The sequence below is a fragment of the Castanea sativa genome, chromosome 7 (assembly GCF_040712315.1).
Source record: "Castanea sativa cultivar Marrone di Chiusa Pesio chromosome 7, ASM4071231v1".
In the NCBI taxonomy this organism is placed as follows: domain Eukaryota; kingdom Viridiplantae; phylum Streptophyta; class Magnoliopsida; order Fagales; family Fagaceae; genus Castanea; species Castanea sativa.
In genome coordinates this window covers 34,401,015-34,545,193 of record NC_134019.1, presented here as the reverse complement: position 1 = coordinate 34,545,193, position 144,179 = coordinate 34,401,015, and the positions used below count along the sequence as shown (strand labels likewise).

Genomic DNA, 144,179 nt, shown 5'->3' with positions numbered 1-144,179 from the left:
CATGTATAACATCTGTGTACTTCGATATAGCAAATTTTTGATGTTTTGGCATACATAATTGGGTATTTCTTCTCTCTCTATATATGCCCATGCATGATATGTTCAAAAAGAAAATATGCAAAGAATATAAAAGCAAAAATAATTTTAAATATGGTTGCAAGCGTGTTTCTGGGAGATGTGGGAGTTATATGATGTATCTCGAAGTTGATAGTCCCCCTCAAGCAGTTATGATTGTGTGTGAGTGTTTTTTATTCTCTTATAGCTCAAATCATCACATTGTGAAAAACTTATGTATACTTGTTTTGTTTTCACACACAACACGCAAAAATTCTTTGCTACTTTTGATACATGTGCAGGTACAATGTGATTTGGCCATCACAAGGAATACATGTGTTAATATATGCTCACTAAACTGTTTTAACTTGTTTTTTAAATATAAAATTAGTTAGACTTGTTTAGCGTGTGTGTGTGTGTGTGTATTGTTGGATCTATGAATGCTTTGCTTATATGTTGAGAGATGTTTTGAGAGCTTAATATGTTACTTGGATCTTTATTTGAGTAGCTTGCTTGTTGCATTCATCATTATGTGTTTTTCCTCCTTGAAAAACTCATTCTCTTCAAGCTCGACAACTTCTCAATAGTTCCTCGACAGATTCCAGTTCCATCGAGCTTTCTTTCTTCAGCCTCAATAGAATCTCAACAGATTTTCAATCCATCGAGATTTCTGGGTTACTTCTTAACGGAATCTCGACATCATCTTGATAGCTTCTTCATCCATCTAGCCAAATTTTCTAAGCATTCTGTGTGACCGATAGATTCTCAACAGATTCTCGATCCATCAAAGTGTTTTGCCGTCAACAAATCCTTGACAGCACCTCAACAAATTCATTTCTGTCGAGATTTAATGCTCGATAGATCTCGATAGAATCTTCGATCCATCGAGCTGAGATTTCTATATAAAGGTCAAACGCGATTCAGACTTCATTTTTCACTCCTCTCTTCAACAGAAAACTCTTCTCTCTCGACCCGATCTCTCTAAAATCCCTTTACCCATCAAGTTTTCGGCCCTATCCAAGTTCAAATCACTTGTTAAGTCTTCTTAATTTTGCTTTCTACATGCATTCATGCATTTTAGACCTAGGTTTTGGGGTTTTTCAAAAAATTTGGGGTTTTTGAGTTTTTTTCTTGAAATTTTTGGGTTGGGCTTTGTGTTTTTGTTGTTATATGTTCATGCATTGCATTCTCTATGCATTATAACTATGTTTCATGTATTTCAGGATTGTGTGCTCGATTAAAATTGTGAGTACTATTAGGTTGGATTGGGTTTTTCCCATGATGCTCTTATTTTGCACGTCACATGTTCATGCATTTTTCATGCACATGTTATTTCTTTTCTTTCTTGTTCTAGTTGTGATGTGTTCTGTCTCTCTCTCTCAACACATTACAAAACAAGAAGTAGTGCTGTCAATCTCTCATCTCAAACATATATATATATATATATATATATATATATATATATATATATATATATATATATATATTGGGATGAATGAGACTAAATTTTATTCAACAAAACAACACTACAATACAAACCATACAATACACACACAAGATGAAGCCATAGGGAAACACATACAGTCTTCAGTTCATAGCTCCAACGATCACCAATTTATTTCATTAAGAGAGTCCATTGCACTAATCTGAAATTGTGAAAAGGGGGGGGGGGGGGGGGTGAGCTACTAGCCCAACAAGAGACTATATCACATGATATTGTCAAGTGAAAATGCATATTATAATAGACAGCGTATTAAATTTTACAAATATTTATCAATAGTGTGAAAACAATTCAGTAGAAACTATAAAACTGTTTGGATCTGAATATTTAACTATGTAGTGAAAAACATATAACTTGTTAAATAAACAAATGCTCTCTTAAAAGATTTACCCAATTTCAATAAGCCATAGTTTAGTTACAAGAGCATCACTTCATCATTGGGTAAACTACTTATAATAACAGATAATAATACACTTAACAGTAAAAAAAAATTTCGCATTCAATTTGTCAATTAATATCTATAACCAATATGTAGTGTATAAAATATCAACCAACTAAGACATCCTTAACAGTCAGCAGGCGAATCCCATGAAAAACAATAACCTCAAAGAGGTAAAATATAATAATAGCGCTGGAGACCAAATAATAACAATGGTTTCGAAGAGCAAACAATAACAATGCATCATACCACAATAAACAATATTTTATCCAAAGACCAAGTCTTAGCCATGTGTTGGCAAAGATTACATATAGTCTATGTATACAAAAAACATTTACATAAAAGGTTCACTATTTAGCAAAGCTTCTTTATAATTATACATATATAATATAATATCTTGATATGAATCATTATTTAAAGTCCATTTTACTTCAAATCGACAAACAATATACGTTTCAAAAGCCCAAAACAATATCAACTAGAACCTAATACAAGATTAGATGACTTGGTGAAAATAAACACTTCAAATTATATGTAAGAGAACACAAGGCAATAAGAACAAGATAAGGATTTAACTATTGATAAATACTTGGTTCAACACTTCAAATTTTGTGCTTAACTTTTTAAACCCATTAATAGCCCTTAAAATTATAACAAGGTAGTACCTAAATTTCATATCATGACTATCAAAACTCAACCATATTGATCACCTTGTTGTCCAAATTGAGTATGACACAGTTTTCCAAAAACTAGGTTAACTGATATTCATAATTCCTAAGAGATTTATTGATTTGTTTGGTAATTAAGCTTATATTTATTGAAAACAAAGTACATAGGAAAACCCCAAACCAAAGAAGAGAAGACACTAGCATAGGGAACCTCCCTGCCACATCAACCAAATTACAAATATAACTACAAAACCTAAACAAGCCAAAGCAAGTAGCAAAGAAAAATTGCACTAACTAAACAACACATCTATACAGATGGACAGCACAATAACCCTTTACAACAAAAAGTATTTTTAGTGACGAAAAAATTTGTCACTAAAAGTCCAGTTTTTCATCACTAAGGACCTTTAGCGACAAAATCTACTAATTAGCGACGAAACTCATTTCGTCGCTGAAACTTGGTCGCTAAAAGTCCTGGTGACGAAAAATTTTGTCACTAAAAGATTGATTGTTTAAAAAAAAAAAAAAAAACTTTTAGCGACGAAAAGGTTTCGTCGCTAAATGTTTTCCTCACTAAAAACACTATACAGTGACAAAAATATTTCGTCACTAAAAATACTTTAGTTTATTAAATAATATTTAGTGACAAACAATTTCATCACTAAAACTATTTTTGGGTACATATAGTGACGAAAAAGTTCGTCACTAAAACTATTTTTAAGAAAATCCAAGCACATATAGTGACGAAAACTTTTGTCACTAAAACCATTTCATACAAAATTTAACTACATTTAGCAATGAAATATGTCGTCACTAAAACAATTTTTTGTTGCTATATTTGTGACGAAAAAATTCGTCGCTAAAACTTATTTTCTGTTTTTAATTTTTTCATGGCTTTGATATTAACCTATAACCTGTCATTACATTATTAAAACCTCACATTTGAATAATAAATTTATTTCAACAACACATTTATTAAAAAAGATCTATACATTCCACAAGTAAAAAATAAAACAAGTATCTAATTCAAACTCCTTCCATACAATAATTGTTTGCAACACATATAATAACTCAAGATGTTTTACAACAATACAAAAATTGTAGCATAATATAATTATAACCAATGGAGGATGTCCTCATATGTCTTCAAGTAATGCTAAAAGTAAATCCCCTAAAAGCCACCAATAAGAAATCTACACAAATATAAAAACAATACTACATTAAAATTGTAAAGTAAAAACATTAACTATGTTATAAAAAACATTTCTAATAATGCATTAACAGCAGCCACACCAATGAATTAAAATCACAACTCCTAATGTATAAGTTGTAGAAAGCAAATATAGATTTTCAAGAGTAATATAATACAATTAGTTTCAAATATTGCATCAAAAAAGTAGTCACACCATGTAGTGTGGGTCAATTGCTAAAATAAAGTACTAACCAATAAGTGTTTTAACTTGAAGATGAACCACACCCATAAGTAAGAGCGTACAATTACAAGGTGAATGCTACTTTAGTAAAATAAGGATAACTCATGCATAGTGTATTCTAACATCTTAGTCTATAAGCTACTTAAATAAAGTTCTATCCCATTCATGAATGTACAAGTCTATCATTGTTAGGACATATGTGGTTCAATTGTTAAGAACATATGTTATTCTTTTATGTAATTGGCTAATCCTTTGACAAAACGCACTTTACTTGTAATTGGGTAGATCTAGGATATTTTTAATACTTCAAGAAACAAGGTTTCAAGATCAAGTGTTAAAGCCATGCAAGTCTGTCCAAGAAACAAGCAGAGAAGTGCTCTTCATTAAAGCTCGACAGCTGCATCTATCGAGCTTTAAGAAGTTGTTCCAACTCGTGGTTCGACAGCTTCTCAACAGCACCTCGACACCTCTAGTTGTCGAGATTTAAGAAAAATAGTTTTTCAGTACTATTTCGATTCTAATTCGTAGACATGTCTTTAGGCCTTCTTTTCTCATAACCCTAGACATATAAAATGATTATTTTAAGGGTCGTCAAAGCAAGCACAAGTTGCACAAGCATTGAGCAAAGTCTGTTCAAGCAATTTGTGACCGGAAACAAAGTTTGCCCTAGTTCATCTCTTTGTGAAGAAGCTGTTGTGTCTTTACACCGTAGGGTTTTGTAACCAAGCATCTTCTTGTTCTTCATTGTGAGGATGAATTGAAGAACTTTGCAACCAACATCTTTCTCAAGTTGGTGATTGAAGTCGCGTACTGAAATCCACGCAATTGGTTACTCACGTACTAGGAGTCGTGCATTAAAAAGGAGAGATTGTCACTACAAAACAAGTCCAATTGGGTATTGGGGTAAGGGTTCAACTGTAGGTTAGTATAAGGTACTGGGATTCCTTTACTTGTAACCGCTTGTTGTGATAATAGTAGATTCTTGGGAGTGGTGACCTTAAAATCACCTGGTGGGGTTTTTGCCTTGGAGGTTTTCCCTATTCGTAAACAAATCACTATGTCAAATTTATTTTCCGCTGCACTTTAGTTTATTGGTGATTTGTTTGTGCTACCACGCGTTTGCATGTTAAATTGGTTAATTAGTTAAACTTGGCTAATTAATCAATTAATCCATCACAAGGGGTCAATACATTTTTGGCCTATCAAGTGGTATTAGAGCAGGCACACTCTGATTAGGGTGTAATCCTTGTGTGTGATCCATTAACCCCTGTTGTCATGGTTGTCACCAACTTGAAGAGATCTATGTTTTCAAATACATCTTGTTTTTCTAATCTCTATTTGTCTGAGCATTTCAAAAAATACAAGTCTAAAAGTTATTTGAACTCTATTATGATGATCATTGGAAAAGATCTCTGCTCAACCAAGAAAGAACTAGACTATCTCAGAATAAAAATGGGCACAGGATTTCAGCTAAGAAGAGTAAAAATCAAAGGCTTAGCTCATAAGAGGCAGATGCGAGAAAGCATCATTCCCACTGATCTGTCATCTAAGCATGAAGTGTGCTTTATGATGAAGTTCGCATTTAAAGTTATGGACACTTGCTTGTGGTACCTTGACAGTAGTTGCTCAAGACACATGACTGGAGACCGATCCCTATTCAAGGTTTTCGAGTCTAAGAAAGGTGGCAATGTCACTTTTGGTGATGGGAACAAATCACAGATTAAAGGAAAGGGAATTATCTCTACTTGGACTGCCGGACATTGCAAACGTTCTATATGTAAAAGGTTTAGGGGTGAACCTTTTGAGTATAAGTCAGATATGTGATCAAGACTTCATGGTACTATTCTCCAAGGGAAAGTGTCTTGTCATGGGTGAGTCTGGAAAGAAACTCATAAGTGGTGTTCACATTCTAGACAACTGCTATGGATTAGTTCCTGATGCTGACATTGTGTGCAATAGCATTCGTTTGCCAAATGAAGATTTGTGGCATCAACATATGGGACATGCTAGTTACAAACATCTTTCTATTGTATCTAAGCATGAATCAGTCTTGGGGATACCAAAGCTTAGTAGAATGAGCAATGTGGTGTGTAGACCATGTCAGTTTGGGAAACAGACGAAAGCTAAGCATCCGGGCACTCAGACATCAGCTACATCTAGACCATTGGAGCTTCTACATCTGGATCTTATGGGTCCAACTAGAACTGAATATCTTGGTGGTAAGAGATACATCATGGTTGTGGTAGATGACTTCACCAGATACACTTGGGTCATCCTCCTACGATCCAAGTCAGATGCTCCTGAGCACATTGAAGCTTTGTGCACAAGACTGCAAAATGAAAAGAACTTGAAAATTGATTGAATTCGAAGTGACCATGGTAAAGAATTCGAGAAATCATATATGGAGTCTTTTTGTATAAGATTAGGTATATCTCAAGAATTCTTTGCTCCTATTACTCCTCAGCAGAATGGTGTAGTAGAAAGGAAGAACAGGGTTATTCAGGAGATGGCTAGAGCCATGTTGCACAATGAGGATGTGGCCAGAAACTTGTGGGGAGAAGCCGTTAACACTACATGTCATACTATTAATAGGGTGTCTTTCAGACCTGGCACCAAGAAGACCCCATATGAATTATGGAAAGGAAGGAAGCCAAATGTGAAGTATTTCAGAATATTTGGAAGTATTTGCTTCATCCTTAAGGATAGAGAGAATGTGGGAAAGTTTGACTTCAAAAGTGATGATGGAATATTTCTGGGATACTCTTCTACAAGTAAGGCTTATCAGGTATACAACAAAAGAACCATGAAGGTAATGGAGACAGTGAATGTTGTCATTGATGAGTCTGCAGATTCAAGTACTGAGAAAAGCTTTGAGGAATTTCCCAAAGAAATTATTCCTCCTAAGTCAAAGGTACTTCAAGAAATCATTGAACAAGATCCAATATCTTCAAGTACTCTATGTACTCCCAGTGTCCTGGAAGAGTCTACAAATATACCCACTTCACCAGATTCTGAACCCCATGAGGAGAAAGGTCCTTCCTCCAGGATTAAGATAAATCATCCTCCAGAAGATATTATGGGAAATACGAATGAACTCACATTAAGGAAATGAACAGTTGATAAATGTGTTGCTAACTTTGTATCTTATTCTTGTTATTTGTCACAAGTGGAACCAACTAAAGTTGAGGAAGCTCTTCAAGATGAAAGTTGGGTTGAAGCAATGCATGATGAATTGCTTCAGTTTCAGAGGAATGATGTCTCAACTTTAGTACCAAGATCGGAGGGTGAGCACATCATTGGTACAAAGTGGATATTCCGTAAGAAGACTAATGAGGAAGGCAATGTGATTTGCAACAAGGCTCGACTTGTAGTTCAACGATACTCGCAAATGGAAGGAGTAGATTATGATGAAATATTTGCCCCAGTTGCTCGTATGGAGTCCATAAGAATTCTCCTTACCTTAGCTGGCCAATTAAAATTCAAGTTTTATCAGATGGACGTAAAGACTGCTTTCTTGAATGGGCTACTTAAAGAAGATGTCTATATGGCTCAACCAAAAGGTTTCATTGATCCACACTTTCCTCATCATGTGTTGTATCTTAAAAAGGCACTTTATGGGCTGAAGCAAGCACCTAGAGCTTGGTATGATCAACTCACACAATATTTGGTGTCACATAGGTTCACAAAGGGAAAGGTTGATCAAACTCTCTTCATCAAGAAGAAAGATGGCGAACTGATTGTTACTCAAGTCTACGTTGATGACATCATGTTTGGATCGACTAAGGATGAACTTGCTCATGGCTTCTCAAAACTCATGCAAGCCGAGTTCGAGATAAGCATGATTGGAGAGCTAACTCACTTCCTTGGATTGCAAATTCGTTTACAAGATTCAGGTATATTTCTTTCTCAATCTAAATATGCTGAGAATCTTGTGAAACAATTTGGTTTAGAATCTACTAGTTCTGTTAGAACCCCTATGAGCCCAAATGTTAAACTCACTGTTAACTTGTTAGGAAAAAGTGTTGATTCATCTCTATATAGAAGCATGATAGGTAGTTTTCTTTACCTCACTGCTAGTAGACCTAACATTAGTTATAGTGTTGGAGTGTGTGCTCAATATCAGGCTAATTCCAAAGAATCTCATATCGCTGCTTTAAAAAGAATCATAAAGTATGTCAAAACCACCACTGATTTTGGTGTGCGGTACAGCAAGGACATTAATGATGTCTTGGCTGGGTACTCTAACGCCGATTGGGCAAGAAATGCTGATGATAGGAAGAGCACATCAGGGGGCTGCTTTTATGTGGGAAATAATCTTGTCTCCTAGATGAGCAAAAAGAAAAACCCCATCTATTTATCCACTGCTGAAGCTGAGTACATTACTGCTGGTAGCTGTTGCACCCAACTCTTATGGATTCAAAAACTTCATCATGATTATGGTATATGTCAAGAACATCTCACTATCTATTGTGACAATACTAGTGCCATCAACATCTCTAAGAATCTGATTCAACATTCTCTAACCAAACACATAGAGATTCGACATCACTTCATTAGGGAACTTGTTGAAGATGGTATTCTTACTCTTGAGTTTATTCACACCGATGATCAAAAGGCTGACCTTTTCACCAAACCTCTGGACAGTAAATGTTTTGAATTCCTTCGTCAAAACATTGGTGTTATTTCCATAGATTGATCTCCTTCTCATCTTTCTCCTTCTCATGCATTTGCATCTAGTTTTTATGCATTGCTTTGTTTTGCTTTACATGTTTTTGGTTATTAGTTTTTCAGTTTTAATTATTTTGTTTTTTTTCAAATAAAAAATTTTTTGAAAAATTCAGAAAAATACAAAAACAGTGTGTGTTTGTATACATTGGTTCTTGTGAACCTTAAAATGGCCATTGAAACAGAGTTTTCTAAACTTTGTATCTCTTGTAACTTAGATAAGCATTATTACGCATAAACTAACCAAGTGAGCTTTATGGCTCTTTGTTTGTGATGTGCAAGGTTAAGTGATCTCTTATACTTAACACTCGTATCACTCTTTTTGACGAGAATGACTAGAAAATCCTAAGAGAAATGCATAAATAACTATCTCACCACTATTACCCGCCAATCATGAAATGACATCTATATGCTTCGGCATAGTAAAAGTGCAATGTCTAAAAACTTAACATAATTGGGTATTTCTTTTCTCTCCTTTGTATACCCATGCATGGTTTGCTTAATAAAAAGAAAATATGCAAAGAACAAAATGCTTTAAAATATGACTGCAAGCGTGTTTTCTAAGAGATGTGGGAGTTATAGGATGTACCTCAAAGATGATAGTCCTCATAAAAGGATTATTTTAACCCTAGACATATAAAAGGATTATCTTAAGGGCCGTCAAAGCAAGCACAAGTTGCACAAGCATTGAGCAAAGTCTGTTCAACCAATTTGTGACCAGAAACAAAGTTTTCCCTAGTTCATCTCTTTGTGAAGAAGTTGTTGTGTCTTTACACCATAGGATTTTGTAACCAAGCATCTTCTTGTTCTTCATTGTAAGGATGAACTGAAGTACTTTGCAGCCAACATCTTTCTCAAGTTGGTGATTGTAGTCGCGTACTGGGATCCGTGCAATTCGTTAGTCATGTACTGGGAGTCGCGCATTGAAAATGAGAGATTGTCACTACAGAACAAGTCTAATTGGGTATTGGGGTAAGGGTTCAACTATAAGTTGGTATAAGGTACTGAGATTCTTTTACTTGTAACCGCTTGTTGTGATAATAGTGGATTCTCGAGAGTGGCGACCTTAAAATCACCTGGTGGGGTTTTAATCTTGAAGGTTTTCCTCATTCGTAAACAAATCACTGTGTCAAATTTATTTTCCATTGCACTTTAGTTTATTGGTGATTTGTTTGTGCTACCACGCGTTTGAATGTTAAATTGGTTAATTAATTAAACTTGGCTAATTAATCAATTAATCCATCACAAGGGGTCAATACGTTTTTGGCCTATCAATCTTAATACTTAAACAAATATACATTGCACACTCAAACACTCCCAATATGAATTTCAACCATCTTATAACACCATGCAAGCCACTCGCTTGCTCCAACACAACAACCCACCACAAAACCAATCACAAACATCAAAAGTACAACGCTTACATGTATTGAAATCGAATAAAGTAATATTCATCACATCTAATTAACAAGTTTCATTCACATTTGCAAGAAACTAAAAACACTCCCAATATGAATTTAAACCACCTTATAACACCATGCAAGACACCTGCTTGCTTCAACACAACAACCCACCACAAAACCAATCACAAACATCACAAGTATAAAGTGTTTACAAGTATTGAAATCAATTAAAATACTATTCATAACATCTAATCAACAAGGTCCATTCACATTTGCATGAAATTAAAAACACTTCCAATATGAATTTAAACCACCTTATAACACCATGCAAACCACCTGCTTGCTCCAACATAACAACCTACCACAAAACCAATCACAAACATCACGAGTATAGAGTTTTATACGTATTTAAACAAAATTTACTTACTATGATCAAGCTAAGTGTACAAGTCTGATTTGTTGGCTAAGTTTTGGTTTTTGACTTTCTGCAGATCTAAGCTTCTTTCTATTCCCCCACATCAACCCAAACAATCACTAACCTTGTCATCACATTCAACCAAAAACCATTAAATTGCTTCTATATTACATGAATAAAAAAACACAGTCCAATTATGGCTTAATTAACACTTGGTTATGAAGCTAGAATTATTAAATATATCATAAAGCTTCAGCGTTTTTCTTCTATCAAACACTCCTAATGAAAATACATTGGGATCACTTAAAAGATATTCATTCTTATAATTCTGTTTTTAAGATAATCCTCATAATAATTTAGTGTGTATGAAATGGAGATTATATTTAAGAGCAATGAACACATCTATTAAAAAAATGCATTATAAAATTCACATTAAAAAAAAGCTATAAAAACATGAATAAAGTTACTCAAGGCAACATACAACATGAATAAAACAGCTTCATAAAAACAATAGTTGAATGGTTTAGAACCCCTCTTTCGAATACTAAACCTTGAACCAAGTTATACAAAATTTATCCATGATCCAGACATACCAAATGATAAGCATATTAGATTATAGCTCAAAATATTCACCCTAACTTTAGAATTAAATCCTCTAAGTCAGAGTTATCATTTACTATTTACTACTCATTTCAGTAGCATATGCCTCATTTACAGAGCCACACCCCTAGATGTCTAGTAAATACCATATCAATTTCGGAGTCAAAGCATAAAGCCATAATTTAATAAAAATCATACAAGACAACAAGCTCAAATCTGCCTTGACAGAATTTCATGTAACTTAGAAATTAAACCATTATTTTTATATCAATCCAAATTCTGTGAGACCACTTCCATTACAACCATATGTGTCTTAGAATTCATAAACACTACTCCTAGCATCCTAATTTACTGTATACAATTTAATACATAATTTATCATGTAAATAACTGAATCTGTCTTGGTGACAGCTTTGCAACATTTTCTTGTAAATTCACAAACAATTATCAAACAATGGTATTTTCATATAAAATTAAATATACACATACTAGACATATTAGAATACATGAATAAAAATCCAATTGACCATAATATCATCAATCTTTCAAAATACTAACACAAAACCACAATACTAACACAAAGTCTGTCTCTCATAATCAATGAAATCATAATCCTACCTCAACGAGGTTCCCCAAACACAAGATACATTCATCAAACAATATGATGTACCAAATCATAAATAAACCATTATTTTAATGTTCATATTCAGATCAGGTCAAACAACTTTAAAATCAATTCTGAATGTGTTTGAGATCGGAAGCAATGGTGCACGCATAAACTTACACAAGGCAACATACAACATAAATAAAACAGCTTCATAAAAACAATAGTTGAATGATTTAGAACCCCTCTTTTGAGTACTAAACTTTGAACCAAGTTATACAAAATTTATCCATGATCCAGACATACCAAATGATAAGCATATTAAATTATAGCTCAAAATATTCACCCTAACTTTAGAATTAAATCCTCAAAGTCAAAATTATTGTAGGGGCATTGGGCCCAGTAATTTACCAAGGATGGCCCAACGAGGTCTTTTGGGCTAGAAACCCTAAACCGAAGACATCAAAATGATCTTGGAGTATCTGAAGGGATCTTATAAAGAAATGTCAAGTAAAGATATGATAAACGAATGACCAATTATGTCCGAGGAGTATATTTGTCCTCGGATTGTTAATCCGAGGACATAGGACGAGAGGTTTAGTATCCCCGGGATATGTTATAAAGAATCCTACGGCTACGGGAATACACGGTACACGTGGAGGACAATAGAAAGGGCGGTGGAATATATAAGGTAAAGCTGCTACCACCGCCCATACATTAAAAGCTATGTAAATTGATATATTGACTGCATGGATGGAAGGATGGGACGTGAGCATGAAGTTTGGAACTTGGTCCCTGACCCCAGCGGGCTTTAGGGAAGGATTGATGGGACAAGTATCCAAAACCAGCATTACAACCATGAGGTGGAGGACGATGAAGAGAAGAAAAAAGAAGTATAAATGAAGGAGAAGTCCTACGAAGGAAAGGGGAGGCTTTTTCAGGAAGAAAAAGAGCCAATAGTATATGATAATCAATATTTGTATCCAAACTTAAGGAAATACTATTATAAACAATCCTCGGATTTCGTCCGAGGAGGAATTCTCAGTCTTACTTTTGCAAACAACTCTTTAATTTGTCCCATTGGGCCCAAAGCCCGTTCTTTCCCTTATTGTCTAAACCATCCTTGAAATCTAGATTACAAACCCATCCTCTACAAATTTATTGTAAAGAAATGCCTTTCAAGCCCATCTCCCTCCAGTCATAGTTTGGGAATTTGAATTGTGTCCTTACAGTTATCATTTACTATTTACTGCTCATTTCATCAGCATATGCCTCATTTACAAAGCCACTTCTCTAGATGTCTAGTAAATACCATATCAATTTCAGAGTCAAAGCATAAAGCCATATTTAATAAAAATCATACAAGAAAACAAGCTCAAATCTATCTTGACAGAATTTCATGCAACTTAGAAATTAAACCATTATTTTTATATCAATCCAAATTCTATGAGACCACTTCCATTACAACCATATGTGTCTTAGAATTTATAAAAACTACTCCTAGCATCCTAATTTACTGTATACAATTTAATACATAATTTATCATGCACAAACACTGAATCTGTCACGATGACAGCTTTGCAACATTTTCTTATAAATTCACAAACAATTACCAAACGATAGTATTTTCATATGAAATTTAATACACACATACTAGACATATTAGAATACATGAATAAAAATCCAATTGACCATAATATGGTCAATCTTTCAAAATACTAACATAAAACCACAATACTAACACAAAGTCTGTCTCTCATAATCAATGAAATCCTAATACCACCTCAACGAGGTTCCCCAAATACAAGATACATTCATCAAACAATATGATGTACCAAATCATAAAGAAACCATTATTTTAATATTCATATTCAGATCAAGTCAAACAACTTTAGAATCAATTATGTATGTGTTTGAGATCGAAAGCAATGGTGCACGCATAAACTTACACAAGGCAACATACAATATAAATAAAAAAGCTTCATAAAAACAAAAGTTGAATGGTTTAGAACCCCTCCTTTGAGTACTAAACCTTGAACCAAGTTATACAAAATTTATCCATGATCTAGACATACCAAATGATAAGCATATTAAATTATAGCTCAAAATATTCACCCTAACTTTAGAATTAAATCCTCAAAGTCAAAGTTATCATTTACTATTTACTGCTCATTTCATCAGCATATGTCTCATTTACAAAGCCACTTCTCTAGATGTCTAGTAAATACCATATCAATTTCAGAGTCAAAGCATAAAGCCATAATTTAATAAAAATCATACAAGAAAACAAGCTCAAATCTATCTTGACAGAATTTCATGCAACTTAGAAATTAAACCATTATTTTTATATCAATCCAAATTATGTGAGACCACTTCCATTACAACCATATGTGTCTTAGAATTCATAAAAACTACTCCTAGCATCCTAATTTACTGTATACAATTTAATACATAATTTATCATGCACAAACACTGAATCTGTCACGATGACAGCTTTGCAACATTTTCTTATAAATTCACAAACAATTACCAAACGATGGTATTTTCATATGAAATTTAATACACACATACTAGACATATTAGAATACATGAATAAAAATCCAATTGACCATAATATTATCAATCTTTCAAAATACTAACATAAAACCACAATACTAACACAAAGTCTGTCTCTCATAATCAATAAAATCCTAATACCACCTCAACGAGGTTCCCCAAATACAAGATACATTCATCAAACAATATGATGTACCAAATCATAAAGAAACCATTATTTTAATGTTCATATTCAGATCAAGTCAAACAACTTTAAAATCAATTCTGTATGTGTTTGAGATCGAAAGCAATGGTGCACGCATAAACTTACACAAGGCAACATACAATATAAATAAAAAAGCTTCATAAAAACAATAGTTGAATGGTTTAGAACCCCTCCTTTGAGTACTAAACCTTGAACCAAGTTATACAAAATTTATCCATGATCCAGACATACCAAATGATAAGCATATTAAATTATAGCTCAAAATATTCACCCTAACTTTAGAATTAAATCCTCAAAGTCAAAGTTATCATTTACTATTTACTGCTCATTTCATCAGCATATGTCTCATTTACGAAGCCACTTCTCTAGATATCTAGTAAATACCATATCAATTTCAGAGTCAAAGCATAAAGCCATAATTTAATAAAAATCATACAAGAAAACAAGCTCAAATCTATCTTGACAAAATTTCATGCAACTTAGAAATTGAACCATTATTTTTATATCAATCCAAATTCTGTGAGACCACTTCCATTACAACCATATGTGTCTTAGAATTCATAAAAACTACTCCTAGCATCCTAATTTACTGTATACAATTTAATACATAATTTATCATGCACAAACACTGAATCTGTCACGATGACAGCTTTGCAACATTTTCTTATAAATTCACAAACAATTACCAAACGATGGTATTTTCATATGAAATTTAATACACACATACTAGACATATTAGAATACATGAATAAAAATCCAATTGACCATAATATTATCAATCTTTCAAAATACTAACATAAAACCACAATACTAACACAAAGTTTGTCTCTCATAATCAATGAAATCCTAATACCACCTCAACGAGGCTCCCCAAATACAAGATACATTCATCAAATAATATGATGTACCAAATCATAAAGAAACCATTATTTTAATGTTCATATTCAGATCAAGTCAAACAACTTTAAAATCAATTCTGTATGTGTTTGAGATCGAAAGCAATGGTGCACGCATAAACTTACATAAGGCAACATACAATATAAATAAAACAGCTTCATAAAAACAACAGTTGAATGGTTTAAAGCCCCTCCTTTGAGTACTAAACCTTAAACCAAGTTATACAAAATTTATCTATGATCCAGACATACCAAATGATAAGCATATCATATTATAGCTCAAAACATTCACCCAAACTTTAGAATTAAATTCTCAAATTCAGAGTTATCATTTACTATTTACTGCTCATTTTAGCAGCATATGCCTCATTTGAGCAGCATATGCCTCATTTGTAAAATACAAATGGGCTATCTAAACACATCCAATCCCATGAAATTTTACAAAGCCACTCCTTTAGATGTCTAGTAAATACTGTATCAATTTCAGAGTTAAAGCATAAATCCATGATTTAGTAAAAATCATACAAGACAACTTGCTCAAATATGTCTTGACAGAATTTCATGCAAATTAGAAATTAAACTATTATTTTTATATCAATCCAAATGTTGTGAGACCACTTCCATTACAACTATATGTGTCTTAGAATTCATGAAAAACTATTTCTAGCATCCTAATTCACTATATACAATTTAATATGTAATTTATCATGTGTAAACACTAAATCTGTCCCATTGACAGCTTTGCAATATTTTCTTGTAAATTCTCAAACAATTATCAAACGATGGTATTTTCATATGAAATTTAATACACACATACTACACATATTAGAATACATGAATAAACATCCAATTGACTATAATATCATCAATCTTTCAAAATACTAACACAAAACCACAATACTAACATAAAGCCTATCTCTCATAATCAATGAAATTCTAATCCAACCTCAACGATATTCCCCAAACACAAGATACATTCATTAAACAACTTGATGTACCAAATCATAGAGAAACCATTATTTTAATATTCATAATCAGATCATGTCAAACAACTTTAAAATCAATTCTGAATGTGTTTGAGATCAGAAGCAATGGTGCACGCATAAACTTGCTCAAGGCAACATACAACATGAATAAAACTGCTTTATAAAAACAACAGTTGAATGGTTTAGAATGCCTCCTTTGAGTACTAAACTTTGAACCAAGTTATACAAAATTTATCTATGATGCAGACATTCCAAATGATAATTATATTAAATTATAGCTTAAAACATTCACCCTAACTTTAGAATTAAATCCTCAAAGTCAGAGTTATCATTTACTATTTATTGCTCATTTCAGGAGCATATGCCTCATTTGTAAAATACAAATGGGCAATATAAACACATCCAATCCTCATACAATTTTACAGAGCCATTCATCTGGATGTGTAGTAAATACCGTATCAATTTTAGAGTCAAAACATAAAGCCATGAGTTATTAAAAATCGTACAAGACAACATACTCGAATTTGTCTTGTCAGAATTTCATGGAACTTAGAAATTAAACCATTATTTTTATATCAATCCAAATGCTGTGAGACCACTTCCATTACAACCATATGTGTCTTAGAATTCATAAAACTACTCCTACCATCCTAATTCACTGTATACAATTTTATACATAATTTATCATGCGGAACACCGAATCTATTACAGTGACAGCTTTGCAACATTTTCTTGTAAATTCACAAACAATTATCAAACGGTGGTATTTTCATATGAAATTTAATACACACATAATAGACATATTAGAATACATGAATAAACATCCAATTGACTATAATATCATCAATCTTTCAAAATACTAACACAAAACCACAATACTAACATAAAGCCTATCTCTCATAATCAATGAAATCCTAATCCAACCTCAACGATGTTCCCCAAACACAAGATACATTCATCAAACAACATGATGTACCAAATCATAGAGAAACCATTATTTTAATGTCCATAATTAGATCAAACTATGCAAGTAGATGCGGTGGAGAGGTTCGAAAATGTCCAGCGACTTCCAGCAGAAAGACTGACGACGATAGCTTCGCCGTGGCCTTTCGTACAATGGGGAATCGATATCGTTGGGCTGTTGCCCTTGGGTAAAGGTCAGGTAAGATTCCTACTAGTTGCTATTGATTACTTCACGAAGTGGGTAGAAGCAGAGGCTATAGCAACGATCACAGAAGCACGAATCCGTAGCTTCGTGTGGAAGAATATAATCTGCAGGTTTGGGATTCCAAGGACGATCATATCAGATAACACGCAGCAGTTCGACAGCCAAGGCTTCAAAGACTTCTGCTCGAGCCTAGGCATCAAGAACCAGTTCTCATCCCCAGGGCATCCATAGGTGAATGGGCAAACAGAGGTGACAAATCGAACACTGCTCAAGATTATCAAGGCCAGGCTAGATGACGTGAAGGGTGCTTGGCTAGAAGAATTGCTCAATGTCTTGTGGGCCTACAGAACCACGATGTGAACCCTAACAGGAGAAACCCCTTTCAGGCTCACTTATGGCATTGAGACGGTAATCCCAGTCGAGGTTGGAATGGTAAGCATCAAGCGAGAAGTATTCCATGAAGAAAACAACGACGACCAACTGCGAATCAATCTGGACTACTTGGACAAAATAAGAGACAAGGCTTTCGAGAAGATGACAAAGTACCAACAGAAGATGGCTGAATACTACAAAAAGAGGGTAAAGCTCAGACGACTTGACATAGGTGACCTAGTCCTATGCAAGGTCACCACGGCAACCAGAAACTCCGCCCAAGGAAAGCTCGGTCCTACATAGGAAGGGCCTTACCGAGTCATCCACTACTCCAGACAAGGCAGCTATCACTTGGAAACCCTGGACGGGCAGAGGCTCCCACGACCATAGAACATCGAACATTTGAAGAAGTACCATAAACAGATGTAACGAAAAATGTACTTATTTCAAAAGTTAAAAAAATTGTTGTTCAGCTAATATCTTCGTGCAAATAGGTCTTGTCAGTTATAAATCACAAAAACCAAATATGGCTAAGCAATAAAATTCCACTTAGACGGATGTACATTGCTGACGAAGCCAAAAGATTATCTCAAAAATGGCTAAGTAAATGCCTAAGCAATAAGATTCCGTTTAGACAGATGTACATTGCTAACGAAGCCAAAAGATTATCTCAAAAATGCCTAAGTAATAAGATTCCGCTTAGACGGATGTACATTACTAACAAAGGCAAGACGAAAAAAAAAATGCCTAAGTAATAAGATTCCGCTTAAATGGATGTACATTACCGACAAAGGCAAGAAAAAAAATGCCTAAGTAATAAGATTCTGCTTAGACGGATATACATTACTGATGAAGGCAAGAAAAAAATGCCTAAGTAATAAGATTCCGCTTACACGGATCTACATTACTGACGAAGGCAAAAAGGTAAAAAAAAAAAAAAAAAAAAAAAAAAAAAGGCTAAGTAATAAGATTCCGCCTAGACGGATATACATTACTAACGAATCAAAGAAGCCGATGAATCCAGGGGATCGCAAGGGAACGATCGTGAGGAAAAAGAAAAGCCCCTGCTAAAAGTACAGATGAATACAACATACCACGAGTATCACACATGCAAGTAAGTACATTGCTATAAAAGCCCAAAAACAACGGACAATTACCTTTGTTTTCACATCTAAAAGCCCATAAACACGGGGCTAAAAATATTCTTCTCAAAGAAAATGAAAATAAAATTGTTCTGAAATTTGAGCCCAAAATACAGCGGGCACCAAAAAAAAAAAAAAAAGGAGAGCAATTTTTCACAAGTATCAGGTTCAAACGTCCGTAACAGCATTGTCAGTAGCAGGGGCATCAATGGCATGGGCATCTACGACTAGGGTGTCAATGGCAGGAGCATCCCCGAGGGCGTCAATCCCAGTGCTCAAAGATTGAGCAACCTCATCAGCTGCTATATTCTTGTCCACTTCCTCCATGTCCAACGTCTCCAAGCCCACTCCAGAAGGGTGCTTAATACAGTATCTCCTCAAAAGCACAAACCCCTTGAAGTACCAGCTGAAGAGCGCAGAGTTGTACTCCTCAGTCTGCTGGAAGCCTTCAATGGCCCTGGCAGCAACGACTTTGATTTTTTCCTTAGCAACTGCAAGTTGCTCGTCCTTCTCCAAGACCAACTGCTGCTCGACTTTAAGCTCGCCACTTAATTTCTTGGCCTCCTCTTTGGTGTGATTGACATTGCTCATTGAAGCTATCAGACCTTTCTTCAACTTCGAGTTCTCCGTCTCCAGGGCCTTTATCCGAGAGAGCGCAGACTCGACTTTAGCCCCCTGAGCCAGATACTCCGAGGAAAGATGAATGATCTCCCCCAACATGTAAAAAATAATAATAATAATAAAATAAAATATATACATGTGTAATGAAGAAGAGGTAAACTCGCACAAACGCGTTACCTGGATGAGCTTATGCAGGTGACGACCCGCTAGCTCATTTGGAGACAGACCCGAGAACACCCTCAGATCCTCCGAAGTCACGACCCCGTGAGCCCTGTCCACCACCAACCTCTCATCATCCCAGATGGTAGACGAGCAAGCATCATCTTTCCCCCTATCAGACGCGCGCGGCCTTTTAGAGGCGAGGGTAGGGATCTCTTCAATCGAGGTGGCAGGAGAGGTCGTCCTCGTCGCCTCGATGCCAAAAACGATTGGAGTGGCAGAAGCAGTCAGAGTGACAGAGGAAACCTTCCCCTTGACGTGTACCACCTTTGTTCCAATGTTAGACAGTGGCTTATCCTTCTTGGACTGCATCTTCTCGTACATGTCCTTCTTGAAAATTTTCGTCATTTTTGCAGGAAGGGAACACTTAAAAAACAACAACAAAATAACCAAATGCGGATATGGGGGCTAGTACTGACGAACTCAAGACTTACTCTTCTTCCCTTCAATGTCGATGCTCTATAGGACGTAGGGGGATGGGTCAAGACCAAGATGGTAAAAGGCAAGTGTCCACGGGTCTACCAAATCGTCCCAGTCTTCGATCGTTTGGGCGTATTCAATCGCTTTTTCAACACGATCCCTGTGCCTGCTTTTGAGTTTAAGCCTCCTTTTAACTGCACAGGAGGCGAAGAAGTCAGTGACAATAACAGCAGATTCAGCAAAGATTAAAGGTGACGGGAAAGAATACTGACGCACCTAAAGTCAGGGTCCCCCACCGACGAAGCAATCTTGGGATCTCACCCCAATCCCTGCTAGAAGGAGTCTTAAAATCATCCCCGGACACAAAGAAAAATCTAGACTTCCAATACTTGAAGGACAAAGGTAAACCCCTGACAATCCTGGTTCACCTCTCCCAGGGTGCTAACTCATAGTATTAATACTCTTTAGACTCTTTCAAATGGTACAAATAGACGAGTTCACTCATCTTGATCATATCTCCGTTAGTGGCCAACCATATTTCCATACAATTGACCACTATCCTCTACAAATTGGGCATAAGTTACCCGGGAGCAATACCAAATTAATCTAAAAGCTCCATCATAAACGGATGGACAGGGAGCCTAAGTCGACAAGTGAAGGCGGCCTCATAGAAGAACACTTCACCGGGAAAAAATTGGCAAGTCCTCTCCTCGTCATTGGGCCGATGAACACGAACCCGTTCTGGGTATTGAAACATATCCCTAAATCTACCCATGGTGTCAGCATCCAGCCCACATGCCTCCACGAGGGCATGAAAAGCACTAACCTCTCTAAGGGTCGAGACGGCCATATCTCCCTTTACTGGCTCACCACTAAATGATAACCCAGTCTCGAGATCATTGGACCTAACCTCAGACATTGATCCTTGCTCCCTCACCAAACCCTTAAACCAATCAATTGATTGGCGAAGCAAAGGAAACAGCTCACCTAAGACAACGCCTAAGCTATTACCCTCGAAAATGAAATTCTCAAGGTTTGGGAAAACACCCAAAGACCCCCCTAAGTGCGCAAAAAGAAAGGAAACTGAGGGGCAAGCTATCCTAACCTCAGAGTTACTGACCATGGACACCCAAGAAAGACACAGGAAGATAAGAAAATTCTAAAATCCCAACAAAAAAAAAAAAAAACAAGAAACAAAAGCCAAGAGAAAATAGAAGAAAATCAAATGTTTACAAACGCCAAAGAAAGAAAATAGGAAGAAAAAGAGAAAGAAAAGCGTACCTCAGAAAAGAAAAGGTGAGAAGACCAACACCAAACGCGCACCGGCTTGGAAGAAAGTAATAGAGAAAAATTGGAGGAGAAAATGCTCAGAGAAATAACTGAAAGTTTGGAGAAAGTGAAAAGTAAAGTAAGGAGAAGAGAAGTTTAAAAAATCAAGGCAAAAAACTGAAAACCAGCGGGAAACTCAAGAGTCATACAAGGAGAGCATAAACCCCATCCAACCAGAATACACCACGTGGCCACGACCAGCATAACGCCGCCACTACGCATTCAATACGGCCTGAAATCCCAAGAGTCGCCTGCCAAAAAAAAAACCCTTCATCTTCTATGGTCGTCATGACAAGTCATGACGACCACAAAACCGGGGGCAACTGATGGGACTTACGAAATCAAACCACAGACGAGGTAAACAAGATAGACGAGAACGCTCCCATGGACGAGCCTAATTAAATATCCACGTCACTGACGAGGACTTCAGGATCATTCAATTCCGTCAATAATGTCCCGGACGGTTATGATGCTAGCCAGACAGACCATTAAGAGCATGTTAAGTCTCATAACTCAGTAGTAAAAGAAAGGCATTAACACCACAATCTCGACCCCAACGGCTATAATCTAGAGCATTATATATAAAGCCCTCAGGTCGCCACCACGAGGTACACACATATAATCACAAGATATACTGAGTTATTCTGACCTATTATTATAAAACATTTCTTTGTTCTGACTTGAGCATCGGAGGCGTTGTGGCAGGCACCACACCGGTGACCATTTTTGCGGGTTCTTACTCCCACTGTGACACAAGAGAGTGCCCGGCCCTATCTGGACGAACTCACAAGAACTGACAAACTTTTGCTTCATCAGTCTTATTCTTGCTCTCAGAATTTAATCATCATATTGACTATGTTTGTGGGTTTTCAACCTTATGAAGTTAGTCACATGGCTTTTTTTTTTTAAGAGCATGATCACCATAATGACTTTACTCGTTGGCTTTTAACCTTGTGAATTTAATCATATGACTTATTCTTGCTTTAAAAATTTGATTGTCATAATGATTGTACTCATCGATTTTTAACCTTGTGAATTTAATCGTCATAATGACTGTGTTTGTGGGTTTCCAACCTTATGAATTTAGTCACATGACTTGTTTTTGCTTGAAGAGCATGATCGCCATAATGACTGTACTCGTTGGTTTTTAACTTTGTGAATTTAGTCATATTACTTACTCTTGCTTTAAGAATTTGATTGTCGTATGACTGTACTAGTCAGTTTTGAACCATATGAATTTAATCAAAATGACTTACTCTCGTTTTGAGAATTTGTTCATCATTGTGATTGTACCCATTTGAATTTAACCTTATGTGATGACTTTTGCCCTTTATTAACGACTTCTATCATCTACATGGTTTTACTCATTTGGATTTCGATGAATCTCTTGTTTGGATTTCGATGAATTTGACACTTTACTCACATGAGGTTAGTTCAGTTAGATTTCCTTAACCCACCTCTATTAAAAATATGGCTAAATATGTGATTTTGATTCACTTTTACGTTGCTCTCCCCCCAAAAACACAAAAAACATAAAAATATAAGATAAAAAAGAATCCAGTAGAATACTTGCATCATAAGATTTTAAACTATAGGTAGACAACTTAAATTTCGATCAAACCTCGAGTGGTAAAGTGTCAAATTTTAAAACAATGTACATACAATGGTTTAAAGGCTCTCATTGTGGGATTCAAACTTAGGAAATCCACCTCTCAAATCTTTAGGATTGGGTCCACGACCACTAGACCAACCACCCTCGGTGGTAATTGTATATCAATTTTAACAATATAAGGTTGGTGAATTTAATTTTTATAAACTCATAAACAAAATTATTCAATCTAATTAACTAAAACAATATAATTTCAAGTATAATTTAGTTATTATTATTATTAGCATAGTCGGTGATGGAGTAAAAAAGTTTAGTCATGAGATTTACTATATAGGAGAAAATAATAATTAAGCACTTATAAGGATAAGATAGTGAACAAAACTCGAATGTATAATCTAGTTTAGTGAAAAGTTTGAACTCTAATTATGTGTACAATTAAATTAAATTAATAATTCTAAAATTTTTATTATCCGACTCAACTTAATTCTATAAAGAATACTATTGGGACTTTCCTTTAAAAAAAATTTACTATAGAGACTGTCGACGTATAATTTAGCAAAAATTTCAAGAAAGCGATTTAGACAATCAATGTAATGATGTAGAGGTTGGCAAAGCAAATCCTGGATACTTTATTAGGTAGGAGTTGCTAGGAGTTTTCCTTCAATTGGGTAAATAGTGAGGCGAACTGTACTGCTCATTTTGTCGCTTAATAGGTTATTTAAAAATAAATAAAATTCATAATCTCTTTAAAATTAATGCAATTTTCTTATTTTGACTTTTGAGTCGGGGAAAAGAAAAAAATTCAAGAATGCATTAATCACGACCTAAAATATGAAGAATGCCATTGATTAGGTCATCGTCTCCACCAATATGCCATTAACAAAAATTTCAAGAATGCCATTGGCAAATGACATCTTTGGCCTGTTGGGGTACATTCATGGTCAACACTACACATTAACAACAATTTCAAAAATGCCATTGATAGGTAACAACTTTGGCCTGATGGGGTACATTCATGTTCAACATTGCATTAACAAAAATTTCAAGAATGCCATTGACAAGTGACAACTTTGGCTTGGGCATATATAAAAAAAAAAAAAAAAAAAAACAAAAACTTTGACCTGGGCACATTCAAGAGTTCAATACCACATTGACAAGCGACAACTATGGCCTGTTGGAGACACATTCAAGAGTTCAACACTACATTAAAATTTCAAGAATGTCATTGGCAAGTGAACTTTGGCCTATTACTACATTAAAATTTCAAGAATGCCATTGACAAGTGACAACTTTGGCCTGTTGGAGGCACTTTCAAGAGTTTTTTTTTTTTTTTTTTTTTTTTTTTTTTTTTGTGGTAGAAAGGGAATTTCATTAAAAACTAAACAACAAACAAAGGTTCAGGACAGAGCTTATTGACATACAAACCATTGGTATCAGCCTCCAAAATACTAGTTTAGTCCACAAGCGGACTGGAAAACACAATAAAATCACTGTAAAGCAAAATGCCTATTCTAGCCAAAAAGTTAGCGCACTTGTTTGCCTCCTTGTAGATATGCCTAAACCTCTTCTTTGGAATCCGGGTAGCCATATGCCTACAGTCATCCATGATAGAGGATACAATAGAATTAGAAGAGGTGGGAGAGTTAAAAGCATCCACAATGGCTTTAGCATCTAACTCAATAATAGCAGAGTGAGCATGAATTTGTAGACACAATTGCAATCCATCACGGAGAGCCCATAATTCTGCCATGAAACTATTTGTATTCCTAATCCTCCTTGCAAAACCTGTCACTCAATCACCATTATCATCTCTGATTTGCCCCCTCCACCTGCTGGACTAGAGTTGCTTGATGTCAAACCATCAGTGTTCAAGGTGAGCCAACCAGCCCTCAGTTTCTCCCATCTGATGCTCTTTAGAATTGTCCTTTTGGTGACCAGGGCATTGTTCGCACAGAAAAAGAACTCTGAAGCACGATCCACAATGTCTTTGCCTAGATTAGGGTTTGGATTCTTTTGTTTGAAGATGCATAGGTTCCAATCTTTCCAAAGCAGCCAAATACCAAATAAGAAAACATGACTCCAAGGCAAAGGACCTGATTGGTAATAAGAATTAGATGTGGCATTGGTGATTAGCCAATCCTGAAGGCTCAAAGAAAAGAAATTGGAATTGTCTACCTGCCCTCCTAGTTGCTACCACACATTTTTGCTTAAAGGGCAATCACGCAACATGTGTAATATGGATTCAACCTTAGCATGACACCGATGGCAGCATGCATCAACTTGCAGACCTTTAGCCACTAAGCACAGCTTGACCCCGATACTATGGTGCATACATTTCTAGACAAAAACTTGGATTTTAGGCAGTGTTTTCAACTTCCAAATCCAGTTTCCTTTGAAAGGAGCATTCCTCAAAGAGTCCGTATGCACTTTTAAGATCAAAATCACCCTTAGCTGAGTACTTCTAGGCCAACCTGTCCTTTAATCTGATAGAAAAAGGAATTGGAGTGGCCTTAATATCTTTGAAAATTTCCTTCGAAAAGGTTATTTGAATTGAAGACCAATCCCATCTTCCAGTATAATCCACCACATCCTTAATCTTTAGATTGGCGGCCTCTCTAGACAAAGGTCCTTGAATGATATTTTTTAAGGGACCAAAATTAGTCCAATTATCATTCCAAAATTCCAGATTACTTTCAAAGCCCGGAAGCCACTTTGTTCTTTTTTTAAAAGTTTCTTCACCTCAAAACATTCCCTTCCAAATTCTAAAACTAGGAAGCTTACTAGCATTTCTTGAATTAAGTATCTGAGGGTTGCAATATTTCATTTTAAGAAACTTAGCCCACGGGGCCTTGTCTTTAGTATGGAACCTCCAATTCAACTTTGCTAAAAGCGTTGTATTCCTTCCCTTTGCTGTTTAAAGCCCCAATCCACCTTCTTCTTTAGGTCTTGTGACCTTCTTCTAGCCCACCCATTGCATTTGCCCCTTATCTTTAGTTGATCCCCACAAGAAATTTCTTTTTACTCTATCAATATCCTCCAACATCTTACCAAGCAGCAAGTTACTTTGCATAATATATGCCGATATTGTTGAAGATGAGGCTTGAAGCAGGACAACTCTTCCGGCCATAGAAAGGAGGTTGGCCTTCCAATCCGCAAGCTTACACTTCGCTCTATCCAAAACAAATCCGAAGTCCTGATTATTATTTCCTTGGTGTTTAATAGGAAAGCCTAAGTATTTCCCTAAGCACTCTACTTGATGGAAGCCAAGGATATCACTGAAAGCCTCCCTATCATCATGATTGATATTTGGAGAAAAATAAACTCTGGACTTAGAATCACTCACTGTTTGCCCGGAGCACCTACAAAAGATGTCAAGAACCTCTCTGATGGTAGTGCAATTATCTGCATTCGCCTTAGCAAAAAGCATAAGATCATCGGCAAAGAAAAGATGAGAGAAGGAAGGACTACTCCTAGACTCCTTGATTAGACACCACACTTTAGTCTCGCACGTTTCTTGAATGAGCTGACCTAAAAATTCCATACATAGGATAAAGATGTACAGGGACAAGGGATCTCCCTACCTTATGCCTCTAGAAGGCTTGGAAGTTTCAAGGCTCCCTCAATTAAAAAGAAGCGATGTCAAAACAAATGATATGCAACTCATTATTATCTCAATAAGATTTTCGAGAAAATTGTATCTGATCAACATGCCCTTTATGAAGCTCCATTCGAGTTTGTTGTAAGCCTTTTCTAAGTCAATTTTTAGAGCCATATAGCCACCTTTTCCCTTAGCTCTCCCCATGGTATGAATAATCTCCTGCACAACAATCGCACTATCAACTCCCCTTCGACCTAGAACAAACGCTGCTTGACATGGGGAAATAAGTTGATCCAACAAGGGCCTAATTCTTCCAACCAAAATCTTGGACACTATCTTATACATTGAGTTGCACAGGCTTATGGGGTGGTAACTACCAATGGATTCAGGTCCTTGGGTCTTCGAAATGAGCACAATATTAGTACTATTAAGATACTCTGGAATTTTTTTCTCTCTAAAAACAGCACGCACCTCCTTACTCACCAACCTTCCCACAATATGCCAGAATCTTTGAAAGAATCCAGCATGCCGCCTGTCAGGACTAAGGGCTTTAAAAGCTTTTAAAGACCAGAGAGCATCTCTAATTTCCTCCTCTATCACCATGTGGCTAATGGTATTCTTCTCTTCACTCGAGCGCTTAGGCTGCTACTGCAAATTATAAGTAAAGTCACAGGTTGCTACCTCCTGAGATGTAGTATAGATTTTAATTAAACCTTCTCTGAAGTGATTTGCAACCTTGCTTTCCTCAGTTAACCATTCCCCCACATCATTCTTAACTAAAATGATAAAATTACGCTTCCTACGAGCCAGAGCTGAAACATGATAGAAGGATGTGTTCCTATCTCCCAAGATCATCTAATTAATTCTATATTTAAGTGCCCAAAGGTCCCTCTCTTGCTCTAAAACAACATCCAGCTCCTCGATAAGATGGTTCTCTAATGCTACTAATGAGGAAGATGATTGGTTGGCCAAAGCCCTTTGCACCCCATCAAGCCAGGCTAAAACTCTTTTCTTTTTTTGGAAGATATTACCAAACTGGGTTTTATTCCATAAACTGGCCTGCCTGGAAAAAATTTCAATTGCTTCCATAAGCTTCCTTGGGTGCTGCTATGCCTGGTTAACCACACTTGGAAAAGAGGGATCAGACAGCCAAAAGGATTGGAATCTAAATGGCCTTATGAGATGCATCTGCCTTCTGGGATTGGTTTCCATCAACACGGGGCAATAGTCCAAGTGACACTTGGTTAAGTGCGACACTTTAGCATCTGGATAAAGCAAACACCAGCTTGGATTCATAAAGAATCTATCAATTCTCTCTTGGATAAGGCTATAAGTCTCCCTTCTATTCGTCCACGTATATCTCGGCCCACTAAAACCCATATCCACCATGTTACATTTATCAAGGCAGTCCTTAAACATTAAAGATCTATTTATACTAACCGGCCTACCTCCAAGGTTTACTATAGAAATCAGCAACTTTAGCTAGATTTTCCCACAACACCTACCTCTCCATAATTCTAGGACTAGCATACACAACAATAAAAATCCAAGAAAGGTTAGCAGGTAATACCTTGACTTCGACATGTATTTCTTGCTCCGTGCTCGCGAGCTGCACTACCTCCACTCTATCTGACTTCTACAATAGCCAAATGCCACCCGCGTATCCAATTGTGTCTGCATGAATAACACCATCAAAAGGGAGATGATTTGTAATCTCCTTTGCTTTGTCTCCCCTAACTCGCGTTTCCATTACAACCAAAATGGCAGGATGATTCCTAGCCAGCTCCCTAATATGACTCTGAAAATTGGGCTTCAGAGCACCCCTACAATTCCACACTATAATATTCATAGTTAATTGATGAAGAGGAGTATGACATTCATCCAGAGGAGGCAAAATCTCTATTTCCCTCCTCAAATTCCATCCCATCAATGCCATCATCTCCTTTGTCCTTCCCTTCCCTGGACACAGAGTCATCAGATATTCCAACACTCCCAAATTCTTCTCCCTCACCACAGCATGGATGCTGAATACTAGCGTTAGCTTGAGCACTTGAATAATCTTTGTACAATGCCGATTCCCTAATATGGAGGTGAACACGGGTTAAGCATCTAACATCCTTCACTTCGACAAGATCTCTGCTGGATTTTCTTCGCACAACACTGGTGTCTACAACACTTGGTAGAGCACTCTCCACACACGCCTTAGTTCCTCCTCCATGAGTGCCAGAAAGCCCAATCTTGCACTGACCTCCGTCAACGGGAAGGTATTCCTCCACGCTAAAGCCAGCTTTCTGCTGAACCATCCCATCACGTACGTTGGCTTCGCTCTGGTCTCCGCAATATCCACCTCTAGAATCTCCACAGTCCTGTCGTCGAGATTGATTGCCCATCTCGGTTTGTCCACTTGCTGAGAATTGGAAGGGATCAATGGAGCACTTACCATCTCCATTTTTATCCCGAGAATTACAAATAGCCATCGCACTTGGAAAGTGTTTACCCACTCCCCCTGTATCTACCTTAGACATCCACTCAGTTGCCCTACTCCTCGCTAAGTCTCTTTGCCCTTAACTGAAGTGTTGGATCGGAACTTCAATTGCTTGTCCATCATTTTAACACCAAGGCTTGGTTCTCAGCCCACCCTCAAAGGCCCAAAAGTCTCAGCTCCCCTACCAATAACGATCCAATCCCTTGTATCACCCTTCAGCTCTTGCCTAAGCCCATGAATAGCTTGGCCCAATAGGTGAAATGAATGGTCCCCAGAGATAACAAAAATATTTTTTTTCTTTTGCCCAAGCTTCCTACGTGTCACAAGCGTCCAAGGATCGTACTTGTCTTCCTCCATGCTAGCACCCCTATCCTTCATCGTTCCACTACCTATGCCAGTACAGGATGAGTCGTGCAAACCATGCAGCAACGCTCCTTGGTACGTACTCCTATCTTCTCCACAACTCATCGGACCACCCCCCACCGGTGGCTCTAGTTTTTTAATGGTGAGTGGACATGATTCCTTCCTATGCCCTATCCTCCCGCAAGAGAAACACAACTTATGAAGCCCTTCATAGACCACAGGATGTTCAAACCTTCCTACAAGAACAGTGTTGATAAGTAGCTTGGTAATATCTACCTGAATACAAAGTCTTGCATACCTTCCTCTAGCCTCCATGGCAGTATGGGAATCAATCTGAAGAACTCTCCCTATAGCTTCACCAATTTGTTTGAGTACTTCCATCTCATACAACTCCATAGGTAGTTCATGCAACCTAACCCAAACCACGATAGATGAAACACTAGCACTAGCTGGCTTGAAGAAGGGCTCCCATGGCCTAATGGATAAAAAGTTCCCCGTAATGAACCACGACCCATTTTTAAGAACTGCATCCATGTCTTCTTTCAACGAGAACCTGACTGAATAGGAATCTTTTCCATAGTAGGTTAAGTTTGCTCTGAAGAAAACTAAGTCCTATCACTCTGCCATAAAGCTTAATAATTAGCATGTTGGACCACGGTTTCCTGATTCGGAGTTTGGTTTCTCTCGTGAGCTTTACCGCTACTAACTCCTCATGGAGCTCTTCCACTTCCTCATCTGAATCCGTCTCCATGTCCCAGAGGTCCAAGAAGTCAAATGCCTTAGCATAGGCTCCTGGAATCTCACCCACCAACTTGTCTTTGAATGTTTTCTTAGCAACCCCCCAAGGGCTCTGGCCTCCCTGTGAATGCCCACTCTCGCTTAAGCCATCATTAAACTCAATATGATGTCCTTCCTTGACCTTCTTCTTACTCATGGAGAGCCCAGCTTCCTCCTCTCTTGATAGCTCTCGGTTTTTAGTCATAGCAAATGTCTGGTTCACATTCAAGAGTTCAACATTACATTAAAATTTCAAGAATGACATTGGCAAGTGACAACTTTGGTCTATTACTTCATTGAAATTTCAAGAATGCCATTAAAAAGTGACAACTTCGGCCTGTTGGGGGCACATTCAAGAGTTTAGCACTACATTAAAATTTCAGGAATGCCATTGGCAAGTGCCTCAGGCCTATTACTACATTAAAATTTCAAGAATGCCATTAATAAGTGACAACTTCGGCCAGTTGGGGGCACATTCAAGAGTTCTGCACTACATTAAAATCTCAAGAATGCCATTGGCAAGTGAACTTTCGCCTGTTATTACATTAAAATTTCAAGAATACCATTGACAAGTAACAACTTCGGCCTGTTGGTGGCACATTCAAGAGTTGAACACTACATTAAAATTTCAAGAATACCATTGACAAGTGACAACTTCGGCCTGTTGGGGGCACATTCAAGAGTTCTGCACTACATTAAAATTTCAAGAATGTCATTGGCAAGTGAACTTTGACCTGCTATTATATTAAAATTTCAAGAATACCATTGACAAGTGACAGCTTCGACCTGTTGGTGGCACATTCAAGAGTTCAACACTACAATAAAATTTCAAGAATACCATTGACAAGTGACAACTTCAGCCTGTTGGTGGCACATTCAACAGTTCAACACTACATTAAAATTTCAAGAATGCCATTGGCAAGTGACAACTTTGGCCTGTTATTACATTAAAATTTCAAGAATGTCATTGACAAGTGACAACTTCGGCCTGTTGGGGGCACATTCAAGAGTTCAGCATTATATTAAAATTTCAGAAATGCCATTGACAAGTGACAACTTCAGCCTGTTGATGGCACATTCAACAGTTCAACACTACATTAAAATTTCAAGAATGCCATTGGCAAGTGACAACTTTGGCTTGTTATTACATTAAAATTTCAAGAATGTCATTGACAAGTGACAACTTCGGCCTGTTGGGGGCACATTCAAGAGTTCAGCATTATATTAAAATTTCAGAAATGCCATTGGCAAGTGAACTCTGGCCTATTACTACGTTAAAATTTCAAGAATGCTATCGACAAGTGACAACTTTGGCCTGTTGGAGGCACATTCAAGAGTTCCGAACTACATTAAAATTTCAAGAATGCTATTGCCAAGTGAACTTTGGCCTATTATTACATTAAAATTTCAAAAATACTATTGACAAGTGACAACTTTGGCCTGTCGGTGGCACATTCAATAGTTCAACACTACATTAAAATTTCAAAAATACCATTGACAAGTGACAGCTTTGGCCGGTAGTTAAATTCCAAAAAGTAGAAGAAAAACTATGGTCTGTAGTTGGGACAGAAAAATTTCAAGACTGTGCTGGGTACATCAACAACAACAACAACAACAACAACACACACACACACGCACACACACACAAGTCTTCCCTCTTCCAAAAGGCCTATATATATAACTCCTTTCATCTTCAAGCCTCAGAATTTCAAGCCTGCAGTTGAGTCTTCCAAGTGCGTATATAACATCTGAGCTTCAAGCCTTCCCAAATTATATCTACGGCACGTTGGGCTTTTGCGAATCCTCCAACTCCTCCCACCGCTTACACTTTTGCATACCCTCCTCCGCCTCTGATCGGATAACGCTATCTATAGATAGTTAATTATTATTGTTTGTATACATGTGGTTATGTGTTTTTTAATTGACGATTTCTGACTCTTTTCTTGTAATGATGCACAAAAACTTTTACTCTGTCACAGGGAGGAAAAGCTGCTTTTGGGCATCAAAATCGCTGCGGCAATAGTTGGCTTCATGATCTTCATTGTTGTACTCATTCTTAAACTATGCGAGTGCAATTCCAGCAGTGGCAGCAACGCCAGCGAAGGTGGCGATCAAGTCAGTATCCAACTTCCAGCTATGAATACTGGCGACGGCTCTGTCATAGCCTCTGTTGATACTTGTCACCAACTTAGTGCTTAAATTTAAGCTTTACATCATTTGTAGCTTCTACGTATAGAGGAAGATTACGTTCATGCAAAAAGTGGATTTCCATGTTCTCTATTTGGTTGGGTGTTAGTTGAGAATAGGCTAGCATGACTGTCTATGTCAGTGGTGTGAGATTTTCTATTTGTTCTGTATTGTGTTGATGACCTCCGTACCCTTCAATAATAGTTATTTGTTTGATTGAAAAAGTTGCTATTCAAAAGCGAAACATGCAATATGTTTCTTTCTACTTACCCATGTATGAGACTTTAAGGTTTGATTCTTAATGTATAATTATATTGTCTATACGTGCGGGTGTAATATTAGTATTTGATTACTTTTTTTTTTTTTTTATGTGATCAATTGCCTAATCCATTTGAGTTTATTCGAATTGGGAAATTTAGAATTTTATATCATGGACTGTGGGGACTGGTCTTTTTGTGTTTTCTTGCAAAAAGAGTTTTGAGTCTTTTTTTTTTTTTTTTGTTATGTACATAAAATAATATTCTTTAAGGCTATAACTAGCACCTTTCTTGTCAAGCCTGAATTGAATTTGGCCTACTACTCAGCTTACAAGTGAGAAAAGATCAATTTCACAGTATTTGCGGCTGATTCACACGTGAGAAAGAGGGGTCTCATGAAGTGGAGGTAATTATTGCTCATTCAATAATTGTGCAAACTGGTCCAAGGAACTGTGTTTTTACCTTAGTTCAATTTAGTCGTCTTTGGTTGGTTAATATCACTAATCTATTATTTTTGGTCCTTTTTTTATGAAATTATTTTTGTTCTTAAACTTTGCATCAAATTGGTTTTTCTATTACTTATTTTTTTAGTGTCTAAAGTTTTACCACTACATAAAAATTATAAAAAAAAAAAACCTGATTTATTTTGACTCACTTTTTTCCGGGTTCACTTGAAACTTGAAAGGGTCAAAAGAAACAAAGTAAAAATAGGTTTTCGTTTTAAAAATTTAATGAAATTTCCCTTTCACCAAAAAATAATAATAATAATAATTTAACTCAGTCATCACTCAAACTCTCTCTCTTTGAGAAAACGCAAAGAGCGAGAAAACTCAAATACAGAACTCCGACAACGAGCTGAGGCACGATGGTCAGCGATCTCATCTCCGCCACTTCTTCGTCTGATTACAGGTATATGTTTAACTCTCTGTTTGTTTACCGAGAAAAAAAAAATTGAATTTGTCTATCACGGAAATTACCTAGCAGACCTGTCCAAACAATTATTGGTATTCTCTCTCATCTCTTCATTGGTAGAGAGAGACTACGAAGAATGGCTCAGAGAGAAAGAAGTAGTTTAATTTGGGGGCTAAGGTTTGAATGCTTTTGGAATTGAAATTGCGTCGCTATCCTCTGGAATCTGAAGTATGGGTTGGATCTATGAGGTTTAGCCTAGATGTGTTGTTTGTGTTTTGGTTACAGATGTGAACACATTTCAAGAATATAACAAGAACCAAAAGCCCATAAATGAAAAAAAAAGTTTTCCTTCTCTCTTCTCTAACCTTTTCATTTTATTCTCTGGACTATCTGTACAGCTTCCGTTAACTAGAAATAGCCTTTTTGTATGATTGATTGATCAAATATGGCCCTCAATTGGTTTATATGTTTTTCATGTATAGTGAGAAGATGTAAAAACAAAGTAAAAGCTCGGCTCTTTTACTAATGAAGAGTAAATTCAAATAGCTTTCGGGGTTTTATTTGAAAACTCTGTGTGTGTATATATTTTTAAGAGCATATTTCTACAAGCAAATCAAGGAAAACGTGCATTGTTATCATTTTATGTTGTTGAACAATTTTAGTGTTGCAAACTTGCAATATGATGTAAAAGGCAAACATTTTATGGTTCATATCTTTGTGGCAGAGGCTATTAGAAAAGAAAGTTATATTCATTACCAGTACAGATGAGCATGGGGAGAAAATTGCTGCTGCTGTGGCAGTCCAGGGTTCCGACCCAAGTGATTGTGATGTCATTTAACAAGCATAAAAGACACTCTGGAAGATGTAATATTAACCCAAGATGCTAATGCACTCTCAATTTACTTTAGCCTGACTTTTTGAATCATGAATGTTCCAATTGTTGTGCATATTTTCCATTTTTTATGATCTCCTTTGTTTTGTTGTTTACGTTCTGCCTGCAGTTAGACATATCTTATGATGAGTTCATTCGGACAACCAATGAGTCTGAACCCAAGCATGAAGCAGTTGTGAAGGAATTTTACTAAGGGTTGTTGCCAACGGTGATATATATCTATGAAGGACATTATTGTGTCAACTTTGAGGAGTATAAGGTAATATTTGCATTTTGAACTTGTAAATGCGGATGTAGCAACATTGTCTAAATTTAATTTCCCTTATCTGCGTTTTTTTTTTTTTATTCACATACTTTTGGATTAGTGATGGGGTTACTGCATTATCTATAGTTGAGTATTTGATAAAAAGCAGGTTTTTTTTTTTTTTTTTTTTTGAGGGTGCTAGTATATTTGTGTAGAAAATCTCCTTTGATATCTACAAGAACTTGTTGAGGTTACTGGTTATGTGGAATTCCTTTTTCTTTTATTTTATATAGGTTCTTGCTGATTTCCATTTTCATATATGCACTGTCTTGTTTGAACAAAATATGTTTATGTATTTATTGTGGTCTTTTTGTTTGAGAGAGGTTTTGTATTTATGTACCACAATAGTGCAATGTCTTTAGCTCTGTGAATCTGCTGGATGAGAAAGAATTGCTTGATAACTGTTGCCCTATGCACCTGAAGCTGTGTGTTCTGTGGAAAGAGGATAATTACTTCTTTGCACTATAAAAATATAAAAAATTATTGGAAGAAACTTTGATAGAATCCAAAATTTTTGCAGCCTTTGTTCTGGTTAAATGAGGTGAGATAGTAGGTAACTTTGTAAAAACTTAGTCTAGTGTGTCCTATATTGTGGTCCCTATTAAATTACCGATTGTCCCAAAAGTTTAAGATATTGGGATATAAAAATTTTAATTATTTAACCATATATTTTTAATACTCTCCCTCACATAGACAGGAATCGAATTCAGGACTTTCTGCTTTGATACCATGTTAAATTACTGATTGTCTCAATTTTTTTTTTTTTTTTTTTTTGAGAATCAATCCCAAAAGTTTATGCTACTGGAATATAGTAAATTTAATAATTTAACCACATACTTCTGACAGTCCCTGAGCTTTATTGCAAAAAGAATTTTCTTGGGGGGTTCTTTCAGCATGATTAGTTTCCTGATAAGAGCCTGAGTATGCTGATTAAAAATGTCGTAAGTTTAATAGTGGGCATATTGTGTATATATTGTTGTAATAAATCTGTATTAGTTGTAGTTATTGGTACTTGGTAAAATGCGTTTGATAGTAGTTACCATTTAAAATATTCTTTTTGAAGGGTAATTATGCCATGATTGCTAATATATTCCTTAAAAAGTTGTTGCGCTGAACCAACAATACTTTGAATAAGCCTTTTGGGTAAAGCTTTATTGGTGACATACCCTGTATTGATAGTGCCTCTGCTGCCGTATATCAATCATACTGGGCACAGGAATCTATTTTTTTATGAATTTAATCTAAAATTCTCTCTGCTTCTCTTTCCCCTTCGAAATTTATTAATGAAATGTTAGGAATACCCTTTTTCGTATCTTGCTATATGGAATTTTCTACTAATCACTTCCATAATCTTTTGGCTTCAAGGTGCAAGGCTGGATCAAAAGTGGCCTAAGAGATTTTTTTTCCATTTCCTGAGCATCAGTGGATTGGGGTATCCTAGTTCCTAATGACAATAAGCGAACCATATATGTGTGTTTTGATGTATTACTAGGGTAAAGTTCTTTTCTTTTGTAATTTGGAATTTGCTAAGCTTCTAAGTTCCTAATTTGTATTACAAATGTTTATTTATTTATCTATTTATTTATTTTTATTACCACAAACATGTAGACATCAGTCAGCTTCCAACTTATGAAAGCAGCGGTTTGTATATATATGTGTGTATGTGTGTTTGTACCTATTAAAAAATGTGTGTTTAAAATGAAAGTAAAAATAATATGTAATAAGTTGGAATTGGTGAAGTATAACATAAGACACAAAGTGGGATAGAGGATTGCTATTGCTAGTAGTTGAGGAAAATAAGAAGTTGGCAAGTTGCCATGAGAGAGGCTGATACCATGCCAAGTTTAATTAATAACAAAGAGGAATTTGAGAGTAGCAAAATGATTTCAGTCTTAGAATTGAGAACGTGCTACTTTTTCTTTTTCTTTTTTGAGAAATGAGAAAGTGCTACTTAATCTAATATTTATGCCCCTGTTATTATATACTCAAAACATGGATTGGCGCCTAATGTAGACAACATATTTTCTAAATGACAAATACACAGCTGACACATGTCTAATCACTTAACACTGTTAACAGTAACTTATCAAACATAATAACGTGGATAGGAAAAAATGGTGGAAGAAAATTGGTTCATTGCAATATGTCCTTAATATGATTCACATTACGATTATATGATATTAAAATTTTTGGTTTATATTATTTTTTCTAACATTACTATAATTTAAAATTATAAAATATATTACATCATCTTAATTCCTAAACAATGTAATATTATATTATTATATTGAGATTATAGTAATGTAAGATTACAATAATGTAATATTATGATATAATATAACATCACGGTGAACCACACGTTCCCTTTAGTGCAAAAAGTATTAAAATCAATACAATGAAGTTCCCTTCACATCGACCAAAAAAAAAAAAAAAACAGAGAGGAGGAAGTTGTTTCACCTCACTTGAAAAAGTGAACCAAAGTAAAAACGAACTGCTTTAGTCTAGCATGCAAAAGCCCTAAATTACTTCCCCTTTTAGGCCAAATTCATGCCTAAATTGGCTTAACAAGATCACAAAATCCAACTTCAAATGTTTTTTTTATTCATTTTAAATGATGAGATGAAATTATTTTAAATTTTTTATTATTATTTTAATAGGCATGTCAGCTTTAAATATGCCAACTGTGCACACTGTATACACGAAGACACTTTTTATTCGTGAGATGATAGTAGTGACTTTTCAATTTTGGGGACAAAAAAAAAAAAAATTCAATCTTATATACATCTTCACAGCTTCAACCTCAATATATTGTTTTGGGCCCACCTTGCAAAAAAAATACATATTCTTTGCAACATCAATAATAATAATAATAATAATAATCCCCCAATTCATGATTAAAATTTCTACTATTGCTTATTAAAAAAATATATTAAGCCACACTCTCCATAAAATCTCATAATTTGCAAAAAGTCATACATATTACAAAAAGTGAAATATTTTATGCCTAAACCAGTTTGGACTAAAATTCCTCTAACTCACAATGTGGTAATTGATAAAACTATTCACATGACCTTTTTAACGAGTCTTACAACTTGTTTAAATAATACAAGTATTTGTTTAATCAATTGCCATGTAATGGGATTAAGAGTAAATCTACGAATCTCATTATCATGATCCATATCCAAATGAGAGATTTACATAAATGAGTTGTGATAAGGCACTAAGCTTAGCTTAAAACAAATATAACAACAATTTGAAACTTGTAAGTTTTAAGGTACTAACCTCTAAAATTAGAATAGAGCATAACTATAAATCCAAATATAATAAACCAAACCATCAACACAACATTTAAATATCAAATCTCTCAACAATTCATCAAGCTAAAATATGAGAAAATAAAGACTCCAAATACATTCTTAAATAGTCTCATGATTACCAAGTTTACAACACTAAAAAAACACAATAGAGCAAATTTTCATAACATAGTTCATTGCTACACAGTCTTCAGTTCTTAGCTCCAACGATCACCAACTAGTTGCATTAAAAGAGTCCATTGAACTAATCTGGAAATGGGGGAGAAAGGGTGTGAGCTAATAGCTGAAAAAGGGACTACATCATATGATATTGTCAAGTGAAAAAAAATGCACATTATAGTAGAGAACATACTAAATTTTTCAAAACATTTTTATTAACAGTATGAAAGTAATTCAATATAAAGATTAAAACCTGCTTTGGAAGTGAACATTTAACTGTACAATAAAAAAGATATACCTTCTTAAATAAACAAATAATGATGTCTTAAAATATTTGCCCAATTTTAATAAGCCATAGTTCTGCTACAAGAACATCACTTCATCATTTGGTAAATTACTTATAATAACATATAATAATACATGTAACATTAAAGTTTTTTTCATGATTAATTTGTCCATAACAATAAACAATAATTAGTATATACAATATTAGACAAACTAAGACAATCTTAACAATTAGCAAGTACATCCCATGAGAAAATATAACAATGGTTCCAAAAAGCAAATAATAGCAATGGTTTCAAAGAGTAAACAATAACAATGTAGCACACCACAATAAACAATATTTCATCCAAAGACCAACTCTTAGCTTTGTGTTGGCAAAGATTACAAATAGTGTAACTGATTTTATGAAAACATTTTCTTTTTCTTTAACAATATTATAAAATATTCTTCATATAGATAGTAATGTATCCCATTTTTTTTTTTAAAAAAAAAAACTATATATAGAAAGAACTTTTACAAAAGACGTTCACAATTTAGCCAAGCTTTTTTTTTTCAATTATACCCATATATAGTTTTTGATGAACTTTTCAATTATACATATATAATATAATATCTTGAGAATAATCATTATCTAAAATTCACTTACTTCATCGACAAATAATTTTTGTGTCACCCAAACAGCATCAAGTAGAACATAATACAGGATTAGATGACTTAGTAAAGATAAACATGTCAATATTTATGTATATCTAAGTAAATGCAAGGCACTAATAACAAGACAAGGGTTTACTATTGATATGTACTTGGCTCAACACTCAAAATTTTGTGCTTAACTTTTTAAACCCATTAAGGCAGCCCTCCCCTCAAAAGTATGACATGACAGTACCTAAATTTCATATTATGTCTATCAAAACTCAACCATCTCCATCATCTTGTTGTCCCAAATGGATCGTATGACCTAGTTTTACCAAAACTAGAGATTAACCGATATTCATTATTCCTAAGCCATTTACATCATGACCTTCATAAACTTACAGCCTAACCATCAAATCAGTAATGAAACACATCATGGGTCTCAAAGTAAAGTTCTTGCAAATCTAGATTAATTTCTCCACAATCTTTTTAATAACGTTTCCCGTGCTTGAAATTTTTTAAGCCTGAAACCAAACACTAAAACGGACCCAATAAATTTGGCCTAAGATAACTAATTTCCTCACCACTTTGGCTTTAAATATAAAATAACTAGAAATTTCAAAAAAAATATGATTTTCTTCGGGTTATAAGTTCTATATGTTAACTCAATTCACCCCAAATTTCATGTCAATCTCAAGTTATGCTAAAATCAAGTCAGTATATCTAAATCTAAAATGTTGACAACGTAAATATCTCAAATTATATAACTCTTTGAGATGAATGAGTATACATAACAAGACATCTACAATACAAACCACCTAATACACACGTTAGATGAAGCTATCAAAAAAAAAAAAAATTAGTTCCTCGTTTGCAGACTTACTCATCTTTTTAAATCCATATGGGCCTCCCTCAAATTTTAAAATTAGTTTAAAAAAAAAAAAAAAAAAAACCCTTTTAAGTAAATAAGAATACAAGGAACCCAAAGAAAAATAAAATCCAGCCCATTCATTGCCCATAGCACGTCCAAATTTACACCAACAACAAAAATAATTTCAACAAATCCCAAATCAACAATATCATCCACCTAAAATAAAAATTCTTTGTAAATCAAGCCTCTTATACATTCAAATATCCTTCGTTTACTAAAAAAACCCAAATCTATTTATATATAAAAAGATAAAAAATAAAAAATAAAAATCCCCTACGCCATCGCCGTCGTCTCAAACCTGCAATTGTCTGCTTGCCTCCACAACTAGCCGGTTTGCCACTCCCGATCACCACCTGAGCCGAAGCCTGACTCAACTTTAGGCTTCTAAAGTTCTAACCTTACCGTGCGGGTTATCTCTTTCTTTGTTATGTTAGGGATTTATGCGTGCTAGTCTAAAAGGAATACTCTGAGGGCGTTTGGATACGGATTATTCGCGTTGCGTTTCCTTTACTGCGTTTTCCTTTTTTCTTTTTCTTTTTTCCTGGGCACGCGTTTCAGGATGCAGAGGCTACTGTTCATGCACTGTGCATGAACAGTAGCCGCAATAGTGGACCAATTCAACCGTGAACAGTGCACTGTATACTGTTCATGGACCCACAAAATTCACTTTTCAGCAACTTTTTCATTAAAAATGGGTCCCACGGCACTATTCACATATTTAAAAATTATTTTGCTACAGTGTTTTCAGTTTTCAGTTTTCAATTTCAGCAAAATAAGTTCTATCCAGACGGACCTTTTATATCAGTCTATGCCTTTTGAATGTTGAATCTTCTACGTTTTTCTATAATAATAATATATGCTTTTTGCATATATTATTATAATATTCTATATTTAGTGTTGATAATAATACGAATTATGCTACCAGCATCTAGTCGGACAAAATTTTATACCACAGTTCACCGCATGGTGAGTAACTATTAACAAAAATGTGCCAGTGGATTGTGTAGAGACACTTTACCAACCACAATTTACTATATGCTAAATTTGGGTACAAAATTATGCCTAATTATGTAGTACTAACATAATTACAATAATACTATATACAGTTTTGAGTCTTTTGACTGAATATATGTTTTATGTTAATATCTATGCGTTTGGTGGTTTACATTTTCCCTATTGTTATATTTATTTTAATTTATATTTCGTTTTGATAGTAATTTCTCAAACTAAGTTATTATTATTGTTAAGTTAAAAAATAGAAGAAGTTATCATTGTTGTTTATGATATACTATATTTGATATATACCTACTTATTTATTGTAGCATTCACATTATATATAATTTTAGCAATATGGAAGAAGGTAAGGTATAAATTTTTTTAATAAAAATTTTAAATATATACGAAAGTGGTGTCATAACTTTTGATTAAACTACTCGCTCAAAAAAAAACTTTTGATTAAACTATTTCATACTTTTCCCTAAAAAAAAATCTATATCATTTCTTACCCATGAAACACTCTAAAATTCTATGGACCGATAGTATGATAATTACCAAACTAGGATCTCTACATTTTTTTAGTCATCAGATTTAGTTTTACATAAATCTTAACCCTCAAAATATTCTTTTGGGGTCCACTTAAAATAATGAAAAACCAAAATCTTTTGCAAAAATAAATATCAATAATTTAGAAGAAAAAAAAAACCCACAATCGGTGATAGATCTTTGCCAATTTAGATCAATTCAAATGGATTGGGCATATACTAACATAAAAATCCAATAATATATGATGGTGCACATACATGATAAAAGCGTTACTTCTATTTTTTATTTTAAAAAATAAAGTAATATTAAAGAATTAAACCACAAACTCAAGAAGATTACTGAGTTTTACCATTAAATACATTACAAAACAAGAAGTAATTTTTATTTTTTTTGAGAAATTTACAAAACAAGAAGTAGATCCACCAATCTCACATCTCAATTTTCTTTTCTTTTCTTTTCTTTTTTTTTTTTTTTTTTTGAATTGGGATGAATGAGATAAAATTTTAATCAACATAACCACCACAACACAAATCATAAAACACACACCCCAGAAGAAGCCTATTAAGGAAACACAGTACATAAAAGAAAGGGCAGGCTGAGAAGATTAGGAACAAAGCCCAATCTTGGGCCCATAGTACTACATCTACAAGGATAGTATAACGGCCCCAAGAAAAACTTGTCTCTCTGTCAAAAAAAAAACACCTCACCAATCACCAAGATTCCTTATTGAACAAAGCCTTAGAAGGAAAAAAAAAAAAAAAAAAAGCATGGAATTCTAAGTAATAGTAAGAAAGAGTACTGTATGCATAATGAACGCCATTTCCTGCAGATGTAGAAGCTTCAACAGAGGCTACAATAGAGTTGTAAGATTCAATACCCACTTTGTTGTTGGTAGTGCAGTCACCGCCGGTGACGTTGCTGCTAACCACCTCTTCTGAAATATCTTATACACTCGCGGAGTTTAGGAATGAGTCAAGAATGAGGATCAGGAGAAGAATATAATTAAAATGACAAGGTTTTGAATAAGAAGCAAAGCTGCCAACATCAAATCTCAAATACATTGTTTTTGGTTTTGAATAATGACTTGAGTTATTCAACATAACTACTACAATACAAACTATTTTACTACAAAATATTGATGTAGCTACCCTCTTATTGATTTTTATTTAGAACCATTATTAATATCATTTTTTCATTTATTAATAATCACTCATTATATTAACTGTTTGTAAAAATTTTTGTAAAATAATTTTTATCTTTAGCATTATTAGCATAATAATACACACGCTACATAAAGCTATCCAGAAACACATTGCATAACAAAAGGCCTGATCGAGAAAATCACGAACAGAGCCCATTACTAGGCCCATATTTATACAAGGGATAGTACGATGGGTCCAAGAATGAGCTTGGGCCTAAGACTTTAATCGTAGACAACCTTGCCCTCACATCTGTGAAACACTTCAAACTCAGAATATTGATGATGTCTCGGTCTTAGCCTCAGCTGGCTGATAGTTTCCAACAAACTGGGTAAGGCTCCACATCATTTGGAGATTCAAGAGGAAGCTTGTGCTAGCTGCTTGTTCTGTGTTAAATGTCCCTGTGTTACGTTTGCTGTTTGTGGTGTTTTGTGTCCCAGAGTGTGACAATCTTATTATAAGGGTAGAGATGGAGAATAGCATGGCCTGCATATATCTCAAGTCTCCAATATATATATATATATATATATATATGTGTGTGTGTATATGTGTGTGTGTGTGTGTTTTAATTAGTTTTTTTATTTATTTTAAATGATGCCCTTACTAAAACTTCACTGCACAATGTGTTTGTGTGTATTTCGAAAGTATACTTTCTCTCTCTTATAAAGAGATAAGTCCTACCATACACTTACATAATTATATATTTAATTGAATAAATTATCATTAAAAAATTATTATTATTTAAAAGAAAGAAAAAGAATATACTTATAACTGGTAGACCTTGATTGCATGCATCTTCAAGGTTTAAATCTAACTTATTATTATTATTATTATTATTATTATTATTATTATTATTATTGTGGGGATAAATGAGCCAAGGAGTATTGGGCCGTGGGCCATACCCAAGGATATTAAGGGAGCTTGAGGATGGTCAAACAATAAAATAAGTATGCGGGTCAATGGCTCGAGGACAAAGACAAGTAATAATGAACAAATGGTGTCTCCTGAGGATCCAAACTTCCTCAGGAAGTGTTGAGGAAGGTTGGAACCCAGTTGCCTAGAGAATACTGTGCAAGAGCCAATCATACTTCTGAGGATAAGCTTCAGATAAAGGAGTTAACAGTGAACTAAGAAATATCTGAGAAGAATGCTGCTACCACCATATTAAATGTTTTGCACCTAAACAACTGGCCACATTTATATGGAAATGACCCCTGAGCAAGGATATCTCAGTTCACAGCTATTCACAAAGCTTCCAATAGGTTTCTGATAGGACAAGCATCCAAAAGATCACCTACATGATCAAGGTTGTGATTAAAAAGAATGGGACTATATAAGGAAATGGACCTCGTGAAAAATGGGGCATGTAATTTGAGAGGAAAAGAAAGAACTCCTTGTACTTAGGAAAAACTTGAGCAAATATAAGAACAACTCATCCTCGGACTTGATCGAGGAATTCCATTCTCACATTGTGTTTTTCTAACTGATTTAATCCCTTTCAATTAAGGCCCATATGTGATTTGCTGAAACGTTCTCTCTGATAACATCCACTCTCTTACAAACACATTGTGTTGGGATGCTTGGGCCATCATCAACTATTCACAAGTTGGAGATCTAAAAATCAAGTCCTTACAATTGGCGCCGTCTGTGGGAAATTAGAAAAATAGCAGAAATTTAATGAAACAAATTAGAATAAACTAGAATTTAGGCCGAGATGAAACATATGGGTGATTCGTACCAATTAATAAACCATAAAAGAATTTTTTGATCAGAACATAATTGATAACATTGTTGTGTATTAGACTATTAGTGTTTGATTACACAACTGAATGCTTGATCCATTTGAGTTGATTGTGATATATTTTTCATTATTCTTTTCACAACTTGCTAAAGTTGTAAATTGAAATTTGAGTAACATCATGCTTACCATGTCCTTGAAAATATTTTATTATACATAAATCACAACAAAATATGTGGTGGATTTGGGTGTGTGAATGTGTCCCTAACATTATTCAATCATGTTAATTGGTGAGAAAATGATTTTGTCATTGATAAATCTTGTTGTTTTGTGAATTAGGTTTAAAAAAAGTAGTCATTTTTAGTTTTTTTGTTTGTGTGGGACAATAGAATATTCCGTTGACTATAACTTGTTCTCACGCGCAAGTTCTATTTTCGACTGAGAATTGCAAGGAAATCATTGAATTAAAGGCTTGTGACCTATTGTTGGCTTTATAGTTAAGCTTAAATTAAATTTGGGCTAGGATTGGACCTATGAGGGAAGGTAATTCAGTAATTGTGGAAAATGGGCCAAGGAGGTGCATCTTTGCCTTGTTTCAAAGTTCTATTTTTATTTTTTTAGCCCAAAATGATAGAATGTATTTGTAATGAATCAGAGTTTGCTATGGGAAGGAGAAAAGAAGGTATGTCCTCGAGCCAAACTGAGGGTTTCTTTGTCTTCTTAGCATACCAAGCTAAATCTTGAGTGACCTTATTACAATATCTTGGAATGGAAGTATAATAAGAAATGCATCTATTGGAATATTCAAAATGATATCTCCAGAGGGCAATTATCTTTAGACGAATTTGATTTGTTGACATTGAATAAGATGACTATAAAACTAGTGAACATTTCATATTAAGAGTCCGAATTTGGTAAGGATAAGGTGTAAAACCGATATTTTACAACATCTAATATAAGAGATTGTCACATCAATATTTTACTCAAAACTCAATACATCCTACCACACCTAATAACATTTCAATAAACTCCTAATTTGGTTGGATTTATTTATAGGTATTAAAGTTGATTGGGTGTAATTGTGTTTATTCTTAAATATGTAATAAGATGATGTGACATGTTGGAATTGGAGGGGTAAAATATGGATTTTACACCTTATCTTTACAGAATTTAATCTCTCATATTAATTTATTACATATCCATCTATTTTATAAGAAATAAATAACGTGATTAAATGAGTACAAATTGCACTTTATAAATACATTAGAAAAATATGGGAGAAATAGTAAATTTGTCTTCTTTTCATTAGGGAAGTAGGGGAAAAAAATTGAGCCCAAAAAGAAAATACTCTAACTCTCTTTCTTCAGACATGAGTTTCTTCTTTCCCAAACTAAGAAAATTTTAATCATCCCACCATTTCCTCTCCTTAAATTTTTCATTATTTTCCTTTTCATCCTAACCAAACAAGCCTAAATATATATCATATTATATATAATAGAAGTTGGGCTTAGACGCCGTGGTTGCGCCACGTGACTTCACCAAATAGCAGAAATTTTATTAAAATTTTAGATTTTTAAAGAACTAAAAATGAATGGTATACTACTAGGACTCTAATTCATATATATAAAAAACGTGCGGATTAATATTGCACTGGCAAATATTGAGTACTCTAACAAATATTGCACTCGCATGTTTGATACAGTAATTATGCATAGATACCTCATTTTGGAATCAAACATTCACTCAAAGGCAAATGTTATAATTTCTTAAAACACTTCAAGATCCATTCGGATTGTTGGATGAACATGAATTTAATTCAAAAATACAATTGAGTTTATAACGATCAAAACGACATAAAAATTATAAGAATTATTCAACTTCCACAGTTGGTCAACTATAACCATCTCTAACCATTACTTAGCAGATGCCCTGGATTGAATCCATCTAAAGTGCAATTCTATTTGAGCAGATAAACATTTTGTTGAACTGAGATATTCTTTAGGAGGTGGAAAAATTTGTATACAGCTCTAGTTATCATATGATATTTGTTCCTCTTAAAAATAGTAAACCATCTCATTTCTGGAGCCTGATTCCAATAAAGTGTGAATTCTAAACTTCTAGTTGTTATGTTAGGGACAAATTTATGTAATTGGAGAATCCTTTGACAAAACACACTTTACTTGTAATTGGGTAGATCTAGGATGGGTTTAGTACTTCAAGAAACAAGTATTCAAGTAAAGTATTGAAGTCATGCAAGTCTAACCAAGAAACAAGTGAAGAAAGAGTTGTTCATTAAATCTCGACAGAATCCTTTCTATTGAGATTTAATGTTGAAGCTCGACAGAAGCTCGACACAAGCTGTATCTGTTGAGAATTACGAAATCAGACTTTTTCAGATCTGATTACACGCATATGCTTATGTATTTGTGTAGGGTTTCTTTTTTCACAACCCTAAACATATATAAGGTTTATTTTAAAGGCCGTCACATTATGCACAGAGTATGAAAAGGTGATGCAAACAGAATACAAACATATTGTGACCTAGTTCATCATTTTCTCTGCAGAAGCTACTGCATCTTTACACAAAGGGTTTTGTGACCAAGGAGCGTCCTAATCTTCATTGTTGATGAACTGAAGAACTTTGCAACTAACAATCTTCCTCAAGTTGGTGAGTGAGTCACGTACTAGAATTTGTGCAAAGGAGTTAGTCACGTACTGGGATCCGTGCATCATTGGTTAGTCACGTACTAAAATTCATGCATTAAACGGAGAGATTGCTGCTACAATACAAGTCCAATTAAGTATTAGAGTAAGGGTTCAACTGTAGGTTTGTATTTCGGAATAGACCATAGGGTTTGGTAAGATTCCTTATATTTGTAACCACTTGTGATTGATAATAATGGATTCTTGGGAGTGGTGATATTAAATTCACCCAATGAGATTTTGTCTTGGTGGTTTTCCCCATTCATAAACAAATTACCTGTGTCAAATTTATTTTCTATTGCATTTAGTTATTTGGTGATTTGTTTTTGCTACCATAATATTGCATGTAATTTGATTAATTAATTAACTTGGGTAATTAATTAATTTGCAATGGGTGAATTCATTTTAACCTAACAAGTGGTAACAGAGCAGCCACACTCTAATTAGATTTTAATCTTTGTTGTGTGATCCATAACCCCTATTTGTCATAGATAGAGGACGGTATCTTATTATACCTCCTTTATTTGATGGCACTAATTATGTATACTGGAATGTACGCATGAGAGCTTTCTTGCAATCTTTAGATGAGAAAGTGTGGCAAGCTGTGGAGATTGGCTGGACTAAGTCAAAGGAAGCGTTGGTTGATTGGGATGATGCAAAGATCAAAGCGGCAAAGATCAAAGCGGCAAACTTCAACAGCAGAGCATTGAACGCCATATTCAGTGCAGTCACAAATGAGGAGTTTAAGAAAATATCCTCGACTGAAACTGCAAAGGAAGCATGGACTATCCTCTAGACAACCTATGAAGGGACTAAGGCTGTCAAGGATTCAAAACTCCAAAGGCTCATAACTAGCTTTGAGGAGATAAAAATGGAGGAGGATGAGTCATTCAATGGGTTTTATGCCAAACTCAAAGACATAGTCAACTCAGCCTTTAATCTTGGGGAAACCATTCCCGAACCCAAGGTTGTAAGAAAGGTGCTAAAGTCTCTGCCTAAGAGGTTTCATGCCAAGATAACGACTATTGAAGAGTCAAAGGACATTGACACCATTCCTTTGATGGAGCTGATTGACATCCTGCAAACCTATGAATTAGGTTTGACTAAACTTGAGAAAGGAACAAGAAGTAAGAGCATGGCACTGAAGGCAAAAGCAATGATACTGATGAGTCTTCAGATGATGAAGATTCCAAGATGAAGTCCTACATCCTAGGCATTTCAAGAAGTTCATGAAGAATGCAAATGTGAAAAAGTTTTGACAAGGACCGTAAGCAATCTAGTTCTTCTCAATACAGAATTCAAGACAGAGGGAAGAAGGATGCTAGGGATGGCAATCAATATACTATTCCCTCCAAACCAAAGTGCTTCGGATGTCAATGTCTTGGACACATGAAACAAGAATGTTTAACATATCTCAAGTCGATTGGGAAAAGCAAGGCTCTTACTACTACCTTGGGTGATACTGAGCCTAAGACTGAGTTAGATGACAGTGATGACGAGGGAATCTTGAATGCTTTCACTGCCAAAGTGGGTTCTCCTGAGGGGATCATAGAAGAAGTGGATGAAGAAGATTACTTGGCGGAATCCAAGTTCGAGAAGATGGAAGATCAAAATGACATCCATATAGCCTATGCAAAGTTATACAAGGTGTCTGAAAACATGAGAAATTGTATAGGTTGTCCACTAAGAAGCTTAGTGAAGTGGAGCTGGAAAGAGAGGAGTTCTCTACCAAGGTTGATGAAGCCAACCAAGTCATTGGAGCATTGCGTTTTGAGAATAATTTCTTGGCTGAGAGAACCAAGAAGCTTGAAGCAAAATGTTCCAAGTTCGAGCTCAATTGGAGAGGACTTCCAGTGCAAAGCTGGATGAAATGTTGAACCTCCAGAAATCAGCTTCTTATATTGCCTCTTCTAGTAGAACTATTTTTGTCTCACCTACTAATAATGTTAATTCTGAGAACAATGTGTCTAAAACTGATATAGCTAGTGAAAACTTCGATAAGGGCAAATCTATTCTAGAAGCACCCCCTAAGGTTAAAAAGAAAGAGACTAGAAACCCTAAGAATAAGAAGAACAATCATAAAAAGTCTCAACCAAAGAAGTTGCATTTTTGTCATCACTGTGGAGTTTCAGGACACACTCATCCAAATTGCTATAAGTGGTTAGTCACTCAATAGAGCAACAGTGTGTTATCATCTGGTGGTCAAGGTCAGTTTCCACCATCTTTGGGTCCTCTTGGAGATATTCTCAAGGCCCTCATGTTCCTTTTGAATTTGAACAATTTCAATTCTTTTCCCTCACCTCCGGAACAAAGGTTCAATTATAGGAAAGGATCTTCCTCCAAATTTAAAGTTTGGAAGGAAAAAAGCTCCAAGTGATTAAGTCACTTTCTATCTCTCTCTTTCTCTCTCTCTTGTTCTTGCATTACTTGTGTGTTTTGTTTTTTGTTTTGAGTCAATCTAGTTTTATGCTTTGTTTGTTTAACATGTTTTTATTTGTTTGTTTTCAACTTTGTTTTATTTTTTTCATAAAAATTTTAAAAAAAAATTAAAAATCAGAAAAATACAAAAACACTTATGTACCTTGAATGACCATTAAAACAAAGTTTTCTAAACTTTATATCTTTTGTGGCTTAGATGAGCACTTTAATGCATAACTAAGCAAGTGAGCTTTGTGGCTTGTTTGTGATGAATACGACTAAGTTTATCTCTTTTACACTTAATACTCATATCACTCTTTTTGACGGGAAGGACTAGAAAATCCTATGAGAAAGACATAAATAACCATCTCACCATTAAAGCCCGCCAATCATGTATAACATTTGTGTGCTTCGGCATAGCAAAATTGTGCTGTTTTGGCTTACGTAATTGGGTATTTCTTCTCTCTCTATATATGCCCATGCATCATATGTTCAAAAAGAAAATATGCAAAGAATATAAAAGAAAAAAGAATCATAATACTTTAAAATATGGTTGCAAGCATGTTTCTAAGAGATGTGGGAGTCATATGATGTACCTAGAAGGTGATAGTCTCCATCAAAGATTTATGATTGTGTGTGAGTGTTTTTACTTCTCTCATATCTCAAATCGTCAAATTATGAAAAACTTGTGCATACTTGTTATGTTTTCACACACAACACGCAAAAATTCTTTACTACTTTTAATACATGTGCAGGTACAATGTGATTTGGCCATCACAAGGAATACATGTATTAATATATGCTCACTAAACTGTCTTAACTTGTTTTTGAAATATAAAATTGGTTAGACTTGTTGTGTGTGTGTGTGTGTGTGTGTGTTTGGATCTATGGATGCCTTGCTTATATGTTGAGAGATGTTTTGAGAGCTTAATATGTTGCTTGAATCTTTGTTTAAGTAGCTTGTTTATTGTATTCATCGTTATGTGTTTTTTCTCTTTAAAAAACTCATTTTCTTCAAGCTCGACAGCTTCTCGACAGATCCTCTATAGATTCCACTTCTATCGAGCTTTCTTTCTTCAACCTCGATAGAATCTCGATGGACCTTCAATCCATCGAGATTTCTGGGTTTCTTCTTAACGAAATCTCGTCAGCATCTCGATAGCTTCTCTATCCATCGAGCCAAATTTTCTGAGCATTCTGTGTGACCGATAGATTCTCAACAAATTCTCGTCCATCGAAGTGATTTGCGGTTGAGAAATCCTCAATAACACCTCGACAGATTCATTTCTGTCAAGATTTAGTGCTCAACAGATCTTAATAGAATCTTCAATCCATCGAGCTGTGATTTCTATATAAAGGTCAAACGCGATTTAGACTTCATTTTTCACTCCTCTCTTCAACAGAAAACTCTTCTCTCTCTACCTAAAACCCTTTTTTTCTCTCTAAAATCCCTCTACCATCAAATTTTCAAGCCTATCCAAGTTCAAATCACTTGGTAAGTCTTCTTAATTCCTCTTTCTACATGCATTCATGCATTTTAGACCTAGGTTTTGGGGTTTTTCAAAAAATTTGGGGTTTTGAGTTTTTTTCTTGAAATTTTTGGGTTGGGCTTTGTATTTTTGTTGTTATATGTTCATGCATTGCATTCTCTATGCATTATAACTATGTTTCATGCATTTTATGATTGTGTGCTTGATTAAAACTGTGAGTGTTGTTAGGTTGGATTGGTTTTACCCATGATGTTCTTATCTTTGCACGTCGCATGTTCATACATTTTTCATGCATACGTTCTTTCTTTTTTTTCTTTTTATGGTTGTGATGTGTTCAGTTTCTCTCTCTCTCTCTCTCTCTCTCTCTCTCTCTCTCGGATAGACTGTGCTATGGCACCCAAACAGCTCAAATCCACTCCGGCTCAGAACCCTCTTTATGAATCTAGGTCTTCTTCTTCTTCCGATCCTCCCTCTCACATCTGGTTCCATGATGAGAAGGCCTAGAAGGACTTCTCGAAGAATTTTCAGAAACGTGGCGTTCATCCAAAATGCCAAGTTATCCTATCAGACTATTCTAACACTTCTCTCCCCACTATCATTCGAACCTGGGGTTGGGCTTCTCTCTGTGAAAGTCCTTTGAGGTGTCCCACCGTGTTTATACAAGATTTTTACTCCAATATACAGGGCATCGATACCTCTGTGCCTTGGTTTGCGACTTATGTTCGAGGTACACGTATTGTAGTTCCTCTGGATCTTATATCCGAGGTAATACATATTCCCAAGGTAGTACATCTTGACTACCCTGGTTGTGAGCATCTCCGGACAGTATCTAGAGACGAGCTTCTCTCTCACTTTTGTGAGACTCCTTCCACATGGGGTGGTAAGCTAAACACCCTATGCTCGGGCTTTGGCAAGGGCCCAAGGTTCCTTAACATGGTGATGACATTTACTCTTACTCCATCATTTCACTATAACTCCATCACTGAGCCTCGTGCTCGTTTCCTTCTTGCTCTTTTGAAGGATCTCTCTATAGATTTTCCCTCTCACTTTATCACATCCATTCTAGATGTGTACTTAGACACTGCCACCCGTGATAAGCTCATCTTTCCTTCGGCTATCACACAGATCCTTCGGCACTTCTCCATTGATATTCCTTCCTCTCCTTTCTTCCCCACCATGGGTGCCATCAGCGCCAGTTCTGTTTGGCGGAGCGAGGCTCATTTTCGTCTAAAGCAGCCACATGTGGAGACGACTGATCCTGCAGCTTCTGCTGTTCCTTCTTCCTCGGCTCCTTTTACCTCCGTAGCTAGTGGAGTGACTTTGAAGGCTATCATGGCGCAGCTTCAACGAATGGAGGCTGACTTTAGTGGTCTTCTTGACTATCTCACCAATGAGATATGTTGATGAACACCAAAGTTGGCCGTATTGCCTGCCAACAAGCTCGAATGACTGGCTTTGCTCCTTCTCCTTCTCCAGAGGCCTCGGATGGTGATGATGATGATGATGATGATGTTAGGATGTGTGTCCTTAAATCCTATTGTATAATGCTATATATGACATTATGTATGACATAATGCTGTGATTAATAAAGTTGTTTTATTATAATCTAAAAATAATGGTGACATGAATATTTGGCCATTATCATATAGTCCATGAGATGCATAGTATGTGATTTATGTGAAACGTCATAAAAGATATAAATTACGAGTTCTTTGTAAACTCAGAATTTTAGTTTGTAGTCGGTGATAAAATTGAGCATTTTATCTGCGAAGAATATAACATATCAACTAAGATGATTTGTCTTGATCATAGAAGTTAAGACTTCAAGTTGATGTGTTGATATGTTTTAAGAGTTAAGACATATTGAACTGAACTGCTATGAGATTTATTATTCTCCTAACGACTGTCAAATGAATAATAAATCTCAGGACTTCTATTTACATGAACTCTTAATCCTGAGAGGATAATGAACCTGATCATGAAATATAAGTTGCTTTAATATATCAGGAGTGAGATCTAAAATCACGATCAAAACCTCAGTATGTTGGGCAGCCATATTTAGTGTTGATGGAACATATATTCTCAAGATAGAATTCATAGTCTCTTAACGGAGATACAAAATATTTCATTGAGATAAATTTAATGGGTTTGGTTATTTAGAGTGTTAGGCCTAAGATGTAGTAATTTACAAAGTGGTAGTCTACATTCATGATTTTGTATTACTACGAATATTTTATGAATGGATTGCATGTACGATAAAGTCTTGGGATATAATTTATAAACAAGGTTTAAAGTGCAACTATATTTATATAGTGGTATTAAATATAGTTAATGGTAACTTTGGATTTATCAAGAGTTGATAGAAAAGCTCAAGGCTCATTGGAGCTAGTGTCTTATTGGTCCCATTCCAAGCCACACACTTAAGCCCAATTGGTAAGGCCCAAAAGGCTAACCCATTTAGATAATCAGTTAGATACAAGGTAAGAAACATACAGAATATTATGATGAGACATCATTATGAAATAGGGTGTGTGAGTGAGAGAAAGTCATTCTCTTATTCTCCCTTGAACTGATTGAGAGACCACACTTCTTAGGCGTTAGTGGAATTGGAGTGAAGATTAAAAGTGTTCCCAAGTGCTTCTGATCTTTGTTTTGATTTTCACCACTTCAAGGTACACTCTCTTGTTCTTAAATTCTAAAATTTACATAGTGCATCTTATCAATTGCGAATGAAGTAAATCCGTTAATTTTTCGTTGCGTATGTTTTGTATGAGATACAAATCATGCTTTTCCCATAAATGAGGATGATGCTAGCTCTTCTGGTAATGACGAGATGATGCCCTCTCAGTGACTTACCTTTTGTCATTTGTGGCAAAAAGAGGGAGTAATTTTTGTTTGAGGGAGTAGTCTTGTACTTAGGGGGAGAGTTAGTATAGGATATTTTTTGATAGGGGGAGTGTTTATAGTTTTTGAGGGATGTAGTGAGGTTTACATGTATTTTCTTTTCTTTTCTTATCTTTACTTTTAGCTTCTTGTATACTGGTCTTGTGACCGTTTATGGCATACATTGTACTTTATTTTCATATATATGATGATGTATGTTTTTTTTTTTTTTCACCTATCTCTTCATGTGTTGTTTCTTTTCTCTCTTTATACACATGTTTCTTTATGTATGCAATCTTTATTTCTGTTTCACATATGATGCTTAATGAGTTTTTGTTTAAGTGTTTCAAAAAGACAGGTTGTAAAAGTCTACCAAGCCATGAACTCTCTTCTCTCTCTTCTTGCAAAGTTTTTCAAGAGTTTATGTTAGGGTTAGATTTATGTTGTATTTCAACAAGTGGTTATGAGTTGAGTGATTTAAGAATTATCTCATGATTATTTGTTTTGTTGTGGTTTTGTCACGGATTGCCAAAGGGGGAGATTGTTAGGGACATATTTATGTAATTGGCTAATCCTTTGACAAAACTCACTTTACTTGTAATTGGGTAGATCTAAGATATGTTTAGTACTTCAAGAAACAAGTGTTCAAGTTAAGTATTGAAGCCATGCAAGTCTGACCAAGAAACAAGTGAAGGAAGTGTTGTTCATTAAATCTCAACGGAATCCTTTCTATTGAGATTTAATGTTGAAGCTTGACAGAAACTCAACACAAGCTGTATCTGTTGAGAATTACAAAATCAGACTTTTCAGATCTGATTACACGCATATGCTTATGTATTTGTGTAGGGTTTCTTTTCTCACAACCCTAGACATATATGAGGCTTATTTTAAAGGCCGTCGCATTATGCGCAGAGTATGAAAAGGTGATGCAAACAGAATACAAGCATATTGTGACCTAGTTCATCATTCTCTCTGCAGAAGCTACTGCATCTTTACACCAAGGGTTTTATGACCAAGGAGCTTCTTGATCTTCATTGTTGATAAACTGAAGAACTTTGTAGCCAACAATCTTCCTCAAGTTGGTGAGTGAGTCACGTACTGGAATTCGTGCAAAGGAGTTAGACACGTACTGAATCCGTGCATCATTATTAGTCACGTACTAGGATTCGTGCAACCAACGGAGAGATTGCTGCTACAATACAAGTCTAATTGGGTATTGGGGTAAGGGTTCAACTGTAACTTAGTATTTTGGGATAGGCCATAGGGTTTGGTAAGATTCCTTATACTTATAATCGCTTGTGATTGATAATAGCGGATTCTCGAGAGTGGTGACTTTAAATTCATCCAGTAGAGTTCTGCCTCAGTCGTATTCCCCATTCATAAACAACTTGGGTAATTAATTAATTTGCAATGGGTCAATTCATTTTAGGCGAAAAACTCATTTTCATCCCTACATTTTCACGCGATTCCCACTTTGGTCCCTAACTTTTATTTTCACTAATTTTAGTCTCTATCCTAAAAAACGTGTGGCAAACGGAGTGCACTGTTGGCACACTAAAAGCTGACATGGCAATTAAAATAATAATTAAAAAAAATGTTATTTGGCATTAAAAAATGCCATGTCAGCATCTAAATTAAAAAATTAATTTATTAATTTTAACTAAATAAAAAAAATTAAAAACTAAAAATCATATCAATTGAGATCTAAGTGTGTCTTGAATAAGAACAACAAGAACACAATCCTAGATCCAAGAACACAAACCCATAAATTTATAAAAATAAATAAATAAATAAAAAGGCGAAAAACCCATCTTTGTTGTTGAGAAAGTTTCTGCTTCGCTTGGTTGCAAGAAAACATAGGCGAATGAAGTAAGCTACAACTTCTAACATCAATTTATTTTTGTGAGCTGAGAATTCAAAACCTTCACTCTACAAAGCTTAAAGACTAATATTTAGCTCAGCTGGTAGAATTTATTCATTGTTTTTTTCTTCAAAACCCATAACGGAAAAGAGGGTTTTACTATAAAGAAAAGAACAAAACTTTCACTTTCAAATTATTTTCCTATGTTTTCTCGGAAACCAAATAGAGAATGCTTTCACTTCTACTCTCTTTCTCCAAATTTCTTAGCTAACCCAGAAAGCTTCCTTACCCGTTTCCGCTTGAGAAATCGACGAGCTACTAGGACTCCCTTCTAGATGTGCCATTGAAGACCCAACAAACAAACAACGTCGTACAAAGGAAAACAGTGAAGAAGAAGAAAATAAAACCCAGCAAACGAAAGCAAGCTCAAAGGTCAATCCTTTAGTATCAGTAAATCCTTTATTTTTCTGCAACGCCTTCGTTGTCGTCGTCTTCTAGACAGTCACTTAGCTCGGCTTTCTCCGTAGCTCTCCATCCTAGCCAACGATTCTCGAAGCCCTTGGTGGTGATCGTTAAAGCTTCTGGCTCTTTGGACGCGAAGCCGACGGTTTTGGTGGCGGAGAAGCTCTGCGAGGCTGGGTTGAAGCTTCTCAAAGAGTTTGCTAACATGGATTTCTCTTACAATCTCAGTCCCGAAGAGCTTTGCACCAAGATCTCGCTCTGTGATTAAAACCCAGATCTTTCATCTTCTTAGTTCAATCTCTTGATGTCTAGTTTGTTCTCTCTCTAACTCATCATCTTTATCTCTCTCTTTAACCCCATGGCCAATTGGTAGTGATTGGGTGGTCTATCGGTCCAGATCTGAAAGAGAGAAGCATAGAGGATCCGGGTTTTTTAGGGGTTTGTTGAGGATCTGTGGTTTGATGATGTGATTTATGGATTTTGGGGTTGATGATTGGGTTTTCTCTAGGGTTTGTTGATGATCTATGGTTTGATTGATGCTATGTTGTTTTGTTGTTGATGTTGGATGATTTAGATGTTTTGTCATTGATTTGGCTGGGACAAAAACGAGTTTTTTGCTTTTTTTTTTTTTTAATTTTTGGGTTTGTGTTCTTGGATCTGGGTTTGTGTTCTTGTTGTTCTTGTTCAAGACACACTTAGATCTCAATTCATATGATTTTTAGTTTTTAATTTTTTTATTTAGTTAAAATTAATAATTTTTTTTTAATTTAGATGCTGACGTTGCATTTTTTAAAGCCAAATAAATTTTTATTATTATTATTTTAATGGCCACGTCAGCTTTTAGTGTGCCAACAGGACACTCTGTTTGCCACATGTGCATTTTCCGTCCCTGATGTAACAGTAGAGACAAAAAAGAGATGAGTTTTTTAGGATAGGAACTTAAAGCGGTGAAAATAAAAGTTAGGGACCAAAGTGGGTATCGCGTGAAAATGTAAGGACGAAAATAGATTTTTCGCCTTCATTTTAACCCAACATGTTAAATGACAGTCCAACTAATTTCCCACTAAGGAAAATGCTTAATTTCTTTGTACCAATATTTAAAGTTTTTCAGACATGGAATTTCCTATGTACCAACAAGAAGAAACCTTTTCTTGGTCATTTTCTTCTCTTCTTTGAGAAAATTCTCTCTCGGTATCTTTCCTATAGGCTAATTACCTAATCATCTCATAATCTATAGCAGTGCAATGATAGGAATTAGAACTAGACTATTTTAATCAATTATCCTAATTTTGTGGTATTGTCAAAAGCTAGTCGTTGGAAACATTGTTGTTGGGTTGATCGAATTTAATAATCATTTTTTTCTATACTGCTCTCCATAAAGTGAGTCTTCTCGCATTCTCATTTTTATATTTTTTTTATACTGTTTTCTCCTTAGGCACGTTTGGTAGACTATAATGGTGATTACATAGGAATAAGAATAGGTATTTTAAGAAATACAAGATGTTGTAATGTAATACTTACTATTAATTTTTTTGATAACAACACAAGATTAGAACCCTAAAGATAATGGTATAAAAGCATTTTAAATTAAATTGTCTAAAATACCCTTATTATAAATTACAAATACACTTTTAATAAGGATTAGTTTAACAAACCAATCTTGAAAAGAGGACCTCCAATAAACCCAATCTCTCTTCTTCTTCTTTTTGTAAATAAAATTGATTACATTTCATTGTATAAAAATTAAGAAGTAGCTACATTAGTACTCAACTGCTCTTTCAAAAAATCTTGTGAGTCTTCAATCAAGTGTCCCACAGTTGTAAAATTTGACCAACAAATAGAATCTTACTTGAACAATGGTAAAATTCTCAATCTTTTCATAAACTTTGGTTATAATAAGCGATCATCTCTCTCATAAACTTTATTATTACTAGTGTGGGCGCTCGTGCAAAGCACATGCAGCCCCTTTAGTGAGAAAATTAATATAGTTTTTTTTGTTGAAGAAGTATGAAGTCACATACTTAAATTTAAAATAGCTATTTAAATGTCTATTTACTATAACAATTTCTTAGAACTTATTTACTAAATGTAATATCTACTCACCAAAAAATGCTACAAAGAATGATAATAAATGTCATCATTTTTCCACAATATTTAAATTTTCGCAATGAATGATGATATTTGCTACAGTTTTTTGAAGATTTTCTTCAAATTGAATACTTGCAATCATCTACAATGAAGACTTTGTTATTCATACTTCATTCTTTATTGTCTTATTTTATGAGTCTAACTACGATGTTTAGCTTTCTTATTTTTAATGAACACCCTTTTAAGCAGGAAAAGAAATTAAAAAAGAACAAAATAACAAAAGATATCTGTCATCAAAGTTTCTATTGGATAAAATTATAAGTCATGAAGATTTAAAACTAATAAATTAGTGTTATCTAGGTAACAAATAAAACACCATATATCATTATTCTAACTTTCCATGCATAACTACCGGTCTACCACATAAAATTCAAAATACATGAAAAAATGTTTTGGGATATTAAAATTTAGTAGAAGTATTTTAGACGTTACACAATGGAATATTTTAGGAAGTATAAGATTTTCTTAGGGTTTAACTAAGAGAGTAATAATAGGAGTATATGCTCATTTATAAAATATAAAGGAGAAAGTTACTTAACTTTAGTTTAGGGGAGAATGAAACTACCCCAAACATAAAGGAGGAAACTACTACTTCGTCAATTTTTGTGTGTGTGTGTAAAACAATGTGTTTTTTTTTTTTTTATTTATAACTTGAAACAATGTGTTAAAAAAAATCAACCTAAAATTTTTTTACATAAAACAATGAATTTTGGTTCAACAAATTGACTAAACCAAAAAAGTGTTAGGGTTTGTGCCCAAAAATCCAATTTATTGGCATATCATAAATAATTAAATTGTTAATTATATGAGACTATTTGCAAATGAACTAATGGGACATTATCATAGTCCATGAGATGCATTATATATGATTTATGTCATTTAGTCACAGAAGATATAAATCACAAGTTCCTTGTAAATTCAAAATGTAGTTCGCAGTCGATGATGAAATTGGGCATTTCATCTACGAAGACTGTAACACATCAACTAAGATAGTTTGTCTTGATCATGGAAGTGGATACTTCTAGTTGATGTATTGATGTGTCTTAAGTGTTAAGACATATTAAACTGGTTCGCTGTGAGATTAATTATTCAATCAACAACTATTACCTGAATAATTAATCTCACGACTTCTAATTTCATAGACTCTCAATCCTGAGAGGATAGTGAACTCCGATCATGAAATGTAGGTTACTTTGATATATCAAGAGTGGGATCTAATATTGACGGTCAAAATCTTAGTATGTTGAATAACCACACGTATTGTTGAGGGAATACATATTCAAAAGATGGAATCCATAATCTCCTTTTATAAAGACAAGAAATATCCCTTTGAGATAAGTTTAATAGGAACTGGTTATTCAAGGCACCCACTTTAGTAAGGAGTTAGTAAAGTTTATATATATTGAAATCAGATTTCAATAAATATGAATAACTAAAAGATTAAATCGGGTACTCAAGGATAAAATAGTTGTTTATAAAGTGACAGTTCATTACGGCTTTGTTCACTATGGATATTTCATGGAGAGATCAAATGATATCATTAAAGTCTTGGGATATAATTTATTAATAAGGTCTAGAATGCAGTTATATTTATATAGTGGTATTAAATATAATTAATGGTAACTTTGGACTTGTCAAGAGTTGACAGATAAACCTAAGACCCATTGGAGCTAAAGTCTTATTTGTTCCCTTTTAGTTTCACTCCAAGCCACATACTAAAACCCAATTGAAATGACCCAAAAGGCTAGCCCAATTAGATAATCAGTTATATATAAGAAGAGAAACATACAGAATTTTGAAAAGAATGAATGGTAATTCATGAAATGGTGTGTATGTGAGTGTAAGCCACTCTCTTATTCTCCCTTGAACACATACGTGTAAACTGATTGAGAGACCACACTTCTTGGGCGGAAGTGGAATTGGAGTGTAGATTAAAAGTGTTCCCAAGTACTTCTAATCTTTGGTTTTGAATTTCACCGCACTAAGGTACACTTTCTATTCTTTGTTCTAGAATTCAAGGTTACATGTTATCTCTCATGAATGAATTAGATGTGTGTTTGTTGCTTCCGCTGTGTGTTTTGTATGAAATGCAAAACCAGTTTTCCAACAAAAAGAAGTCTAGGAACATAACAAAATGTTGACAATATTCTTACACTACCTTATTTCTAGCTATGGTGGGTCCTGGTATGATATTTTATTATTTTATTTTAGAGTAATGCTATGTCCGAAATATTTTCATAATAAACTCTAAGTGGTAAATTGTTACTGGTTTTAAATTGGGCTAACCACTTTTAACCGTGCATTTTAAAAAACACAAATAAAAAACCAATTTAAGAAAATTGTGGCTAAAACAATGAATTTTGGCTTACCAAATTTGACTAAACAAAAAAAGAAGCCTAGGAACACAAAAAAAATGTTACACAAAAAAGAAGCTTAGGAACATAACATCTTTGCAATACTTTTTATTTCCAGCTGTGATAGGTCCCAGTTTGATATTTTATTTTTTATCTTTTACATTTATAGCATTTTCACAAAAAATCTTAGGTGAAAAATTATTACTAATTTTAAAATTATGCATTAAAAAAAAAAAAGACAACACAAGAAAATTGTGCGTGAAACTGTGAATTTTGGCTCACCCAATTTGACTATATATACTTAAAAAGAAGTCAAAAAATATAACAAAATATTATAACATTTTCACAATATTTTCATTTTTAGGATCCGAATAGATTTTTTTTTTAATTTTATTTGAGAGAAATGTTACATCCATAACAGTTTTAGGACAAATTTTAAATGACAAGTTGTTATTGGTTTTAAACTGAGCCCACTATTGATATCACTTTTTTATCCATAAAAAATACTTAGCCGCATAAAATTTGTTGTGAAATTATTGTGAAAATGTTATGGACATAGCATTTCTTTTTATTTTATTTCATTTTGATCAATAAAGAACTGAGATCTCGGCAATTGTGAAAATATTGTGACAAGAAGAAGATGTTATAAAATTTTCATAATACATTTATTTTCAGTTGTAATTAATCTCAGTCTCTTATTTTATTATTTTATTTTGACCTTTAAAAAATTGACACTTCAATAATTGTGAAAATATTATAAGAATTTGTTGTGTTAGTGTAACTATGTATGGACATATAATATTTAAAAGAAAAGACAAAAAGAACACAAGCAAAACCGGCATACTGTGAAAAAAAAAAAAAGGACAACCGTGCAAATTGTCAATAATTGTGAAAATATTGTAAAAATTTGTTAAGTCAATATATGCATGTATAAATATTTAAAAGAAAAGACCAAAAGAGCACAAACAAAACTAGCATACTGTGAAAAAAAAAAAAAAAAAAAAGCTAATGAATAAAGCGGGTTGAACAAACCAAATACACTATAGTGATTTACTGTTTGCCCATTTGCACTTTTTATATATAGATTTTTATTTCCCAAAGGCTCCCATTTTCAAAGTTCAATGAAGACCACATATTCTCAAAAAATATCTACAAGGCATCTACTTCTTCCTCCCTCTTTTTCTTCTTCCATGTATTTTACTCTCAGTTGTTTCCTCACTCTGCAACTTCCAGTTTGTTGCACTTCGCACCATTTCTTTTTATTTCATTCAGTTTACGCATTGTAAAAGAGAGAAGGGCAGCAGTACTTGTGGAATTGTAGAGCTCTTGTAGGGGAGAGAAAAAATTCTTAAGAAGAGATAAGCAACTGAGGGGAGAGAAAGGCAGTAATTGAAGAAATATGAGATCTCTAGTAGAGAGAGATTAAAATTTTTGAGAGGAGGGACATAATATTTTGAATGGGAGGGAGAGATAAAATTTTTGAGAGGGAGATGAAAATCTTGGAGAAGCGGGTAACAGGGGATTTTTTGGGAATTTTCTTAATAAAGCGTGTTATTAGGCGAAGGAATAGGAATTCAAACCTTTTTGTAAGAAATTTTTATTCCTCGTTTTAAAGAATAGCTATTACATTACAATGTCTATTACACTCTACTAAACATGCCCTAATTGTACAATGATAGATTTTGAAAGGCAAGAACGGAAAAATCGGGGCAATGTATTGATAAGATTCAATCGTTTTAGCTCTTTTCATGACTCCTATTGGATGCTTATTGTTTCTTTGTTAGGTTTCCATTGTATATAGAGGAAGATTTTTGATAAACTTGTACAAATGAAGATTAAGTTCATGCAAAAAGTAGATTTTGATGCGTTTGGCTCAAACTTAAAAAGCCAACTTATTTTACTATTTAGCTTATTTTTGGCATTATTCATGGGCCCCACTGTACTTTTTGGCACTATTCATGGGTCTCGCGGTACTATTTTAGCTAACTTTTATTTTTATCTACAGTACTTTCAGCAAAAAGTTTTCAATTTCAGCAAAATAAGTGGATCCCAAACAAACCCTTTCTATGGTTTATTTTGTTGGTTGTTAGCTGAAAATAGGCTAGCATGACTGTCTATGTTCGGTGGAGTGAGATTTTCTATTTGTTCTATGTTGATGACCTTCGTACCCTTGCATAACTAACTAAAATCAAAGGTATATCATAAATTCTATTCAGAAGTCATGGTAGCTTTTAAGATAAGCAAATTATATTACACACAATACTCTTTTAAGCAACGTGGGGCAATTACCTTCTTTTTTTTTTTTTAAGAAATAAACATATACACACGAGGGAGGGGAAAAGAAATTCTAAAACAAATGCACACCTCAAACTCCACTAAAAAGCTATAATAACTTTTAAGGGAGGGTGAAACAAGTTATACTACATACTCTTTTAAACCATATGTAATATTAGTTTTTGATTACCTATTTTATGCCCATTACCTAATCCATTTGGGTTTATTCAAATTGGGAAATTTATAATTGAACAAAATTTAGTTATAAGATTAGTTGTAGTTTACTCAATATCTATTTATTGAAGGTGAATTTTGACAAATACACCATTGGACTACATTTGCTTCTTATATACTTCATATTTGCACAATTTCTAGAAAATTAAAGATCAATAGCTATGTCATCAATAAATTGTTTGAATTGCAAGTTTTTGTAGTTTAAAATTATGCATAAAATATAATTGTATAGATTATATAGTAAATAATATCTGATTAGTACAAAATTTGATGTGTATTAAAAGTATAAAGAATATGCAATCCAATGGTAAGATTTTTAAAATATGTAGTAATATTAATGATATTGAGTAAGATTATAAGGTTTGGCTACGACCAATTTTGTAACTAAATTTTGTCTATAATAATTTATATCATGGACTGATCCATTTTTGTTTTCTTGCAAAAAGAGTTAAAAGTCTTTTTTGTTATGTGGGCCAAAAAAAAAAATTTTCTGTAAGACTATTTGCCTAATTTTTGGCCAACTTTACCCACTTTTTTTATTAGGGAAAAGAAAATTGCATCACTGTATGGCTAAAAAATCCTAGAAATAAACCAATACAGATATCTCACGTTTGATACAAAATACTTTAGCATTACTGTATCACTAAAAAACCTTAGAAATAAATCAATACATTTATTTTTATAAACAAATAACTCATTTTTTAGATTTTAATATAGATGACATAGTATCATTTGTTACAAAATACATTTTCACCTCACAGAGCCTTTTCCTCCAAAAAAGAAAAAGAAAAAGAAAAAGAAAGAAGGTATGGCTAGTCTTATTTGGAGAGTTATTAAGTTTAAAACCCTAGAAATAATCTAGGCGTTTTTTCAGAAGTAACTACAAAACTCAAACTATATCATTAGTAAGTAAAGGTTTGAAACAAATTTGGTTTCTAACAAATCGAGTCTATTGGACTCGATTTTGGGCTTATAAAACATGTGCATTGTACTCGATTTCTCCATCGCGGCACTGGCTGAGCTGGACAAGGAGTCCACGTAGGCACAAAAATCGAGTTCAATAAACTCGATTTTTGGTCATGAAAATCAAGTTCAACGAACTCGATTTTTGGTCAACAAATCGAGTTCAATGAACTTGATTTCTACTTTCCACATAAGTCACGGGCGCACGTGATCACTTTACAGTAAATCGAGTCTACTGGACTCGATTTTTGGTCCCCATGGTTTTCGGACACGTGGACGTAACTCAAGTAAAGGAGACTCAATTTATTTGCTTCTAAAAATCGAGTTTCCTGAACTCGATTTCTGTGAATGGTCCCCAACCCATCCACGTGTCATGTGGGTCCCAACTGGGACCTTTTTCCCCCTTACCCGGCTCACACCCTCTCTTATGCTCTCATTTCTCTTCTGCTCTCACAGCAGCACCACTCACACAACCCTCATCACTCACACAACTTACTTCATCACTCACACAACTTACTTCATCACTCAACTTTCATCAACTCTCAGGTAATGTTTTTTACAATATTGATAATATTTTTTGTTAGTTAAATATAGTGGTTATTTGCTAGGTTATTTTTTTAAGAAACAATTAGAACATATTAGGAAAATTTTTGTTTTTTTGTTTGTTAGTGTAAATATTGTGATTAGTTTGTTTGTTTGTGGGTAGTTTGTTAGTATATTGTGATTATTTGTTGGTTTTTTTTAATTATTATTATGATTAATTATTGGAAATACTTAGTACTAAATATTGTGATTAATGTTATTACAACATATTTGGAAATTTTTTTTTTTTTTGTTTGTGTAAATATTGTGATTAAATTATTTGCTAAGTTTTTTTTAGGAAATTAATATTGTGACTGTAAATTGGGAATTTTTAGTACCAAATATTGTGATTAATTATGTTATTACAACATATTGGGAATATTTGCTTATTTTTTGTTAGTGTAAATATTGTGATTAAATTATTTTCTAGGTTTTTAAAAAAAATTAATATTGTGATTAATTATTGGGAATGTTTAGTATTGGGGAAATATTTAGTACCAAATATTGTGATTATGCTAGGTTTTTTAAAAAAATTAATATTGGGAATATTTAGTACTAAATATTGTGATCAATTGTTAGGAATATTTAGTACTTTTAGGTTTTTGTCATTGGTATGAAATGGATTATGAGTTTGATACCTAAGACACCCATTACAGTCTTTTTAGTATAAATTATTTCAAGATATAGTTGTTTCAGATTTGTAACAAAGATTTCAATGGGTAACTAGTTGCTATAATATTTTTGTTCATCATATCTTATTTGAATGGGTTTTGAAAGTCATGCCTCTAGAATGATTTGGATGTGAGTATATGCAAATTTGGTTGAGATTAGTATTGTTGGCATGTCATACCCAAAGTTTTGTGATTGATGTTGATTGAGAGTTATAAATTTGTCACTAACACAATTGCACTTGATGATCTATAGGTTGATAATGATCTATATAAATATATACTACGGTGGATCCCTTAGCAATGCCAACCCTTATGATGGATTTCCATTTCAAGGTCCGGATATCCAGTGCTGTTATATGATGATACGCCATAAGTTAAAGACCTTGAGTGATTTGAAGATAAAAATTATGGAAGAGCTGCAACTGAACCCTGCTTTGCATGACATACATATTACTTTCTGTTCTCCACATAAAGTCCTCAATCAATGCATTAATTACAGATATATGGCGATTACAGAAGACAAACATGTGAAGTTCATGTTTCACAAGATGCGTCAATGGGAACAAGTAGCAAATTTTGAGTTGTACGTCAGTTTGGAGCCGCGTGTAGAAGTCGGAGCAAAGGATATTGTACAAACAACTACATCTCTACAGTTTTCAGTCCTAGATGATCAATGCACCATGTTGGGAGGCTATACACCCCATTTTCAAGAGACACCAAGAACAGTTGAGAGTGAACCTGACAATAGATATGAAGATCAATTTTGTACACATCGAGGTGAATCCTCTACAGTTCCAGTAGTTGAAGATGAAGATGAACAGTGTGTTGGGGAAGATCTTGACGATAGAGATGAGTACGAAGAGAGGATTGAGCGAGGTGACTTTGATAGGGGTGTTGATGAGGATCTAATCCATTAATGGTTAGTCCTTCTCTCTCTGATCTTTTATTTAACAACCTGAATATTCAATGTTGTTCTAATCCATTAATATATCCATCAAAATGAAGTTGTTATATTGCAGTAATTGCACTGGACTATAGTTACTACCATTGAGAAACACCCAGCTTTTTTTTTTTATTAGTAACACAAATTTTATTTAAGGAGAACAACAGGGGGTAAATGCAGATTTCTCCTAGATGTTACAATCTAAGATTAAAAAAAGAAAGAAGTCCAAGGAAGAGTTACAATGAAGGCTGTCTAGAACACTTGTCCTGTCAGATTTAGAAGGTGTGCTTTTTGCATTTTTATTATTATTTAATAATACAGTGTCAAAACATTTGCCCAATTATACAAGGTAACAAGGATCTTAAGATAAAGACTTAAGTGGTTTCAATTAAGCTCAATATTGTTAAAGTTTTGATTATTACAGTATCACCAAAATGTCTACATAATAGAAAATGGGACTGAACTCTAAACCTTGCAGCTATCATCACAGCAAAACTTCCTTTCCTAGCATGTAAGCACCTCCGCAACTGTCTTAGGCATTATCCAATGTACCTCAAATAAGGATGGTACAGATGCTACCATACAATTTAGTAGTGCCAATGTACCACAAATAAGGATGGCACAGATGCTACCATACAATTTAGTAGGATCACAGGATGTGATCTAAAGAGGATAACAATTTTTTAAAAAATTCTATAATGCAATGAGTAAGTGACACAGGACAAAACCAAAAAAATGCAACAATAAAAATGAAAATCTGAAAAATAAAGGATAGAAAACCTAGAAGTCAGCATTGACTTGTTTGAGTCAGCACCAAGCAATAGAGAACAAAACCTCTAGAAGTCAACACCTAGGGTTGGTTGGAATTAGCTCAACTAGTAACGTCTCTTGTAGTTGCATAAAAGATCTGGAATTCAAACTCTGCTTATACCAAAAACCAACTGGTTTCTGGGCTTGATGATGAACCCTAATTCTAGTTGGCTAGGGAAACCCTTATTCTAAATGGTTTAGGGTTTGGGAAATCCTACTTATTGGATTACAAAAATAACCTCTATTCTTGGTAATATAATACTAGAAGCTTAATTACCTAAAAAGACCTAAAATAAGATTTTAATTGACCAATTGTCTTTCCTTGGAAAGTTATTTGGAGAGTAAAGGCCCCTAGGTGAGCTTCTTTCTTTGTTTGGTGTGCAGCTTGGAATAAGATCCTAACGAGTGATAACTTGAGATTGAGGAGATTGGATTTTGTGGATTGGAGTTTCTTTTTTTTGGCTGTATGTTCTTACTATTTTTTTCTTGCAAGAAAGCCCTAAGGTTTGATGCCTTTTTTCACTCGCCCATTTGTTATCATGCTAGTGAGCCTTCCAGCATGTATTATCCTGTCAAACTCAAATGTTATGTCTGCAATACTAAAAGTAAAACACTAAGGTTTGATGCAGGACAGCTCCTTAATGTAAGTTCAAGGCTGCCATTAACGTATGTATATTTGTGTCCATTTCCGTAAAAAGATGTAACATATTCAGCTCATATCTACTTTAATATTACAAAATCTTTTAGAAACATGTGTAAGCCAATACTTCTGAGAATCTTTCTACTAGAAAACATCACAATACTTTCTAATTCAATTCCAATTACACTAAGTTAACTAAGGTACTATGTGTTAGAAACATCTCAATCATATAAATATGGCACCAGACCAGGATACCATGCCATTCATGTTGAATACCCTGAACCAGACTAGCAAGATTCTAACCTCAATTTCCAAAAATAATTTCACGTAAATTTTAAAAATTAAAAAAAAAAATTAATCCATGGAGCAACTTTATTACACGTAATGAAGAATGACAATTTCAGCAATAAAATTAAATTCCTCCGGTTAACTAACAAAATGTAAGAAATTAAGATTTGGTTACACCAATCAATCAGTTCAAATAAGCTATATGTACAGAACCCTTTAAAAAAAAAAAAAAAAAAAAAAAAAAAAAAAAAAACCAAGGATGAATCAATTACCTGAGAGTGAGAGAGAGACGGTGAATGACAGAGTGAGAGAGATGCTGGGCTCGCAGAGATGGTGGGTCAGAGACCGACGACGAGAGGAGCCAACGACGACAGACCAAGCCACCGATGAGGCCGAGCCGCCAATGAGTTGAGAGGAGAATGACAGACTGAGGGAGAGCCTCGTGCTTGAGTGGGTTTGAGCGTCTGTGGTTTGAGAGTGAGAGATGAGGGAGATTTTGAGATTCTGTGATTTTGTGATGTTTGAATTTTTATGATTTTGAGAGTGAGATCAACGAGGTGTTTGAGAGTGAGATTTTGAGTGATTTCGAATTTTGGGAGTTTAAGTGTGATCTGCGAGCTGTTTGAGGGTGTTTTGGTGTGAGTGATCTAGGAGTTTGAGTGTTTGGGACACGTGAACGGCTGAACACAAATCGAGTCTATTAGACTCGAGTTCTTAAAACGACTCCGATGCACTCGAGTTTGAAATCTACGTGGACATTTTATCCAGCTCAGCCGGTGCCGCGATGGAGAAATCGAGTACAATGTACTCGATTTTTAAGTCCAAAATCGAGTCCACAAAACTCGATTTGTTAGAATCCAAATTAGTTTGAAACGTTGTCTAACTAATAATATTGTTTAGATTTTATAGTTATTTTAAAAAAAAAATTTCCAATAATCTAGTACAACCTATAAAAATTTAAAAAAATAAAAATAAAAAATAGTTTTTTTTTTTTTACTAAAAAAAAAAAACAGATCTCCAACGACGAGCTGAGGAGCGGTGGACGGCGATCTCATCCCCGACGCTCCTTTGTCAGATTACAGGTCTCTCTAACTCTTTGTTTGTTTCCCAAAAAAAATTTATCTATCACGGAAATTACCTAGCAGACTTGTCCAAATTACAATCTTTGTTAGAGAGGCTACGAAGTATGGCTCAGAGAGAAAGCAGTATTCTAATTTGGGGGGTTTGGATACTTTGGAATTGAAATTGAGTACATATTTTTTGGAATCTAAATTATGGGATGGATCTATGAGGTTTGAACATATTATATTGAAGAAATGCTTGAAATGGAGTTGATAAGTATTTCAATAGTATCAATTTAAGTATGGGTTTGATCTATGAGTTTTTTTTTTTTTGTTGATTTGGTGTAATAGGATCTTTTATACACCAGTGGGTTTAACAGTCCTCTTTTGAATGATGATGCATTCTCTTCCATTTTTATATAGAATTTTTTCAGCAAATAGCTTTTTGGAGATATGATTCACCGACCATAATATGGCCCTCAATGGGTTTAAATATTTTTCATGAATTGAGAAGATGTAAAAACAAAGTAAAAGCTAGGTTCTTTTACTAATGAAGAGTAAATTCAAAGGCAAATTCAGAAGATGTAATGTATTTTTACTATCATATAGGTAACATATTCAACTAGCAATTCAGGGAAAATGCATTGTTGTAATTTCATGTTTTTGAACAATTTTTTTGTTGCAATATGACATAAAAGGCAAATTTTTTATGGTTCATATCTTGTGGCAGAGGCCGTTCGGGAAGAAAGTTTTATTCATTACCAGCACGGATGAGCATGGGTGGAAAATTGCTACTGCTGCTGCAGACCAGGTTTCCGACCCAAGCGAACAATGCGATGCTATTTCACAAGCTTATAAGACACTATGGAAAGACGTAATAATAATTCAAGATAGAAATGCACTCTCAGTTTACTTTAGCCTGACTTGTTGAATGTTCCAATTGTTGTGCATATTTTCTATTTTTTTTATGATCTCCTTTGTTTTGTTGTTTACGTTCTTCCTGCAGTTAGACATATCACATATCTTATGATAAGTTCAATCAGACAACTGATCCCAAGCATGAAGCAATTGTGAAGGAATTTTACTTATGGGTTCTTGCCAATGGTGACATATATTGGGCTGACTATGAAGGACTTGTGTCAACTGTGAAGAGCATAAGGTAATATTTGCATTTGAACTTGTAAATGTGGATGTAGCAACATTATCAAAATCTAATTTTCCTTATCTCTTTTTTTTTTTTTTTTTTTTTTTTTTCACATACTTTTGGGTTAGTGATGGGGTTATTGCATTATCTATAGTCGAGCATTTGATTAAAAGTGAGTGTCTTTTTTTTTTTTTTTGGTGGGTGCTAGTATTTGTGTAGAAATTCTCCTTTGATATTTACAAGAACTTGTTGAGATTACTTGTTATATGGAATTCCTTTTTTATTTTACATAGATTCTCGCTGATTTCCATGTTCATATATGTACCGTCTTGTTTGAACATATGTGTATTTGTTGTGGTCATTTTGTTTGAGAGACGTTTTGTATTTATGTAACACAATAGTGTAAAGTCTTTAGCTCCGTGAATCTGCAGGATGAGAAAGAATCGTTTGATAACTGTTGCCCTATGCACGTGAAGCTGTTTGTTCTGCATAACGATGATAATTACTTCTTTGCACTATCAAAATATAAAAATTTATTGGAAGAAACTTTGACACAAAATCCAAAATTTTTGCAGCCTTTGTTCTGGTTAAATGAGATGAGATAGTAGGTAATTTTGTAAAAACTTAGTATAGTTTGTTCTAAATTGTGGTCCCTGAGCCTTACTGTAAAAGGATTTTTCTTGGGGGGTTCTTTCAGCGTGATTAGTTTCCTGCTAGGAGCCTGCGCATGTTGATTAAGAATGTTGTAAGCTTAATAGTTTGCATATTGTGTATATACTTTTGTAGTAAATCTGTATTAGCTATTGCTATAGTTATTGGTACGTGGTAGAATGCGTTTGATAGTACTTACCATTCAAGATATTCTTTTTGAAGAGTAATTATACCATGATTGCTAATATATTCCTTAAAAAGTTGTTGTGCTGAACCAACAATACTTTAAATAAGCCTTTTGGGTAAAGCTTTATTGGTGACATGCCCTGTATTGATAGTGCTTCGGCTGTCATATGTCAATCATACTGGGCAGGGGGAATCATTTTTTATGAATTTAATCTAAAATTCTTTCTGCATCTCTTTCCCCTTGGAAATTTATTAATGAAATGTTACGAATACCCTTTTTGTATCTTGCTATATGGAATTTTCTATTAATCAACTCCATAATCTTTTCGCTTCAAGGTGCAAAGCTGGATCAAAAGTGGCCAAAGAGATTTTTTCCATTTCCTGTGCATCAGTGGATTGGGGCATCCCAGTTCCTAATGACAATAAGCAAACTATATATGTGTGCTTTGATGCATTACTAGGGTAAAGTTCTTTTCTTTTGTAATTTGGAATTTGCTGAGCTTCTAAGTTCCTAATTTGTATTACAAATGTTTATTTATTTTTCTGTTTATTTATTTTATTACCTCAAACATGTAGTAGACATCAGTCAACTTCCAACTTATGAAACAGCTGTTTGTATATATGTGTGTGTAAGATTTATGAAAGTTCTGCTTTATATATCATTAGCAATCTTTATCTATTAATTTCTATTTACTTTTTATTTTATCTTTCTGTTGAACAGATATGTATCAGCACTATCAGAGGATGCAGGGCAAGCTAATCTACAAAGTGCTATTTCTTCAGGTTGGCCTGCCTCATTACTCTTTGATTGGAAAGGTATAAGCATCTTCTATGAATTTATAATATTTTTTGCTCAGAAGTGATTACACTTTTGTGAATGTTTGTTTGATTTAATTGGCATGCTATTTGCAATTGACAGCAAAATGTGATGTTGTTTTCCGTGTTAGTAATTCCAATTGATCCCTGACCAGGTTCCACCTCTGTATCTGGAATGTGGCTTGTTGTGTCATGTGCTCTCTAAAGATACTTATTGGAAAGTTTGTGTAATTGACCACCTAATAACTGTACTAAATCTACTAAATCGATCATATTTATTCTAATTATTAAAACCTAATATATGCTGTAAGACCCCTGACTCATTCATTAATTTTGCACAGAATTCTCTCTCCAGGTAGTTTGCTGTATTTAAGCATTTGACTTTGATCGTGCATGCTGTGAAATCTGACCTCATATTGTTGGCTCAAATTCTATTAAATATTAATAATGCTACATTTTAGTTTCTTTTGAAAGAAAAGTAACACTGTTTACATATCAAAATTCCTTAATTGGTTTTGCTGCTGACTGCTCTTATATATGAGACCAGCAAATATGGAATGACATAAACTAATTTGTAGTCTTTTGATGTATGTGTGGTTGTGGAACACATTGAAAGAGACTTGGAGCATTTTATATAATAGTGTTTTTAGATAGTTTAGACTTTGTAATGTGGTTCTTTAGAGTATGTGTATGGTTGTGGTATGTATTGAAATGATTAGGAGCAAGTTATATAATATTGTGTTTTGGAATATAATTTGAAGTAGGTTATGTAATATCGTGTTTCTAGTAAGTTTTTCAAGGGTCATAAAGGCCGTCTAAAAAATGATACTTTCTTTAAGAATTAAGCCACACTACTGAAAATTGCAGAGATTTACAACAATAACACATTAAAAACTTAAGAAGCAAAGCTGCCAACATCAAATCTCAAATACATTGTTTTTGGTTTTTAATTATGAATTGAGTTATTCAACATAGCAACCACAATACATTCTTTAAATACACGTAATCTCCCTTCAAGGGACAATTCTGATCTTCATTGTTGTACTCATTGTTAAACTAGGCAGTAGTGGAATTAATTCCAGCTGTGGAAGCGGCATTAGTGACAGTGACGGCGGTAATTAACATACTGTGTAAGGGCTCCAAATCATTTGTATTTGGAGCTTCAAGAGGAAGATTGTGCTGTTTGTTCTGTGTATTATGTTGTGTTATGTTTGCTGCTTGTAGTGTTTTGTGTCCCAGAGTGTGACAGTCTACTATACCTAAGGGTGGAGATGGAGAATAGCATGGCCTGAATAAATCTCAAGTCTCCTATATATATACACATATACATGGGTTTAATTAGTTTCCTTTTAATTGAGTTTCAGAAAATGATGCCCTTCACTGCACAATGTCTTTGTATGTGAAGTAACTCATCCTTTTTAAGGGGAAATTATTTTGTATTCCAGAAGAATACTCTCTCTCTCACAATGGGTGGGCTCACCATACACTTATAAAATAATATTTTTAATTAAATAAATTAGCGTAAAAAAAATCTTATTATTTAAAAGAGAGAAAAAGAGTATATTTATAACCAGTGACGTTAATTACTTGTGTCCTGAAGTTTTAAATCTAACTGTATTATTTTTATTATTTATTTATTTATTTTGTAGGATCTCATTTTATATTGTTTAAATGGCATGCATGTGTATCAAAATTGTCATGATTACAATTTGTATATTAAAACATAATATTTTAGTATCAGTTAATTTTGACTTACCATTTCGTACTTACCTCTAATAACACAATAATTCATCAAAAAGTTGTAGATCATATCAATTATCTATACTAAACCAAATCATAAACATTTTTAATATTACCATATATAATACGGACATTAATTTCAGAATGAATTAATAGTTTTGCGTAATAAATTTCAAATATCAAATCAAGTAAAAATTATGATGAATCAAGTAAATAACTCAAATTGCTCCAATTTCTCTTGGCATTGATATTAAATAAAAGAATCAAGTTCAAATTCCACATTCTAAGAAGAAAATTAAAAAAATGGGCCAAGAAAAAAGCTTAATGTTTTTTTTTTTTTTTGGATAAAAAAAGCTTAATGTTTTTGTTCACTATTAGTGTTTGATAACAGAGTTTCCATTATCCTTTTCACAACTTGCTAAAGTTGTAAATTGAAATTTGAGTAATATCATGCCCTTGGAAATATTTTATTATACATAAGTCACAATAAAACATGTTGTGGATTTAGGTGTGTCCCTAGCATTATTCAATCATGTTAATTGGTGAGAAAATTTTATTGTGTCACTGATAAATCTTAGGCTGGGTTTAACAAAGGTGGTCTTTTTCAGTTTTTTGTTTATGTGGGCCAAAAGAATATTTTGTAGACTGTAACTTGCCCCCTGTTGCAATTTCTATTTTCGGCTGAGGGTTGCAAGGCAATCATTGGATTAAAGGCTTGTGACCTATCGTCGGCTTTATAGTTAAGTTTAAATTAAATTTGGTCTAAGATTGGTCCTATGGGGGAAGGTAATTCAGGGGAAAAGGTAATTCAGGAATTGTGGAAACTGGGCCTAGGAGGTGCATCTTTGCCTCGTTTCAAAATTTTATTTTATTTTTTTAGCCCAAAATGGAAGATTGTATTTATAATGAATCAAAGTTTACTATGGGGGAGGAGAAAAGGTCCTCAAGTAGAACCGAGGGTTTCTTTGTCTCCCTAGCATACTGAGCCAATTCTTGAGTCAACTTATTACAATATCTAGGGATGGAAGTATAAGAAATGCATCTATTGGAATATTTAAAATGATATCTACAGAAGGCAATATCCTTTAATGAATTTGATTTGTTACCTGTTATTATTCAATGTTAGTATTCAATGTAAATTTTATACTTGAGAGAGAGAGAGAGAGCCGGCCCTAGGCCTAGGCCAATTAGGCCATTGCCTAGGGCCCCTTACTAGAAAAAGGCCCCAAATTTGGGGGGCAAATATTGGTTTAAAAAAAAAATTTGGGAGATATTAAAAAAAATTTAGTTTACATTTTTTTTTTTTTCAGAAGGCGCATAGAAATAAGTGTCTATTTGGAGCTTATTAAAGTTTCAGCTTATTTTAGAATTTACTTCTTTTTGTTACTATTTATGAGTCTCATTGCACTTTTTTGTATTATTTATGGGTCTAATTGTACTATTCAATTAGCTTTTAACTTTTTTTTTTTTTTTTTACACTTTTAGCAAAAAAATTTCAATTTCAGCTAAATAAGTTGTTCCCAAATAGACCTTAAGTAATGCTAGAGATAAAGAAAAGTCAAATTTAAATAAATAGGTCGTATAAATTGATGTATTACTAATTACAAGTAATTGAAATAGGAAAATATTAAAAAATACTATAAATTTTACTACATAACTTTTATAATTTGATGTGACAATGAATATGATAGGTTGACTTCAACAAACTATTGAATGCAATTTTTGAATGAATTTTTGTAATTGGTAATATATCTTTGTAATTCTCATGTTGTAAATTTTATAATATTTCTAGCATTTTTATAAGCTTTATGTCACTGATCACATCCGTTACAACATCAGTTTATAGTAAAATTTGTTACAACTTTAGCATTTTCTATAATAAAAAAAAATCATATTAAAAATTAAAAAGAATAGATTTTTTTTTATATTTTAAAATTATTATATAAAATACTAGTTAAATATTATTTAAATGATAGAATAGAGGCTCAATTTGAAGATTTTGCCTTATGCCTCCAAAACTTTTGGGCCAGCCCGAGAGAGAGAGAGAATCATTGGCACGGTGTGTGTTTTTAATGGAACTTGCAACTAGTTTGTATTACTGTTGTTATATTTCACATTTACTACTATGTTTTTTTTTTTTTTTTTAATTATAATTTCACTGAATAATTTTGTTGAAAACACCAAAAAGTGCAGAAGTTCAAGATTTTTTGACCCAGACCGAATCATACGATCTGACCTGGTTAACCTCAAACCCCTTCTTATCACAGTTCTTTTAACCCCAGAGTCGTTCTATACACAAAAGTGAGAGAACTGTTTGAACTGCGCTTGAACCTCATGGCTGTCAGAACTGTGAACAGTTCTCACAGTTCCTTCATCCCACAAAAATTTTCACTAAAAAGGCCAGCAATTAGGCTCATTCATCACTGCCAAAAGCTAAAGCCTTCACTGCTAAAAGCTCATGCCTCTCATTCGAAATGCTAAATGTCATATATTGCTTTTGTTTAACATTTATCTCTCAAAAACTTCCAACATCGAGAATGGTAAAAAGTGAAGAATTGTAAATTTTTTTCCAATAATGCTACAGTGTCATCCTACTTTTACTATGGCACTGTAGATTATTGTATTTATTTTTTAATCTGTTTTATTCTTTCTCTCTCCTCTCTGTCAGACTTCTCAACTCTCTCTCTTTCCTCATTTCGTCTCCCTCTCTCTTTCTGTGAATTGCTCTCAACTCTCACTCTCTCTCTTTGTGTCGGTGGTTGGGCCTCCACGCCGGTGTGTTGGGCCTTCTCTATGTTAGACTTTTTTTTTTTTTTTTTGCTATGACCGGTGCTTAAAGGAAGAGGTGGGTGTGGCTGAATTGGGTATGGCTGAAGTGGACGGGTCATCGAAGAAGATGATAGCAACACAGCCTGAGGTGGTGGAGGCTAAGGTGCCCATTCCCTATAGAGACCAGTGTGCCCACTTGCTGATTCCTCTCAACAAGTGCAGGCAAGCCGAGTTGTACCTCCCATGGAAGTGCGAGACTGAACGCCACATCTATGAGAAGTGCGGTACGAGTTCGTCATAGAGCGAATGATCAAGATGCAGAAGATCCATGAACAAGAGGCCAACTCGAAGAACGGCAAGAAGAGCCCCATTCCTCTCATTCCCAACACTGCCAATGCTTCTTAGAGTTGACTGAAGCCAACACATCCCTTTTGGGTTAGTGATTCTGAATCCCGAAATATGTTATTTATTTGTTTTTTCTTTCTTTGATTGATGATTTGTTTGTTCTGTTTTTTTTTTTTTTGGGTTATTTATGATCTAGGATTTTGTTGTGAAATTTAGGATTTTTTGTTTGTGGGTTTTATTGATTGATGCGTTTTTGGTTGATCTATGAAGTTTTGGGTGAGTTGATGGGTTATTGTTGGATTTTGTTTGATTGATGCGTTTTTTTCTTGAACCTATTCAATGGTCTTAAGAAAAAATTATCTTTTGATTCTTCTCCAATTCATGGTTCAGCCGACGATCTCTTTGTTTTGAATAATTGGTGTGTGTGATTTTGTCTCTTTGTGTGTTGTTGTAGATTCGGCATTGAGAGAGAGGCTGAATAAGATTATGGCTTCGGACTATTTCACCACCTCGTCGGAAATGAAGGCTCCGGTGGAAGTTGCCGCTGGAAGTGAGGTAAAAATTAGAGAGAGGAGAGAGATGGGAGACAATAGATGGGAGGTAAAAATTAGAGAGAGGAGGATACAATTTCCGGATGCGAATGCTCTTAGATGTTAGATCTTCCATTGCTAGATCAACTTTCTTAGGAAGAGAGTTGAAAAGGGAGGAAAGATTTACCCAGATCTTTTTTTTTTTTTTTTTTTTTGATAAGATACTCAGATCTATTTATTGTAAGAGAGATTGAGAAATGAGATTCTCATAAAGAAAAAACAAAAAAGAGACAGAGAGGCGGGGAGAGAGATGATGCCCTTTCATATATGGGTTTATTTTCCTTTTATATACTTTCAAAAAATGATGTCCTTTCTAAGAATTTTAAAACTTCACTGAACAATTTTTTTTTTTTTTTTAAATCACTGAACAATGTTTTTGTATGTAAGTAATCCATACTTTGAATATGCACTTGTCATGTTATAGCGTGATCATCACCGTACCTTATGTAATTATATATGTTTAATTGAATAAAGAATTGTTAAAAAAGTTATTATTTAAAGGAGAGAGAAAGAATATTCTTGAAACTAGTAGAGGTTAATTAATTACATGCGTCCTTAAGATTTAAATCTAACAGTATCATTTATTATTATTATTATTACCCACCCCCACCCCCACCCCCACCCCCACCCCCACATTCATACATACATACATATATATATATATATATATATATATATATATATATAAATATATTATGTAGAATCTCATTTTATATTGTCTAAAGATGGGCATGTAAGGGTGTAAATGGGTCAAGTTGAGGACTTTTTTTCAATCTAACCCATCATGGTCGGGTTGAAAAAAAAAAAAAAAAAAAAAAAAAACAAACCAATCCACGTAGATTGGATTGGACGGTTTTTTTCTTCTTTTTTTTTTAATTTTTAATTGAGCATTAGAACAACACCAGTACAAATAATTAAGAGCAAATTTATAACCTAATAAACTTGAACATAACACCAAACCAACACAAGCTATTTTATTAATGCTTCAACTCAAAGTTTATAAGATATCATATAGTTCTATCCTAAGTCAATTGATAAACAAAAGAGTAAATAATAAAATTATATAATGTATATTTTAAATATATGTGGGTGGAGTCAAGTTAGGCGGATTTGTAAATCTGTTGACCCGCACCAACTCGACCCATTGTAAAAAAACTTTTGACAATTCGACTTAACCCACCAACCCTTAAAAACTGGGTTGGATTAGATCGATTTTGGCGAATTGGCAGGATGACTGCACACCCCCTAATGGCATGTATGAGTATCAAAATTTCCATATTTATTGTTTGTATATTGAGACAAAATATTTTAGTATTAATTAATTCTGACTTACCATTTCATAGTTACTTCTAATGGCATAAAATAATTCATCATAAAGTTGTATATCATATCAAAGGAAATAAATTTTAGAATGAATCAATAGTTTAGCTTAATAGACCAAATTTCAAATATCAAATAAAAAAAAATTATGATGAATCAAATAAATAACTCAAATTGCTCCAATTACTCTTGACAATGATATCAAATAAAATAATCAAATTCAAATTCCATATTCTAATAAGAAAATTAAAAAATGAGCCAAGAAAAAAGCTTAATGTTTTATTCGCATACATGCCAAAATTTAGTGGAACATATTGGAATAAACCAGAACTTAGGATGAGATGAAGTATATGGGCGATTTATACCAATTAATTGATCTATTAACGAAATTAATAACATTGATGTGTATTAGACTATAGGGCTTGATTACACTACTGAATGCCCGATCCATTTGAGTAGATTGTGACATAAAAAATTTTATTATCCGTTTCACAACTTGCTAAAGTTGTAAATTGAAATTTGAGTATCATGTTCATCATGCCCTTCATTGAAAATATTTTGATTGTTCATGTGGGCTAGAAGAATATTATGCAGACTGTAAAACTTGCCCCACACACAAGTTCTATTTTCGGTTGAGGCTTGCAAGGTAGTCATTGGATTAAAGACTTTTGACCTATTTTTGGCTTTATAGTTAAGCTTAAATTAAATTTGGGCTAGGACTTGGCCTACGAGGGAAGGTAGTTCAAGAATTGTGGAAACTGGGCCTAGGAGGTGCATCTTTGTCTTGTTTCATAGTTTTATTTTTAATTTTTAGCCCAAAATGATAGATTGTATTTATAATTAATCAGAGTTTTCTATGGGAAGGAGAAAAGCAGGTATCTCCTCAAGCCAAACCGAGCATTTCTTTTGTCTCCTTAGCATACCAAGCTAATTCTTGAGTCACCTAATCATGATATCCAAAAATGGAAGTATAAGAAATGCATCTGTTGGAATATTCAAAATGATATCTCCAGAGGGCCAATATCTTAGATGAATTCAGGGACGGAGGCATTCATTGACCAAGGGGGGCAGTGGCCCCCCCTAATTTAAAAAAAAAATTTATATATATATATATATATATATATATGCATTAATTTTAGCAATTTTGTTTTATAAAATTACATTTTACCCCATTAACAATATTATTGAATCTTTTTAGAATAACGTTGAAGATACAAACTTATTTACAATATTTTTATAAACTGTTGAGGTACAAATTCTTATTGGTTCGCATCTGGGTTTATTACTTGCATAACTTTTTTACTTATCAATAATCACTCACTATATCATTAATATACTTCTAGCACTTTTCTCATTTTAAAGGCCATTAAAAATTTATAGATCTAAAATCTAAAACAACATATACTAGCCCAAAAACATTTGTGCAACAACAAAAATCACCAATAGCAAAGTTAAAAAAAATTAAGTCTAATTAACCAATTTTACTCAAATAAATAACTGCCCTTTAAAAAGTTTTAAATAGAATAATTTTGTCTTTACCTAGCAAATGCACACATTAAAAACTAAAAAAAAAAAAACTCCACAACTAAGAAGCTGCCAAACTAGAGATCAAAGTCGCCCCCCTTAACTTAAAATCCTGGCTCCGTCCCTGGATGAATTTGATTTGTTAGTATTAAATATCGTCAACCATATACTCTTGAGAGAGAGAGAGAGAGAGAGTCATTGGCACGGTGTGTGTATTTTAATGGAACTTGTAGCTAATTTATATTGTGGTTGTTAACTTTCACATTTGCTGCAAAAAGTATTAAAATCAACACGAAAAAGTTCTCTTCACCTCGACCTATAAAAATAAAACAAAAAAACAGAGAGGGAGAAGTTTCACCTCATTTGAAAATTTTAACCAAGGTAAAAATGCACCGATTTAGTTTAGTTCACATTAGCCCTAAATTACTTCCCCTTTTAGGCCAAATTCATGCCTAAATTGGCTTACAGAGAGCAACCATCTTAACAATCTTATATACATCTTTATGGCTCCACCCTTGAAATATTCTTTTGGGCCCATCCTATAAAGAAGGCATTCTTTTGCAACATCAATAATAATAACAACAACAACAACCCCCATTCCATGAAAAAAAAAATATCTACTATACAAAAAGAAACCAGCTTGGACTAAAATTCCTCTAACTCACAAAGATTGATAAAAGTAAAACTATTGATGTATACATTTAATCACATTACCCATTTAATGAGTCTAACAACTTATTAAAATAATACAAGTAAATGTTTTATCGATTGCCACATAATGGAACTAAAAGTAGATATATGAAGCTCATTATCATGACTCAATCCCAAATGAAAATTTTAGATAAGGCACTAAGCTCTAAAATTAGAATAGAGCATAAATAACTATCCAAATATAATAAGCCAAACCGTCAACACCACATTTAAATATCAAATCTCTCAACAATTCATCAAACTAAAATATGAGCAAATAAAGTCTCCAAATACATCCTCAAATAGTCTTACAATTACCAAATTTACAACCCTAAAAAAACACAACAAAGCAAAATTTTATTACATAGTTCTCAACTACATATAGTCTTCAGTTCATAGCTCCAACGATCACTAACTGGTTGCATTAAGAGAGTCTACTGCACTAATCTGAAAATGGTGGAAAAAAAGGGGCGTGGTGAGCTAATAGTTGAACAAGAGACTACATCATATGATAGTGTTAAGTGAAAATGAGCATTATAATAGATGATGTATTAACTTTTACAAAACGTTTATCAATAGTATGAAAGTAATTCAGTAGAAATAGTAAAACCTATTTTGGAAGTGCACATTTAACAGTATACGTATAACTTGTTAAATAAACAAATGCTCTCTTAAAAGATTTGCCTAGTTTCAATAAGCTATAGTTCAATTACAAGAACATCACTTCATCAATGGGTAAACTACTTATAATAACATATAATAATACATTTAACAATAAAGTTGTTTTTCACATTCAATTTCTCAATAACAATAAACAATAATCAGTATATAAAATATTAGTCAAACTAAAACAACCTTAATAATCAGCAAGTGAATCCCATGAAAAACAAAAACTCCGAAAAGGTAAAATATAACAATGGCTCCTAAGAGCAAATATTATAAATGGTTTCAAAGAGCAAACAATAGCAACGCACCACACCACAATAAACAACATTTCATCTGAGGAACAACTCTTAGCCCTATGTTAGCAAAGATTAGAGATAGTCTAACTGATTGTTTGAAAACATTTTCTTTTACGTTAAGATTATCACAAAGTGTGTGTGTGTGTGTGTGTGTGATAGAATAGATAGCTATGTATCCTATCAAAAAAAGAAAAAGAAAAAGATTGCTATGTATAGAAAGAACTTTTACATAAAAAGGTTAACTATTTAGCAAAGATTTTATAAAATAGGGTAAAATACAGTTAACCATCCTAAGGTTTGGGTTAATACCAGCTAGGTACACTTTTCAAAATTGACCAACTTAGTCCTTAATCACCGCTAGAGAAGACAAAAATAAGTAACGGTTTAGGGTCCAAGTTGGGCTTAGGGATCAAGTTATTCAGTTTTGAATCTGACTGGCATTAGTCCAAATCTCAATAATGTTAACTATATTTTACCCCATAATATAATATCTTGAGAAGAATCATTATTTAAAGTCTACTTACTTCAAACAAACAAACAATTTGTGTCACCCAAATAGTATCAAGTAGAACCTAATACAGGATTAGATGACTTAGGGAAAATAATCATACCAATATCTATTTATGTATAAGCGAATACGAGGTATTAAGAAAAATATAAGAATTTAACTATTTATAAGTACTTGGTTTAATGTTTAAAATTTTGTGCTTTAACTTTTTAAACCCATTTAAGGCAGTCCTCAAAAGTATAACTTGACAGTACCTAAATTTCATATTATGTATCAAAAGTCAACCATCTCCATCACCTTGTTGTCCCAAATGGAGTATGATCCAATTTTCCCGAAACTAGAGGTTAACTAATATTCATTATTCCTAAGCGATTTACATCATTCATGACCTTCATAAATTTACAGCATAAACCATCAAATCGGTAATGAAACACATAATGGGTCTCAAAATAAAGTTCTTACAGATTTGGATTAATTTATCCAAAATCTTTTTAATGCCGTTTCTCGAACTTGAAATTTTTTAAGCCCAAACCCAAACACTAAGGGACCCAATAAATTCGGCCTAACATATTTAATTTTCACCACTTTGGCTTTAAAATTAAAAATAACTAGAAATTTCCAAAATTTATGATTTTCTCCGGGTTATGAATTAACTCAATTCAGCCCAAATTTCATGCCAATCTCAAGTCATGCTAAAATCAAGTCAGTATATCCAAATCTGAAATGAAGACAACGTGCATATCTCAAATTATATAACTCTTTGAGTTGAATGAGTTTAAATTTTATTCTTGCATAACAAGACAGCCACAATACAAACCACACAATACACACACTAGATGAAGCCATCAGAAAGCACACAGCACCAATTTCTCGCTAATTTTACTTATTGTCCCCCAGGTTTTTGAAGAAAAAAAAATTGGTTTTAGTTCCTCGTTTGCAGACTTACTCTTCTTTTTAAATCCATATGGGCCTCCCTAAAATTTTAAAATTAGTTAAAAAAAAACCCTTTAAGAAATTGAGAATGATACAAGGAACCCAAAGAAAAATAAAATCCAGCCCGTTCATTGCCCATAGCACGTCCAAATTTACACAAACAACAAAAATAATTTCAACAAAATCCCAAATCAACAATATTATCCGCCAAAAAGAAAAATTCTTTATAAATCAAGCCTCTTATAAATTCAAATATCCGTCGTTTACTTAAAAAACCCAAATCTACTTGGAAAAAAATGAAAATAAAATTATCCCTACACCACCGCCATCGACTTTAACCAGCAATTGACTACTTGCCTCCACAACTAGCTGGTTTGCCTCTCCCAATCACCGCCTGAGCCAAAACCTGACTCAACTTTAGGCTTCTAAAGTTCCAACCTTGGAACAATAGCATTGGAGAATGTAAACATTCTCCGATTGCTATTTTACAACCTAACTACCTAAAACTCACTCCATCCGTTTTTATAAACTTAAAAAAATTTGCAATTATGAAAAATATTAAAATAATATTTTTTTTTTACAACCTAGTTCATAGGTGGTAAAAAAATATATTATTTTAATATGTGGTAGTGTGTGAAGAGAAAAAGTGAGTGAAGGAAAAAAGAGAGAGAATAATATTTTTTATTATTTTATTAGGTAATTTATATTATTTAATTAGTTGTATGTAAAAATAAAAATAAAAATATAAGATAAATTGTAAAATAAAATGGTAGAATAAATAAAGTAGTGTCGGTAGATACATAATATTTATATTTTTTTTCATATGCTAATGCTCGGATTTATGCGTCTTAGTCTAAAAAGAATATTAAATATCAGTCTATGCTTTTTGACTTTGAATTTTCTACATCTTTCTATTTGTATTGCTGTTGTTTACAGCTTGCATATATTATTATAATATTATATATTTAGTGTTGATAATAATACTATCTACAGTTTTGAGTCTTTTTACGGCGTATATGTTTTGTGTTAATATCTGTGTTTGGTGGTTTACATTTTCCACTATTGTTATATTTATTTTAATTTATATTTCGTTTTGATAGTAATTTCTCAAACTAAGTTATTATTATTGTTAAGTTCAAAAATAGAAGAAGTTATTATTGTTGTTTATGATATACAATATTTGATATATACCTACTTATCTATTGTAGCATTCACATTATATATAATTTTAGTAATATGGAAGAAGGTAAAGTATAAATTTTTTTAATAAAAATTTTAAATATATATGAAAGTGGTGTCATAACTTTTGATTAAACTACTCCCTCAAAAAAAAAAAAATCTGATTAAACTATTTCATTTTTTTCCCTAAAAGAAATTATATCATTTCTTACCTATGAAACACTCTAAAATTCTATGGACTGATAGTGTGATACCTCTACATTTTTTTAGTCATCAGATTTAGTTATACATAAATCTTAACCCTCAAAATATTTTTTTGGGGTCCACTTTACATAATGAAAAACCAAAATCTTCTGCAAAAATAAAATATTAATAATTTAGAAGAAAAAAAACCCACAATCGGTGATAGATCTTTGCCAATTTAGATCAATTCAAATGGATTGGGCATATATTAACATAATAATTGTGGGGAGTAAAAGGACCCAAGTAGGCATATGAGCCTTTGGACTGTAGCAAGGAGGGCCGACCTGCTCTTAAGCTAAGAATCTGTTAGTACTGCGAATCGGTCCATACGCCGAGGGTCCGAGGACACATCCAAGGGTAAGTTTCTCCTCGAATAGACCCAGGAGAACTCGAAGCTTCACTATGAAAGTCAAGGCAATATTCCGGAAAGACTGTTGGTTAAAGGGGGGAAACCCTGAACCTTCGAGGTACACCAGTGTTAGAAAAATACCAAAAGCAAAGGCTGCCACCTCCACATTAAAGACTCTGCACCTACCTCCCTAGCCGCATTAATGGGGAAGTGACCCCTGAACAGTAGAACTGAAACTTCTGGTCACTATTCAAAGGCACTAAGAAAAGAAATATCTAGGAGGGAGGGGGTTGGAGCAACACGTGGATAAAGCATCAGGAAAAAAAGTATTTAAGGGGATGAACGCCAAAGAAAGGGGGGTCTGAGAAACGAAGAGAGAAATTAAGAATTGTAACCTTTAAGAAAGAAAGAGAAATAATATAGAAGTGGTCCTCGGCTTACGTCCGAGGAGGCCTATTTGCAATTATCATTTGTTATTTACAAGTGTTTTGTAACTCTTAGCCTGTTGTCAAGTTCTCATTACCTCTAACCTAGATTTCAAGCCCACACTCTACAAATTTTATTGTTTAAGGCTCATTGAGCCTGAGCCCATAATCTTCTTTGGGTTCAGGTGCAATTGTGCACTTACAATAATTCAATAATATATGTTGACGCATATACATTATAAAAGTGTTACTTTTATTTTTCATAAAAAAAAAAGTGATACTAAAAAATTAAACCACAAACTCAAGAAGGTTACCGAGTTTTACAACTAAAAACATTACAAAATAGGAATTTTTTTTTTTTTTTTTTGAGAAATTTACAAAAAAAGAAGTAGATCCATCAATCTCACACCTCAATTTTCTTTTCTTTTCTATTTTTTTGGATTGGGATGAATGAGATAGAATTTTAATCACATAACAACCACAAGACAAACCATAAAACACACCCCAGAAGAAGCCTATTAAGGAAACACAGTGCATAAAAGAAAGGGCAGGCTGAGAAGATAAGGAACAAAGCCCAATCTTGGGCCCATAGTACTACATCTACAAGGATGGTATAACGGCCCCAAGAAAAAGAAAAACTTGTCTCTCTGTCAAAAAAAAAAAAAAAACCTCACCAATCAGGCAATCACCATGCTTCCTTATTGAACTAAGCCTTAGAAGAAAAAAAAGGCATGGAGTTCTAAGTAATAGTAAGAAAGAGTACTGTATGCATGATGAACGCCATTTCCTGCAGATGTAGAAGCTTCAACAGAGGCAACAATAGAGTTGTAAGATTCAATACCCATTTTGTTGTTGGTAGTGCTGTCACCGCCGGTGTCGTTGCTGCTAACCACCTCTTCTGAAATATCTTATACACTCGCGGAGTTTAGGAATGAGTTCAAGAATGAGGTTCAGGAGCTTCAGGATTTCCGTAACGTCTTTAACGCTCAAATGCAAGCTGTTGCAAAAAGAAGCATAAATATTACAGGAAAATAATAAGAACTCTATCACCACACAAATAAATTTAGCTAGCAAGTGTTACCAGGCCATAGGAGGAGATAAAAAAGACGATTGCCTCGAATTGTCAAGGGTTGAACTAAAAAGAATGTTGCATATATTACGCAGCTGCCAACACTCAAAAGACTGATCTACTCATCAAATGGCACTCAGTTTATATCTTTCTCTCGGTCAAGTACCTGGCCGATTCTTTCATTTTCAAAATAGACCCCTTTTCAAAATAGACCCCACCTGACCAACAGAAAGAATCGGCAGGGCCTTTACCTGGGCGATTCTTTCATTTTCAAAATAGACCCACCTGACCAAGAGAAAGATATAAACTGAGTGCCATTTGATCTATGCCATCCTTTATCTATGCCATCCTTCTTGGTTGCACCGTTGTAGTGACACATTCTCACTGCCTTGCTAGTAATTTTCAAATTTCTGATGGAAGAAAAACGACTTTAGATTGCAACTCTTAAGGGGAAAAAAAACATAAAAACAACACACACAAAAAAAAAAAAAAAAAACTTCAAATTGCTTAAAAGTGGAATTTTCTTCCCATTTGTTGCACAAGATTAGCTTAATAACATTATTATTCAATGACCTTACGTCATCTCTACGTCATCCTTCTTGATTGCACTGTTGCAGTGACAACTCCTGCTAGTAATTTTCAAACCGGTATATAGTTCAAATCTATATAACAATAATAGGTAAAATTAAAAAAAAATTTAAATTTAAATTTCAAATTAGAGTTTTAATTTTGCGCCATGTGTTCTAAATTATTTATTCTTAAAGAATTTTATTTCTTGATTGTAGAATCAAATGTGAAACTAGATCATAAATATTCATCTAAATGAGTTATTAAGTACAAAAACTAAAAAATCTAGAATAAATGAATCGTAAAAGAAAGGTTCTTCACAATAATAATAATAATAATAATGGACAATTTACATTTTATACCTAATAATATCCTTAAATAAACCAAAATTATTGTTGCTTTGCGGATTGGCCCTTATTTTATTTACTAGAGTATGCAACCAGGAACCCCATTTTTAGCAATTTGAAGTTGTTGTTTATTTATTTTTCTAGGAGTTGCAATGCAATCTTAAGTTATTTTACTTCTTTTTACCCAAAAAAAAAAAATTGTTTTACTTCCATCGGAAATCTACAAGCAAGGCAATGAGGTGTCACTGCAACGGTGCAACCAAGAAGGTTGACTTTAGTTAGAAATGTTGCTGTCATTAAATAATATTTTTTCGACAAATGGAAAGATGATTCCAATACAGTGTAGTTTCGTGGTAGTGAGGTGATAACTTTCACGTCTTTTTATTTAAAACTAGTTGGGCAGCACGTGCTTCCTATGAAAAAAAGAGCAGTGATTAAAATAAATTTTAGATTTTATTTGCATCACAAAATAAAAATAAAAATCATTTAATTTTTAAAATATGTAGAGATTAACATTAATCAAAAGAGATATTAAATTTAAAATTTTTGATAATTAGGTTATAAAAAGTTAATCTCATGCATATAAGAATTTTGATCAACCACAAAGTTAGAGTAGCTATTTAACATATAAATGTCTATTTTATTATAATAGTTTTTTAGAGTAGCTATTTAACATATAAATATCTATTTTATTATAATAATTTTTTATTTCCTATTTGCTAAAGGTAATATATTCACTCACTAAAAACTTCTAAAAATGATAACAAATATCATCATATTCCAATAATAAATAAGGTTTTGCTAAGAAAATAAAAAAAAGGATAAAAAATTGCATGTGTCATCAAATTTTCATTAAATAAATTATAAGTTTAAAAAATTTTAACTTCGAAAATCAATATTCTTTAGTTAACAAAGAAATTACTTTATATGATTATTTCAATTTTCCAAGAATTACTATCGTCTAAAACTCAAAATACATGAAATTTTTTTTTTTGAATGTTAAAATTTAGTGGAAGTATTTTAGACATTACAAAATAAAATATTTTAAGAATCATAATAGGGTTTAATTGAGAGAACAACAATATGACATATTTGCTCTTTTCCAAAATATTAAGGGAAAGATTGCATGATTTTAAAGTTTAAGGAGAAATTGTAAACTACTCCAAACATAAAAGATGAAAAGTGTTTTTATCCTAAATTTGTGTGTATAAAACTATGTGTTTTTGCTTAAAATGGTGCACACAGAAAACAATACAAAAAGTCAACTGAAAAAAATTATATGTGAAATAGTGAATTTTGGCTCAACAAAGCTGACTAAACAAACAAAAAATTTCTAAAAACACAACAAAATGGCATAGCATTTTCATAATACCTTTATAATTTTGTTATATTTTATTCTGACTTGTAAAGAATTGACAGTTAAGTAGATTTGAAAATATTGTGACGACAATAAGATGTCATAACATTTTCATAAAAAAATATTGTTCACGACATTTTCACAACAAATCATAAGTATTAGATTGTTACAGATTGTTATTGGTAGGCAAAAAAATAATTTCATTGCTAAGTCTAAGTTAGAACTAGTAACAATTTACAGTTTTTGATTTGTTATGGAAGTGTTGTGAAAAATATTGTGGACATAGCATTTTTTTTTCACAATACTTTTATTTTTAGTTGTGATTGGTTCCAGTATGATATTTTTTAATTTTATTTTAACTTATAAGGAATTAACACCTTAACAACTAGGAAAATATTGTTTCAATTTGTTATGTTAATATTTTATTACAATGCGAAATAATGCAAATTGGATAAACCAAAATAGTGTAACAAATCCATTGCAGCTCTACACATTCACAAAAAAAAAAAAAAAATTACCAACAAAACTGTGAAAATTGAACAAACTAAAACTACTATAGTGAAGCTATTATAGCTTTTCCCATTCATGTTTTTTTTTGCAAATATGTATAATATTTGCCACTTTTTTTTATGTCTACCACATAAGCTTACAAAGTAAACATATATAAAAAAAAAAGAAGCAAAAACAAAGCTAAAAAAACTGGCGTATTTGAAAAAAAAAAGCTCAACGATTGAATAAACCAAAGACACTATTCATGAGTTATTGGCTCTTGAAGAAAAAAAAAAAAAAAAAAAAAGCTCAACGATTGAATAAACCAAAGACACTATTCACAAGCTATTGGCGCTTTTTTTTTTTTTTTTTTGGAGAGAGCTAATGGCTCTTTTTATGTAGTTTTTTTTTTTTTTTTTTGAGGGGACTCTTTTTATATAGTTAATAGATAGATTAGATTTAGAGTAACAGCTCATATGTAGATAAATAAAAAATAAAAAATGTGTTCAATATATGATATTTCCAATAAAAAAAAAAGGGAGTTCGTGAAACAGTGTGGATTGAATACACCAAAATGACTTTTGCTTTGAGAATTGGCAAAAATAAAAAGTACTAGATAGATAATAGAAATAGATAACGTTTCATTGACTATGACAATGGACGCCCAGAAGTATAGATGCTGTGAGTTTCCAGAATTATTTTTAACAAAATTTCAATTCTTCATTGGCTACCCTTGACAATGATAAAATGATACACCAAGGTCCAAAAGCTACCGATGTCGTGAATTGTATGTGAAATTCCAAGGCTACCCTTGACAATGACAATGATACACCCAAAGGGCCATACCCTTCGGTTTCGTGAATTTATGTGAAATTCTAAGGCTACCCTTGACAATGACAATCTACCATTAGTGAAAATTGCAATAATGCGATTTTACAGGGGCAAATTGCCCTGGGCAATTGACGCCCAATGCACAGCCAGCAGCGGACAAATGCGTATAAGCCGGGCAACTACCCGTGGAACCCACCGTGTGGAAAGATGCGTCCAATTGTAACAGTAAACAGGGCCTATATAACACCCCATCTTCATGCTTAGAGTTTCAAGCCTTCCATTGAATCTTCCAAGTACCTATACAACATCTGAGCTTCAGGCCTTCCAAATTATCTATGGCACGTTGGACTTTTGCAGATTCTCCTCCGCCTCTGATCGGGTAACACTATCTATATGTAGTTATTAGTTTTTATTGTTATTTTTTATACATGTGTTTGTGTGTTTCATTTATTGTCAATTTCTGAATCTTTTCTGGTAATGATGCACAAGAAACTTTAACTTTGTAACAGGGAGGAAAAGCTTCTCTTAGGCATCAAAATCGCTGTCGCAATAGTTGGTTTCATGATCTTCATTGTCATCCTCATTCGTAAACTACGCGAATGTAATTCTAGCAGTGGCAGCGGCGCCAGCGAAGGTGGCGGCATTATCAACAGTCAAGTCAGTATCCAACTTCCAGCTCTGAATACTGACGATGGCTCTGTCATAGCCTCAGCTGCCTGATACTTGTTACCAGCGTAGTACTTAAATTTACACTCTACATCATTTGGAGCTTCTACGTTCAGAGGAAGATTAAGTTCATGCAAAAAGTAGATTTCCATGGTTTAATTTTGTTGGTTGTTAGTAGAGAATAAGCAAGCATGACTGTCTGTGTCAGTGGTGTGAGATTTGCTGTTTGTTCTGTATTGTGTTGATGACCTTTGTACCCTTGCATATAATTATTTGTTTGACTGAATAAGTCGTTATTCTAAAGGGGGAGAATACTTCTTAATGTATGAGACTTTAAGGTTTGATTCTTAATGTACAATTGTATTGTCTATACGTGCGCGTGATTTGATTACTTTTTTTTTTTTTTGAGGATCTGATTACCTATTGCCTAATCCATTTGAGTTTATTTGAATTGGGAAATTTATATATATCATGGACTGTGGGTGTCGGGACTGGTTTTTTGTGTTTTTCTTGCGAAAAGAGTGTTGTCGTTTTTACTATGTGGACCAAAAAAGAATATTCTGTAAGACTAGCGCCTGGCGCAAGTTTTTTTTTTGGCTAAGAGGTTTTAGGAATGAAGATCCATGCAAGGCCATCTATGAATTAAATCCTTCTTTTATCTCAAAAAAAAAAAAAAAAAAAATTAAAATCCTTCTCACAGTAAATTCAGGATTCACACTCGTGAGAAAGAGGGCGTCTCATGAAGGAAGAAAATTCAAGAATTGTGCAAACTGAACCAAGAATTTATTTGTTTTTTATTTGTTAATATTACTAAATATTATTTTTGTTCTTTGCATTAAATTGGTTTTTTATTATATTTTAAAATTTTATTTTTTATTCTCTAAATTTTTATCACTACAAAAAAAAAAAGAGATTTATTTTTACTAATTTTTTTTCGGTTCACTGGAAAAAGTTCGAAATAAACACTAATAAAAATAGATTTTCGCGTCAAAGTATGACCGACTTTATTTGGAGAGTGATTTAAAAGTTTAACCAATACAACCTTTAAAAAAAATAATAAATAAAACCTTAAGGAAAAAAGGAAAAAAAAAGGACAGTCTTTTCTCTTTCGGCCTTTGGGCTCCAAATATGTACTTTTTTTTTTTTTTATTAAACTCATTTTCGTTCATCAGTCTCCCTCTCTCTGTAAGAAAACTCAAATACAGATCTCCGACGACGAACTGAGCGCGGTGGTCGGCGATCTCAACTCCGCTGCTGTTTCTTCCGATTACAGGTCTCTCTATAACTCTGTTTGTTTCCTCCCAAAAAGAAAAAAAAAAGATTCTTTTTTAGTAAAGAGACTACGAAGTATGAAAGCAGTAGTATAGTTTGGGAGCTAGAGTTTGTATACTTTGGAATTAGAAATTGCATACCTATATCTTGGAATCTGAAGTATGGGTTGGGTCTATGAGGTTTGAACATATTACATTGAAGAAATGCTTAAAATGGAGTTGGTAAGTATTTCATTACTATCAATTTAAATATGGATTGGATCTTTGAGGTTTTTTTCTGATTTGGTTTAATCTAAAGTATGGGTTGTGTTGGTTCTGTTATGCATTCTTTTCCATTTTGATAGAAACCAACATCTTTAGAGTTTACATTGATTATGGCAGATGGGTTAGCCTAGATGTGTTGTTTGGGTGTTGGTTACAGGTGTGAAAACATTTCAAGAATATAACAAGCACTAACCACATAAAGAACCATAAACCATAAATGAAAAAAAAAAAGGTTTTCTTTCTCTCTTTTCTCTCTTTTTGTCTTTTTTACTTTCTGGACACTCTGCACAGCTTCAATTAACTAGAAATACCCTTCTTGTATGCTTGATTTATCAAATATGGCCCTCGATTGGTTTATATGTTTTTCATGAATTGAGAAGATGTAAAAACAAATCAAAAGCTCGGCTCTTTTACTAATGAAGAGTAAATTCAAATAGCTTTGTGGTTTTATTTGAAAACTGTGTGTGTGTGTGTGTGTATATATTTTTAATAGCATATAGGTAACATATTTCTGCAAGCAAGTCAGGGAAAAATGTGCATTGTTGTAATTTTATGTTGTTGAACAATTCTAGTGTTAAAATATGATGTAAAGGGCAAAACTTGTATGGTTCATATCTTGTGGCAGAGGCTGTTAGGGAAGAAAGTTGTATTTATTACCAGCATGGATAAGCATGGGGAGAAAATTGCTACTGCTGCAGCAGTCCGGGGTTCTGACCCAAGTGAACATTGCGATGATAATTTAACAAGAATATAAGACACTCTGGAAAGATGTAATATTAACCCAAGATACTAATGCACACTCAATTTACTTTAGCCTGACTTGTTGAATGTTCCAATTGTTGTGCATATTTTCCAATTTTTAATGATCTCCTTTGTTTTATTGTTTACGTTCTGCCTGCAGTTAGACATTTCTTATGATAAGTTCATTCGGACTATTGATCTGTCAGATCCCAAGCATGAATTAATTGTGAAGGAATTTTACTCAAGGGTTCTTGCCAATGGTGATATATGTATATATATGAAGGAATTTATTGTGTCTACTGTGAGGAGTATCAGGTAATATTTGCATTTGAACTTGTAAATGTGGATGTAGCAACATTATCTAAATTTAATTTCCCTTATCTGCTTATTTTTTTTATATTCACATACATACTTTTGGATTAGTGACGGGGTTATTGCATTGTCTACAATTGAGCATTTGATAAAAAGTGAGTTCTTTTATTTCTGTGGGTGCTAGTATTTGTGTAGAAAATCTCCTTTGATATTTACAAGAACTTGTTGAGATTACTCATTATGTGGAATTCCTTTTTTATTTTATATATGTTCTCGCTGATTTTCATTTTCATATATGCACTATCTTGTTTGAATATGTGTTTGTGTATTTATTGTGGTCGTTTTGTTTGAGAGAGGTTTTGTATGTGTACCACAATAGTGTAATGTCTTTAGCTCTATGAATCTGCAGGATGAGAAAGAATTGCTTGATAACAACTGTTGCCCTATGCACCTGAAGTCATGTGTTCTGCGGAAAGTGGATAATTACTACTTTGCACTATCAAAATATAAAAAATTCTTGGAAAAAACTTTGACACAAAATCTAAATTTTTTTCAGCCTTCTTTCTGGTTAAATGAGGTGAGATAGTAGGTAATTATGAAAAAACTTAGTCTAGCATGTCCTAAATAGTTGTCTATGAGCTTTACTGCAAAAAGATTTTCTTGGGGGCTGCGTTCAGCATGATTAGTATCCTGCTAAGAGCCTGAGCATGCTGATTGAGAATGCTGTAAGCATAATAATTAGCATATTGTGTATATACTGTTGTAGTAAATTTGTATTAGCTATTGCTATAGTTATAGACACATGACAGAATGCATTTGATAGATATTTCCATTCAAATATTCTTTTTGAAGAGTCATTATGCCATGGCCCATGATTGCTAATATATTCCTTAAAACGTTTTTGTGCTGAACCAACAATACTTTAAATATGCCTTTTGGGTAAAGATTTATTGGTGACATGCCCTGTATTGGTAGTGCTTCTGCTGTCAAATGTTGATCATGCTTGGCAGGGGAATCAGTTTTTATGAATTTAATCTAAAATTCTCTCTGCATCTCTTTCCCCTTGGCAATTTATTGATGAAATGTTAGGAATACCCTTTTTGTATCTTGCTATATGGAATTTTCTATTAATCACTTCTATAATCTTTTTTGCTTGAAGGTGCAAAGGTCGATCAAAAGTGGCTTATAAGATTTTTTTCCATTTCCCGAGCATCAGTGTATTGGGGCATCCCAGTTCCTAATGACAATAAGCAAACCATATATGTGTGGCTTGATGCATTACTAGGGTAAAGTTCTTTTCTTTTGTAATTTGAAATTTGCTAAGCTTCTGAGTTCCTAATTTTTATTACAAATGATTATTTACTTATCTATGTATTTATTTTATTACCACAAAACAGTAGACATCAGTCAATTCCAACTTATGAAACAACTGTTTGTATATATGTATATATGTGTGTGCGCGCACATGTAAGATTTATGAAAGCTTCTGCTTTATGTAACATTAGCAATCTTTATCTATTGACTTTTTTATTTCATTTTTCTGTTGAACAGATATGTATCAGCACTATCAGAGTACACAGGGCATTTCTTCAGGTTGGCCTGCCTCACTACACTTGATTAAAAAATGTATAAGCATCTTATATGCTTATTGGAGAGTTCGTGTAACTGGCCACTCAATAGCCGTACTAAATCTATTATCTTTATTCTAATTATTAATCCTAACATAAGCTGTAAGACCCCTGATTCATTAATTTTGCAAATAATTATCTCTCTGCAGGTAGGTGCTGTATTTAAGCATCTAACTTTGGATCGTGCATGCTGTGAAATATGACCTCATATTTTTTGCTCAAATTTTATTAAATATTAAAAATGCTAGATTTTAGTTTATTTTGAATGAAAAGTAACACTTACATATGAAAACTCCTTAATTGGTTTTGCTGCTGGCTGCTGACTGCTGCTTGCTAGAAAAAACGAGGGCTATAGCCGCGTTTGGAAAACGCAGCTATAGACCCTAAAAACGCAGCTATATACCCTAAAAACGCAGCTATAAGATATAGCTGTGTTTTCCATAGCCGCGTTTCCAAACGCGGCTTATCCTGCGTGACAATAACCCCCTTGCCTAGGATGCACGGACGCGGCGCCAAAGGTGCTGCACCCGCGTCCTACGCGGCGACGTGCAAGGGACGCCGCTGCTCGCTCTTCGGGCCGCGTCTGCCATGTGTTTTCTTTTTTTTTTCTTTTTTTTTTCAGCCAACTTGCGCCAATGCGGCTTGAATCACGCTGACTCGACTTCGATTCGGGCCGAATCAGCCAAAATCGGGTTGTTTCGGTTGGCAACTGAAACGGTCGAAACAGATCGAAACGGCCAAAATCGGCCTTGAATATTTTCGTAACAGCTGAAATTGGCTCTGAATGAGACCCAAACACCCTAAATCTATCATTCCTCAATTTTATTTTGAATATTTGTTGCTTCTTTTGTGTTTTCTTTTTGGTTTTGTGTTTCTTGCTTTCTTCTTTCTTTGTTTTGTGAATCAAGGCATAGTAATATGTTTTTTAAGAATATTTTAATAGTAAAAATATATAGAAAATATAAATAAAAATATTTTTAATAATTTTTTAATTGCCAAGTCCCGCCGCACCCGTACTTATCTTTTTCAAAAATTGCCGAGTCCCGCACCTGCACCCGAGTCTCGAAACGCACCCGTGCTTTATAGCCCCTACGGTGGTCTATAGCCGAGTTTACAGCGCTGTATGAAACCAGCAAATATGGAATGACATAAGCATTGGTGAGAGTGAATCAGACAAAGACCACACGAAGAGGCCATGCTTAGAAGTCTACAGACCAAAGGTTGAGGAGGCTGCCAATGCCAAGGCACGCCTCCGTAGTCTGTTGCAGCCGAAGAAGCTGAACTTGCGACTCTCATGGCTGAACGCCTCCTTCAGGATTTTGGATTATTGTGGACTTTGTGAAATGTGGTATTTTGTTATTTTTCTTGGATGTTTTAGTTTATCATGTTAGGACTTTGGAACTATTGCGGACTTGGTAATATAGTAATTTGTGGTCTTTTGATGTATTTATGGTTGTGGAACACATGAAAGAGACTTGGAGCATTTTATATAATATTGAGTTTTGAGATAGTTTAGACTTTGTAATGTATGTGGTTCTTTAGAGTATGTGTATGGTTGTGGTATGTATTGAAATGATTAGGTGCAAGGTATCTAATATTGTGTTTTGGAATATAATTTCCAGTAGGTTACGTAATATTGTGTTTCAAGCAAGTTATATAACTCTTGTTTCAAGGGTCATAAGCCACACTACTGAAAGTTACAGAGATTTACAACAATAACACATTATAAAATAAGCAAAGCTGCTAACGTCAAATCTCAAATACATTGTTTAGGTTTTTAGTTATGACTTGAGTTATTCAACATTATAACCACAATACAAACCATATGATATAATACAAACGAAATGAAGCTATACGGAAACACATTGCATAACAAAAAGCTCGATTGAGAAAGTCATAAACAAAGCCCATTACAAGGCCCATATTTATACAAGGGATAGTACAATGGGTCCAAGAATGGGATTGGGCCTGATACTATAATCGTAGGGAACCTTGCCCTCACATCTGTGAAACCCCTCAGACTCAGACCATGCTACCTTAATTTAATTTAACTAACACTAAATACGCATCCTAGAATGAATTTAAATTAAGCTTAATTCTTTAAATATGCATGATCTCCCTTTGAGGGACAATTCTGATCTTCATAGTTGTACTCATTGTTAAGGTGGGCGATTGTGGAATTAGCTCAAGCTGTGGAATCGGCATTAGTGACAATGACAGTGGTAACCAACATACTGTGTAAGGCTCCACATCATTTAGAGCTTCAAGAAAAAGATTATGTTGCTTGTTCTATGTATTATGTCCCTGTGTTACGTTTGCTGCTTCTGGTGTTTTGTGTCCTAGAGGGTTGAGTGTGACAGTCTTATTATTAAAGGTGGAGATGGAGAATAGCATGGCCTGGATAAATCTCAAGTCTCCAGTATATACATATATACATGTGTTTAATTTATTTTTATTTTTATTTTTTGAGAATCTACATGTGTTTAATTAGTTTCCTTCTTATGAAGTTTCAAAATAATGATGCCCTTTAAGAGTTCTAAAACTTCACTGCACAATGTCTTTGCATGGAAAGTAACTTATCTTTTATAAGGGAAAATTATTATGTATTCCGGAAATATACTCTCTTCCTCTCACAAAGGGATAAGTCTTACCGTACACTTACATAATTATATATTTAATTGAAAAAAATTATCTTTAAAAATTCTTATTATTTAAAAGAGAGAAAAAGAGTATACCTGGAACTGCCAGACGTTAATTACATGCATCCACAATGTCTTTGCATGGAAAGTAACTTATCCCTTTTAAGGGAAAATTATTATATATTCCGGAAGTATACTCTCACAAAGAGATGGGTTCTACCATACACTTACATAATTATATATTTAATTGAAAAAATTATCTTTAAAATATTCTTATTATTTAAAGGAGAGAAAAAGAGTATACTTGGAACTAGTAGACATTAATTACATGCATCCATAATGTCTTTGCATGGAAAGACAGGAAAGTAACTTATCTTTTTTAAGAAAAAATTATTATGAATTCCAGAAGTATACTCTCTCACTCTCACAAAGGGATGGGTCCTACAGTACACTTACATAATTATATATTTAATTGAAAAAATTATCTTTAAAAATTCTTATTATTTAAAAGAAAGAGAGAAAGAGTATACTTGGAACTGGTAGATGTTAATTACATGCATTCTTAAGGTTTAGGTTTAAATCTAACCGTATTATATTTCACACACAAAAAAATCTAAATGTATTATTTTTATTTATTTTGTAGGATCTCATTTTATAATGTCTAAATGGCATGTATCAAAATTGATATTCTTACGGTTTGTATATTAAAACGAAACATTTTAATATTAGTTAATTTTGACTTACCATTTCATAGTTACCTCTAATAACACAAAATAATTCATCAAAAAGTTGTATGTATCAAAATTGATATTCTTACGGTTTGTATATTAAAACGAAAGATTTTAATATTAGTTAATTTTGACTTACCATTTCATAGTTACCTCTAATAACACAAAATAATTCATCAAAAAGTTGTATGTATCAAAATTGATATTCTTACGGTTTGTATATTAAAATGAAACATTTTAATATTAGTTAATTTTGACTTACCATTTCATAGTTGCCTCTAATAGCACAAAATAATTCATCAAAAAGTTGTATAATAATCTATGCAAAACCAAATCATAAACACTTTTAATATTACCATACATATAATAAGGACATTAATTTTAGAATGAATTTATAGTTTAGCCCAATACACCAAATTTCAAATATCAAATCAAGAAAATATTTATGATGAATCAAATAAATAACTCAAATTGTTCCAACTTCTCTTGATAGTGATATCAAATAAAAGAATCAATTCCAAATTCCAAATTCTAAGAATAAAATTAAATACTTGAGCCAAGAAAAAAGCTTAATGTTTTGTTCACATACGGCCGAAATTTAACGGAACAAATTAGAATAAACTAGAGAATTTAGGCCGAGATGAAACATATGAGTGATTCGTACCAATTAATAAACCATAACAGAATTTTTTGGTTAGAACAGAATTGATAGCATTGACGTGTATTAGACTATTAGTGTTTGATTACATTGCTGAATGTTGGATCCATTTGAGTTGATTGTGATATAAAAAATTTCATTATCCTTTTCACAACTTGCTAAAGTTGTAAATTGAAATTTGAGTAACATCATGTTTACTATGCCCTTGAAAATATTTGATTATAAATATATCACAACAAAATATGTTGTGGATTTGGGTGTGTGAGTGTGTCCCTAACATTATTCAATCATGTTAATTGGTGAAAAAATATTAATATAGAAGTATAGAACTAGATGTTGATGTTCTTGAACATTTACTTACTAACCCTTCCTCTATTAATCTCATGTTAAAACCCCTTTTGAATGATTGCAGGAATCTGATCAGAGTATTCCCTAATTGCACAGTGACTCATACTTTTATAGAAGCTAATAGATGTGCTGACAAGCTTGTTAAGATGGGAGCGATTTAGCTTATTGACTTCCTTATTTTGTATGAACCACCGCCTGTGGTGGATAATCAACTAGCTTTTGACAAAAAAGAGCTCTTTTGTAATAGATTGGTTGTTGCATAGTAGTATATATTCAGTGTGTTTAACAAAAAAAAAATGGTGAAAAAATGTTTTTACGTCTCTCATAAATCTTATTGCTTTGTGGACTGGGTTAAAAAACTGGTCATTTTCCGTTTTTTGTTTATGTGGGCCAATAGAATATTCTGTAGACTATAACTTGCCCTCACGCGCAAGTTCTATATTCGGATGACGGTTGCAAGGAAGTCATTGGATTAAAGGCTTGTGACCTATTGTTGGCTTTTATTGTCAAGCTTAAATTAAATTTGGGCTAGGATTGGCCTCATGATGAGAGGTAATTCAGTAATTGTTGAAACTGGGCCTAGGAGGTGCATCTTTGCCTTGTTTCAAAGTTTTATTTTTATTTTTTCGCCCAAAATGATAGATTGCATTTATAATGAATCAGAGTATACTATGGTAAAGAGAATAGAAGGTACATTCTCAAGCCAAACCAAGGGTTTCTTTGTCTCCTTTGCATACGGAGCTAATTCTTGAGTCACCATATTACAGTATCTAGGAATGGAAGTATAATAAGAATTTCATCTATTGGAATATTCAAAATGATATCTCCAGAGGAAAATTATCTTTAAATGAATTTGATTTATTGACATTGAATAAGATGACTATAAAATTAGTGAACGTTTCATATTAAGAGTCGGAATAAGGTAAATATAGGGTGTAAAACTCATGTTTTACACCATCCAATAAGAGATTGACACATTACTATTTTACTTAAAATTCAATATATTTTATCACACCTAATAACATCTCGATAAACGTACTCTTAATTTGATTGGATTTATCTATGGGTATTAGATTTTTTATTATTATTGAATTATGGGTATTAGAATTGATTGGGTGTGATTGTGCTTATTTTTAAATATATAATAAAATAGTGTGACATGTTGGGATTAAAAGGGTAAAATATAGGTTTTACACCACATCTTTACAAAATTTAATCTCTCATGTTAATTTATTACACATCCATCTATTTTACATAAGAAAAAAATAACTTCATTAAATTAGTACACATTGCACTTTGTAAATGCATTAGAAAAATATGGGGATGTAAGTGCACAATTGTACCTGGATCCAAAGACAAACGTGGGCTCAGGCCTAATGAGCCTTAAACAATAAGATTTGTAGATTGTGGATTTGAAATCTAGGTTAGGGATGTTGGAAGCTTAATTAGTAGGCTAGATGTTACAATCCGTGCAAATGATAAACAAATATGACAAGGGAACCTCCTCGGACATAAGCCGAGGACAATTTGTATATTACTTCTCTTTTTATGCTAAAGATTACAGTTCTTAGTTCTTCTTTTTTAGCTCACTCCCCCCCTATTCTTTCCTCTCGTGTCTTCTTAAACACTTCTTCTTCTTCCCTATTTTGTTCACGTATCACACAAATCTTATCCTTAGATACTTCTTTTTTCCACCACCTTCTTGAAGTCTTTAAATATTAGCAGGAATGTTGAATTCTATTGTTCAGATGTCATTTCCCCATTAATGCGGCCAGGGAGGTAGGTACAGGGTCTTTAATGTAGAGGTAGCAGCCTTTTTCTGAGATATTTCTCTCACATCGCTGCGTCTAGAGGGTACTTGGATCCCCCTCTTACCCAATAGTTTTTCCAGAAATCTGTCTTTAACCTTCTTGGCGAGTCCTAGGGTCATCGCCGGACTTGTCCGAGGAGACATTCCTCCTCGGACAACTCCTCGGACCTCCGCAGTGTAGGCTGACTTGTGGGCCTAGAGGCCTTTAATCAAAACAAACTGGTACCCGTCAATAAAGCCCAAGGCCCAAATGTTTGTTCGGGAACTTTTACCCTCCACAATAGCCCCTCAAAATTTTATTTTTCCCCCATCCGAGGAGAGAAATAGAGTTTTGATCCGACCAAAATACCTCCCACACGCTTTGCATATTGCCACGCGTGTACGGGTCCTGTCGTTCGCTGAAAAACGCTTTTGACGCTTCGAAACCCGGAGCGCGCACATTTATGACTGCAAGTTACATCCTGTTCCCCACGTTCAACGGTGAGATGCAGATCCAACGCTTCAGGTTGCCCCCTGAAAATTTGAGCGGGACAAATTTAATTTCGAGGCCACCTCCTGCACGTCAAAACGTTTGGGAACCCGCGCCTTCATTTATTTCTTCAGCAATCAATCGTATCAAAGTATCAATCATCATCTTTTCTCTCCAGAAATTCGTGAAGAACCGCATAACCCCCTCCAGTAAGTTTTTTGCTTTTCTTTACTCCTTCCTCCTCGGTTTCTGTCCTCGGCTCCCCATCTAGACTCCCTTTCTTCTTAAAAATTTCATTTTTACTTCCTTTAGATGGGTAAATTTAAGTGTTTAGTTGATTCTGACACCGGTATGGAAGAGTTTAGGGCCAAATACCAGATTCCCAATGACGTAGGTCTAAAATACTGCCCAGTAGAAGCCGAAGGAGGCGTTAGAAAAACGAGAGAAGTCATCATTCCCATGATCGCCTTCATAGAACGTGGAATGACTCTCCCTATGAGAAATGTGACCAGGGAATACCTCCGCAACCATAGGTTATGCCCAAACCAGTGCGCACCAAACGTGTTTAGGGTCTTAGGTAGTGTCGACACTCTAAATGAGCAGATGGGCCTTAACCTTACATGACATGATGTTGCCTTCATGTACGAATGCCACAAACTTAAAAATGTAGGGTATTACATTAAGTCGCAGTCTAGTGTAGTTAGGCTGGTTTCCTGTCTGCCTAAATCCAACAAAGGCATGAAGGACAACTACCTCATCGCCTCAGGAAATTGGTACGATGGTCCCCATTGCCCAGTCGAATGGGGAGAACTAGGTGTGACTTCTTAGGAATTAGATTTACTAACCCATAATTCAATCCTACTACCTTTACCAATTTTCAACTTTTATCGCACATTGTTTCTTTTTGCTTTGATGTTTATCACCAGTCTGACCATATCCTTCTTCTCGGATGTTTTTTCTCGCAGATAAACAACACGTACGCCCCCGTCTCAACTTCTGTAACGTCGCCGACCTGAACCGTGTCCTCCAATCGGAAGTCTTAGTGAGTGAAGATTTACAAGTGAGAGCGGCACATTTGATATTAGGGTACGATCCTATATCCTCGGACTTCCAAGAGATAGAAAACACAATCATCGCGGGGGATAAGCGTCGTAGAAGGATAAACGTCGCAAGGCCAGGCTTCCTTTCCAACGACAATCTTCCCGACGACCCCACCATAATCTTCTACACATGCCCTATTGCAGCAGTTCCCCTCTCGGCGCACTCCTAGACGACCGTCGTCCAAGAAGAACAAGCCTCTTCACCGCATTCGTTGAACGAGGAGATAGACCAGTTCCAACTTGAGGACATCGAAAGGCCTCGAGGGAACCCATTTGTCATTCTCTCGGACGAGGAGCCCGAGCCCGCCGAGACTTCGGGGATACAAGGCTTAATAGTTGCTTGCCCTAATTCCAGCTCCGAAGAAGAAGAGATGGATGTGCTGAAGGGACTGATGCACAAAAGGGGCGAGAGAGTCTCCAAAAAGGGAGCCGGTGGGTCGCAAGTCCCTCCATCCTTGCCCCCACCCCTCCTCCGTCTGATCCTAAGCCTCTCGTTGCGGAGCCTAGGAAGAAAAGGAAGGGTGAGGCCGAGGAGGCTGAAGGGGAGAAGCAGAAGAAGCAGAGACAACAACAACAACAACAACCACAACAACAACAAAAACTTGACAAAGGCAAGGGACGGGCCTCGTCAGTGGAAAGCGGGGAGAACAGGGACCTTGCCGAGGTGCGCCGTGCACAGGCCAACTGGTCTTCTGAGCTTAAGCTGGACAGGGCACCAATCTCTTGCCAGTCCAACATTAGGGCGTTCCAACAAGGCCATGCCCTCCACTTGGCCGATGCCTTGGAATGTCCCCTTCTGTTGCCTAAGGACATGGAAGCCCTGGACAAGATGAGCCAGCCCTACCTGTTCTTTTCGCTAAAAAGGGACTTGGCCTTGGTAGGTTTAAATCTTATATTCACCTTATTATTATTATTATTATTTTTGCACCTCCTTGTTAGAAGGCATTTTTATGCGTCTGACTTTTTAATATTTTTTCGCAGGCCATCCAAGAAGTCTTCGCCGCCGAGAAGTGGGTAGAGGACTCTCGGAAGAAGGCTGGGCTTGAACTGGAGCTTAGGCAAGAGGCAGAGAAGACCCTAGGCCAAGCCCTCGCGCAAAATGAGAAGCTCACGTCTCAGCTGGCAGAACTAAAAAGAGAAAAAAACGGTGCCGAGGCCAGCCTGAGGACTATGAGGACCCAAGTGGAGGGGCAGCGCAAGCTTCTTCGTCAAAAGGATAAAGAGTTATCCAAAGCTCAGCAAGAACGCTCTGACTTGGAGAAGGAGCTTGCCAAGATGAAGGACGAGGCTCGTGCCTTCAAGGGTTCGTGGGAGGCCACGAAGAAGGCTGCTTTCTTACAAGGAAGGGGTGGCTGCGACGAAAAACCAGCTAACGGAAGAGTTCGCGGCTCTGTGCCGAGAATACTGCCAGCAGGTTTGGGGGGAAGCCTTAAATGTAGCAGGGCTTCCTTCAACTTCCAAGCTAAGGAAGCCCGAGAACATTTGGCTTCCCCTAGACATCTAGGAGATAGAGGAACTACCTCTTGTCGCCCCTGCCCCCGAGATAGCTCCTTCTATGCCCCCTCCTACGATCCCAGAACCCATTCCTACTCCTACAGAACCTACGAGTTCCAATAAAGAGAAGGAACAGGGTGAAGGTACTGAGAAGACCATAAGTCAAAGTGCTGAGCCCATCATCCCTTCATCAACTACAACAAACAAAGGAAAACAAGTCCTATCTTCATTTGAAATGGAGCTAAAAAGCACTGAGGCGACTAGTACTTCCGAGCAAGACCCCCCTTCGAAAGCTTAGGGCCGAACCTAGGGCTTTCCCCCCTCTTTTTTTTTTCTCTTTTTTTTTTTTTGTTATATAACAAAGATTTCCTTGTAATGTACATTTTAGAAGTAATTAATGAAAGATTGTCTTGTTTAATGTTCAATTGACTTGTACCTTTTAGTATAACATTTCTTATCGGCACACAAAGATGAATGAGTGGAACAACTAACTCCACTTTCAATATTTAAACTATCATAACTTTAAATAACAGTATGCATGCTTAGCTTGTACTTTACAAATCATGCCTTAAGAGTACAACATGTGTAACACAATGATGCAAAACTAACATGCTACCTTAGAATTCAATTTGAGGCATAAAGCGATCAAAGTACTTCATCAAAATTTCAACATTGATAAGACATGGATTTTTGCTAGTATTTCTAAAGCAAAGGATTCAAGGACCTGTCATAAACAAACTTTGTCTTAATGATGAGTACGATATCAATTTCCACAAGGTATGTGGTCCGAGGACCATTCATGACCAAGTTTCTGTTTAACACTTAGAAATAGTAACTTAAGATGTTAATTTTCCCAAAGTAGAAGGTCTGTGGACCTGACATAACTAAGGTTCTGTTTAACAAATGGTAAGATATCAATTTCCACAAGGTATGTGGTCCGAGGACCATCCATGACCAAGTTATTGTTTGACACTTAGAAATAGTAACTTAAGATGTTAATTTCCCCAAAGTAGAAGGTCTGTGAACTCGACATAACTAAGGTTCTGTTTAACAAATGATAAGATATCAATTTCCACAGGGTGTGTGGTCCGAGGACCATCCATGACCAAGCTTCTGTTTGACACTTGATAATAGTAACTTAAGATGTTAATTTTCCCAAAGTAGAAGGTCTGTGGACCCGACATAACTAAGGTTCTGTTTAACAAATGATAAGATATCAATTTCCACAAGGTATAGGTCTGAGGACCATCCATGACCAAGTTTCCGTTTGACACTTAATAATAGTAACTTAAGATGTTAATTTTTCCAAAATAGAAGGTTTGTGGACCCGACATAACTAAGGTTCTGTTTAACAAATGATAAGATATCAATTTCCATAAGGTATGTGGTCTGAGGACCATTCATGACCAAGTTTCTATTTGACATTTAATAATAGTAACTTGAGATGTTAATTTCTCCAAAGTAGAAGGTTTGTGGATCCGACATAACTAAGGTTCTGTTTAACAAATGATAAGATATCAATTTCCACAAGGTATGTGGTTTGAGGACCATCTATGACCAAGTTTCAGTTTGACACTTAATAATAGTAATTTAAGATGTTAATTTCTCCAAAGTAGAAGGTCTGTGGACCTGACATAACTATGGTTTTGTTTAACAAATGATAAGATATCAATTTCCACAAGGTATGTGGTCCGAGGATCATCCATGACCAAGTTTTTGTTTGACACTTAATAATTGTAAGAAATAAACTTAAATACATATTCATAATTTGAACCGCGAATGATCAAAGTGCATTTTATTAATAATAATACCTTCGAAGGTTGTTTACATACCAGGGGCGTTGTACAATTTTTTTAATCTAGATCAGCTAGTCGATATGATCCTATGCCTGCTACAGAGATAATCCGATAGGGTCCTTCCCAATTCGGTCCGAGCTTTCCCCATGCTAGGTTTTTGGCAGTACCCACAACTTTTCTCAACACCAGATCCTCAGGCGCTAGCGACCTTAGCTTTACGTGGGCATCATACCCTTGTTTAAGCTTCTGCTGATAATAAGTTATTTGGACCATGGCGGCCTCTCGCCGTTCCTCAACCAAATCCAGGCCTTTCTCCAGGAGGCCATCATTAATTTCTGGACTAAAAGAACTCGTCCTTAGCGTGGGGAAACCATATTCTAAGGGTATCACCGCCTCGGCTCCATAAGTCATAGAGAATGGTGTTTCTCTAGTGGACCTGCGCGGCGTAGTTTGATACGTCCATAAGACATGTGGTAGCTCCTCTACCCATCTGCCCTTCGCGTCGTTTAGCCTTTTCTTGAGTCTACTGACTATGACCTTGTTAACGGCCTCAGCCTGCCCATTTCCCTGAGGATAAGCTGTGGTAGAGTATCTGTTTATGATGCCCATGTCACTACAATACTTCCTAAAAGCTCTACTATCAAATTGAACGCCATTGTCCGAAATGGGTGTGTGTGGTACCTCAAATCTAGTGATGATATTCTTCTAAATAAACTTCTTGGAATTGATGTCCCTAATATTTGCTAAGGGCTCAGCCTCGACCCATTTGGTGAAGTAGTCGGTTCCCACAAGTAGCCACCTTTTGTTTCCTACAACCCTCGGAAAAGACCCTACTATGTCCAATCCCCATTGAGCGAAAGGCCAAGGACTGGACAGAGGATTAAGGACTCCTCCAGGCTGATGAATGTTAGGAGCGAACCTTTGGCACTGGTCACACTTTCTTGCATAGTCCTGAGCTTCCCTCTGCATATTGGGCCACCAATATCCCTGAGTCAGGGCCCTATGGGCTAAGGACCTTCCCTCAGTATGGCTTCCATAAATTCCCTCATGCAGTTCTTCCAAAAGTGCCTCCGTTGATTCGGGGTGCATACATAACAAGTATGGTTTGGAGAAAGAGCGTTTATACAATTTATGATCCTCGGATAGCCAGAAACAAGGCGCCTTTCGACGGATCTTTTCTGCTTCAAACTTGTCCTCGGGTAGGATGTCGCTTTTTAGAAAAGATACCCCAGGGTCTATCTAACTGGGTCCGGACCTTATTAGATGGATACGAACGGTGCTCACGGTGGTCAAAGTTGGTTCTAGCAAGTCTTTAACGAGGATAATCCTAGGCAAGAACTGAGTCGAGAATGTCGCCAAAGTGGCCAACGAGTCCGCATGTGTGTTTCCACTTCTGGAAACATGAGAAAAGATAAAGGAATCAAATTCAGATTGTAAATATTTGACCTGGGTCAAGTACTCCTGCATTCTTGGATCCCTAGCCTCCATGGTCCCCGTCACTTGGCCAACCATTAACTGAGAATCCGAGAACATATAAACTTCCTTTCCCCTCATTCTAAGCATCATGTTCATTTCGACCAAGACCGCTTCGTACTCAGCCTCGTTATTAGTTGCCGAGAATGCTAATCTTAGAGACTTTTCAAAGATGATTCCCTCGGGGGATACCTAAACAAGTTTGACACCAGACCCTCTCTGGTTGGCTGCCCTATCAACGGACACTTTCCAAATCGGAGGTCCTTTGTCCGTAATCATGTCAACTGATTTTTCATCCATGTGTGATTCCTTCATAGTTTCTTCCAACACTGGTTCAGCGAACTCCGCCACCAAATCTGCGAGAACCTGGCCCTTCACCGAGGTGCGCGGCATGTATTTGATATCAAAAGCTCCCAAAATAGTTTCCCATTTAGCCACCCTTCAGTAGTCAGCACTGCGTAACACTGACTTGAGAGGCAGTTGGGTCAAAACCACAACGGTGTGGGACTGAAAATAGTGAGGAAGCTTCCGCGTGGAATGAACTACAGCTAAAAGTGCCTTTTCCAAAAGTAGGTAACGCACCTCAGCTTCATTCAAGGATTTGCTGAAGTAATAGACCGGTCTTTACACTTCACCGTCGTCCCTTATAAGGATTAGGCTGACTGCATGGACGGCCACTACTAGATACGCAAACAGGATCTCGTCTACCTCAGGCTGAGACATAATGGGTGGCTGAGAAAGATATTCTTTAAGTTACTGGAAGGCTACAACGAAATCCTCGGACCATTGGAACCCTTTCCATTTATTCAGCAGTTGGAAGAAAGGCCTGCACTTGTTAGCTGACCGAGAGATGAACCTGTTGAGAGCAGCGATCATTCCGGTCAATTTCTGAACTTCCTTTGGATTCTAAGGTGGTTGTAAGCCTTGAATGGCTCTGACCTACGCCGGATTCACCTCTATCCCTCTATGAGTAACCATGTAGCCTAGGAACTTTCCAGAACCCACCCCAAAAGAACACTTTGAGGCGTTAAGGCACAACTTGTACTTTCTAAGTACTTGAAAGGTGTCGTCCAAATCCTTCACGTGCGTAGGTATTGTCTTACTCTTCACTACCATATCATCCACGTATACCTCAATGGTCTTTTCGAGTTGCAACTCAAACATTCTGGTCATCATCCTTTGGTAAGTAGCCCCAGCATTCTTCAATCCGAACGGCATCACCTTATAGTGATAGTTCCCTGTTGGAGTAATAAAAGCAGTCTTCTCCTGATCCTTCGCCGCCAATGGAATTTGGTGATAACCCTGGAAGGCATCCAAAAAGCTCATCCGAGGATGTCCAACCGTGGCATCCACAAGCTGATCGATGCGTGGCATCGGGAACGAGTCCTTTGGGCAGACTTTGTTTAAATCTGTGAAGTCCACACATACTCTCCACTTTCCATTATTCTTTTTTACCATAACTGTGTGCGCCAACCACTCCGGGTAGAAAACTTCTCTAATAGCCCCAGCCCTCTTGAGATTGAGCACTTCTTCTTTAACAGCCTCGGATTGCTCTTTGGAGGAATGCCGATGTGGCTGCCTTCTAGGAACAACAGCAGGGTTGACGTTCAAATAATAACAAATGAAGCTCGGGTCAACCCCCGGAGCCTCATAGGGATCCCAGGCAAAGACATCGATGTTGTCTTTCAAAAACTCCAGCAACTCCATCTTCTCTTAGTACGGTAAACGTACGCCAACTTGAAAGAACCTTTCAGGATTATCGGCTATCAGAAACTTCTCCAAGTCTTCACATATGGCCTCCTCTGCTGTCACCGCATCGGGCGCATCCAGAGTCGTTAATTGCTATAAGTCCTTCACAACCGAGGCCGAGGACTCTGTTTTGACCTGATGCAGTACTGCAGCCGATATGCATTGCCTGATCACTGATTGGCTACCAAGAATTTCTTCAATGAATTCTCCAGAAGGGAACTTTACCTTAACATGCAAGGTGGAGGAGACAGTACCCAAAGCGTGCAGCCAGGGCCTGGCAAGGATGACCGTGTATGGGGAATATGCATCTACCACAATAAAATTCACCTTAACCGTTTTCGAGCCAGATTGTACGGGCAACCAAATCTGTCCCTTTGGTATAACGGTCTTCCCTTCAAAACTTATTAACGGCGAGTCGTAAGGAGTGAGATCCTCTAATTTCAACTTCAACCCCTTAAATAAGTCAGGGTACATAATATCTGCATCGCTGCCCTGGTCGATCATCACCCTACTAACGTCGTAATTTCCTATTCGCAACGTGACCACCAGGGCGTCATCATGGGGTTGGATGGTCCTAACCTTGTCCTCCTCCGAGAATCTTAAGACAGGCATGTTCCCTTTAATCCGCTTCGGTTTCGAGCCTGACTCCTCGGCTTGGGAGTGTGAGACTGCCATCACCCTGGTAGGACAAGAACCAGTCTTACCAGGTGCAGCAAAAAAAAACGTTAATCTTCCCAAGGATAGCCGAGATGAGTTTTTCTTTTGATTATTTGAGCCGGACTGACTGCTTTGCCCGTTAGGTTGGTACAGGTGCTGCTTCAACTTCCCCTCGCCAACGAGCTGCTCTAGATGGTTTCAGTGGGTCCCACATTTCTTGGTAGTATGACCCACATCTTGATGGTATTGGCAAAAAAGATTCTGATTCCGCTTCGTAGGGTCCCCCGCCATCTTACTAGGCCATCTGAAGTAGGGTTCCTTACAGACTTTCTCCAGTAGTTGGTGCACTGGTTCTCGGAATACAATATTAACTGTTTGAGGAGTGGCTGAGCTAGACTGCCCGGAGTAATCTCTCATCGGCTTATTGTTGTGATACCTGTCTGACTTGAAATCCCGCCTATCCTGCGGGATAACCTTCGCCTTACCCTTACCTTGCTGTTGATCTTCCTCGACCCTTTTGTATTTGTCAATACGGTCCATGAGGCGACGTACACTCTGTATGGGCTTTTTAGTCAAGGATTTCCTCAAGTCATGATCAGTGGGAAGGCCCACTTTAAAAGTATTAATCGCCACCTCGTCAAAATCTCCATCTATCTCGTTGAACATCTCTCAATACCTATCGGAGTATGCTTTCAACGTCTCGCCCTCCCTCATGGCCATAGATAACAGTGAGTCCAACGGTCGAGGAACTCTGCTGCATGTAATGAACCGTGACGCGAATGCTCTAGTAAGTTCTCCAAACGAACCAACAAACCCCGATTTTAGGCCATTGAACCATCTCATGGCAATAGGTCCCAGGCTGGAAGGGAAAACTTTGCACATCAAGGTCTCATTGTGAGAATGCACCGCCATTCTCTGGTCAAAGTGGCTCACATGTTCCACCGGGTCTGTCTGGCCGTTATAAATGGTGAAGGTGGGCTGGGTGAACCGCCTGGGGAGCCTCTCATTCTCAATCCTACGTGAGAATGGCGATTTGGAGAGTTGGTGTAATGCTCGGCTCATAGCGTCGTTTCCTAAGCCCCTGGAAGGGAGCTTCCTGTGCCTGTGACCTAGTAGGTCATCCTCTTCGCAAAAGGAGGTTTTGCTGGAGGGCGACCAGGACCTTGAATTGTAACTGCTTCCTCAGGATTCCCTCGAAGAAGGATTAGATGGGGGTGAAGCACGTCTCCGTCTGACGCGGTGCAGCTTCTTCTTCAGGTGGTTAATCTCCCTCTACATTGCCTTGGCATCATCTTCATGGGTGGCACTACCTCCACCGCGCGTATGACTCGCACCAGGATATACAGTGTGAACGCTTCCCTCTCGATCCCTCCGGCGCTCAAGACGTTCGGAAAGATCTTCAGGCTGCGATCCCTGAGATTCTGCATGGTGTGAGCCTAAGCCTGCCATGATGTTCCAGTTCCTTCAACACTAGATTTCCCACAGACGGCGCCAATTGTAAGTGCACAATTGTACCCGGACCCAAAGACAAACGTGGGCTCAGGCCCAATGAGCCTTAAACAATAAAATTTGTAAAGTGTGGATTTGAAATCTAGGTTAGGGATGTTGGAAGCTTAATTAGTAGGCTAGAGTGTTACAATCCGTGCAAATGATAAACAAATATAACAAGGGAACCTCCTCGGACGTAAGCCGAGGACAATTTGTATATTACTTCTCTTTTTAATCCAAAGATTACAGTTCTTAGTTCTTCTTTTTTAGCTCGCTACCCCCTATTCTTTCCTCTCGTGTCTTCTTAAATACTTCTTCTTCTTCCCTATTTCGTCCACGTGTCACACAAATCTTATCCTTAGATACTTCTTTTTTCCACCACCTTCTTGAAGTCTTTAAATAATAGCAGGAATGTTGAATTCTACTATTCAGAGGTCATTTCCTCATTAATGCGGTCAGGGAGGTAGGTACAGGGTCTTTAATGTGGAGGTAGCAGCCTTTTTTTGAGATATTTCTCTCACACCGCTGCGTCTAGAGGGTACTTAGATCCCCCTCTTACCCAATAGTTTTTCCAGAAATCTGTCTTTAACCTTCTTGGCGAGTCCCAGGGTCATCGTCGGACCTGACCGAGAAGACATTCCTTCTCGGACAACTCCTCAGACCTCCGCAGTGCAGGCTAACTTGTGGGCCTAGAGGCCTTTAATCAAAAACGAACTGGTACCCGTCAATAAAGCCCAAGGCCCAAATGTTTGTTCGGGAACTTTTACCCTCCACAGGGGAAATAGTAAATTTGTCTTCTTTTTGTTAGGGAGGTAGGGGGAAAAATTGAGCCCAGGCAGAAAATACTCTAACCCTCTTTCTTTCGGAGATGAGTTTCTTCTTTACCAAACTAAGAAAATTGTACTCATCCCACCATTTCCTCTTCTCAAATTTTTCATTATTTTCCTTTTCATCCTGACCAAACAAACCTAAATATATATACATTTTTTTAAATAAAAGAACGTGGAAGTCTATCACTTCACTACAACGAAACTTCACTGAAGTGGAATTTTCTTCCCATTTGTCATACAAGATTAGCTTAGTAAAAATATTATTCAGGGTCTGTTTGGATACACTGAAAACACTGTAGCAAAATAATTTTTAAATGTGTGAATAGTGCCGTGAGATCCAGTTTTAAAGAAAAATTTGCTGAAATTCGTACTTGTGGATCCCATGTACAATGCACAGGACCCACACAAAAAACGCAATTGCCAGCACAAACTCAAATGCGTTTGTATCCAAACTAACACTCAATGACCTCGCATTATCTCTATGTCATCCTTCTTGGTTGCACCGTTGCAATGCCACCTCCTTATTGCATTGCTAGTAATTTTTAAATTTCTGATGGAAGAAAAACAACTTTAGATTGCAACTCTTAGCCTTAGGGAACAACACACCAAAAAAAAAAAAAAACACACACACACACAAACACAAAACAACATCTTCAAATTGCATAAAAGTGGAATTTTCTTCCCATTTGTCGCACAAGATTAGCTTAATAATATTATTTATCAATGACCTTACGTCATCTTTGTGTCGTCCTTCTTGATTGCACCGTTGCAGTGACACCTCTTCATTGCCTTGCTAGTAATTTTTAAATTTCGGACGCAACAAAAACAACTTTAGATTGCAACTCTTAGGGGGAAAAAAAACAAAAAAAACAACTTCAAATTGCTAAAAGTGGGGTTTTTGGTTGCATACTCTAGTCAAAATGTTTATGATTCTGCTTTTCAAAATACCTCACATCAGATTATTTATTTTACACTATACTTTATTAAAACATTATTTTTGTGATTTGAGAGATGAGATGGAGAGAGAAGAGAGTGAGGGGAAGAGAGAGAGATCTGAAGTGAGAAAAAAAAAGTCAAATTACCGATTGTCCCAAAAGTTTAAGGTATTAAGATATAGTAAATTTAATCATTTAATTACATATTCTAACACTCCCTTTACATGTGAGCCAAAACTATATTTTCAATAGATGAGGAGACCCAACACATGAGATTTTAAATGGGAGGTAGAGGAGATAATGATCAAACTTAAGAACTTTTGTTCTAATACCATGTTAAATTACAAATTATCTTAAAAGTTTAAGCTATCAAAATATGGTAAATTTAATCACATATTTTAACAAAAAGAATAAAATATAAAATACAAATAAACACTAACCTTTAAATATAGCAATAATCATGATATTTTATCTTTAAAATAGAAACTTTGGCCTTCAAATCAATATCTGCTATATATATATATATATATATATATATATATATATATATATATATATATATATATATATATAAAGAACTCTGGCCATGATTCACAACTCAGAAAGTCCTCCAAACCCTTTGTGAGATCTTTTCATTTAAGCCTTGCAGATACATATCCAAATCTAATCAAAATCAAGTACCATGGCCAAACCATTTCTGCCTCCTCCCAAGCCTTGCGCATTTGTAAAACCTTCCCCCTCTTCCTACACTTCATACTCATGTTCAACCGTCGAATTTCATGTCTCCTTCTCTAAATGGTTGTCAATATATATAGCTTCATCGACCATCATATCTCCTTCTCGGCAGGGACGGAACCAGGATTCGAACCTGAGAGGGCAAAGCTTAAAACAAAATACTGCATATAAAATAAGTGTTTCTTAAATATTTGATATTCTAAAAATGCTAACAAAGTATAACATACAAAATAAGTATTATTTAAACATTTTAACACGTTTATTAAAATGGAACTCAACGCTCTTTTAAGTGTCGAAAGTCGTCTATGATTGATTCTGTACCAAATTTTGCAGCAATCTCCTTCTCAATGTACAAAATCATAGTCCATTAGATTATCATCAGCTATGACTTTAGAATTATTTAGATTTTTTCTTTTGAAAAAATTTAATATTGTAGTGGACTTACTCATGATCTACAAATTTTTTTTTAAAATGTTTCATTATTTCCACATTTCGTAGTTCTATACACCAACTAAAAAAAAGGGACTTCTCATCAAAAAAAAAAAAAAAAAATCTAAAACCAAAATAATCACAAACAGACAAGCACAAGTTTATATATATTACTAATATTAACCACATCATACAAAGTGACAAAGACAAAGTTCACAAGTTTATATATTTTACTAATATTAGCTACATCACACAAGGTCACAAAGACAAAAATTTTGATAAAGCAAAAGACCAAAAACTTTGGTCAATTCGTCTCACTAATGACTTAAACACTAGTCTCACATATTCACAAAACTAGTCACATGCTTGATAAGAGTTTTTTTTTTATTTTTAAAAAAAGGTTACAATTTGCAAACATTGAAACCAGTCCACTGTCCACACAAAAGCCACAATACAAACACAATTGTCAAACATGAAACACCACAGTTAAGAAAAAACAAAAAAAACTCAGAGGACAGAAGGTACGTAGAGGGCTAACCGGCTAAGGTAGAGCAATATAGCAAAGGATCTGAGGAGGAGGAGCAACAGCAACAGTCCGATTCTAAGGAGGAGCAGCAGCAGCAGCAATAATCCAGTCCGGATCTGATCTGAGGAGGAGCAAAACAGCAGCAGCAGTGGTGAAGATTGGAGGCATTGATGAGGATGAGTGGAGGAAGAGTGAAGTTAGGGTAAAATTTTGAGAATTGTAATATAGGTTTTCAGTCTATATTTATTTTTTATTTTGTAGTTTTTAGTTTGTCGGTCATTTTTTTTTTTGGATGACAGTTTGTCGGTCATTTTTTCAGATTGCATATTTCAGGTATACCAGTTTTTTTTCTATTCTTTTTTTAATTGGGGGGCTATTAGGACGAAAATTTATAATTTCAACATATATATATATATATATATATATACACACACACTAGGTTTTTTAGGGGGGGGGGGGGAATGGCCTCTCTGCCCTACTGTAGGTCCGTCCCTACTTCTTGGCCAATGTATAGCTGAAGTCATTTACAACTAATAACTTTTTTCCCCGGTATGGTATTAATACAACTTTTTTTAATTAACGGGGTAGAAAAATGGCTTTTGGGCTTCTGGCTCACAGCGGTAATGGTTATCCTTCTGACACTCGTTTTTGAGATTTTTCTTTAAACTACGCCAGTGTAGTTCCAACAGTGGCGGCCACAATAACGGTACCTGTATCCAACTTCCGTCCATGAATACTGATGACGACTTTGAGTCAGCCTCTGTCTAATCTGATCCTCACCAATACGTACAAAGTGTAAGTCTTCTCTTTTACCTGCAGACTAAGGGTTTGTTTGGATATTACTTATTTTGTTGAAATTAAAAAATTATTGCTGATATTAATATAAATAAAGGTAAAAGTTAGTTGAAATGTATAGTGAGGCTCATAAATAGTGTCAAAAAGTGTAATGAGGTCTATAAATAGTAGTAAAAATATGTTGAATAGTAAAATAATTTTCATTTTTCATCCTAAACCAAACGCACACTAATATTCCGTTCATGCATGAAGTATAATTTTTTTATTATTTAGAATTTCATGCCGTGTTTTTTGTAGGTTAATTAGTTATATATATATATATATATATATATATATATCATCAACTGTCTGAGACTCTTGAAGTTTTTGACAGGTGTAAGGGGGAGGTTGGCAATAAACTGCATGTGAAACTTTTTTTGTTATTATTATTACTATTATTGGTATTTCCCGCTCTCTGTTTACTTCATTTTTGTTGTTTTGGTTTCTTTGTTTTTAAGTAAAAACATGGGTTTTCAGTGTGTACTCATCAACACACGCAATATGACGACAATGACATTTATCCTGATTGCTTGATCTGGTGTATGTATTGTGTATTTGTATGCAGCTTGCTGCTAGTTTGTATTGTGCCTATTATATTTCAGAGATTTGCAGCTTGTCTTGTTTTGTGTTTATTTCTTGTTGTTCTCTATGATTGTGTGAGGTGTGTACGTAATAAATTATTATTTTTATTAGTGTATGCACACTTGTATGTATATCATTTGACTAAACTAGTGCATCCAATATCTATATTTTTTCCAATATATATATATATATATATATATATATATATATATATATATTTGAGTTAACCTAAAGTTGCCAATTCTTATATATCACGGACTGTGGGATGTTGAATCTTTTTTTGTTCTTTTTTCCAGCCTAAAAATAAAAATTGTCTTTTTTAGGAGGCTCAGAAAAAGTGTCATGTAAACAAAAAAGTACCTGTTGTCTTGTGGATTTTCTTTATAAGGATCTTTTGTTCCACTTTAATTATTATGCTTTAGGGTTTTGATTATCTGATTCTCTCACATCTACTAAAAAATTGTGGTGATGGAGATTTTATATAGAAACATTTTCATTCCACTTTGATTCTCTCATATTAGTTTTTTTAAAATCCATTTTCATGTGGACATTTCCACATCAACTATGTATATAAGTCTAAAATATTGGATGTAAATTAGTATGAAAGAATATTGCATAAATTTATATTTCACTGATTACAATTTGTCAACATCAATAAAAAAAATTATAATTTGTAACACATTTTTTAAATTTTCCTTGTAAAAAAAATCATATACATAATATATTTTGATTGATTGATCATAAAATGAAGCACAGGGATAAAAGATTCCAATTTGCCAAAAGAACGAAAGATATGTATATGGTAGACTGGTAGTTGTTGGATTGAGACCCTTGTGACCATTTGATGGTTTAAAGCTTGAAGTTTGACTAGGATTGGAACTTGGGCCTAAATGGGTAGATAATTGAGGGATTGTGAGAACTGGGCTAAAGATCCGATGCGTTTGGCCTTGAAAATTTTGACATTTTGTGAAAATTGCCAATTGATTAAAGCAAAGAAACGAGACCTTAAAATCCAAAACAATTAGGTTGGCCCATTGGGATTGGAATTGGTAGTTATTTCTGCATGCATGTGTGGCCTTGGTACCTCTGTGCATCAAGGCAACATGCCAAACCTACCATGGTCAGGACCACAATCCAAGACCCAAAAAGGGATCATTGGGTCTTAATTCAGCTCTGGGCTTTTAGGCATAAGAAAAATTAGGGAAAGTCACCTTGTGATTGTTATAAAAACTAAAACAGAGCTTTATTTCAAGAGCTTTATTCTTAGAATTCGAATTGTAGCTCATGTACAAAATACTGTAGAAGACTTGGAATAATTTGACTAAAAGAGTGGTTTTGAATGCAAGGTTGTGAGATTTGTTCGTTAACGGTGGCGAATGTGAACATGAGCTTTATTTGGTCCAGTGTGCACAAGCCTTAGTATAGCTCCCTTTTAGGCCCAATCTTAGCCCAAATTGGCTTAACAATATCACAAAATCCAGCAACTACGCATTACAATCTTACATAAATCTTCACCCACCCCCCTCAAAATATTCTTTTGGCCCACCTTACAAAAAAGACATAATCTTTTGCATAAAAAAATGCTATGTTCATAATATTTTTACAACAAATTTTAAGTGATGGGTTGTTATTGGTTGTTATAAGTGAGCAAAAAAGTAATTTAAGCTGTAGATTCAAATGAGAACCAATAACAACTTACCACTTATGATTTGTTATGAAAATATTATGTATGTAGCATTTCTAAAAGACAACCCACAATCTATGATAAAAATTAGCCAATTTGATGAACACAAATGGTTTGGTCATACACATAATCAATGATAAAAACAATACTTTTATTAAGATGTAAGCCACACACTCCAGAAAATTACAGAGTTTTACAAGGCAACATGTTACAAAACAAGAAGCAGGGTTGCCAATCTCACATATCAAGTTTTATTCAACATAACAACACCACAATACAAACTATACAATACACACACAAGATGAAGCCATAGGGAAACACATGCAGTTTTTAGATCATACCTCCAACAGTCACCAATTTATTTCATTGAAAACGTCCGCTGCACTAATCTGAAAATGGTGGAAAAAGGGGGTGAGCTAACAGCTAAACAAGAGAATACATCACATAACAGTGTCAAGTAAAAATACATATTATAATAGACAACGTATTAAATTTTACAAGAATATCTATCAATGGTATGAAAGTAATTTAGTAGAAACAGTGAAATCTGTTTTGGACGTGAAGATTTAATTGTACAATAAAAAACATATAACTTTTTAAATAAACAAATACTCTCTTAAAAGATTTACCCAATTTCAAAAAGACATACTTCAATTATAGGAACATTACTTCATCATTGGGCAAACTACTTATAATAATTGATAGTAATATACTTAACAGTAAAGTTGTTTTTCACAAACAATTTGTCAATAAAAATAAACAATAAGTAGTGTATAAAATATTAACCATCGAAGACATTCTTAATAGTCGGCAGGTGAATCTCATGGCAAACAATAACCTCAATGAGGTAAGATATAACAATAACTCAGAAGATCAAATAATAACAATGATTTTGAAGAGCAAACAATAACAATAACAATGCACCACACCACAATAAACATGATTTTATCCAAAGACCAACTCTTAGCCTTGTGTTGGAAAGAACTTTTACATAAAAGATTCACTACTTAGCAAATCTTCTTTTTAATTATACATATATAATATAATAACTTGAGAGGAATCATTATCTAAACTCCACTTTACTTCAAATCGACAAACAATTTTTATGTCAAAAGCCCTAAACAATATAAAGCAGAACCTAATATAGGATTAGATGACTCGGTGAAAATAAACATGCCAAAATCTATTTATATCTAAGATAATACAAGGCAGTAAAAACAATATAAGGATTTAACTATTGATACGTACTTGGTTCCACACTTAAAATGGCAGTATTGAAATTTGATATCAAGGCAATCAAAACTTAGTTATATCCATCACCTTGTTGTCCAAATGGAGTATGACCCAATTTTCCCAAAATTAGGTTAATTGATATTCATATTTCCAAAGTGATTTATTTATTTTGTTAGTGATTCAGCATATATTTATTGGAAAAGACAGAGTATATAATGAAAACTCTCAAACTAGAGAAGGGAAGACACCAACATAGGGAACCTCCATGCTACAACAACCAAATTACAAATCTAACTACAATACCAAAACAAGCCAAAGCAAGTAGCAAAGAAAAATTGCACCAACAACTAAACAACACATCTATATAGATGGATAGCACACTAACATTTCGACAAAACATGTCAGAACAAGAGTTCTAGAATCAAATTAAAATACCATTTGGAACAATCCCCCAATTACTGTAGATAATAGCATTTGAAAGAACTTGGTTTGAAACGCCACCCTTGCTTTAACATCCTTAATGATCAATGCTTCTCTTGAGCTACTCTTCAGTCCAAATTTTATCTTCATGAACTATGGCATTATTTTGCCACTAAATGTGGTAGACCGTTGACCACCAAGTAAATTTGCAGCTTATTACTCTAAGCCCCTTCCCTTTTAAGTCTCTAGCCCCCCTAGCAATCAAGTCTTCTCACACAAACTGAGCATTTGAAACTAGACACAACTTTATCATGTCATCCCAAACTCTTCAAGTGAAAGGACATTCAAAGAAGAGAGATGATCTTTCAAGACAATTTCTATCTCAAGTGGAGAGTTTGTGTTGGGATTTATGCCCTAAAATCCAATTTATTGGCATGTCATTAGTAATTAAATTGTTTAATTATATGAGACTATTTATAAATGAACTAATGGGACATTATCTTAGTCAATGAGATGCATTGTATGTGATTTATGTAATTTAGTCACAGAAGATGTAAATCACAAGTTCCTTGTAAACTCAAAATGTAGTTTGTAGTCGGTGATGAAATTGGGCATTTCATCTGCGAAGACTAGTTGGTATGTTGATATGTTTTAAGAATTAAAATATATTGAACTGGATTGCTGTGAGATTTATTATTCTCCTAATGACTGTCAAATGAATAATAAATCTCACGACTTCTATTTACATCAACTCTTAATCCTGAGAGAGTAATGAATATGATCATGATTTGTAGGTTGTTTTGATATATCAGGAGTGAGATCTATTAGTCACGGTCAAAACCTCAATATGTTGGGCAGCCACATTTAGTGTTGATGGAACATGTATTCTCAAGATGGAATTCATAGTCTCTTGACGGAAATACAAAATATTCCCTTGAGATAAGTTTAATGGGCTTGGTTATTCAGAGAGTTGGGCCCAACCACTTTAGTAAGGAGTTACTAAAGTATATATTTATGGAATTGGATTTTATAAATATATAATGAATAACATAAAGGATTAAACAGGATACTCAAGGATTAAGATGTAGTAATCTTCAAAGTAACAGTCTATATTCATGACTTTGTATTACAGGGAATATTTTATGAAGGGGTTGCATGTATAATAAAGTCTTGGAATATAATTTATGGGATATAATTTATAGATAAGACCTAGAGTGCAACTATATTTAATACCACTATATTTATATAGTGGTATTAAATATAGTTAATGGTAACTTTGGACTTGTCAAGAGTTGACAGAAAAGTCCAAGGTCCATTGGAACTAGTGTCTTATTGGACCCTTTTGGTCCCACTCCAAGCCACACACAAGAGCCTAGTTGGAATGGCCCAAAAGGCTAGCCCAATTAGATAATCAGTTATATATATATATAAGGAGAAAAACATACAGTATTTCTAAGTGAGACATCATTCTGAAATGGTTTTGTACGTGAGTGTTGGACACTCTCCTATTCTCTCCTTGGAAACTGATTGAGAGACCACACATCTTGGGCATTAAGTGGAATTGGAGTGAAGATTAAAAGTTTTTCCAAGTGCTTCTGATCTTCGGTTTTGAATTTCATCGCACCAAAGTACGCTTTCTTGTTCTCTAATTCTGAAACTTACATAGTACATGTTATTAATTGCGAATGAAGTAGATCCGTTATTTTTTCCGCTACACATGTTTGCATGAGATACAAATACGTATTTTCCATGTATTTTTCCAACAGTTTGTTGTTTACAGCTAACCAACCAATAAACAAATGTTTTTGAATAGTTAAATGGAACCAAAGCAAATTCCTAAGCAATTTACATCACGACCTTCATAAATTTATAACCAAAACCATCATTCAATAATGAAACACATCATGGGTCTCAAAATAAAGTTCTTACATATTTGGATTAATTACTCCAAAATCTTTTTAACAACGTTGGTCATGCTTGAAAGCTTTTAAGCCTAAAACCAAACACTAAGGGACCCAACAAATTTGGCCTAACATAATTAATTTCCTCACCACTTTGGCTTTAAATTTAAAATAACTAAAAATTTCCAAAATTATGATTTTCTTCAGGTGATAAGTTCTATGTGTTAACTCAATTCACCCCAAATTTCATGCTAATCTCAAGTTTTGATAAAATCAAGTCAGTATATCAAAATCTAAAATGAAGAGAACGTGCATATATATCTCAAATTATGTAAGTCTTTTGGATGAATGAGAATAAATTTTATTCTAACATAACAAGAAAACCACAATACAAACTACACAATTGACAATACACACACTAGATGAAGCCATCAGAAAAGACACAGCACAACAAAGGATCTGATTGAGAAGATTAGGAGCAAAGCCCAGTTTTGGGCCCATAGTACTCAACAACCAAGATTGAAATGCACTGCTTAGTTAAGTTTGCACAAGACCTAAATTACCTCCCCTTTTTGACCCAATCCTAGCCCAAATTTAATTCAGGCTTAATAAGATGACAAAATCCAGCAACTAAGTTACATCTTACATAAATCTTAACCCTTCAAAAATATTCTTTTGGGGTCCACTTTACAAAAAGAAAAACCAAAATCTTCTGCAAAATAAAAATTAATAATAATTAAAAAAACCCAATCCAACTTTGACAATTTAGATCAATTCAAATAGATTGGGCATACACTAGCACAATAATCCAATAATATATGTTGGTGTGCATACATAATAAAAGTGACACTTTTATTAAGAATTAAGCCACGCACTCTAAAAGATCACTGAATTTTACAACTAAAAACATACAAAATAGGAAGTAATTTTTATATTTTTGGGAAAAATTTACAAAAAAAAAGAAAAAAAAAGTAGATCCACCAATCTCACATCTCAATTTTCTTTTCATTCTTTTTTTTTAGGTGAGGATGAATGAAATTAAATTTTAATCAACATGTGGACCACAACCACCACCTTTTGCCATTTTCACAATAGGTCCCACCCTAACCATGAGCCACAATGGGTGCGACTACCCAAGGTGTTGTAGAATCCAGAGAGAGAGAGGTCTTTTATGTCAAACACACATTTACATACAATTCTGTTCTTTATTAAAAAAAGAAAAAAGAAAGGAGATTCAACAAATAAATAAAAATAAAACAAAACTTACAATTGTACTAACGCTATTGGCCAAGTGGTGGAGCCAGGAAATTTCTCAAGAGGGGCGGTGAATATATTTTTGTGTAATTTTTAAATTTATTACCAAATGTAAAAGAAGATTAATAGAAAATTTCAAAAGCTAGGGGGGCCAGGCCCCCCTAGCTCCGCCTATGGCTATAGTCCTCTCATGTTATTATGGAGGCTTTGAAAGAATTAATAGCCATTCTGCTTATGATACGGGATGCAGAAGCATCAAGAAGCAGAACACGTCTACTTCTAGAAAACAAGAAATAAAACAAGTTTACTTTTGATAATAACCTTGAATTCACGAGGGTTCCTTGAATCCACAAGGAGAAAGAGTTCTAGAATCCACCGGAGAAACAATAGACAAAAGTCTGAATTTTTATTAATATCAATAATACTGAAAATGTATATAGACTATTTAAGGGCTCCATAAAACTTGACAAATAAGAAAATATATTATAAAATATGCCCTAATTAATACCTAACCATAATAGGAACCAAATTTGACCTAAAAATGTAAAAAGCACCTAAAAATAAGGAAATAAATCACCTAGACCTAAAATAACATTTTTTGCATAAAAATACCAAAATTAAATAATTACAAAAATTAAATTGTAGATTATGTCCTACATCAACTTATTACAAAAATTATTATATATATGTGTGTGGGGGGGGGGGGGGGGAGGGGGAGGGGGAGGAATGAATCCAAGCCCGCAAGCAGTTTGTCCGCTTTGGGGCTGAAGGACCCGTACGACTTTGTTATTTGCAAGCGATGTGAGCAATTTTTGAGACTTGCTCCCACATCGAAGAAAGATGCACCCCACTTATGTCTTATAAGCCTTAGCTGAAGGCAAGAGTGTACCACTCATGCCTCATGTGTTGTTGTGGTACACTCTTACCTTTAGTTAAGGCTTATGCACCCCACTTATGTCTTATAAGCCTTAGCTGAAGGCAAGAGTGTACCACTCATGCCTCATGTGTTGTTGTGGTACACTCTTACCTTTAGTTAAGGCTTATAAGGCATTAGTGGGGCGCATCTTTCTTCGACGTGGAAGCAAGTCTCAAAAACTGCTCACGTCGCTTGCAAAGAACAAAGCCGTGCAGGTCCTTTGGCCCCAAAGTAGACAAACTGCTTGCGGGCTTGGATTCATTCCTCCCCCCTTCCCCCCCCCCCCCCACACACACACACTCACTATATCTATATAATAAAAAGAAAATGAAGAATAGCCTTTCATGTTTTAAATCCAAAACAAATTAATATAACACCTTAATTTGTGCCTCAAAAAGTGATCATTCAACAAATTCTACTTACTTCCATCTACTCTCCCTCTTTTCCCCTCAATCTAAACAGGCCATAAGTATAAAAACTAAAAGGGAATTCAATTTCAAGAGGTTTAAGAAGAGAATTCATAATAGGTGAGAATTGAGAAATATACTTTATTTTAATAAATGTAGTTTCTAGCCAACCTTAATTGTGTTTCATGTACTAAATAGAAGACTTGGAATAACTTGACTAAAGAGTGACTTCGAATGCAAGACTTTGAGATTTGTCCTTAGTGAAAATGCTAATGACACAACTTTTACCACAACTCGCCCATATGGAGAGTTGTGAGTGGTCGAGAAAAAAAGGCGAGTCCACGTGGGTCCGCAATTCCAACACTCATAACTTATCACATAAACAAGTTGTGAAAAAGTTGTGTCATTTTTTATGGTTCTAACATTTTTCTTTATTCATTGATGGTGACAAGCGTGAACATGAACTATATTTTGTTCACTATGCATAAGCTCTAAAATGACTTGGACAAAGTTTGGTTACAAACTTGGTTGTAAACCACGATTACAACTCTACTCAATATTTTTTTATTAAATGTGAATTTTGACAAATCAACCATTCAATAACATTTTCTTCATATATTCTCTATACTTACAAAAAATTTTAGAAAATCAAAGTTCATGGATGGAATATTTAAATCAACCATTAAATATTTAAATTTCAAGTTTTTGTAATATAAAATTATCTATAAAATATAAGTTCATGGATCAAATACTAAATAACATTTTATTGGCACAAAATTTGATATGCGTGTTAAAAACATAAAGAACATGCAATCCAATTGTTAGATTTTCAAATTATGTAATCATATTAATTTTTAAAGTGAGAGTTATAGCCATTGGCTAAACCAACAAATTAAATGAGACTCTAAATTTTTTAGTGATTGTAAAAAATCAATTTTCATCTCAATTGGGCAACATTAAAAGTTTGGAAGAGCAACTAGTAAAATCAATAACTGAAGTTAAAATATTAACTAGTGCCAAAATTTTTGTTGAGCCTAACTCTAAAGAGAATTATTTTTTTAATATTCCTTCATTTAAAAGGAATAGTGAAGAAAAGTTAAAGACTAATATAGTTAGGATCGACAAAGGTAAAATATTAGATTTTGACGCTAAAATTTCTAAACCTATGTCTAAATCACCTCCTAGACTACAAGAAAAATTTGAATTTGTTCCCACTTGTCATTATTGTCATGTTGTTCGTCATATTAAGCCAAATTGTCCCAAGCTGAGTTCTCTATCAATCTCCAAGGTTAGATCTCCTTCTAGGAAATCTAGTAATTTTAAAACTACTCATGTTTGTCACCATTGTGGTGCTTCCGGTCATACTTGCCCTAGCTGTTTCAAATTGTTTTCTCATAAACGAGTATCTAATAGGTCTCATCCTTTGTCCAAAGGCCATGTACTTATTTTTGGTGAGTTATTAAAAGTTTTGAGCTTTTTAACTTAGTTTCAAGGGAATTCTAATTCCTCAATGTCCTTTAGTAGACATACTAGGACACGTGTTTTTTCATCTCCATGGCCAAAGACTTGTTCAGTGTAGGTGGTGAATGATCCTAACTTAATTGTCTTTCTATTTGTCCTTTGCTTTAATTCTTCTCATCTAAAGTAGGACTTTCATGCTTGATTTCTTATCTGTTTTTGGAATCATGCTTTCATGCATTGTATTGTTTTTGTAGTTATTTATTTTTTGCATGTGTGTGTTTTTATTTTTTGCTTTCAAGGAAATAAAAATATTTCAAAAAATTGAAAAATACAAAAACAGTGTGTATGTGTATACTGGTACTTGTCTACCTTTGGTTGGCTAATGAAACATTGTTTCATGTCTATGTACCATTTGTAGCTTAGATAAGCATCTCTAAGCACAACTGAGCATTGTGAGCCATGTGGTTCATTTTGTGATAATATTCTATGAGTTTCTCATGCATAATCTATGTCTGTATCACTCTTTTTTGATGGAAAATGACTACAAAATTCTAAGAGAAACACATTAATAATCATCTTACCACTGAACTCCGTCAATCATGAACACTTGTGTGTGATTCATAAAAGTTGTGTTACGACAAAGTGTAGCACTTGCATAGCAAGAAAAAAAGGGTTAAAAATAAAATAATGGGCCTTTCTTTTCTCTTTTATATATGCCCTTGTATAAATAGAAATCTTGTGTTTAAAAGAAACAACATGCAAAAAATTCTTCTTATCTTAAAATATGATTGGAAATAGTTTTAGGAGATGTGAGAGTTATAGGATGTACCTCATTATTCTTTTTCACATTTTGTGTCACATATGCTCACTTGCAAAAGTTTTCATACACTACACGCGTAATTTTTGCTACTTTTGATACATAATATATACGTAATTTTTGCTACTTGTGTAGTTGTCCATATAAAGTTTGAGCTTTGAGTTCATATGTTTAACTCTTTTTAATCAGGGTTGGTTCATGGTGATGAGTTTATTATTGCATATGTTTCACATTGCACTTGCATGAAAATTTGTTTTTCTGTTCTTTGATACCTCTCGATTTATTGAACTACGAGATTTTTGATATAGCATGCAACGTTTTATTCTAAGTGGCTATTGTTTATGGATTTGTGTAAACCTAATAGGAGAGCCTTTTTAAAGGCCCATTAAGCTTCCATTTAGATAAGGTGGTGGAGACAAAAAAAAACCCTAATTCTTCATAAGGTTTTCATATTGAAACTTATCCTCTACCCTTTGAATCTTTGAGTTCAGTAAACAGAAGAAAGAGACCTTGTTGTGACTCTTGTGCGTTTTTGGGTTTTGTACCAAGTAAAGTCTCTGACATCAACAATTGAAGATCTTATTAATGATATTCTGTGAAGCTGCTGCAAATCAACTACAACCATAAAAAATGGTTGTTGTGGATATAGTCACGTAGTGTGATTCGTGCAAAATTATTAGTCATGTACTAGGATCCATGCAAAGGAGAAGTCTTCTACAAGATTAAGTCCAATTGGAGATTGGAGCAAAGGTTTTACTGTAGGTAGAACCTTGCACTCGTAACTGCTTGTTCTTGATTAGTGAATTCTTCATGAGTGGTGACTTGAAATTCACCTAGGGGGATTTTGCTTACGAAAGTTTTCTTCATTCGTAAACAAATCATCGTATTAATTTAATTTTTGGTGCACTCTAATTTAGTTAAGTGATTTGTTTGTGCTCTAATTAGATTTGCATATAATTCAATCTAATCAATCAACTTGGGTAATTAGTTAATTAACTATAGTCAAATTTATAATTCAACAGATAGTAACTATATTTTTTACCCTTTCTATTAATGCAAGGCAAGATGAAGTTTTTGATGATCATAAACCTATTGTGACTGTTGCCAAAATCATTTCTCTAGAATCTCAAAAACAAATTCCTCCCAAGTTAGCCAAATCTCCAAGGAGAGTAAATCAACCAGATTTTAGTTAGCTGTTTCAATGATGGATAGCACGGATGTCCACCCGACTGAAAAGTGTTCAATGACAAAGCCTCAATAATTTGTGGGCCAAAATGGGCAAATGCCCTTTTCGTGCAAAAAAACCAGTGTTTTGCCCCATTTCTCAAACTAATTAGGGAAATGCCCATATTTTGAACTCAATTTTCTCAAAACCAAGTTTCAATGTAAAACTTGATTTGTAGAAAATCAAGTATGGGGTGATCAAACTTAAAAAAATAAAAATAAAAATTGCATAGAACTCGAGTTCATAAATCTCAAGTTCCATTTAAAATGCCGCTATAGGGTTTTAAAATGCTACTATATTGGCGTTTTAAATGGAACTTGAGTTCATCCATGCAAGTTTTTTTTTTTTTAAAGTTAGATCTCTCCATACCTATAGCTTTCAGGGAACCTTATAGTGGCGTTTTAAATGGAACTCAAGTTTATCCATACAAGTTTTTTTTAAGTTTGATCGCCCCATACCTATAGTTGTGTTCATGGAGCTCTATAGTGGCGTTTTAAAACCCTATAGCGGTGTTTTAAATGGAACTCAAGCTCCATGAACTTGAGTTTCATGCAAGTTTTTTTTTTTTTTTTTTTTTAAAGTTTGATCGCCCTATACTCAATTTTCTATAAATCGAGTTTTACATTGAAACTTGATTTTGAAAAATCGAGTTTCAAAAAAGGGGTATTTCTCTAATTAGTTTGGGAAATAGGGCAAAATGCTGGATTTAAAAAAAAAAAAAAAGGCAAAAGCTCATTTTCTCCATAATTTGTGTCTTCATCTCTCAATCAACATTGGAAAATTCTATGTTGAAGTGCTAATAAGCCCAAAACTGTATGGAGACTGGAGAGGATCACACATGAGCACAATTTCATTCCACAACACAAGAAAGGATGAAAATCAATAAGGACATACCTCCCAAACAAAGGCATGCGTGCCGATCCATATCTTTCACATTGGGCAAGTTTGAAAAATGCTCGCCTTCAAATTCAGCATAAAGCGATGTCAGCTTGTCATTTCCATTCGAGTCAATATGTGGCATTATTCCAAGAGCTTTCTTGATAGCTCGTGGATTTTTGGCAATCTCATAATTTAACTCTAACTGGTGTCCATCCTAATGCCCGCGATCACAACAAACTCTCCAAAAGAGAGTAATTTGTTAAATTTTGGGAAGTGAAAGGTACCACAATCGATTTCTTTTTTTCCATTCAAACATGATAAACTGAGTATTCTTTGACAAACATTGCACTTGCATGATTGATACACGTACAGTTGATGTGTAGCAGTGTAGGCACCACATTTTGCAACCAAACATTCCCTTAAGGGCAAAATTATAATTTCTTAAACCACTTTAGAATTACACTCCATTTAGACAGTTCGATGAACATGAATTTCATTCAAAAATACAATTGAGCTCAAAACGATTAAAACAACGTGCAAAACGCAGCAATCAGATCATCCAATAAAAAAAAATCAAGCCACATAAAATTTTAACCGTTGATATACATTCTCACATATTATGGCATAAGCCATGTAATTACGATGTGTCTACTTGTTCGTGAAATTTGAATTTTGGCATCTTTCATCAACTTAAAGCTCAGTTAAACGTGCATAGAATAGAAACATGTTCATAAACTCCTAGAGAGATGAAAAGGGGGGAAATTTAGCCGTTTAAGCTGCCTACATCAATTCTCAAAAACTTTTGTTTTTGTTTTTGTTTTTGTTTTTGTTTTTAATAGTTGTTCCACATAACTATAATAAAAACGTAACAAACCATACAATACACTCACAATAGATGAAGCTATCGGGAAACACATTGCAAAATAAACGGCCCGATTAGGAAAATCATGAACAAAGCCCATTATTAGGCCTATAGTTATACAAGTGATAGTACAGCGGGTCCAAGAATGGGTTTTGGGCCTAATTCTTTAATAGTACCCAACTTTATCCTCATACGACACATCTGTGAAACACCTCAAACTCAGTTCTTAATTCTTTAGGGCATGTTTGGTACATCAACTTAAATATATGTTTTCAATATTACACGTATTTTTACACACTTTTCCCCTCACACGTATTTTCAAAAAAAATTAAAAATTATTGTTTAAACACACGTACCAAACGGACTCTTAAATACCCAACGGGCTCTTAAATACCCATGATCTCCCTTTGAGGGACAATTCAAACTCCGAGACTCCTGGATTTGGAAGAGTATCTGCTCATGTCTGAATTCCCCTCTGATACAGGCTAAATGGAGAGTAGGGAATGGCTGTAATATTGCTTATTAACCATAAAGTCAGGTTTCCTCCTGAAATAACCCCCTCACACCTTCAACAATTAGGTATCCATAAAAATTTTCAGACCTCATAAATCATGAAACAAAAACCTGGAATTCCCAGCTCTTAAACCAAATCTATGAATTTGAGGATGCTAAAGCTACTAGCTTTATCCCCATATCTAAAACAGATAGGGATGATATGCTCATTTGGCCTCTATATAATAGGGGAGTCTATAAAGTTAAAAGTGGATATCAGCTTCTAGCAGAAAGCACTCAACACAATACTTATACAAGTACTAATAGTGAATAGATTTGGAAGAACTTATGGAGGTTAAAACTTCCATTCAGACTTATTATCCTTCTGTGGGAAATTCTGAATAATGCTCTTCTAATTATATTGTGTTTCGAGAGAAGGAATATTGTCACAGATGAGGTGTGTGTCTTGTGTTACTTAGAAGAAGAGGATTTAGATCATCTCTTCCTTCCCTGCTCCTTTGCTAAAGCACTATGGATGGGGTTGGCCATTATTTTAAGATCAGACCTGTTACAAGTTCCAACCAAACTCATTCATTCACTGGTAAAGCAATGGCTGCAAGACATTAAAAATTGCAGGATCCTAAGACCTCTTTTTGAAATTAATATGTTGAATATTTTCCATGTTCCAACTAAACATCAGCTAGCAGACATTTTCACAAAACCTATTGGGCATGTTAAAATCCATGGAGCTTGAAGGTATAAAGGTTGGAGCTGCTGGTATATGAAGTCAATTTTATAAGGAGATGAAGACAGATTAAACTGCAGTCATTTAGTATTAGTTTTATAAAACTACTTGTAGTTTTAGTCATATTTAATTAGAAATTAGTTAGTGATGATTGACAGGTGTCGAGTTCTGATTAGTTCCTTATAAGGCGGGAAATTATTTTTAAGAGTTAGTTATTTGCCTAATTCTCCCGTTCTACAATTGTGTATATAAACAATTCATATGTAATCAATTTATCTATACTATTAATAAAAAGATTCCTCTGTTTCATCTTCAATTTTTGGCGTACTAAAATATCCTCATATAAATTTTGAAATAGCATACCCTTTAGTTTACTTTTTTCCTTACAAAAAAGAAAAAAAATGTTAAAATAGTAATACTATCTCATGTAAAAAAGCAAAAAAAAAAAAAAAATCTCGTTATTCTCACCACCCATTTGTATTCAAATGTCTTATTCCTATTTGTATTTGTTATCTATTTGAATTCAAATAGTTCAATTATCTTTATAAAAAAAATTCAAAATTACTGCTTAAAAAAAAAAACATACTTCACATAAAAAGTAAAAACTATAATGCTCATTCTTATACCAAAATTTATGTGTGTGTGTGTGTTTTTTTTTTTAATTCTTTAAAACATTCTAAAATTTTTGTTATCTGAATTCTATGCAGTATTCCCTTGTATACAGTTATCTGAATTTTTGTGTATATAAAAAATTCATATGTAATTCATATCATCTTTTTTTTGTTCAAATCTCAAATTTGTTTACTTATCACAATTCTTATCCCAATCAATAAATTCAAATGTCTCATTGACTTTAAATTTCTTACAGTTTTTTATCTCATTTTTAAATTATTTCACATTACCTTACCTCCTTCTTCAAAAGAAAAAATACACATGGTTATTTATATATCACTTTTAAGCATTATAACATTTAACCAAAAAAACAAATAAATAAAAAAGAGCATTATTCCACTCGCAAAGCGCATGTGATGAGTCTAGTATACGAGAAGCATTTTTACAAATATCTCAGATATTTCTCTCTCTCTCTCTGGGCCTACCAGGGAAGGTATTTTGGGGATTGTGGAAACTGGATCTCGGATGTACAAATCATATAATACACACACTTGAAGCCATTATGAAGCACACAGCACAACAAAGGTCCAGGTTGAGAAGATCAAGAACAAATACCATTTTGGGGCCACAGTACTCATTACTGGGACTAAAATGCACTGCTTTAGTCCAGTGTGCACAAGTCCTAAATTACCTTCCCTTTTACTTTTTAGCCTCAACCCTAGAATAATAAAATCCAACAACCACCTTACAATCTTACATAAATTTTCACCCTAAAAAATACTCTTTTGGGCCCACTTTACAAAAAGACGGACCAAAATCCTTTGCAAAATATAAATTAATAATTTAAAAAAAGAACCCATAATCCGTTATAAAACTTTACCAATTTAGACCAATTTAAACGGATTGGGCATGCACCAGTAGACATGGCAAATCCGCGGGTTAGGTCAAGTTTGGGTTGGGTTAATTGGGTTGCGAGTCAAATAGGTCACAGGTCAAAAACAGGTTATTTAAAACTGGTTTAAAATGGGTTCGGGTTAATCGAGTTGCGGGTCGGGTCAACTTGACCCGTATTTTTATATGATTTTTTTTAATAAAGAAAACAACATGTATTTGCCATTTGGAAAGTTATGCAACGAATTACTTGATGTAAAATGTATTATTTTGAATTCACCACTTATATCAAAAATGAACTCAGTTAAACTTTTTAATCTTTATTCAATAATTTTAAAATTATACAAATTTTAACATTGCTATCTAAAACAAAATAACACAAAGATAAGTAAAACAAATACTCATGTTTTATTTCTACACAATATCAACATTCCAAAATATAAAATAAAATTACAAAAGACTTATTGGATAACTCATTTGATAAAGAATAAAAACATATAAGAAATTTACGATCTTGAAAATTAATTTTATAATATATTATCAATTGTGATAGACACTTTATTTCAATTTGAAATATACCTTAAATTTTGATTGCTTACTTATTTTGATTGCACACTCTAGGAAATATCATTATTTATTTTGAAAAGCCATTTATTTTGGACATAAATTGTTAAAATATAGGTCTAAGCATTTATAATTTATGCTAATTTGATACTTTGGCTTCACTATTTTCACACTTGTAAATATTTCTCACATATGTCTACAATTTTAAATCTATATTTTTAATTCTACTGTAACCATATTATCTTGGCATGTACTTTATTATTTGATATCTAAAAATCTGTACTTATTACAGAATATTCAACCATTTATCTTTCAATTAATTTGCATACAATTATGTAAATGTATCAATTGTTTCCTTAAAGCTCACAATAAACAATTAAACTACTATTGTCTTAATTTTACTTTTTTTTTTTTTTACCAAAAAAAAAAAGTTTTAAAAAAGTGATTCGGGTTCAGGTCGGGTCGCTGGTCAGGTCAGGTCGGGTTGACCTGCAAAAAACATGGGTCGAATCATGAGTCAACCCGTTTTTGCTTTGGGTCAAAAAAATCGGGTTCGGGTTGGGTCAGAAAATTTTGACCCGTTTTGCCATGTCTATACACTAGTAGTCTATATTGGAAAATATAGCTATGTAAACAAATTTTGATTCAACAATATAAATTCTAAAAAATTAGCAAGAACAAAAAATTAAAGAGAGAGTTAAGAAATATCTCACAAAACTATAGTATTACAATGACGTTGTCTTTAAAGGTTTATTTGTGTCACCCGAAATAGAACTTAGTACGAATGACTTTTTTGGCTGAATAATCCCTAAAATTATACTATAGCAACTACCTTTGAGATAAACCCGCTTCCAATAACTAAGAAACGCCTTTTATTTTGCTTTTCCTTAAACTTAAAACAAAAGTTGAAATTTCAGTGGGAGAAGAAAAAGAACGTAGGAGCACAACAACATCATGTATTATTATATTCATCTTCTGTTAACTATATGCAGATCAGCAAGCCTAAAAAGCCATAGTAGGAGCACAATAACATCATGTATATATGTAACAAAAAGGCATTCAATTAATTCACAACAAACTATCATGATACGTAAATTAGAAAAAAAATAAAATAAATACTATTCAAATTCACACAATAGCTACACAATGAAGATAAGACATATGCAAGAACCCATAAACTAGAATTACATATTAATAGAGAGAAGAGCCAATTTTTGCAAGAGACTTACTTGAAACAAAGGCAAGAGACAATACCATCTGAACAGGCTTCTGAAACGAAATGTGAGAGAGAGTATTAGATTTGAGAAATGATATATTCACAACATTTTTACAACATTTTTACAACAAATCTTAAGTGGCAGGTTGTTACTGGTTGTTATTGTTGGGGCAAAAAAGTAATCTTAGTGTTAGGTTCAAATTTGAACCTATAACAACTAACCACCTATGATTTGTTGTAAAATTGTTGTAAAAATGTTGTGGACGTAGCACATCTCATTAGATTTTTTTGGCAACTGAGAAAATGAATTTGGATTAGACTTAGTGTGGGATTTGAACGAACTACAGTTTCAAAATTTGAAATTTATCACAGGCAAAACTCCTTCACATGCCACCTCTAGTAATAAGATATGTTATTTGAAAACCATACTCCCCAAATTCTTGAAGAGAGAGAAACGAAGAGCGACTGAGAGAGGGTCAGAGGAGCTGGCCTGAAATTTGGGTTTATAATTTTTTGGTTAATTGGATCTAATAGGGTTTTTAATTAAAGCCCAATTATTATTAAAATTTTTTTTTGGTAAATTGGAATTTTTAATTAAAACACACTAGGAAATACAGCCTCAGAGATAACAAACACCCCATGCATCAGCCAAGAGTTGGTACATAATACAAAAAGAGGAAAAGAGTGATAAACAAAAGAACTAGAACTAAAAATTATTATTTAAATTCACTGCGTCTCGTAGGGTCAATGCCCATTTGGAGGGTGGAGAGTAAAGGGGCTTTACTCTCAAACCCTTAGTGCTCCTTCCCCTTACTCTCAAACCCTTAGTGCTCCTTCCAAAGCAACTTCCAAATGGGTGGGTTTGAGAGTCAAACCCCTTTACTCTCAAACCTTAGTGCTCCTTCCGAAGCAACTTCCAAATAAGAAATTTTTTTAGACGGCCAAATTTACCTTTTTCTTTCCATTCGCTGAATTGTGTGTTGCGCATCTGACTACATAAACGGTAATTCTAGCCTTCAATTACAACACAGCCTTCCAAACACTTTGTGAGCCTCTTTAATTCAAGCCTTAATACATATCAAATCCCATAAATATCAGTTGCCATGGCCAAACCAGTTCTTCCTCCTTCCCCCTCTTGCGCATTTGTAAATCCTCCACCTCTTCCTACACTCCACACTTCTGCTCAGCCATCCTTAATGTCTCCTTCGCTGAATGGGTAACAAACTAACAATAGTTTAACTGTTTTAAGTCATTGACAACTAATAAATTTTTTTTCGTTCCCGGTTTTATTTATTAATACAACTTTTTGTCTAACAGAGAAGAAAAGTGGCTATTGGGCTTCCAGGTCGCTGCGGCGATACTTATCATCCTGATCCTCTTTGTTTCACTCATCGTTAAACTACGCCAGTGTAATTCCAGCAGTGACGGCCTTGTTAACGGCGTTAATGGCAGGACCAGGTCCGAAACCAGTATTCAACTTCCAGCTCTGAATACCGACGGCGGCTCCTTCTCAGTCTCCGTGTGATCATCACCAACACATGCACCTTGCAAGTCTTCTCTATTTCCGGAGCTTTTACGTGCGGATTAATATTATGTTCATCCATATGAAGAATGTGTACGTGCGGATTAATTTTTACTGTAAACAGTGTATTTGTGCACTGTTCACGAGATTTAGAATTTTCAAATGCACTATTCACGAGATGTACTATTTTTAATATCTAACAACTTTTTCATTAAAAATGAATTTTATCGTACTATTTACATATTTAAAATATATTTTGTTACAATTTTCAGTTTTCAGCAATAAATTCTACTTAAACAAATCCGAAATTATATAAAATTCTTATTATATACGTCCATGCAGTTTTTGTAGATTAATAATAGTTAAATAAGGAGCATCAACTGTCTGATGTGTTTGACAGGTGTGGGAGGGAAGGTTGGCTTCATAGTGCATAAATTAAGTATTCGATTCTCCTGGGCTGCATATGGAAGATATATGTATATATAGGTGTGTAAGATGTCCATGCTGTTTGCTGTTTGCTGTTTCTTTTGTTTTCTGTTGTTCAATTTAAATATGTTTATGTGATTCTGATAAGTGTGCAACAATAATAAATTATGTTTTTTTAAAGAGTTTTAATTTATTGTATCGTTTATGATGATAGTTATTTATTGTCAGACTAACATACTAGTTGATTTTTGATGTAGGCAAAAATTGAACTCTAGATGTTTTAGTCAACTATCAATGATTTTACTAATTGAGTTAATTGAAACTTACCAATAATAAATTATTGTGTTGCTCACGTCTATTATAAAGCTACTGTATTTGAGTTTAACTAAATAGCCAATTTTTATCAGTCTGTACTCTGTGGGTTGCTGGGTTTTTTTAATTTTTTTTCATTATTACTAAAGAGTTGGTGAAAAAAAAGTAAAATACTATTTGATCCTTAAATTTCATCAAAAGTTTGTTTTGGTCCTTAAATTTTTTTTTTTTTCCATCCTTCAACTTTATAAAATGTCTTTTTAATAGTTCTAAAAAAAATGGCTTAAAACAGTGTCATGTAATTGTGGCCTTGCTGAAGTTCTATTTTCGCAGCATCGGCTTAAATGGGGTGAAGATTTGTAGATGGTAGCGTTGGATTGAGTGCCTTGTGGCCATTGTAATCAAGCTAGAAATTCGGCTAGGATTAGTTTTGGGCCTAAATAAGGAGATAATTGAGGGATAGTGCGAACTGGGCCAACGAGCTGCATTTCGGCCTTGGTTCAATATTCAAATTGGGCAAACAAAACAGATTCGATAATTTTAGCAGTTCAAGACGTTCCTCCACCATGGGCCATGGCCTTATGTTAGTATTGCCAACAGATTAAGCAAAGAAACGAAACCTTAAAATCCAAAAATAATGACCTTCTCAAAAGAAAAAAAAAAAAAGAAAAAAAAGAAGAAGAAGCACAAATTATAGGTTGGCCCATTGGGGTTGGAGTGCCTGTGTGGAGGCCAGAGTAGCTTTCCAACTTTACTCTCAACTCCGATCATGCAACCAAATGGGGCAAGAGTTATTACGTATAATTTGATAATAAAAAAAAAAAATTCTAGATACAAATTAAGCCACAATTTTTGCCATGGTATGTCTGACTATGAGTAGTGATAAAAAATTGTGGCTTGATTTGTGGTATTAGAATTATTCAATTTCATTAAAATTTTCGTTTTTATTTTTGTTTGTAAGTAACTAGGAGTGTTAATGTTTGACCCAACCCGTGAACACGACACTGACCCAACATGGGTTTTTGTGAGTTAGGGTTGAGCCTTAGCGGGTTTGGGTCATAAACAGGTCGATCTAAACATGACACAATAAGAAACGTGTCATAAGTAAGTCAACTTGCGTGACCTGCAATAAACACGTTTGACACGTCAATTTATTTGTGTCAACCCGAAATAACACATTTAACACAATCCCTTTAACTCATATAACAAATAAATATCCATTTTATTTTAGATTTTTCAAATAACTTTTATATCCAGCCTATATTTTAAACTTAAAAAGAAAAGTGAGTAATTATAAAAACTTACAAGGAATATAATTGGAAATTGAAATAGGTTGAAGACTTGAAGTGTATGGACTACTTTTGTGATGTAAATATATATATATATATATATATATATATATATATATATTTATTTTTTTTCTAGATGGATGTTATATTTAATATTAAGCAAATTGAGATGGGTTGTGTCACATTCGCAAAAGGGTTAAATCCATCAATAGCCAACCTCAACCTTACATTGTGAGGTTCGAGGGCAAAATCAAGATGTTACAAATCAAACTCCTTCCACTTCTCACTATCAGCCGAATGCCTCATTATCCCATCATCCACACATTTGTCTATATACCATCTCATATCCTTAACTTTTTGGCCTGATATGTACAATCTCCTCAATCTCGGTGTCAACGGGAAGTAACGCAATACCTTATGAGGAATCTTCTTACCTTAGGCACGTGTATCTTTGTACCTAGGCGTTTCACACATCAGACATTTATCAAGGTTTTCATTTTCCTTCCAAAATAGTGCACAATCATTTTTGCACACATCTATATGCTCGTATGACATGCCCAAGTCACGTAATATCTTCTTTGCTTCATAAGTTAACCTTGGAACGAAGTTACCTTTTGGTAAAACCTTTGTTAGCAATTCTAGCATCATATCAAGTCTCTTATTACTCAAGTTGGTCATTACCTTTACATTCAACATCTCAATAACAAATTTCAAGATATTATAATTAGTGCAACCCGGATACAACTCACGCTTTGCATCTTCCTCAAATTTGTCAAAATTACGCACTTCCTCATCTTCGGTTGCATTTCTTGGTTCTCCTCTAATTCGATCACCTACCAAGGCATCGATACCAACCATATGATCATCATCCGACATTTCATTATCATGAATGTTCTCGTTTAATACACGAGATTCTCTATGATTATACCAATTAATATAAGATTGCATAATCCCACAATGAAGCAAATGGATACGCACAGTATGAAAAGATTGTCGATAGCAATTCACACAGTGAACACACGGGCATAAAATATTAACACTCAAGTCCACAACCGGCCTTGAAAAATTAATAAATACATTGACTCCTTCAATATATAGACGACTTAATCTACTGTTAGGTGTCTTACCCATTGTCATCTAACTTTTATCCATGTTTGACTATAATTACAAGGTGAATGCTATTTTAGTAAAATAAGAACAACCCATGCATAATGTATTCTAACATCTAAGTCTATAAGCTACTTAGATAAAGTTTTATCTCATTCATGAATGCACAAGTCTATATTAATACTTAAACACTCCCAATATTAGTTTAAACCACCTTATAACACTTTGCAAGCCACCCGCTTGCTCCAACACAACAATCCACCACAAAACCAACACAAACATCAAAAGTATAGAGTTTTACAACTATTTAAATCAAATAAAATACTATTCATCACATCTAATCAACAATATTTATTCACATTTGCAAGAAATGAAAAAAACTCTCAATATTGTTTAAACCACCTTATAACACCATGTAAGCCACCCGCTTGCTCCAACACAAAAATCCACCACAAAACTAATCACAAATATCACAACTATAATGCTTACAAGTATTGAAATCAAATAAAGTACTATTCATCACATCTAATTAATAATACTCATTCATATTTGCAAAAATTGAAAATCACTCCCAATATGTATTTAAACCACCTTATAACACCATGCAAGCCACCAACTTACTCCAACACAACAACCTACCACAAAACCAATTTCCAACATCACAAGTATACAGTTTTACAAGTATTTAAATCAAATAAAATACTTTTCATCACATCTAATCAACAATACTCATTCACATTTGCAAGAATTGAAAAACACTCTCAATATGTATTTAAACCACCTTACAACACTATGCAAGCCACTCGCTTGCTCCAACACAACATACCACCACAAATCCAATTTCCAACATCACAAGTATAGAGTTTTATAAGGTTTTCAACAAAATTTACTTACTTTGCTCAAGCTAAGCTTACAACTTTTAGAAAAAATCCAAAGTTATTGCAAACAATGTGTATTTAGCCGGCAAAAGAAAAGTTAAATTTATAAGTACTTCAGTCTTGAAAATGATCCTCTTATAAATTACTACACAAACTCATAGCTTACACATGTAATACAGGTAGTGCTTACACCAATCAAAAAAGTGATGAGGGGAAAGTTATCTTTAACATCCCCTACAGATACAAAGAGATTACCATTGGCACTATAACGAATATCTCTTATGGAATCCTTATGAAAGGGCCCCAAAACTGAAAACGAACAAACAAAAACAAGAGAAGGGAAGGCGAAAAGGGAATGAAAACAAAAAAAAAACCTTACCGATTCCAGACAGAGGCCACGGTGAAGGGAGGCGAAGGGTCGTTGGAGATGGGAGGTGAATTAGCGAGCTGTGGGAGACGAAGGGTCGTTGGATGGCGGTGTCGACTTCGGGAACGTCGTAAATGGTCTGAATCGGCAGTGAAGACTTTGGGATCGTTGCGAATGGTCTGAATCACCAAGAATCGTCACGAAGGGTCCGAATCGGTGACAGTGGGCTCTTATTGGCGACGGTGGGCTCTTATTGGTTGGCTCTTATCGGCGTCGGTTGGGATCTTTTGGGAGCGGCATCGGTTGGGTTATTTGGGAGCTGTGTTATTTAGGAGCTAAAGATTAAAATAAAACAGGGGAAGGGGTATTTATAGTGAAGTCTTTAGTGACGAATTGTTTCGTCGCTATTGCTTCCTCTTCGTTGCAAAAGGTATTAGGCTTTTAAGTTTTTAGCGACGAAGGTCAATTTCGTCACTAAAGAACCTAGATTTTGTAAAGATTTTTAGAGACGAAATTCATATTTCGTCGCTATAGAATACTTTAGTGATGAAATGTGATTTCGTCGCTAAAACATATAAGTACAAAACTATTATTATTTTTAGTGGCGACTATTTTTCTTCGCTAATTATTCTTTATAGCGACGAAAGGATTTTCGTTACTAATACTATCCATAGCAATACCTACAGTGACAAAATATTTCGTCATTAAAAATTTCAACTTTTAGCGACGAAATATTTCATCGCTATTGATTAATTAAGCTTGCCCCAAAGTTTCCCTCTGCTAGCGCCCATTTTTCAGATCACAATAGCGGCGAAATTTATTTTTCGTCGCTAAATGTTATAATTTTTTTTCATTATTAGTGATGAAATTCATATGTCGTTGCTAAAGCTGTATTTTTAGCGATGAAAAATATTTCCTCACTAATTTTCGTTGCTAAAAATACATTTTGTTGTAGTGAAACTTGGTTGTAACCAATGGCTACAACTCTACTTAATTTTCTTTTTTATTGAATGTGAATTTATACAAATCAACCATTAGATAACCTTTTTTTCATATATTCTCAATACTTGCAAAATTTTTAGAAAATCAAAAATCAATAGTTATACTATCAATCAAATATTTCAATTTTTAATTTTTTGTAATATAAAATTGTATAAGTTCATAGATTGAATATTAATGAACATTTGATTGACACGAAATTTTACATGCGTGTTAAAAGCTTAAAAACATACAATTTAATGATTAAATTTTCAAAATATGTAATCGTTTTAATTGTTTTAGTGCAGTTATAATCATTAACTACAATCAAGTTTGTAGTTAAACTTTATCCAAATACCTTTCCTTTTAGGCCCAATCCTAGTCCAAATTGTCTTAACAAGATCACAAACTCTAGCCAATAACTTACAATTTTACATAAATCTTCACCCTCTCCTTTGCTCAAAAAGAGGGGGGGGGGGGGGGGAATCTTCACCCTCTCTTGGGAATATTCTTTTGGGGTCCACCTTACAATTAAAAAAAAAAAAAGAAGCTTCTTTGACCCAAAAAACTAAAAAAAACCACAATCCATGATAACAATTTGTCAATTTAGATAAACTCAAATGGTTTGGTGATATGCTAGCATAATCAAATAATAATATATACGTATTCAGCAAAAAATATTAATAATATGATGATGTTGACAGAATCGATGCTTTTATTAAAATTTAAGCCACACACCAGAAAACTACAAAGTTTTACAAATCAACATGTTACAAAACAAGAAGCAGAGCTGCTAATGTATATCTCAAACAGTTTTTTTTTTTTTTTTTTTTTGAGGAATGATATTAAATTTTATTCAACCTAAAAATCACAATACACAGACTAGATGAAGCCATCAGGAAACACACTGCATAACATAGGCCCCGGTTGAGAAGATAGCAACAAAGCCCATTTTCAGGCCCATAGAATAATGGGGATGGGCCTGATACCTAACAAAACACAAAAAAAAAAAAAAAGCGTTTTGAGGCGTTACCAGGGTAAAGCTCCACCACCCTCCCTGACTGAGGAGAAAGGTGTTTTGAGTCTTTTGAGTCTCACCAATAACATTTTGCCATATCAGAAATTCTTTTTTAAAGCTAATCAATAAACACATTCACACACAATTTTATTCTCTTTTCAAACTATATATATATATATATATATATATATACACACACACACACATACATATATATATCAAAACAAAAATGTACCAACACTATTGTAAGATATGTGATTTTGTTAAATTACCAATTGTCCCAAAAATTTAACATATTGGGATATGGTAAATTTAATTATTTAACCACATAATTCTAGCACTCATCCTCACGTGTGGGCTAATACTACATTTTTATAGGTGAAGCCCAACATGTGATAATTTAAATGGGAGGTAAAGTAAAAGAAAGAGGGATCGAACTCAGGACTTCCTGTTCTGATACTATGTTAAATTACCGATTGTCCCAGAAACTTAAGCTATTGGGATATGGTAAATTTAATCATTTAACCACACAATTCTAACAAATTCGTATCATATTGTGTACAAAAAATTTCATAAGGTTATATCGGAAGTGCTCATAAATCGTATGTTGCAATAATGTATATCGTATGAATCATATCGTATCATATTGTATTGTAAAATCATATGTATTGTACAATACGTAAACATGTGGCTTTAAAATTGGTATTTTTTGAATTAAATTTGTGTTTTTATTTGAATCCAACAAGCTGTTAGACTTTTCCTAAATAAAAAAAAAAATTGTTAGACTTACTTTTAACACAAAACTATTAGGTTACTTAATTGCTCCAATAAAAATAACATGTCTATATATTTTTTTTCTCCTACAAAATTTGGACTATATACTTGACCCTTTACTTTTATATTTGCAAATTTATTTTCTATAATATTAATAAGGTATTAAATGATAACATAATTATTTTTTTTGTCATTATTGTTATAAATCTATGAAGCAAGAACCCAATAAGAAATATTAAAAAAATTTATTGAAATAAAAGAACAAAAAGAGATAGTAAATATTGATGAGAAGAAAATTTCAATGAAGAACATGGCGATAACATTGACTAAGATGGAGTTGATTAGGTAAGATGATGAATATGATAAAAATAAAGTATAAATTTGGTCATTTGTCAATTGTCATGTATTATCACTTTTGAGTTTAATAAATATGAATGTGTACATTATAAATATATGTTAATTTGATTTATTTAATTAGCTTGTTAAATATTATTATATAAATGATGATTAAATTAGTCATTAATTGAATATATTTCGAATTTATAATGATCATAGCCTTTATAGAAAAATGAAAAATTGATTCACAATACAATTTACGTTATGACAACTATTATTACTGCCCTATCATGTTCTCATGGATACTCTGAAATAATGAATAGCCCTTTCATGTTTCGAATCTAATTGAAACAAACTAATATAATTTTAAAAATAAAAAACTGTTCACCTTCTTTACCCAAATAATGATTGAATTTAAACATTATCTACAATCACTATCAAATGATATCTACAGAACAAGTAATTTCTCAGATGAGCAAGATTTAAGTATAGTACTTGGGTACTATTCCTTAGATTCATCTTTTAAGATTCTGCCATGTGGATATTTTCTCATGAGATAAAAATGTATTTTTTTAGTTAAGTAGTCACATAGGGAATTTAGGGCCCGTTTGGATGAAGGGGGGAAGGAGGGAGAGTAGAGTAGAGTTGGCTTGAAGTAGGCTAATTTTAGGC

The 144,179-nt window shown here is 34.3% G+C and overlaps 1 protein-coding gene and 1 pseudogene across 4 annotated transcripts; both read left to right on the top strand.

Annotated features, from left to right (window-relative positions):
• Positions 1–33,683: 33,683 nt before the first annotated feature.
• LOC142642804 (methionine--tRNA ligase, chloroplastic/mitochondrial-like) lies at positions 33,684–76,615 on the top strand. Of its 4 annotated transcripts, XM_075817229.1 has the most exons (6): positions 33,684–33,940; positions 34,668–34,807; positions 34,945–35,094; positions 72,043–72,168; positions 72,428–72,522; positions 76,456–76,615. In XM_075817229.1, exons 3-6 carry the CDS (start codon positions 35,057–35,059, stop codon positions 76,536–76,538), a joined length of 342 nt encoding a protein of 113 aa, XP_075673344.1. In that variant the 5' UTR covers positions 33,684–33,940; positions 34,668–34,807; positions 34,945–35,056; the 3' UTR covers positions 76,539–76,615. The 4 variants fall into 4 exon arrangements, 3 of the variants coding, with proteins under 3 accessions (XP_075673344.1, XP_075673343.1, XP_075673345.1); XM_075817228.1 differs by lacking the exon at positions 34,668–34,807 and having other exon boundaries at positions 33,745–33,940; XM_075817230.1 differs by lacking the exons at positions 34,668–34,807; positions 76,456–76,615 and adding an exon at positions 72,678–72,807 and having other exon boundaries at positions 33,749–33,940.
• A 386-nt stretch (positions 76,616–77,001) lies between these two features.
• Positions 77,002–77,965, top strand: LOC142644599 (NADH dehydrogenase [ubiquinone] 1 beta subcomplex subunit 7-like; annotated as a pseudogene).
• The last annotated feature ends 66,214 nt before the right edge of the window (positions 77,966–144,179 follow it).

Coding starts and splice junctions, on each gene's coding strand:
- LOC142642804 (XM_075817229.1), top strand. CDS start 35,057: ATGAAGGACATTATTGTGTCAACTTTGAGGAGTATAAG. Junction 72,169..72,427: donor TGCTTTGATGCATTACTAGG/GTAAAGTTCTTT, acceptor TCTGTTGAACAG/ATATGTATCAGCACTATCAG. Junction 72,523..76,455: donor ATTACTCTTTGATTGGAAAG/GTATAAGCATCT, acceptor CAAAAAGTGCAG/AAGTTCAAGATTTTTTGACC.